The sequence below is a fragment of the Agelaius tricolor genome, unplaced genomic scaffold, assembly GCF_023055355.1.
Source record: "Agelaius tricolor isolate 1412-34295 unplaced genomic scaffold, bAgeTri1.0.p SCAF_86, whole genome shotgun sequence".
Lineage (NCBI taxonomy): Eukaryota > Metazoa > Chordata > Aves > Passeriformes > Icteridae > Agelaius > Agelaius tricolor.
This window is the reverse complement of record NW_027269346.1, coordinates 24,526-161,048: the sequence shown is the minus strand read 5'-3', so window position 1 is coordinate 161,048 and position 136,523 is coordinate 24,526. Positions and strand designations below refer to the sequence as shown.

General features: G+C 52.0%; 9 protein-coding genes, 1 long non-coding RNA gene and 1 pseudogene across 19 annotated transcripts in view; 7 read left to right on the top strand and 4 right to left on the bottom strand.

Moving 5' to 3' along the window:
* The window catches only part of FLNC (filamin C), a 29,795-nt gene extending 7,287 nt beyond the window's left edge, over positions 1-22,508 (top strand). The window contains exons 10-47 of the mRNA XM_071418450.1: positions 364-490; positions 883-1,019; positions 1,835-2,028; positions 2,150-2,263; positions 2,576-2,719; positions 3,108-3,231; positions 3,615-3,775; positions 3,917-4,007; positions 4,219-4,388; positions 4,959-5,076; positions 5,673-5,935; positions 6,260-6,857; positions 7,512-7,685; positions 8,179-8,341; positions 9,029-9,189; positions 9,654-9,821; positions 10,283-10,406; positions 10,497-10,653; positions 10,898-11,087; positions 11,541-11,564; positions 11,662-11,909; positions 12,636-12,723; positions 12,809-12,949; positions 13,163-13,291; positions 13,419-13,592; positions 14,180-14,341; positions 14,665-14,868; positions 15,536-15,688; positions 15,781-15,903; positions 16,759-17,019; positions 18,419-18,688; positions 19,082-19,219; positions 19,531-19,646; positions 20,097-20,226; positions 20,681-20,857; positions 21,056-21,274; positions 21,750-21,959; positions 22,282-22,508. Of these exons, the coding sequence (XP_071274551.1) occupies positions 364-490; positions 883-1,019; positions 1,835-2,028; positions 2,150-2,263; positions 2,576-2,719; positions 3,108-3,231; positions 3,615-3,775; positions 3,917-4,007; positions 4,219-4,388; positions 4,959-5,076; positions 5,673-5,935; positions 6,260-6,857; positions 7,512-7,685; positions 8,179-8,341; positions 9,029-9,189; positions 9,654-9,821; positions 10,283-10,406; positions 10,497-10,653; positions 10,898-11,087; positions 11,541-11,564; positions 11,662-11,909; positions 12,636-12,723; positions 12,809-12,949; positions 13,163-13,291; positions 13,419-13,592; positions 14,180-14,341; positions 14,665-14,868; positions 15,536-15,688; positions 15,781-15,903; positions 16,759-17,019; positions 18,419-18,688; positions 19,082-19,219; positions 19,531-19,646; positions 20,097-20,226; positions 20,681-20,857; positions 21,056-21,274; positions 21,750-21,959; positions 22,282-22,469 (6,533 nt within the window). The 3' untranslated portion in view covers positions 22,470-22,508. The remainder of the gene's footprint in view (positions 1-363; positions 491-882; positions 1,020-1,834; positions 2,029-2,149; positions 2,264-2,575; positions 2,720-3,107; positions 3,232-3,614; positions 3,776-3,916; positions 4,008-4,218; positions 4,389-4,958; positions 5,077-5,672; positions 5,936-6,259; positions 6,858-7,511; positions 7,686-8,178; positions 8,342-9,028; positions 9,190-9,653; positions 9,822-10,282; positions 10,407-10,496; positions 10,654-10,897; positions 11,088-11,540; positions 11,565-11,661; positions 11,910-12,635; positions 12,724-12,808; positions 12,950-13,162; positions 13,292-13,418; positions 13,593-14,179; positions 14,342-14,664; positions 14,869-15,535; positions 15,689-15,780; positions 15,904-16,758; positions 17,020-18,418; positions 18,689-19,081; positions 19,220-19,530; positions 19,647-20,096; positions 20,227-20,680; positions 20,858-21,055; positions 21,275-21,749; positions 21,960-22,281) is intronic.
* An 844-nt stretch (positions 22,509-23,352) lies between these two features.
* ATP6V1F (ATPase H+ transporting V1 subunit F) lies at positions 23,353-24,516 on the top strand. The gene is made up of 2 exons (XM_071418473.1): positions 23,353-23,733; positions 24,098-24,516. The coding sequence occupies exons 1-2, from the start codon at positions 23,576-23,578 to the stop codon at positions 24,297-24,299; spliced, it is 360 nt and encodes a 119-aa protein (XP_071274574.1). The 5' UTR covers positions 23,353-23,575; the 3' UTR covers positions 24,300-24,516.
* A 4,961-nt stretch (positions 24,517-29,477) lies between these two features.
* Positions 29,478-31,976, top strand: LOC139585644 (acrosin-like). Its single transcript, XM_071418472.1, has 4 exons — positions 29,478-29,841; positions 30,012-30,271; positions 31,111-31,256; positions 31,400-31,976. The coding sequence occupies exons 1-4, from the start codon at positions 29,624-29,626 to the stop codon at positions 31,790-31,792; spliced, it is 1,017 nt and encodes a 338-aa protein (XP_071274573.1). The 5' UTR covers positions 29,478-29,623; the 3' UTR covers positions 31,793-31,976.
* An 810-nt stretch (positions 31,977-32,786) lies between these two features.
* Positions 32,787-35,316, bottom strand: LOC139585646 (rab-like protein 2A). The gene is made up of 4 exons (XM_071418476.1): positions 34,539-35,316; positions 33,827-33,924; positions 33,487-33,570; positions 32,787-33,228 (listed from the first exon to the last, which is right to left on the bottom strand). The coding sequence occupies exons 2-4, from the start codon at positions 33,917-33,919 to the stop codon at positions 33,148-33,150; spliced, it is 258 nt and encodes an 85-aa protein (XP_071274577.1). The 5' UTR covers positions 33,920-33,924; positions 34,539-35,316; the 3' UTR covers positions 32,787-33,147.
* Positions 35,317-35,413: 97 nt separating this feature from the next.
* On the top strand, positions 35,414-40,025 carry LOC139585643 (transcription initiation factor TFIID subunit 4-like). 5 transcript variants are annotated; one of them, XM_071418471.1, is made up of 6 exons: positions 35,415-37,287; positions 37,383-37,485; positions 37,562-37,601; positions 37,914-38,074; positions 38,292-38,440; positions 39,803-40,025. In XM_071418471.1, exons 1-6 carry the CDS (start codon positions 36,613-36,615, stop codon positions 39,926-39,928), a joined length of 1,254 nt encoding a protein of 417 aa, XP_071274572.1. In that variant the 5' UTR covers positions 35,415-36,612; the 3' UTR covers positions 39,929-40,025. The 5 variants fall into 5 exon arrangements, with proteins under 5 accessions (XP_071274570.1, XP_071274572.1, XP_071274569.1 ...); XM_071418470.1 differs by having other exon boundaries at positions 35,417-37,287; positions 39,797-40,025; XM_071418469.1 differs by lacking the exon at positions 39,803-40,025 and having other exon boundaries at positions 35,414-37,287; positions 38,292-39,790.
* Positions 40,026-40,849: 824 nt separating this feature from the next.
* LOC139585625 (uncharacterized) lies at positions 40,850-48,701 on the top strand. Its single transcript, XR_011677193.1, has 3 exons — positions 40,850-41,892; positions 45,410-45,606; positions 47,969-48,701. It is a non-coding gene; the product is annotated as an uncharacterized lncRNA (long non-coding RNA).
* Positions 48,702-49,850: 1,149 nt separating this feature from the next.
* On the top strand, positions 49,851-52,540 carry LOC139585629 (olfactory receptor 5V1-like). The gene has a single exon (XM_071418444.1). The coding sequence runs from the start codon at positions 51,455-51,457 to the stop codon at positions 52,400-52,402; it is 948 nt and encodes a 315-aa protein (XP_071274545.1). The 5' UTR covers positions 49,851-51,454; the 3' UTR covers positions 52,403-52,540.
* Positions 52,541-56,372: 3,832 nt separating this feature from the next.
* On the bottom strand, positions 56,373-71,537 carry LOC139585628 (hematopoietic lineage cell-specific protein-like). Of its 2 annotated transcripts, none has more exons than XM_071418442.1 (15): positions 71,399-71,537; positions 67,741-67,824; positions 66,519-66,592; positions 66,240-66,369; positions 64,935-65,045; positions 64,502-64,556; positions 63,968-64,078; positions 63,295-63,405; positions 62,599-62,654; positions 60,157-60,226; positions 59,785-59,921; positions 59,078-59,191; positions 58,296-58,605; positions 57,516-57,587; positions 56,373-56,782 (listed from the first exon to the last, which is right to left on the bottom strand). In XM_071418442.1, exons 1-15 carry the CDS (start codon positions 71,516-71,518, stop codon positions 56,646-56,648), a joined length of 1,692 nt encoding a protein of 563 aa, XP_071274543.1. In that variant the 5' UTR covers positions 71,519-71,537; the 3' UTR covers positions 56,373-56,645. The 2 variants fall into 2 exon arrangements, with proteins under 2 accessions (XP_071274543.1, XP_071274544.1); XM_071418443.1 differs by lacking the exon at positions 71,399-71,537 and adding an exon at positions 70,755-70,899.
* A 1,142-nt stretch (positions 71,538-72,679) lies between these two features.
* GOLGB1 (golgin B1) lies at positions 72,680-114,356 on the bottom strand. Of its 4 annotated transcripts, XM_071418477.1 has the most exons (24): positions 114,130-114,356; positions 111,010-111,142; positions 108,894-108,990; positions 108,126-108,278; positions 107,264-107,416; positions 103,594-103,746; positions 102,551-102,673; positions 102,019-102,132; positions 99,586-99,982; positions 98,831-98,922; positions 98,428-98,524; positions 95,240-95,313; positions 93,048-93,135; positions 92,216-92,283; positions 86,359-91,310; positions 83,597-85,547; positions 81,973-82,151; positions 80,604-80,769; positions 79,364-79,495; positions 77,408-77,566; positions 77,178-77,275; positions 76,385-76,519; positions 74,775-74,880; positions 72,680-74,405 (listed from the first exon to the last, which is right to left on the bottom strand). In XM_071418477.1, exons 3-24 carry the CDS (start codon positions 108,981-108,983, stop codon positions 74,271-74,273), a joined length of 9,615 nt encoding a protein of 3,204 aa, XP_071274578.1. In that variant the 5' UTR covers positions 108,984-108,990; positions 111,010-111,142; positions 114,130-114,356; the 3' UTR covers positions 72,680-74,270. The 4 variants fall into 4 exon arrangements, with proteins under 4 accessions (XP_071274578.1, XP_071274580.1, XP_071274579.1 ...); XM_071418479.1 differs by lacking the exon at positions 107,264-107,416; XM_071418478.1 differs by lacking the exon at positions 108,894-108,990.
* Positions 114,339-129,272, top strand: LOC139585648 (guanylyl cyclase-activating protein 1-like). 2 transcript variants are annotated; one of them, XM_071418481.1, is made up of 6 exons: positions 114,339-114,480; positions 114,779-116,598; positions 117,711-118,168; positions 124,015-124,164; positions 125,826-125,916; positions 126,912-129,272. In XM_071418481.1, the coding sequence occupies exons 3-6, from the start codon at positions 117,971-117,973 to the stop codon at positions 127,037-127,039; spliced, it is 567 nt and encodes a 188-aa protein (XP_071274582.1). In that variant the 5' UTR covers positions 114,339-114,480; positions 114,779-116,598; positions 117,711-117,970; the 3' UTR covers positions 127,040-129,272. The 2 variants fall into 2 exon arrangements, with proteins under 2 accessions (XP_071274582.1, XP_071274583.1); XM_071418482.1 differs by lacking the exon at positions 114,339-114,480 and having other exon boundaries at positions 114,765-116,598.
* Positions 120,114-123,282, bottom strand: LOC139585649 (acrosin-like; annotated as a pseudogene).
* Positions 129,273-136,523: the final 7,251 nt, after the last annotated feature.

Below are 136,523 nucleotides of genomic sequence, written 5' to 3'. Positions count from 1 at the left end.
TGTGGGCAGCGGGGACCTGCGTGTGACACTGTGTGGGAGCATGGTGGGGCTGGCAGGCTGGGGGCACCGTGGGCTTGGCCACTGGAAGGATGTGGGGAGGGTCCTACGGGGGGGGCCATGGGTGAGTGTACGTGTGGGGGTCCCCCATGGAATGGATACAGATGGGGGACCCATGGGAGTCTGGGGTTGGGGACACCGTGGGGGTGACCACGGGGAGGTGGGTGCATGGGTGGGGGTCCCATGAGGCTGTCCATGGAGGTTGGATGGCTGGGGGCCATCCTGGGGTTGACCATGGATTGGGGTGCCATGGGAGTGCATGGCTGGGGTGCCCTGGGGTGGGTGCCCATTTGACCCCTCCCACAGGGGGCACGGAGGAGCCGGTGACGGTGCGGGACGTCGGTGATGGCGTCTACGAGTGCGAGTACGTGCCCCGGGTGCCCGGCACCTACCAGGTGTCCATCACCTGGGGCGGCTACGCCATCCCCCGCAGGTCAGTGCCCAGCACGGGGGCAGGGGCAAGGAGGGGGTGGGTTTGTGCGGAGGGGGGGGTGGGGGATGTACAAACCCACCCCTCACTGCCCCACCACCCTCCCAGCCCATCTGAGATGCAGGCGTCCCCCTGGGGTGGGGGGTTTGGGGAGTGTGGGGTGTGTGTGGGGTACAAGCCCTCCCTCATCCTCCCGACCAATCTGAGGCGCAGGTGTCCCCCCAGCAGTGGGACATATCTGGGGGGACTTGGGGGTGCAGGTGTGTGCAGGTGTAGTGTAATCCCCTCCCTCCCATTACCCCAGCCCATTCGAGGTGCAGGTGTGTGAGGGGATGGGGGTGTACAGGTGTGTACAGGTGTGTTACAGCCCCCCTCACACCTGCCTGTGCCCCCAGCCCGTTCGAGGTGCAGGTGTCCCCCCAGCCGGGGGCACAGAAGGTCCGGGCCTGGGGGCCGGGGCTCGAGGGCGGCGTCGTGGGGCGCCCTGCAGACTTCGTGGTGGAGGCCGTCGGCACTGAAGTGGGGACACTCGGTGAGCAGGGGGGGTGTGGAGGTGGGGGGCACTGTGGTGGGGACCCTGGGTGAGCCCTGAAGGGGGGGACATGGGGACAGGGATGGGGCACCGTGGTGGGGACATGGGGACAGGGCTGGGGGTCCTGTGGTGGGGACAAGGGTGTGCGTGGGTGACACCCTGGTGGGGACACATGGACAGAATGGGGGCCACCATGGGGCAGTGTGGCACTGTGGGGGGTGCCAGTGTGGTGGGGACTAGGGCACGAAGTGCGTGAAAACCCACTGAGGACATGGGGACAGGCTGGAGAATGGGCACCATAGTGGGGTTCCCCACTGCTGTGGTGACACAGGCATGCAGAGGTGGTGACAATGGGGCAGGTTGGGGGGTGGCCCCAGAGGGATCAGGGGGACACGGGTGGTGCCACACTGGGGGGACATGGTCACAGAGAGGGGACAATGGTCTGGGGGGACATAAGGACATGTTAGGTGTCACCCTGCTGGGGGCCTGGGCACAGAGGGGGGATGAGGACGAGCTCTGGGGGTGGTGGCACAGACACGGTGGGGGGAGGGGGTGAGCTCTGGGGTGATGGCACAGACACAAAGGAGGATGAGGATGAGCTCTGGGGTGGTGGCACAGGCACAGAGGGGGGATGAGGATGAGCTCTGGGTGGTGGCACAGGCACAGAGGGGGATGAGGATGAGCTCGGGTGGTGGCACAGGTACAGAGGGGACAAGGATGAGCTCTGGGGTGGTGGCACAGGCACAGAGGGGGATGAGGATGAGCTCCGGGGGTGGTGGCACAGGCACAGGTAACGGTGGCTGCGGTGCCCGCAGGGTTCTCCATCGAGGGCCCGTCCCAGGCGCGCATCGAGTGCGATGACAAGGGCGATGGCTCGTGCGACGTGCGCTACTGGCCCACGGAGCCGGGGCTCTACGCCGTGCACGTGGTCTGTGACGACGAGGACATCCGGGACAGCCCCTTCATGGCTGATATCCGCCCCGCTCCCCCCGACTCCTGGCCTGACAAGGTGCTGCGACCCATGGCAACCCACGGATCCTGCTGTGCCCTGCTGCGCCCCATTGCACCTCACCTGTGGGTGCTGGGGGTGCCAGCACCCCATTGCATCCTTCTAACCCCCCCCTCCACAGGTGAAGGCCTTCGGGCCAGGGCTGGAGCCCACTGGCTGCATTGTGGATCGCCCAGCTGAGTTCACCATTGATGCCCGTGGTGCCGGCAAGGGGCCCCTCAAGCTCTATGCACAGGTGGGAGCTCTAGGGGCTGCTGGGTGACACTGGGTGCTGTTGAACACCTTTGAGTACTGTTGAACAATGCTGGGTTCCGTTCAGTGTTGTTGGGCACCTCAAGCACTATTGGGTGCTGTTGAGCACCCTTGGGAGCCACTGGCCAATGCTGAGAGCCATTGGGCACCTTTGGGTGCCACTGGCCAATGCTGAGAGCCATTGGGCACCTTTGGGTGCCACTGGCCAATGCTGAGAGCCATTGGGCACCTTTGGGTGCCACTGGCCAATGCTGAGTGCTGTTGGGCTCCCTCACCTCCCCCCTGCTGCTCACAGGACGCCGAGGGCTTCCCCATTGACATCAAGGTGAAGGACAACGGTGACGGCACCTTCCACTGTGTCTACGTCCCCACCAAGGCCATGAAGCACACGGTCATCGTCGCCTGGGGGGGCGTCAACACCCCCAACAGCCCCTTCCGTGTGGGTGTCGTGGGGGCCCATGGGTGCTGGGGTGGCCGTGGGGGTCCCTTGAGGTGTAGGGAGGGGGTGTTGGTCATGGAGGGTGTTAAGGTGTCAGGTGTGGGGCATGGGAGTCCCATGGGGCTGGGGGTCAGGGTGGGGCTGGGGGCCCATGCGGTGATGTGGATGGAAATGGGGGTCCCATGGGGTGCTGGATATGGGGATGGAGGTCCCAGACCCATAGGGTGCTGGGGTAGGGCTGGGGGTCTCATGGAGTGCTGGGGATGGGAGTCTGGAGTGGCTGGATGGAGGCAGGGTGCCGGTGGTGGTGTTGGAGGTCCCGGTCCCATGGGGTGCCAGGGAGAGAGGGGTCTGTGCCCCTGCCCCATGAAACACTGTGGGCCCGCAGGTGAGCGTGGGTGAGGGCAGCCACCCCGGCAGGGTGAAGGTGCACGGGCCAGGTGTGGAGAAGACGGGGCTGAAGGCCAACGAACCCACTTACTTCACCGTGGACTGCAGTGAGGCTGGACAGGGTGGGTGCAATGAGGGGGGAACTCCTCTGTGGGCATGAGGCTTGTGTCCCTGGGCCAGCATCCCTGGTCCTGGACCATTTCCGCCAGTCCTGCTCCATCATTCCTGGATCAAGGGTCCTTTATTCTGGGCCCATCAGTTCTGGTCCTAGTCCTGCATCCCTGGTCCTACATCCCCGATCCTGCATCCCTGATCCTGGTCCATTGTCCCTGCTCCTGGGCCTGCATCTCTGTTCCTGCACCTGCATCCCTTGTCCATTATCTCTGATCCTGGTCCATCAGTCCTGTCCATCCCCTCCAGTCCTGATCCAGCCCCCTGCCCCCTCTCCCCGGTCCCACTCCTTTGTGTCCCCCTGGGAGGGCCACTGACCCGGCCACCCCCACAGGTGACGTCAGCATTGGCATCAAGTGTGCCCCGGGTGTGGTGGGGCCGCTGGAGGCTGACATCGACTTTGACATCATCAAGAATGACAACGACACCTTCACGGTCAAGTACACGGCGCCGGGCGCGGGGCTCTACACCATCATGGTGCTCTTTGCCAACCAGGTCAGGGTCCTGGCACTGCCCCACATCCCCTGGAGCCCGTCCTGCCCTCTGTGGGGTGCCCCCAGCCCCAGGGCCCAGGTAGGGCCGAGGCTTTGACGCCGTGGAGCCCCCGTGTGACTGTGCCCTGGTCTTGGTCCCCAGGAGATCCCTTCCAGCCCCTTCCGCATCAAGGTGGACCCATCCCACGATGCCAGCAAGGTCAAAGCCGAGGGACCTGGGCTCAGCCGGACAGGTGAGGGGCCAGTGGGGTGGAGCACATGGGGTGGGGGTGATGGGTGCTGTGGGGCAGGTGCTGCGAGTGCTGTGGGTCCCACGGTGGCTGACACAGGGGGGCAGGGGTGGAGGTGGGGATCCCCACCCATTTCTGGGTGCTGTGGGGCAGGGACTGTGGTCCTGTGGGTGCTGTGGGTTCTGCAGTGACCTGAGCTGATGCTGTGGTGCAGGGGTGGAGGTGGGGACCCCCACCCACTTCCGCGTGCAGACGCGGAGCGCGGGGAAGGCCCCCCTGGACGTGCGGTTCGTGGGGTCGGGGCCGGGCCCGGCGGTTGCTGACTTCGAGGTCATCGACAACCACGACTATTCCTACACTGTCAAGTACACCCCGCTGCAGCAGGTGCGTGCTGGGGGCACCGGGACCCCGGGCAACATCCCATGGAGGCACCCAACCAGTGCGGGCACCCCAACCCACAGGGTCACCCCCTGGGGGAATGTATGCCCAACGTACCGGGGCTCCCCGGCCCATGGGGTACCCAAGAGGGGCCCCCTCACCGACATCCCATTCCCTGGGCTCCCCCAAGGACACCCCTCCATAGAGCCCAGTGTGTAGGGGCACCCCATGAGCACCCCCTCCCCATAGGCACCCCCAGCTCCTGGGCAACCCACCCCTATGAACCCCCCCATTGCCATGGACACCCCACCTCTGTGGGCACCCCTAGGGGCAGCTGCAGCCCCACATGTGTACCTGTCAACCCAGGGCACCCCCAGGTCCACGGATTCCCCCACCCCTGGGAATTTACCGTCCCCAGCAGCCATGGGTGACCCCCAGCCCCCCTCAGCCTTATGGCTATGTGGGCACCCCCTTGGAACCCCCCAGCACCATCCCCTGGGTGCCTGCCCTCTGCCCCATGGCTGGGTGCTGTGCGGGGGTCCCCAGGCACACCCTGAAGTGCAGTTGTTCCTGCAGGGCCCCCTGTCTGTGGTGGTCACCTATGGGGGGGACCCCATCCCCAAGAGCCCCTTCCCCGTCACTGTGGCTCCCCCCCTGCAGCTGGGCAAGGTCAAGGTGCAGGGGCTCAACAGCAGTGAGTGCAGCACTGGGGGAATGGTGGGGGGACCCCGAGGGAGGGGAGTGCCCTGCATGTGGCGTGGAGTGGGGGGCGGGCCCTGGAAGGGACACCTGAGCACTGGGGGCACCCTGGGGAAAGAGACCTTGGGGGGGACACCTTGGGGACAGGATCAGTCTGGGGGGGCACTCTGAATGTGGGGGAGGGCACTCTTGAGTGTGGGGTTCAGCATGGGGTGAGGGCACATGGGGGCACGGACAGTGCATGTGGGGGTACCTGGGTGGGGGATACACACCCTGGTTATGGGGTGCAGCTTGGGGGCCCCAAGGGTGGGTTGGGGGGCACCCTAGTTGGAGAGCTTTGGGACTGCCTGTGCATTGGAGCAACCAGGATATGGGGGACAGATATGGGTGGGGGCATGGGGGGGACACACACCCTGTGGGGAAACAATACCCTGGATATGGGGGACACCCTTGGGTGGAGGGGACACACCCTGGGACAGACACACACACCCTGCCCCGCATCTGGGGGACACATCTGGGTATGGGGTTCTCCATAGGTCTGGGGGCACCCCAGGGCATGGGGTGCCCCTCTGACCCCCCATTCCCCTGCAGAGGCAGAGGTGGGGCAGGTGCAGGAGTTCCAGGTGGAGGCCCAGGGTGCAGGAGGCCAGGGTCAGCTGGAGGTGAAGGTGACGGGCCCCTCACGGCGCCCCGTGCCCTGCACAGTGGGGCCTGCCCCCCCTGGGGGCCCCCACCCCGTCACCTTCACCCCCTCCGAGGAGGGGCCCCACCGCGTCGAGGTCACCTACGATGGGCACCCGGTTCCCGGCAGCCCCTTCCCTGTGGAGGCTCTGCTGCCCCCTGACCCCTCCAAGGTGAGCCTGGCACACACGTGTGCCACAGGGATCTGTTTGTGTCCCAGCCCCTGTGTGTCCCTCTGCCCTCCTGGCCCCCACGCGCTGCTCACAAGCCCCAAATGTGCCTATACCCCCATAACCCCTGCATGTCCTCCCTGACCCCCATGTGTCCCTGTGCCTGCAGGTGGTGGCCTCGGGGCTGGGGCTGCAGGGCAGTCACCTGGGGGTCCAGTGACCCCTACCTGTCCCTCTGTCACCTTGCCCCCTACGTGTCCCTCTGTGCCCTTCATCTCCTCCTGTCCCTGTGTTCCCCCTGACTCCCATGTGTCCCTGTGCCTGCAGGTGGTGGCCTCGGGGCCAGGGCTGAAGGGCGGCCGTGTTGGGGTCCCAGCCCCGTTCTCCATTGCCACGCAGGGCGCGGGCAGTGGGGGGCTGGGGCTGACAGTGGAGGGGCCCTGCGAGGCCAAGATCGAGTGCCAGGACAACGGGGACGGCTCCTGCGCCGTGTCCTACCTGCCCACGGCGCCCGGGGAGTACCACATCAACATCCTGTTTGCCGGGCGCCACATCCCGGGCAGCCCCTTCACGGCCGCGGTCACGGCGCCCTTCGACCCGGCCAAGGTGACGGCCTCAGGGCCAGGGCTGGAGCGCGGCCGCGCCGGCGAGGCCGCCGTCTTCTCCGTGGACTGCTCCCAGGCCGGCGAGGCCGAGCTCACCATTGAGATCCGCTCCGAGGCCGGCGTCAAGGCCGAGGTGCTGGTGCAGAACAACCGCGACGGCACCTACGCCATCACCTACACCCCGGCCTGCGCCGGCGCCTACACCATCACCATCAACTACGGCGGCCTCCCGGTGCCCAACTGCCCCGTGCGCGTCACCGTGGACCCGGCCGTGGACACCAGCAGCGTTAAGGTCTACGGCAAAGGCGTGGAGCCGCGAGGTGAGCGGGGGGCCGCTCACCATGGCGCCTCCTTCCCTTGGGTGGGGGTCTCCTTCTCTCCAGCAGCATCCTGTTCCTGTGGGCATCTCCTCCTCCTGGGTACCCCTGTGGACACCACCACAGGCATCTCCCCTCTATGAGCATCCCCGTGGGCTCCCCATCCCCATGGGCACCCCATCCCCGTGGGCACCTCGTCCCTGTGCATGTCCCCTCTCTGAGGACATCCCTGCCCACAGGCATCCCAGCCCCATGGGCACCCCATGGACAGCTCTTCTCACGTAGGGGATTTCTGGGCACCCTCTAGACATCCCTCCATGGACACCTCCCCCTTGCATGGACAACCCCGTCGCTGTGGACACTCCCGTGGTCACAAACATCTCCTCCCCATGGGCATCCCCTCTAATGGGGGCTCTCCTGGGCACCCCACAGGCAACCCCCCCTTGCCCTCACCACTACTCAGGGTCCCTGTGGTTTTCCCCTCATTCCTGGGGGGAAGTTCTGGGGATGCAGAGGGTGTGGGGTGGGCGCCCCAAGGGTGTGCCAGTTCCCCCCTGAAGCTGCTGTGTGTGCCGAGGGGGCAATGGGCTCTCAGAGGTTGCTGTAAGGGACCCTCAGGTGAGCTCTGGGTCCCCTTGACCACCCTGTACCCCTCAGGAGTGCTGCGGGAGGTGGCCACTGAGTTCACGGTGGATGCACGGGCACTGGCCCCCACCGGGGGACCCCACGTCCGGGCACGGGTGCTGAACCCCTCAGGGACCCCCATCGACACCTTCGTCACCGACCTCGGCGATGGCACCTACCGCGTGGAGTACACACCCTTCGAGGAGGGTGAGGGACCCCCACAACCCCCCGGGAGAGACCCCCAGGTCCTCTTGCAGAACACAGACATCCTGGGGGACTCCCAAACCCCTAGGGACCCCCAGCCCCCTGGGAACCTCCAGGGACCATGAGCTCCCCCAGGGACTCTGCTCCTACACCAGACTCCAACTTTCCCCCAGGACCCCAAGTCCTGGCCAGGCATTCTCCATTCCTCATGAGGGACCTTCAGAGAGGGAGGGACCTTCCCGTACCATGTCCAAGTGGGGACCCCCTTCAATTCCCACTGGATCCCCAGAACCAGGAACACCCAAGACCCCTGAGACACCCCCAAAATCCCAATCTGGGACTCCCAGCCTCCCCAAAAACCTCATCCAGGGATCCCCAAAACCCCCAAGACCTTTCAAACCCTACTGAGGGATCCCCAAAATCCCCTGAGAATCCCCACCGCAGAGAGCCCTTGTGCCCCCTCCATGGGCAGTGTGTGATGGTGTCCCTGTCGCAGGACTGCACCTGGTGGAGGTGACATACGATGACGTGGCGGTCCCCAAGAGCCCGTTCCGTGTGGGGGTGGCCGAGGGCTGCGACCCCACCCGCGTTCGGGCACACGGCCCCGGCCTGGAGGGCGGCCTGGTGGGCACTGCCAACCACTTCACTGTGGAGACCAGGTGGGCACTGACCCCCAGCCTCAACCCAGCCCTGCTCCCCAAAGGCCAAATCCCTGCCCTACAAATGCCCTGCCCGAGCCGTGTTCCACACCCACGGACCCCTCATGCTGTCCGTGTTGGGGGGTTTGGGGTGGGCATGGCTCCCTGCTTCAGTGCGGAGACCAGGTGGGCACCAGCGCTGAGTCCCTCCATTCCCACACCCACAGACTCCTCCCCCAGAGATGTCACCTCCATCCCAAGCCACCATCTCCACTGCCTGTCGTGGAAGTGCCACCACTATCCCCTTGCAGCTGTGCCCTTCATGTGCATGTCCCGTCTCTATCCCACATCACCAGCCTGCCACCTCCATCCTATGCTGCCACTCTGGCATCTTCATGTTCTGCCATGGAGGTCCCACACCCAACCTCTTGCATCCTCTACCACCTGTGTCCTTTTCCATGGATGTGCCACCTCCATCCCATGTCACCAAACAGGCATCTCCCCCCCTGCTATGAAAGTGCCACCTCCATCCCATGTCACCAGGATATCATCTCTGTCCCCTTGCTATGGAGGTGCCACCTCTGCCAGGGAGGTGGCACCTCCCTCCCCCTGCCAGGGAGGTGGCACCTCCATGTCCCCACCATGGCAGTTGTTCCCCCTGGCCCCTCCGTGCCTGTGTCACCTCTCTGAGTGGTGGCGTGTCCCCAGGGGCGCGGGCACTGGGGGGCTGGGCCTGGCCATCGAGGGTCCCTCAGAGGCGAAGATGTCCTGCAAGGACAACAAGGACGGGAGCTGCGCGGTGGAGTACGTCCCCTTCACGCCTGGTGACTACGACGTCAACATCACCTTCGGCGGCCACCCCATCCCCGGTGCGGGCACACACAGGGACAGGGGTGGGGGGACATGTCCTGGCTGTCATCTCTTGGTCGCAGGGCTTCACTGTGGTCATGCCACCCATGGTGGCTCCACAGCCAAGTTGTCCCCTGCCTGTGCTGTCCCCATGGCCATGGCTTTGGTACCCCTGTGGCCACACTGACCGATGGTCGTGTTGTCCTCATGGCTCCCATTGACCCCATGGCCACATTGACCTTATGACACACTGGCCCCACAGAGTGTCCACGCACATGATGGACACGCCAACTGTACGGCCACGCTGTCCCTGTGCCCCTGTTGAGCTCATGGCCACGTTGACCTTGTCCCCATGCTGACCCCATCCCCACACTGACCCCATCCCCACACTGACCCCACACTCACATTGGCAGTGGCCACACCGCCCCCATCCCCAGCTGCCCCACGCTGCCTCCCTCATGCCCTGACCCCTCTCTCCACACAGGGAGCCCGTTCCGGGTGCGAGTGCGGGATGCTGTGGACGCCTCCAAGGTGACGTGCTCGGGGCCAGGGCTGGGCCCCAGTGTCCGTGCACGGCTCCCCCAGAGCTTCACCGTGGACGTCAGTGCTGCGGGACGTGCAGCCCTCGAGGTGACGCTGCTGGGACCCACTGGTACGTGGGGACATGGGGGGCATGGGGGGCCTGTGTCTCGTGGGGTGTCCTGACCTCTGGGGTGTCCTGCCTCTTGTCCTACTCCGTAGGATGTCCTGGCCCTTGGATCCCATGGTCTATGGAGAGTCCTGCCCCCTGGGGTGCCCTGACTCCTGGGTTGTCTGGCACCATGGATGCCCTGTTCCAAAGGGTGTCCTGCCTCACGGTGTCCCCTGTTATATAGGGTGTCCTACCTGTAGACGTCTCCTGCTCCATAGAGTGTCCTACCCCATAGGACATCCAGCCCCATGGATACCCTTCTTCATAGGGTGTCCAACTCCATGGGGTGCCCTCCTCAGGGATACTCAGATCCACCCAGGGAGGTTGTACCCTACATGCTGCTCTATACCCCCGATGTCCTCCTCTCCCACACGTCTCCCTGCCTCACATGTCCCCACCCCACATGTCCCACTGCCCCGCAGGGCTGTCGGAGCCAGTGGAGATCCGAGACAACGGTGATGGCACCCACAAGGTCACCTACACCCCAGCCACCGATGGGCCCTACACCGTGTCTGTCAAGTACGGGGGGCAGGAGGTGCCACGCAGGTGAGACCCTGCCCCGGGTGGGCACAGGGGGACAGGATCCCCACACAGCCTGGAGATCCCGGCACCCTCCTGACTCCCTGCCTCCCCCAGCCCCTTCAAGGTGACGGCGCTGCCCACCCACGATGCCAGCAAGGTGCGGGCGAGTGGCCCCGGGCTGAGCGCGGGAGGGATCCCTGCCAGCCTCCCCGTGGAATTCACCATTGACGCCCGCGACGCCGGCGAGGGACTGCTCACGGTGCAGATCCTGGTCAGTGCGTGAGGGGGAGACACGGGGGAGTGTGAGGGTTGTGGGGGGCGCACTGAGGATGGGCTACTCACAGTCCAGATCCTGGTCAGTGCAGGGGGGGTCATGGCTGCTGAGCCCCACATGGTGCCCTTTTCCCCACATCCTGGGGTGCTGAGCCCCACATGCTGTCCTTTCCCTCACATCATGGGGTGCTGAGCCCCACAGGGTGCCCCCAGCACAGGGCACTGATGGGGGTTGCCTGCAGGACCCCGAGGGACAGCCCAAGAAGGCCTCAATCCGGGACAACGGGGACGGCACCTACACAGTGTCCTACGTGCCCGACGTGCCGGGGCGCTACACCAGCACTGTCAAGTACGGGGGCGACGAGATCCCTGCATCGCCCTTCCGGGTCCTGGCCGTGCCCTCTGGCGATGCCAGCAAGTGCCTCGTCACAGGTGGGGCTGCCCCCCAATGTCCTTATGCTGACCTATGTCACCCCTTGCTGGCCTCTGGCATCCCCTTGCTGCCCCACAGCATCCTCTCACTGCCCCACGATGTCCCCTCGCTGCCCCACCGCACCCCTCCCTGCCCCACAGCATCCCTCCTGCCCCACAGCATCCCCTCCTGCCCCACAACATCCATATGCTGACCCACAGTGTCCCCCTGCTGTCCCACAGCACCCACCCCAGACACCCCTGCCTTACCCCCACCACCCCATGGCTCCGTGGCTGCCCCCCAGCACCCCTGCCACCGCCCCCAGACCTGCCCCGCAGCGCGGTGGGGATGAACGGGTGCCCCCAGGACAGGATGTGCCGGCCCCCCCGGAGCCCCCCGGCCCCCTCGGCACCCCCGGCCCCCCAACCAGCCCCCCAACCCCTTCTCACCGCTCTCCCTGGTCTTTCTTGCAGTATCCATTGGGGGCCATGGACTGGGTAAGTGGTGCCAGGGGGCAGTTGGGGGGCTGGGAGGAGGCAGTTGGGGGATAGGTTTGGAGTCCCCCCGTGGCCCTGAGCCCACCCTCCCCTGCAGGTGCCTGCCTGGGCCCCACGATCCAGATCGGGGAGGAGACGGTGATCACGGTGGATGCAAAGGCAGCGGGACAGGGCAAGGTCACCTGCAAGGTGTCAACACCTGATGGTGCCGAGCTGGACGTGGATGTGGTGGAAAACCACGATGGCACTTTTGACATCTTCTACACTGCTCCTGAGCCCGGCAAATACGTCATTACCATCCGCTTTGGTGGGGAGCACGTCCCTAACAGCCCCTTCCATGTCATGGTGAGTGGGGCACTGTGGGGGGCACTGTGAGTCTGGGGGAGTTGTGATGGGTCAGACTTCGGGAGACCACGGTGTGGGCAGCGTGGAACTGGGAGACCACGGTGGGTGCCATGGGGCAGAGAGCTGGGACTCTGATGGGCACCGTGGGGTTGGATGATCATGCTGGGTGCTGTGGGGCTATGGGGTTGGGAAACAGTGGTGGATCCAAGGGGCAAAGAGTCAAGGGCACAACGGACAGCGTGGGACAGATTTTGAACACCAGGGTGAAACCATGGTGGGGTTGGAACATCATGGTAGGCATCAACAGACAGAGGACTGGGGCTGTGGTTGACACCAAGGGATAGAGAGTTGGGTCAGTCAGCGTGTAGTTGCAAGAGCACAATGGGCACTGCAGGATTGGGTGACCATGATGGGAGTTTTGGAATTGGGGAACCATAGAGGGGCAGTGTTGGAACAATAGTGAGACCATCATGGAGCTGAGAGTTGGGAGACTATGGTGGGCACTGTGGGGCTGGATGACCATGGTGGGCACTGTGGGGCCAGGGTTGTAGTGTTGGGAGTTAGGATCATGGTGGACACCCTGGATTTGGAGGTCATGAGGGCTGATCACAGGGCTGGGAGAACCCAAGGAGAACACCTTGAGCATTCTCATGTCCCCTCTATGGCCACCCTGGGGCTGGGAGCCCACCATGAGGTTCTCACCCTCCCTCTCTGCCCCACGATCAGGCCACGGAGGAGCCCCCAGCCACCGCCGAGAACCTCCGGCCTTTTAACCTCGTCATCCCCTTCACGGTGCAGAAGGGTGAGATCACAGGTACAGCACAGGGTTGTGGGGATGGGGACCACCCCTTCAGGCACCAGCCCCCCTCTTGGTGCCCCTACTGACAAAATACCCCCAGGTGAGGTGCGGATGCCCTCGGGGAAGACAGCGCGGCCCAGCATCACCGACAACAAGGATGGGACAGTGACAGTGCACTATGCCCCCTCTGAGAAGGGGCTGCACGAGATGGATATTCGCTACGATGGCAACCACATCCCTGGTGAGCCACTGGGGGCCACTGGGAGCCACTGGGGGCCACTGGGAGGTGGCTGAGGGAGGTTGATATAATTGTGCCCTGGCTGGGCTCCTGTGGGGCAGGCACGCACCACGGTGTGGAATGTCCCTGTGGAATGTCTCTGTGGGGTCCATGGTTGGTCACCCTTGTGTTGGGGTGTCCCCATGGGTCTCTGACCATTGTCCCTTGTGTCCCCAGGGAGTCCCCTCCAGTTCTATGTGGATGCCATCAACCCACGCCACGTCAGTGCCTATGGGCCTGGGCTGAGTCATGGGATGGTCAACAAGCCGTGCACATTCACCATTGTCACCAAGGATGCTGGCGAGGGTGAGTGATGGCCAAGGGGGGCTGGGAGGTCATAGGGACCCCCCAGTGCCATCAGGAGGGACTGGAGACCCCTGTTGCCTCCTGACACCCCTTGTCCCGTGCTTTCTGACAATGCCTGTGCCTCCAGGTGGGCTGTCCCTCGCGGTCGAAGGTCCCTCCAAGGCGGAGATTACCTGCCAGGACAACAAGGACGGGACATGCACCGTGTCCTACCTGCCCACAGCCCCTGGCGACTACAGCATCATCGTGCGCTTTGATGACAAACACATCCCGGGCAGTCCCTTCACTGCCAAGATCACTGGTGAGACAGGCTGGGGGCACAGTGCACAGTGGGGTCTGGGGGAGTTCTGGGGGTCCTTGGCAGCTCCGCGTGGCCATGGGGGCACCTGGTTGGCCATGGAGACCTCTATGGAGTCATGGCCATGAGGGCACCTGCGAGGCTGTGGGGGCACTTGTATGACCATGGGGGCACCTGTGGGTCACGAAGTCCATGACATGGTCATGGGGACACCTGTGGGGTAATGGGCACACTTGCCCCATGGCCATTGGGACAGCTGTGGTGTCTCTTGTCCATCCCTGGCCACCAGGATCCCCCCTCCCATGGCCTTGGGGACACTGTGAAACCTTGGAGTCCCCAACCCATGGCCATGGGGGTGTCATAGAGCTTTGAGGACCCCATCACAAGGCCCTGTAGACCTTGTGGGGACTCTATCCATGGCCTTGAGGATGCTATTCACACACCTTTGGGCAACCCCTGATTCTGAGGACCCTCTCCATATGTCCATTGGGACCTTGTGGGGCTTTGGAACATCATTCCACCACCCCTGGGATCATACTCATCTTGTCGCCCACCTTGGGCTGATGTCCCTGCTGATGGCATCTCTGCAGGGGATGACTCCATGCGCACATCCCAGCTCAATGTGGGCACCTCAACGGATGTGTCCCTGAAGATCGCAGAGACAGACCTGAGCCTGTTGGCGGCCACCATCCGCGCACCCTCGGGCAACGAGGAGCCATGCCTGCTCAAGAGGCTGCCCAACCGTCACATCGGTGTGCAGGGACACGGGGACACCACGGGGACACAGGGACATGCAGATGTGGGCACAGGAGAACTGGCACATGGGCACATGAGAGGAGGATGTGGGACCTGGGAACTTGTCGGGACAGGGAACAGTGGGGCTATGGGGTCACAGGGATGGGTGGCCTTGTGGCATTGGTTCAGCAGGGGGTTGGTGGCCATAGTCAGGGGACTTGGATGGTGAGCAGGGGCTGATGGAGGTGGCAGGGGCTGGTGGCGGTGGCTAGGGGATGGGGATGGTACATGCATGGTGGCCAAGTCTGGTGGTGGTGTGTGACCGCTGTGTCCTCCCCAGGCATCTCATTCACACCCAAGGAGGTGGGTGAGCACGTGGTGAGCGTGCGGAAGAGTGGGCAGCACGTCACCAACAGCCCCTTCAAGATCCTGGTGGGACAGTCAGAGATTGGTGATGCTGGCCGGGTCAAGGTGTGGGGCCAGGGACTTCTGGAGGGCCACACCTTTGAGGTAGCTGAGTTCATCGTGGACACACGCAGCGCTGGTGAGGACATGGTGGGGGATGGCCATGGGTGAGGGGGTAGCCATGGCCAAGGGCAGGATGGGGTGATGGCCATGACCATGAGTAGGTTGTGGCCACCCAAGGATGAGGTGGTGGCTATGGTTATTGCAGTGGTGTACTAAGGCCACGTGTGATGGTGGCCAAAGCTACATGTGGCCAGGAAGGGATGATGGTCACGGCCAAGGCTGGATGGTCCCTGTGGCTGGGGTTGGATGGTGGCTGTGGTGGTGATGTGGCCATAGCCAGGATGATTTGAGGACCATGGCCATGCTACAGCTGTGGCCAGCACAGGATCAGGTGGTGGCTATGCTATGACCTTCATCTAAATGGGATGGTGACCATGGTGGTGGCATGACCAATGCTCAGGTGAAAGGTGGCTAAGGCCATGCCATGGCTGTGGCCAACAGGATGGGCTGGTGGCCATGATTATGGGCATGGTATGACCATGGCCAGGATAGAGTGGTGGCCATGTCCATGGTGCAGCCAAGAGGGTGATGCTGTGGTGACCATGGCATGGCCGTGACCAGGACAGGGGTGATGACTGGGATTGGGTGGTGACCATGAACAGTTTGGGCCTGTGGTCATGGTTTGACCATGACCAGGACAGCTTCCATAGGACACCGCTGATCATGTCCCCATGTCCACCCAGGTTACGGCGGGCTGGGCCTGTCCATTGAGGGCCCCAGCAAGGTGGACATTAACTGTGAGGACATGGAGGATGGCACCTGCAAAGTCACCTACTGCCCCACCGAGCCTGGCAACTACATCATCAACATCAAGTTTGCTGACAAACATGTCCCAGGTGGGGCTGGGGGAAACATGGGGGACAGAAGGTTGTGGTGGGGAAGGGTGCTAGGACCCCCAGGGGGTGACTGAGGTAACTGTGTCCCACAGGGAGCCCCTTCACGGTGAAGGTGACGGGTGAGGGGCGGATGAAGGAGAGCATCACGCGCCGGCGGCAGGCGCCCTCCATCGCCACTGTTGGCAGCACCTGCGACCTCAACCTTAAGATCCCTGGTAGGGTTGGCCTTCCTCCTCCTCCTCCTCTTCCTCTTCCTCTTTCTCCTCCTCTTCCCCCTCCTCCTCCTCTTCCTCCTCCTCCTCCTCCTCCTCCTCCTCCTCCCTCCTCCTCTCACCCTCCCTCCTTCTCCTCCTCCTCCTCCTCCCTCCTCCTCTCACCCTCCCTCCTTCTCCTCCTTCTACTCCTCTTTTCTCCTCTCCTCTTCTTTCTCCTCTTCCCATCTTTCATCCTCCATTATCCTCCTCTTCATGCTCCATCATCCTCTTCTCTTGCTCCTCTTCTTCTCTCTTCCCCATCCTAATCTTCTTCCTCCTCCTGCTTTGTGGGCCATGGGGATGGAGACACATCTCAGCCACTCCAGCTCTGATTTCTCCTTGCTTCCTCTTTCTCTCCCCTCCGTGCGTCTGTGTCCATGTCTGTGTCCCTCTGTGTGCCTGTGCCTGTGTCCTTGCATCCCACTGTGCGTGCCACCCCGCACTGATGCCTCCATCCACATGTCTGTGTGTCCATTTGCTCCTATCTGCGTGTCCATCTCTGGCTTCATCCACCCTTGGCTCCACCCCTCCCTGCACCATTCTCTACTTCCAACCCTGTGACCCCCCTATGTCTCCACCCATCATGATTCCATCATCCCTGTGTCCATCCTTGTCTCTGTCCCTCCGTGTCTCCACTCATCCATGTCTCCTCCCATCACCACATCCATCCCTCTGTCCATTTATCCCCATGTCTATCCATATCCTCCTGTGTCCCCATCACCCCTCTGTGCACCCTTCCATTCCCCCTCCGTGCTCACACCCTGTGGTCCCCACGTGTCCGCACTGTCCCTCTGTGTCCCGCGGGACGTTCCCCAGGGAACTGGTTCCAGATGGTGTCGGCGCAGGAGCGGCTGACGCGCACGTTCACGCGCAGCAGCCACACGTACACACGCACGGAGCGCACCGAGATCAGCAAGACGCGCGGCGGCGAGACCACGCGCGAGGTGCACGTGGAGGAATCGACCCGCGTGGGCGGCGCCTTCCCCCGCGCGCCCCCGGAGCCCTTCGGGGCCTTCGGGGCCTTCGGGACCCGCGAGGGCATCGGCGCCTTCGCAGCCCCCGCGCGTGCACACGAGGGTGCGTCCTGCCCCGGCTCCTTTGGGGGCTGCGCCTGGGGCTGTGCAGCAAAGTGGGATGGCACGAGGGCTGCGGGTGCACGAGGGGCAAGTGCACACCTGGGCTGGGTGTGCAGGGCACTGTGCTTGCACGAGGGGCGGGTGGGCATGAGGGGAGTGTGAGTGCAGGGAAGTGTGTTTGCACAAGGGCTGGGTGCACTGGAGCATCAGTGTGTGTTTGCACAGAGCTGTGCTTGCACAAGGACTGGGTGTGCAGGGAAGTGGGCTTGCATGAGAGCTGGGCACACTTGCTATGGGAGTGCCCTTGCACACAGCTGTGTGTGCTCACACAAGGGCCCACCTATGTGTGCCCAGGACACACCTGGGACAGTCTCCCTGGCACATGCCTGGGGGCTGCTGTGCTGATGGGGAGTGCCCTTCACATGGGATTTGTGCGGAGGAGGGGGAAACTCTGGCTCTTTGCACATGCAGCTGCACACCTGCTTACGGGGTGTGTGTGCTCAGCCCAGAGGGCTGTGGGTCCCCTCAGCACGAGTGTGCAGTCCCTCAAGGGCGTGTGCATGTGTGTGCACACGTGTGTGTGAATGTGTGTGTATGCACGCTGGCAAGTGCATGTGTCCTGTGCATGAGGGGGTGCACTTGCAGGGTGGGGTGCACCCACTGGGGGGATGTACATGGGCTCTGGTGGGTGTTGTGATGCCAGGGCACACTAGTGGCAGGGTGGTGGGAGGACAGTGACAAGGGTGCCCTGGTGGTGGTGTAGCAGGGTGTTAGTGTGCCAGGGAGCCCTTGGGATGATGGTGAGAAGGTGATGGGGCATTGGGGTGCCCCAGTGCCCTGATATCAGTGTGACAGGATGTTGGGGTGACAGGATAACACAGGGCCCTGGTGATGCAGGGGCGCTGTGGTGATGTTTTATGGGGTGCCATGGTGACAGGATGACAGGGTGCCCCAGTGACAGGTGCTGGGGTGCCATAGTGACATGGTGATATGGAAATGGGGTGCAGAGGGGCTGGGGTGCAGGGGTACCCAGGTTACAGGATGATGGAGTGATGTGGTGACAAGGTGCTCTGGTGACAAGATGACAGTGTGTCATGGAGTGCTGGGGTGCCATAGTGGCGCAGTGGTGGTGTGACAACAATGGGGTGATGTTGGGGTGCCCAGATGCCTGCAGGGTGATGTGATGCGTGCCTGCAGGCAAGGCATCAGCGCAGGAGCTGGGATGCCATAGCGGTGGGGTGTTGGGGTGCCAGTGTGTTGGGGTGCCCACGGTGAGATGGTGCGTGCCTGCAGGCAAGGCGATGGTGCAGGAGCTGGGATGCCATAGGGGTAGGGTGTTGGGGTGTTGCTGGGGTGCCAATGGTTTTGGGTGCCCACGGTGACATGGTGCGTGCCCGCAGGCGAGGCGTCGGCGCAGGAGCTGTCGGCGCAGGTGCTGAGCCCATCGGGGCAGCGGCGCGAGGCTGAGGTGGTGCCAGGGGCTGCAGGGGTGTACAGCGTGCGCTTCGTGCCCCAGGAGACGGGCGCCCACACCGTCAGCGTCAAGTTCCGAGGGCAGCACGTGCCCGGGAGCCCCTTCCAGTTCACCGTGGGGCCCCTGGGCGAGGGTGGCGCCCACAAGGTGCGCGCGGGGGGCACCGGGCTGCAGCGCGCTGTGGCTGGCACGCCAGGTATGGGGGGGCTGCCAGGTGTGATGGGGGCCTGGGGGCTCTGGGGGCAATGGGTGTGTGGGTGTGATGGGGATGTGGGGGCAGTGAGGGAGGGGTGCTCTTGGGGTGATGTGTGTGGGATCTGGGTGCTGTTGGGGGTGTGGGTGGCTATGGGGGGGGTAGGTGCTATGTGTGTGTGGGGTGTTGGTGAAATTTGGGGGCTCTGGGTGCTGTGACGGGGGATTTGGGTACAGCTGGGTGTGGGGGCAATGGAGGGATGGCACAGGTGCTCTGTGTTCCATGGGTGGGACGTGGGTTCTCTGGGTGCCATGGGGAGGTGGGTGCAGGTCTGTGCTGGGTGTCACCATCCTGGGGTGCCATTGAGGGCCAGGGTGACCCTGGTGACCCCCACAGCTGAGTTCAGCATCTGGACACGTGAGGCGGGCGCGGGGGGACTCTCCATTGCTGTCGAGGGGCCCAGCAAGGCCGAGATCTCCTTTGAGGACCGCAAGGACGGCTCCTGTGGCGTCTCCTACCTGGTGCAGGAGCCAGGTGAGGGGGGGCTGTACCCCAACACCCCCAACCACCCTAACTGCCCCTAACATCCTCCAGGGTGCTCAGCCTCTGGCTGGGGCCACAGGACCCTCATATGCGGAGGAACCCACATGCAAATGTATCCCCAATTAAGGGTGTCCTCCCAGGAGGATGTCCCCAAATAAAGGTGTCTCTCTGCAGAAGTGTCCCCATGGGAGGGTGTCTCCATGAGTGGTGTCTCTGTGCATGGGTGTCCCCACATAACAGTGTTCCCAAGGGAAGGTGTCCCTGTGTGGGGGCTCCCTGCCTGACTGTCCCCTGTCCCCCAGGTGACTACGAGGTGTCCATCAAGTTCAACGAGGAGCACATCCCTGACAGCCCCTTCATTGTCCCTGTCGCCTCCCACTCCGATGATGCCCGACGCCTCACTGTCACCAGCCTTCAGGTACTGGGGACAGCCCCTGTGAAACCCTGGGGCACCCCTGGGCTCACATGCCACAGGATGCCCTCTGGGTCCCCAGGTCACTCTTGGGCTGCTCTGAGCCCCTATTGCACTCTTGGGATGCCCACTGTGTGCCACCATTGGGTCTCCTGTGGCACCCTTGGACCCTCTGGGGCCACCTCTCCCTCCCTCATGTAATTCTTGGGCCCACCTCTCTCTCCCTCATGTCACCCCTAGACCACCTTTATGTCCCTCTGTGCCAGCCTTGGGACCCTCTCTGGTGCCAGTCTCACATCCCTTGTGTCACATTGCACCCCTGTGTCACCCTTGGGCCCCGTGGTGTTCCCCCTGCCCCACTGCCCCCCCAGCGTATCCCCTCATTCCCGGGGGTGAACCAGCCAGCATCATTCACGATGTCCCCCTGTCCCTGATGCCACTGTGGTGTCCCCACAGGAGACAGTGGCAGTGAACCAACCAGCATCCTTCGCGGTGCAGCTGAACGGGGCGCGGGGCGTCATCGATGCCAAGGTGCACACGCCTGCAGGGGTGGTGGAGGAGTGCTACGTGTCCGAGCTGGACAGCGGTGAGGGGACATGGGGACACCATGGGGACACCGTGGGGACACTGCGGGGACATCGCGCTTGAGAGCAGTCTACAGATGTGGGGTTGTGGGCACAGGGTGCAGGACATGGGGACATGTGATGTGGGGAAATGGGTTTGAGAGCATGGGAACATGGGGTATGGGGACAGAGTGACACAGGGGCACAGGGACACAGGACATAGTGACATGATGGCATCCCCCAGACTAGTACACACTGGGGTTCTTGCATGGGGTGTGGAGATACAGGGATGTGGGGACACGGGACACAGGGCTATGGGGACATGGGTGTGGAGATACCGGGATGCGGGGACATGGGACACAGGGGTATGGGGACGTGTCTGTATCCCCTGATATGCACTGGGGTTCCTGCTGTGCAAGAACAGGGGTGTAGGGACATGGGGACACAGGGACATGGTGACGTGTCTGTGTCCCCCAGACCGGTACGCCCTGGGGTTCCTGCCACGGGAGAACGGCGTGCACTCCATCGACCTGCGCTTCAATGGGCGCCACGTGCCTGGGAGCCCCTTCAACATCCGTGTGGGCGAGCAGAGCCAGGCCGGGGACCCTGGGCTCGTCACTGCCTTTGGGCCCGGCCTTGAGGGTGGCCGCACAGGTGACACTGCTGTGGGGACAGGGACGGGGCTGTGGGAGGCGGGTGGGGACAGACATGGCTCTGAAATGGTGATGGGGACAGAGCCATGATGGAGATGTGGCCATGGCATTGCCATGACGGGAACGTGGCCGTGGGTGGTGACCACAATGGTGTCCTTGTGTCCCCCCCCATGATGCCATCCCCATGTCCATCTCCCAGGAGTGCCCTCAGAGTTCCTGGTGCAGACAGCCAATGCAGGGGCAGGAGCACTGGCTGTCACCATTGATGGCCCCTCCAAAGTGGAGCTGGACTGTACTGAGGTCCCCGAGGGCCACCGCGTCACCTACACCCCGATGGCCCCTGGCAACTACCTCATCTCCATCAAGTATGGGGGCCCCCACCACATCGTGGGGAGCCCTTTCAAGGCCAAGGTCACTGGTATGAACAGGGGGGACATGGGGCTGGGAGGGGACATGGGTATTCGGAGGGATGTGGGGACAGAGGGGAACATGGAACTAGTGGGGACATGGGAACTGAGGGGGACATGGGGATACCGGGGCCACATCATGGGCAGCCCCTTCAAGGCCAAGGTCACTGGTACAGATGGGGTGGGGGCAGACACAGGGATGGGGGCATGGAAAAGGGAGACTGGGGGAGGAGGACATGGGAGTCCCCTGTGTGGGGTGACAAGGGGTCAATGATGGCCATGATAGAGAGTTGCAGGAGGGCCACCCTGCAGGACCCCCAGGGTGACATCAGTGGGGGGTCCTGGGGCTGACGTGGTGTTGGAGCCCCAGGATGACATGATGGGGGTCCCAGGGGGAGGGGGTTGTCCCCGAAAGATGTCCCCCAGCATGGTGTGATGGGGGTGTCCCCTGATGGGGGCTGACCGTGTCCCCCTGGTGCTCCCCAGGCCCACGGCTGTCAGGGGGGCACAGTCTGCACGAGACCTCGACAGTGCTGGTGGAGCCGGTGGTGAGGGCGGGCTCGCGGGGCCCCCCCGCCTTTGGGGGGGTCACCAAGGCCCCGTCAGACGCTGGGCAGGTGGTGGCCCGGGGGCCAGGGCTGACAGCCGCCCGCCTCGGCCACAAGAACCACTTCACCGTGGACTGCAGCAAGGCCGGTGAGGGCACTGGGGGCCCTGGGGCTGGGGCGGCTGGGAGGGGGCATGGGGCTGGAAGGGCAGATGGGGGCTCAGCAGGTGCTCCTTGGGAGTCCTGTGAGGGCTTGGAGGAGAGGTGGTGGGTCTGGTCTGTGGGGTGTTCAGGGAATTCTGGGGAGTCTGCAGAAAGGATGGGGTGGGTTAAAGGCAGGCCTGGGGGCCCTTGGAGGGCATGGGGGGGGGTGAGTGGGGGAGTCTGGTGGAGGGTCTGGGAGGCAGGGGGGAAGTTTGGGGCAACCCTGGGGTCTCAAGCTCAGGGTTGACCCTGCCCGTGTCCTCCCAGGCACAAACATGCTGCTGGTGGGGGTGCACGGCCCCAAGGCGCCGTGCGAGGAGGTGCACGTGAAGCACGAGGGAAACCGCGTGTACACGGTGACCTACAGCGTGCGGGAGCGCGGCGAGTACGTGCTGCTGCTGCGCTGGGGCGACCGCGACGTCCCGGGGAGCCCCTTCCGTGTCACTGCGGCCTGAGGGCCCCGGCGTGTGGGGGACACGGGCCTGGCAATAAAGCACTGGGAGAGGAACGGGCTCCGCGTGGTGACTGGGGACACGGCACGCTTGGGGCTGGGGACACGGCACATGTGGTGACTGGGGACACGGCATGCCTGGGGCTGGGGACATGGCACACATGGTGACTGGGGACATAGCACACGTGGGGCTGGGAGTGGGCCAGGGCCAGGGCCATGCTGGGGAAGGACGCCAGGTCTAGGGCTGTCCAGAGCAAGACACCACAATTCTGGGGTGTGCAGAACAGAGCAGGGTTTGGGGTGGCCCTGGGGGTCCGGGGCAGGATGGTGGGGCCCAGGCAGTCCAGAGCAGGACATCTTGGTCCTGGGGGGTGGGGGGAATCCTGTGGGCTGCAGGATGAGATCATGAGGGCCCGGTATGAGGTGGTCGAGTCTGGAACAGAACACCGGAGGTGATGCCCGAGTCCTGAGGGGCTCCAAGGGGATTCCATGGAGGAACAGCGGCAGCCTGGGGGGATTCAGGGCTCCAAGGGGATTCCATGGCGGAACAGGGGCAGCCTGGGGGACCCGGGGGGGTTCGGGGGTCTGAGGGGATTCCATGGAGGAACAGCAGCAGCCTGGGGGGGTTCGGGGGTCCGAGGGGATTCCATGGAGGAACAGCGGCAGCCTGGGGGGCCCGGGGGGGTTCGGGGGTCCCGGCCAGCGCGGTCCGGGGTGCCTGCGGGGCCCGTGCCGTCCGGTAGGGGGCGCTGTGCAAGAGAGCGACCCGCGTCCTCTCAAGGACACGGCACAATGCGCATGCGCGCAGTGAGGGGCGGGGCCGGCGGTAGGGGGTGGGGCCTGGCCGCGGAGGGGCGTAGCCCAAGGTCGCGGGACCTCCCCCGGCGGTGGGCGGGGCCTGGCCGCGTTGCCAGGCAGTGGCGGGCGGGGCGCTCCGGGAGCGGCGGCGGCGGCGGAGGAACCCGGAAGCGGCGGCGGGTTCCGGTCGGTCCCGGCCGGTCCCGATCCCCATTGCCGCTCCCGGCGGCGCATCCCCACCCCGCCGGCTCCCGGCAGCCGCTCTCCCACGGTCCGTGTCCCGGCGGATTCCGTTCCCAGCGGGCCCCGGGCATGGCGGGCCGCGGGAAGCTGATCGCGGTGATGGGCGACGAGGACACGGTGACCGGGTTTCTGCTGGGCGGCATCGGGGAGCTGGACAAGCACCGGAGGCCCAACTTCCTGGTGGTGGAGAAGGAAACAAGCCTGGCGGAGATCGAGGAGACGTTCCGGTGTGTGGGGGGAAAGCGGCCCGGGAGGGCTCGGGCGGCCCGGGGGGGGCCGGGAGGGTCGGTAATGTTCGGGGTGCCGAGGGGGGCCGGGGCGGTCGGTAAGGTTCGGGCTGCCTGAGGGCTCCCTGCGGTGCCTGTGTGAGCCCACAGTGGGGTCTCTGAGGAGGGATCCAGGCAGGCTCTGGGCTCCGGGGGTCGCAGAGTTCCGGGAGGGGAGGGAGAGGGCCGGCAGGAGTCTGGGCTCAGGCTGCCAGGAGCGCTCAGGGGATCGGGGCCCGAGGGGCCCAGCAGCGTGTCCCGCCTGGCTGGGCCGTCCACGGCGGGCGCTCCGTGCCCCTCACTCTTCCCTTTTTCCCCTTGGCAGGGGTTTCCTGGCGCGGGAGGACGTGGGCATGATCCTGATCTCGCAGGCGCTGGCGGAGCAGATCCGGCCGGCGGTCGCAGCCCATGCCCGGGCGCTGCCCGCGGTGCTCGAGATCCCCTCCAAGGACCACCCCTACGACCCGGCCCGGGACTCGGTGCTGCGCCGCGCCCGGGGGCTCTTTGCACCCGATGAGCTGCGATAGAGTCCCCCAGGACCCCCAGCCCCTCCCTAAATCCCCCTCTAAGCTCCCCCAGACAGTTTCCCCAGGACCCCCGTGTGCGCAAGCCCCCACGGCACCCCCAAGCTGTCCCCTGCCCCCGTGGCCTCTTTGCACCCAGTCACTGGTGAGTGGCACCCCCAGACAGTCCCCAGTACCTTCCCAGCACCCCCAAAAGGTCCTCCACCACTCCCCCAGCTTCTTCACACTCGACGACCTGTGGTACCCCAAAACAGCCCCTGGCACCCTATGGGGTCACAAGCCAGGCCTGGGGGTCTCCATCCCAGGGAAGCCCACCCAGGGGCCCCCAGCCCACCTGGGGCAGTTGTGCCCCATGCCTGGGGGTCCCCAGCCCATCCCAGGGTGCTTCTGGGGGGTCTCTGGGGTTCCCAGGGTGCCCTTCGGATGCTGGGGGCTGTGGTTGCCCCGTGGGTCTGAGGGTGACACGGGGAGCCTGGCGTGTCTCTGAGGGTGTCTGGGGCTGCCACAGGGGCCCTGAGGGTGACCCGTGACTATGTCTCAGCCATGTCCCGCGATGGGGAAGTGCCACCAGCGTATCCTGCTGAATCCTGCCAGGTCCTGCCTGTGGGCAGGGAGGGACGCCGTGGGGGAGGAAAGGAACACCCTAAGGACACTGGGAGTTGTCACTGTGACCTTGTCACCATTCCCCCAGCTCCTCCCCAGCCTCCTCAGCCTCAGCAGAACCTGGGGGGAAGGTTATTTATTGTCCTCCCCCCTGTGCCCAAATGTCATTTGTGTCCCCTGTGTGTCTCCCTGACAGTGTCCCCAACATGTGCTGACACCACTCACTGTCTGCTCTGCTCTGTGGGGTGCTGTGAGGGGTGGGGACGGGGGGAAGTGGCACAGGGACATGCAGTGGGGCCCAGGGACAGAGCCGTGGAGGGCTCAGGGCACAGGAGCACCCTGAGACCCCCCCATAACCCCCAGCCTCGGGGGGACAGCAGGGGTGAGCTCCCCACGCCCCACAGGGCCTGACGGCATTGGTCTGAGGGCCTGGGAGCCCCGTCCAGCCAGCCTGCCCCCATGTTTCTGCTCCCACCTCCTGAGCAGCCCCTGCTGTGCCCTGCAGACAGGGGTGACACCTGGAGGGCACTGAGGGGGAACCCACATCTCTGGGGCCCTGGGCAGTGGCCATGCTGGGGACATGCACTGGGGAATGGGCAGGGGTGGGCACGGACACAGTTGTCACAGATGTCCCACACACACACAGGTGCCACACACAGTGTCACACACATACCACAAATACACATTTATGGCACACACAATCCCAGAACAGTGTGAGGTGGAAGGACCCTCTGGTGATGACCCAGCTCAACTCCTGCCCAGGCAGGGTCGCCTGGAGCAGGTGACGCTTGTCCAGGTGGGTTAGGGTGTCTCCGTGGAGGGACACCCCTCACCCTCCTGGGCAGCTTCCCAGGGCTTGGCCTTTCCATGATGGAGGGAGGTTGTGCCTCATGCTGAGCTGGGACTGTTGGAGCCCAGGGCTGACTCCTCATCCTTCGCTGGACAGGATGGGGCTGGGCCTGGCACCATCCTCATCACCTGGGGAGGTCTGGGCTTGGTGGGATCCCCCTCAGATGTTTGCATGGATTGGTGCAATCCCCTCAGGTGAGGGATTAGTGTGGACATGTGAGCAGCAGTCCAAAGCTCCACGTGGACTTGGGAGCCCTGGCAGCCCGTCAGGCACAGAGGGGGAATTGCCAAGAGCAGGGGGAGATGGAAATGGCTCCAGGCTGTGCAGGTGACCCAGAGTGTGGTGACTGGGGCAGGCAAATGGACGTGGAGCAGCAGGACGTGGCATGGTGGCTGCTCAAGCAGCAGGATTTGTAGGAGGGCACAGCCACCCTCCTGACCCTTGAGGTGTGCTCCTCTCAGGTGGGGATTATTTTTTTCACTTGTCCAACTTGATTAGACCCAGCAGTAGTTCACGCACTGACAAAAGCCATTGCTGGCAGGAGTGGGGAGAAGCAGACACAGCTCCCCAAGAAACACCTGCAGGGCTGCAGGGAGTGTCTGAGCTTACTGTTACTGCTGGAGCACAGTGAAACAGCACTGCATGGGGTGTGAACAGGTGGGGGATCTCACAGAGGAGGTGGGGAGGCTGAGGATTGTCAAGGAGTGCCAAGAGAAACAGACTGGTGGAGTTGCACCTTCCATCCAGGAGAGAAATGCAGTGCATGAAAGCTCAGCAAGAGTCAGAGTATGCCTTACCCTCTTGCCATCAGGCAGGAGGAGACCTAAAAGGTGGGAATGGAAATCGGTCCCTGCTTAGGGAGGTAGCAGAATCCCCTCCTGACTTCCCTCGCCTTCCCAGGTGCCCTTACAGAACCGATGCGAGGTCCTGGATTTTGAGGGTCAGACAGTTGAGAGTGGAGCAGAAAGTCTCCTTGGTGGGTCTCCCAGATCCGTGCAGTCAGTCAGATCACAACTACAGTTATTAAGGAAAAAGGAAGGGCAGTTGTAGTGTGTGATTCACTTTGAGTGGGGCTGAGGACCCTGTGTTCCAACCAGCTCCACCCCACAGGGAAGTCTGAGGCCTCCCTGAGGCCCAGGCAAGGGACATTGCTGAGAGACTCCCTGCACTAACTCAGCTCACGAGGTGCTGCCCACTGCTCATTGTCCCGATGAGAGAAGTACCAGGGTAGCAGAAAAGGACTTCAGGGCACTGGGTTGCCTGGTTGAAGGGACAAGAGCACAAAGTACAAGAGGTGGTGGTCTTGATTCCTTTGGTAGTAGGGATGAATGCCAAAATGAACAGGAAAATCCATAGGACTAAAAAGTAGCTTAAAAACTGGTGCCATTGGTGGAATTTTGGGTTTTTTGAACATGAGGTAGTTTGTATAGCACCAGGCTGGAGATAGATGCGTTCACCTCTAGAAGAGGCAAAAGGATTCCAACCTGTGGATTGGCAGGGCTGGTTGAGAGGGCTTTAAACTAGATTTGAAGGGAGACAGGGATGACAGCACACTCACTAGAAATGAAGCTGGGGGCAGGAGGCCAGTGCTGGGGAGAGATCGATAGCACAGCTAAAGTGCATCTACACCAATGCAGCAGTGTGGGCACCACAGGAGGAGCTGGAGGCCGTGGTGCAGCAGCAAAGCTCTGATGTAGTTGCTGTCATGGAACTGAGATGACTCCATGACTGGAATGCTGCAATGGATGGCTCCAAGCTCTTTAGAAGGGACAGGTGAGGCAGGAGAGGTGGTGTGATGACTCTGTACCTTAGGGAGGGTTTTGGCTGTCTGGAGCTTAGTAATGAAAAGGTTGAGTGGTCATTGTGAAAATTAAGGGGAAGGCTGGCAAGGCAGATATCCTGGTGGGGGTCTGTTCTAGACCTCCCAACCAGGATGAAGAGGCAGATGAATTATTCTATAAAGTGCTGGCTGATGTTTAGTGGTTGCCAGCCCTTGTTTTTGTGGAGGTCTTTAACCTACTGGATGTCTGCTGGAAGCAACACAGTGGAGAGGAGACAGTCTGAGAGGCTCCTGGAATGAAGAGAACTTCTGGCTCAGTAGCTGAGCAGCCCACCAAGGGTGGGGCCCTGCTGCACGTGGTGTTTGCAGACTGAGAGGGGCTGCTGGAAGATGGTGGAGCCATCTTGGGCACAGTGACCCTGAAATGAAGGAGTTTCAGTGCTTGGTGAAGTAACAAAGTGTGTCAACAAAACCTCTACACTGTCAGAGGGTGAATTTCAGCCAGTTTGGGACACTGATTGGGACAGTCCCTTGGGAAGCGGCACTTAAAAACAAAGGGTCCCAGGAAGGCTGGGCATACATCAAGAATGAAACCTTTAAGGTGCAGGAGCAGCCTGTCCCTATGTGCCTAAAAATGAGCTGGTGGGGAAGAAGTGATTGTCCCCCTGAACTTGGCATTGGTGAGGCCACACCTCAAGTCCTGTGTCCAGTTCTGAGCCCCTCAGTTCAAGGAGGACATTGAGGGGCTGGAGTGTGTCCAGAGAAGCAACATAGCTGGGGAGGGCCTAGAGGGTGAATCCTCTGAGGAGCAGCTGAGGCAGCTGGAGAGGCTCAGCCTGGAGAAAAGGAGGCTCAGGGGAAACCTTCTCACTCTCCAGAACTCCCTGACAGGAGAGCAGAGCCAGGGGAGACTCAGCCTCCCAGGGAACAAAGGACAGGACAAGAGGGAGCGGCCTCAAGTTATGCCAGAAGAGGTTCAGGGGGGACTTCAAGAAAAATTTCTGCCTGGAGAGGTGGTCAGGTATTGGAACGGGCTGCCCCATGGAGTCCCAGTCCCTGGAGGTGTCCAAGAAATTATGGAGGAAAAAATGTAAACCTTCATTTCTTGAGGTATTTAATCAAAGTCAGGTGCCTTTCTGAAATGGATGCAAATAAAAATTTGCAAAAGGTGAATGTAGGCTAACTAGCAGAGCACTGCTGTTTTACAGTAAGGATCACCACATTTAAAATATTCATTCAGGGTGGGAAGAAGGGTTGACAGGCTGAGAGAGTTATGGTTGGTCAGCCTGGAGAACAGAAGGTTCCAGGGAGACTTTGGTGCCTCTTCCAGTACTTAAAGGGGGCTTAGAAAAAGGCTGGAGGGGTGGAGGGGTACTTTGGACAAGAGCGTGTAGTGATAGGACACAAGAGAAATGGCCTTAAGCTGAAGGTGGGTAGATTTAGATTAGGTGTTAGGAGGGAATTTCTGACTGTGAGTGCGGGCAGGCCTTGGCACAGAGCAGCTGTGGCTGCCCCTGGATCCCTGGCAGTGCCCAAGGCCAGGCTGGACAGGCCTTGGAGCACCCTGGAATAGTGGAAGGTGTCCCTGCCCACGGCAGGGGTGGCACTGGGTGGTCATAAAGTCCATTCCACCCAGACCATTCCACGTCTCTATGACTCTGTGCTGCCCCTCCCTGCCATGCCCAGCACTCAGAACCAGCCCCTCTGTGACAGCGGCCCTGGCCCGGGCACTGTGAGCACCACGAAGGCTGTGGGTGCTGTGGCAGTGGCCGCACTGGAGGCGACACCTCTGCTCTGGCTCTGCCACCTGCGCTGGCGCCGATGGCTTTGCTGGGGCTGCTCATCCTGCTGGCCCTGGCTGGGCCTGTGTGGGGCACCTGGGACACCTGCAGGTCAGTGGTTCCAGGCTCTGGGAGGGAGCTGGAGGAACACTTGGGGACTTCCCTGGCAGAACTGTGGTGAAAGATGCCCCTCGGGGTTGTCTGGCCCTGCTGCTGCTCAGCACCAGGTGGGACTTTCAGCCTGAGCAGCAGCAGCCACCGAGCAGGGCAGTGATGGCTTTGTGCTTCCAGAGGGACCTGCGGGCTCCGGCCCATGGCCTCTGACCACAGCTCTGCTGTTCTTGACTACAACTCCGTGGTTTCTGCTGCTGGCACGTCCCATGTGGGTGGCACCAGTGTCCAGCCAGGGGCCTGGCCTGGCATTGTCAGCATCCAGGCCACCTGGGAGAACGGCACGTGGCACATGTGCACGGGTGTCCTCCTCAGCTCCCAGTGGGTGCTCACGGTCGCACACTGCTTCGCCAGGGCCGGGTAAGAGACAGCAGGGACAGAGATGTCCCCAGAGCACGGGCAGGCGCCCAGCTCACAGCACCACGGGCCACTTCCCTGCCCACCTGGGGAAGAAGAAGGCCGGGAAATGCTGGGCCTGCTGCAGCCCGTGGCTCTGCTCCCTGTCACCCCTCTGTCCATCTGCTCCCCAGGGGCATCTCCATGTGGGATGTGGTGATCGGGGCCACAGATCTGAGACAGCCAGGCCCTGAGGCTGTGGTGAGACGCATCCAGAGGCTCCTGGTGCACCAGCACTATGTGGCTGCCACAGCCAGGAACGACATCGCCCTGGTGGAGCTGGACCAGCCCGTGGAGTGCAGCGACTACATCCAGCTGGGCTGTGTGCCCGACGCCTCGCTCAGGGTCTCGGAGCTGAAATCCTGCTACATCGCCGGCTGGAACTTTGCCAGAGGTGAGTTCCCAACAGGATGTGTGCTCTGAGGGCAAGCTGGACACCCTGGGGACAAGGGCTGGGCACCATGGGGACAAGGGCTGGGCACCCAGGGGACACGGGCTGGGCACACACAGGGACAGGGGCTGGGCACACACAGGGACACGGGCTGGGCACACACAGGGACACGGGCTGGGCACAGACAGGGACAGGGGCTGGGCACACACAGGGACACGGGCTGGGCACAGACAGGGACAGGGGCTGAGCACCCAGGGGACACGGGCTGGGCACACACAGGGACACGGGCTGGGCACAGACAGGGACAGGGGCTGGGTACACACAGGGTCACGGGCTGGGCACACACAGGGACAGGGGCTGGGCACACACAGGGACAGGGGCTGGGCACACACAGGGACAGGGGCTGGGCACAGACAGGGACACGGGCTGGGCACACACAAGGACAAGGGCTGGGCACACACAGGGACAGGGGCTGGGCACACACAGGGACAGGGGCTGGGCACACACAGGGACACGGGCTGGGCACACACAGGGTCCGGCCGCGCAGCGCCGGCGGGGCCGGGCTCGGAGCAGCCTGGGCTGGGGGAAGGAGTCCCCGCCAAGACGGGGCGCGGAACGGGATGAGCTGTAAGGTCCCTGCTCACCCAAACAATTCCTGCTGGCCCTGGGAAACCTCGGGGGAGATGGGTCTGGCCCCTTCCCCAGGCCAGCAGCAGGGACACAGCTGGACAATGTCGCTCCGTGGGGAAGGGGCAGAGCCAGGCCCGGGAAGGGGGTTCACCCTAGGCAGGGGAGGGGATGGGTACCGAGCTGCTGGGGCTCATTCCCCTCTGTGCCCACAGCTCAGGGAACAGGCATGGTGCTGCAGGAGTCCAAGGTCCACCTCATGGACACGGAGCTCTGCAACAGCAGCCCATGGTATGCAGGGGCCGTTCATGCTGACAACCTGTGTGCTGGGTACCCACAGGGCGGCATCGACACCTGCCAGGTAGGAGTGTGTGATGAGTCCCTCAGCCCCCAGCAGCACAGGGACCCCCTCATCCCCCACATCCAGCCCAGCCTGTCCCCTGTCCGCCCCTCCCCTCCCCACAGCAGCCCCCCACAGTCCCTGAACCTTCTCTCCTGGCACAGGGGGACAGCGGCGGTCCCCTCGTCTGCAAGGACAATCAAGCTGATTACTACTGGCTGGTGGGATTGAACAGCTGGGGAAGAGGCTGTGACAGAGCCAGGCACCCTGGGATCTACACCTCCACTCAGCACTTCTACAACTGGATCCTGCTCCAGACGGGCCTGAGCCCAGCAGAAAGAGCTGGTCCAGCACCAGAGCCAGTTGTCACTTCAGCCCCCGAGGAGGAGGCTGAGGAACCAGAGGAACCAGAGGAACCAGAGGAACAGATCAACTTGACCCCTGAGTACAGCCAGAAACCAGCAGTGACATCCTCGGGCACGTCACTGCCCATGGCATTCCCACACCAGATCCTGGTGCAATTCTGGAATCTGGTGCAGGAGTTCCTGCTGTTTTAGAAGGACAAAAAAGCCTGAGCAGCAGCAGCAGGATGAGCAGGATCCAGGGCTACAGTGGATCACGGCAGCTCCAAGGCAGCCTTGGGGCCAGAGGCCTCTCTGTCCTGCCCACGCTGCTGCGCTGCGGCCACAGCGATGCTGACGTGACTGAGGTGTTGAAGTAAAGTTTCTGTGTTCACCATTACCCATGTTTTCAGCCCTGCTCAGTGCACTTGCAGGCTCGCAGAGTCCCTGCTCTGTCTGTCCATCTGGTGTGCTGTTCACATTCATTCTTCAGTCCGGAGAGGGCTTCAGGGAAACCTCAGTGCCCCTTGTAAAGCAGGTTATAATAGTGGGGGAGAGCAGCTTTTTGCATGGGCAGGCCATGATAGGACAAGGAGGAATGGATTAAATCTAGAGGAGGGGAGATTGGGATGAGGTGCTGGGAAGGAGTTTTTACTCAGGGGGTGATGAGGCCCTGGCACAGGGTGCCTGAAGAAGATGTGGCTGCCCCTGGATCCTGGAAGTGTCTAAGGCCAGGTTGGACAGGGCTTGGAGCAACCTGAAATAGCGGAAGGTGTCCCTGTTCATGGCAGGGGATGGCATGAGGTGACCTTTAAGGTCCCTTTCTAACCAAACCATTCCATGTTTCCATGACTGTTTTAAGAGTGTGTGTGTGTATCCAGCTCTCTGGAATGCAGCATCTTGTGCAGACACTCACACACAGACAAGAGCCATGGCCACATCCAACAAGCTGGGACAGAACCAGCCTCTGGGTGTGAGTCCACCTGTGTCAGCTGTACGGATGGGAAGGAGAAGCCTCCTGTGCTCAGCAGCCCCTGGGATCTGGCTGTTGTGGGCCAGAATGGGGACAGCAGCCCAGGGATGGCAGCAGATGTCATGGGTGAACTGAGGCAGCACTGGCTCAGCTGGAAGCAGGCTGGGCTGGCCTGTGGCCTTAAACAACCTGGGACCTGCCTCCTTACAGCAGCAGTGTGGGAAGGATGCCATCTCATAGCTTTGTAAAAATATCCTTTAGTGTTTGCTTTCTGCAGCAGGTACCACTAGAGTGCCTGGGCAGGATCCCTCCTGCAGGTCCAGGATGGTTCACTTCTCTTAGGCAGCTCTGTCCTGAGGGAGCAGTAGGAACGAGCCACCATCCATGTGGAATCATGTGGATCCTCCCATCCCTCTCCTGAGCGAAATGTGCAGCAGCGAGGGCCGAGCCAATGAAGATCCTGCCCAGGCAGGCTCCCACAAGAAGGGAAGAGGCCCAGCTGCCCACCACCACTGCTCTAGGGCAAGAGAAGCATCACTGTCCTCCACACAGGCCCCAGAAGTCCAGAGCCAAGGGAAAACAGGCTCAGGGTCCAGGCCTAGGCAGATGAGGGCTCCTCTTCAGTGCAGCTCTTCCCTTTATCCGGCGACTCCTTGCTTGTGTTCTGCAGGTCAAAGCTCTGGAAAGAAGCAGGACAAGGAACTGCTGAGAAAAGACACAGACTGCAACAACTGTATCTGCTGTGGCTCTTTTAGACTCTGCCTAGGGCAGGGAGAATTCTTGTGATGGTTCCCACTTCCTCCCTCCCAGCCCAGACTGAGCAGCACACAAAGCCCAGCAGAGGGCAAAGCTTCCCGTGCCGCACAGTTTCTCTCCTTTGCCACAGGGGAAAAAGAGCAGAACTGCTCAGCCTGAGCAGGGACAGAGCCTTCCCTACCTCCAGCTCCCGCAGGACCTCGTCCATGAAGTCTCCCGAGTGCTGTTTGTAAGCCACGGCCAGTCTGATGGCGTCGTTGAAGAGCTGGTGGGAAGGACAAGGCCCGTCACTCAGGATGGGGCACATGGGCACTGGGTTTCTTGTAGCACAGAGGGGTTTTTTTCCCCCTGGGTTCCCACATCCCATGGGAAAAAAACCCTCTGCAGCTCTCCATAGCCACTCACATGGAGCTGAAATGATGGACCATTTCCTGCTCTCTGTGCCCACAGCAGCCCCCATGTCCCTGGGCTGCCAAGGGGCCTTGTGGACACCAAGCCCAGCAGTCAAACGCCCATCTCACCTTCACCACGTTGGTGCCATCAGCAGCAGACACAAAGTAAAAGGGCAAACTGAACTTCCGGGCAAAATTGAAGCTTTTCTGGGTCACCTTCATATCGGCTGAGGCAGACAAAGAAGACATGGTCAGTCAGACATGGCAGGAGGTGCAGAAGGTGGTGTCTTCTGTGTGACACAACAGATGAGCCACAGCCCTGTGACAGCAATCACCAGGGGCTGGCTGGCATTCCCCATGGGAGGAACCTTCCAGCCTCCTGCAGAGCAGGTGAACAGTTCTGTCAGCAGCTACATTGAGACACTTCAGCACAGAGGATCTGTGCAGGCTGAAGGAGCACCAAGGCCATCCCTGACTGATCCAGGGAAGCCGCAGAACAGCTTTTGCTTCCTTTTGCTGCCATTTTTGACCAGGTGCTACTCTAATCACTTTTGGGTTCTTGACAGATAGAATAGGCAGTGTGGCAAGGACAGAACTTGTCCCCAGTGTGGCAAGGAAGAAAAACGCTTGAATAAAACTGAAATGGATGAAATTTGCACTTTTAATTGCTGGTGACACAAGACAAGCATCTGTAAGGCAGCAGCTGAGGTCAGCACAGGACCCAGCCCTGGGGGACTGAGGAAATCCTCTGGACCCAACAGACAAGGGACATTGGTTCTCAGTAAGGACAGGAGTGAATCCCAGCACGACCTGGATAGCTGGGAGCAGAAGGCACACTCACCATCAATCTTGTTGGCCACTACAATGCACGGAATCTCTGGGCGGAATTCCCTCAGCTCCTTGTACCAGCTGTTCAGGTTCTTGTAGGTGACCTTCCGCTGCACATCAAACACCTTCCAAGAGAGAACCACCTATCCCGGGGCCAGCCCAGCACTGACTGACCCAGGACAGCTCTGACCAACACAAGGACACAATCCAGAATGTTCCCAGGAAGACAAGATGAAGGGAACTGGGTGTTATTAGAAAGGGTGAGAGAGAAAGGGACAGTATTGCCAAGCCCAGCGAGCAGGAAACAGCCCCTTGATGTCCTTTACACTGCCCTGTGTCCTGTGCAAGTCCCTGCCACCCACACAGGGAGCTGGCACTGGGAACAGTTTGTGCCAAACGGGATCAGATGTGGCCTCCTCTGTTCTGACAACTAAACCACCAATGAAAATCACTGGTGGAACAGTGGAAAGTGAGAGTGACAGGACAAACCAGGAGATCTGAGCAGGAGAGGAGCCAACAAAACTGGCAACAGGGGCAAACATGAGGACATTGAGAAGACAGCAGAGCCAGGGGATAGAGGAAAAGGGTTACCAGGAAAGACAGACCAGAGCTAACCAGGTCCATCTACAGGGGGTTTATCTGGTGAGAGAAGAAAGAACAATCTAGGAAAGTTTTTTAAACCACTGGAAGAGACAAGGAACACATGGCAGTGTAACCATAAAAGTAACACAAAGGCCAAGTGTCCCTGAGACCATTGTGCACCCAGCTCCCACAGGCGCAGCTGAGACCCCCCTCACCATGATGCAGGCATGGGCCTGGTGGTAGTAGGAGGCGTGCATGCTCCGGAACCGTTCCTGGCCCGCCGTGTCCCAGAAGTCTGTAACACAAAACCAGCTCAGAATGACACAACTCACCGAGCTCTGTTCTTCTCACAACTTACACCCAGGAGGCAAAGCATAGCCCACCTGCTCAGAGACACAAACTGAGCTTCACCTCACCAGTCTGAAACACCTCAGGGTTAAGAAGTTGTGCCAAACTGGGACCTTTCCTCACTGGGCTCAGCTGTGGGCTGTGCTGGCACAGGCCAACAACAAAGGAGAAGCCACCAGTGACAAGAGTTGTGTGGGACAGCAGGACCAAGACAGGCAGAAGTGCACAGAGCAGTAGCCATGTCTGGCACTCTGTCGCTAGGGATGACAATGGGAAACTACCTAAAACTCCAGGAGATGCTGGGCACTGCTGATTTCTGACCCAGCGATGGTCAGCCAGGGCCCTGCCGAGGGAAATGCTTCAGCTCCTCTCACAGACATCTGACTCTGCTCTCCCAGGGGCAGGAATCATTCTGAAGTGCTGAAGGTAAGTCAGCCAGAGGCAAACAGGTCCCAGTCCATGAAGTTCTGTGTACACCAGCAACCATGGGGCAGACCTGGACACAGCCGTGCCTTTAGCTGTTGGTGCAGCTCAGGTGGAGATCCCCCACCTCTCACTGGGTTTGTAGGTTCACATCTGGCTCTGGTTTGCTGTATAAATTGGCACAGCTTCAGTTAAGAACCTCAGTGTAGTCACACCTCTTGTCAGCTGGACCCAAGCATGGTGCTGTACCCAAAGCCAAATGAGCCAGTTTCCTTAGGGATTCCTTTGCACTGGTACTGTGACTGGACTCTGTGTCAGACCTACTGGACAGTGACTTTCTTAAACTGCCCAAATACAGACAGGTCCCCACCAGACCACATTTGCATTCACTGTCTGTGTCACAACGAAGATGTTGGGCAGTGTCAGCCTCAGCCCCAATGAGCCATGACCAGTGACTCGATGCGGAGTCCATCCAGACCATTCTTTATCCTCCGACTGTCCACCCAACCCCTGTCTCTCCAGCTCAGAGTCCAAGACATCGTGGGGACAGTGCCCTACACTCTGCCAAGCCCAGGGGGGATGATGGCAGTCACTGTGCCCCATCCACCAATGCTGCAGCCCGTCCCAGAAGGACACTAGATTTGTCACGATGCTGTTGGCTATCAAAACACGATACCGAGACCCAGACCGAGGGGATCTGCCCTTCCCAGCTGTTCCCTCTGCCATGGCACCCCATGTCCCCGGGCTGGCCCCACTCACCCACGCGGACCTCCTGCCCGCCCACGCGGGCGCGGTGCTGGTACAGCGTCAGGGCGAAGGTGGAGAGCTGCTGCGGCTGGCTGCGGCGCGTTAAGGACCCACCGAGCGGGGCAGAGCCGCTCCCCCGCCGTGCCCGCCCCGCTCCCCGGCCGCCAAGGATACAAGCCATCGAGCAGGAACCGCTCCAGCAGCCTGCCGAGAGAGCGAGCACGTGTCCCGGAGAGCCGCGGCACCGCGCTGCGGCCCGGCTCCGCGGGACCCCTGCCCCGACCCGCGGGACGCCCGTGCCCCACGCACTTGGACTTGCCCACGGCGCTGTCGCCCAGGCAGATGATCTTCACCGTCTCCTCGGCGCCGGCCTCGGCCCCATCCCGGGCCCCGTCCCGGGCCCCGTCCGGGGCCTCCTCCCGCGCCGCGGCCCGGCCCTGCTCCTCCGCCGCCGTCGCCATGGCAGCGCCTGCGCGTCCCCGCTGCCGCGCGACGCGCCCCGGCCCCGCCCCATCCCGGTTCGGCCCCATCCCGGTCCCGCCCCCCGATCCCGGCCCCGCCCCATCCCGTCCGGCCCGGCCATGGCGGCTCCCGCGCGGCGGCTGCAGCTGACGCTGGCGCTGCTCAAGCCGGACGCCGTGGCCCATCCGCTCGTGTGCGAGGTGAGAGCCGGGCCGGGCCGGGCCGGGCACAGCACAGCACAGCACAGCACGGCAGGCCTCGCCACGACCCCGCCCAGCGCCGCCTCTTCCCGCAGGCCGTGCACGCCGCTATCCTCCGTCACCGGTTCCTCATCGTCCGCGCCAAGGAGGTGCGGTGCGGCGCGGAGCAGAGCCGCCGCTTCTACCGGGAGCACGCAGGTACGAGAGGGGCTCGGGGGGCCGGAGCGGGGTGCTGCCCCGGGCCGGTGCCGACTCAGTCCGTGTCTGTCCGCAGGGCGTTTCTTCTACCAGCGGCTGGTGGAGTTCATGGCCAGGTACGTGCCGTGACCCGTGTGCGGAGCTGGGCGGCTCTCGGCATCGCAGCCTGCTGTGACAGCAGCGATACCTGGCGGGTGGCACCCCCGGAGGTGCTGGAGGTCATCGTGTGCAGCAGGCCAGCAGTGCCAACGCCGGGGCCTCGGTGCCACGCTGGGACCGTGCCCGTCCCCACGGCGTGGCAGGGCAGGCCGGGGCCCAGCGTGGCAGCCCATGGCAGCTGTACTGTGCAGGTTTGTAAGGACGAATAACCTGTTTGTAATGAGATTTTCGTAATCTTTTCTCCTGCTGTTCCTGGGCCCTTGCTGCAGTGGCCCCATGTGGGCTTACATCCTGGCCCATGAGAACGCTGTCCCTCTCTGGAGATCCCTCATGGGACCCACTAAAGTGTTCCGAGCCCGACACAGCGACCCAGACTCCATCCGAGGTGCCTACGGCCTTACGGACACCAGGAACACGACCCATGGCTCAGGTAGGCCTAGCATTCCTGGATGGTTCTTGGGGAGGCAGGAACAGTGGTGCTTTGTCTGCCTTTGCTTTAGTTCTGGGGCTCCAAGTGAGCGATTTGCTCCCTTCTGCAGACCCCACGCACACCTGGCCAGGTGCAGCCTAGACAGGCACCTTTGGAGTGCAGCACGTGTTTGTGGTGGCAGACTGGCATCTCACTGCCTTTCCCTCTCTTTTGACAGACTCACCTGCCTCAGCCAGCAGAGAAATTGCCTTTTTCTTCCCCGAGTTTGACGAGCAGCGCTGGTACGAGCAGGAGGAGCCGCGGCTGCGGCGCGGGCAGCTGTTCCACAGCACCCAGGAGCGCCTGCTCGGGGCTCAGCCCGCACAGGTGACCCCAGTGACTGGGCAGGGGGTGCTGTGCTGGCCTGGCAGCCCTGTGGGCACTCTCCTGGGGCAGCAGACACAGAGCTGTGCTGCATGCCGGGGAGTGTGGGAGGGGGAAAGCAGCCTTGTGCTGCCTGGGATCAGATTAATGGTGTAATAGGCAGGTGCTGGGGGCTGTAGGAAGAGTTCCCCCAGCAGTGCCCATGCTGACAGTCTGGCCGTGCAGCTCTGTTGCCGTTATGGTCTAGCAACCTGGTTCGGGAGGTCCGGCACGGTGACCCAAGGCCCAGGGTCACTCGGTCCAATGCTACATACACCAATGTGGTGAACAGCAAAATAGCATTTATTGAGGGGTCTCAGGGGTATTTATGGTTTGGGCAGTCTGTGTCATTTCCCTCTGCTCGTGTCCGGCCGGGTGTGGCCGGGTACAGAGCAAAGGTCAGACTGCAGGGTGAGGGGGAGCTTCTTATCTACCCGTACAGCCCGAGATCTTCCACACGCAGATCCCTAGCTCTCCACACAGCTCACTGGCTCCCTGAGTGTTTTTGGGTGTGAACAGGATAGGTGAGTTGGTCAAGGGCCAGGTGAAGGATGGGTTGCTTGTTCCAGATGGGATTGGCCTGGGTTTGCTGATGGGAAGCCTCAGATTCTCCCAGCTGGCTGTTCCCACAGTGCCTTAGGGAGAAAAGAAGGAAGAACATAAAGAAAGACATCAGCAGGGCAAGATGAACTGTCCTGTCCTTGCTCACCTGCAACTGGGCTGGGAAATGAGGAGCTTTGTCAATAGCTCTGCATGTGAGAGCACTTGGAGCCCTCCGTGTCCACGGCCCAACTGGGTGCTGGGGCAGTTCCGTGTCCTTGGGAAATGGGATGAACACGGCCATGGAGTTACCCAGATATGTGGTGGAACAATGACAGGCTGGTGCAGGAGGGCTTAGTTAGGAGGTACAGAGCCAGGTCCTGGCAGCTGATTTGCATTTCTCTCTGTGATGCTGTGTGAGATGTGTTCCTCAGTGGGGTTTCAGTCCATTTATGCTGTCTCCCTATGGGCTCCTTGCAGTGCTGCCATTTTAGTTACAGTGCCCTGTTGGAATTTCATTTGGGCAGTCCCAAATGCTCAGGCTGGGGAAGGTGTGCTGTGCTGGGCTTGGGGCAGGAAAGCTGAGCTGAGATTCAGCAGAGCCCTGGCACATCACAGAGCCAGGGCAGGGACTCTCCAGGTGCTTCCAGAACCCCGTGAGCTGTTGGGTAGTGACTGACTGACTCTGTGGTGGAAAGCACGGCCCAGACTCGCCCAACTCACGTGTCTGTGTTCCCTCCTCCTCCTGTCTGGGATCAAATGGTCATTGTTCTGTTCCAGGTACAGATCCAGGGATCTGCAGGACACCACTGCTGTCCCTGTCCCAGCAGTGTCCAGAGTGGATCTGCTCAGGATCCTGTGTGTCTTCACACAGGTCTGAGAGCTGTTGTCCCCAGTGCTGTTGATACTTGATTGATATTTTGTCATGTTTTTTAATTGATTCCTGGAGGTTTTGCTCAGATCTGTGTGTTTTTCTTTTAACTATTAAACTTTACTATTTTTCACCTTTCTTCTTTTACGTTGTGCTTTCCTTTTGGGATATTCCTTGGTAATATCATTAATTGATAATTCCTGGCTCACACTTGCCACTTTTGAAGTTTTGGTCTTTTTTCCTACTCACTTGCAATGGTTACACTTGGGAAAAGGGCCCTTTTGAACATTGCCAGTGCAGAGAACTCTGCCAGCAGGATTGTCACAGTGACACCACCTTACAGCCACCGTGATTCAGGTACCTGCTGGTGGCATCTTAGCATTGCCCTGGCCCTGAGGCTGTACCTGAGCCCGGGTGCTCATACTGGGCAGCCCATTGCCCCAGACAGAGGATTTATTTTGTGAATCTAAAGCTGTCCAGCAGACTTTATCAGAGACCTGAGGCTGAAGCACTTGGTGTTTGATGCAAGAGACAGTGTCAAAACTGATTTTTTCTCTCCAAGGAAGTCTTACAAAATGTCATGGGTAACTCAGCTTGGAGGGCTCTTATCAAAGTGGGCTTGTTTTGGGTTTTTTTTCCCCATTTTCTTTTTCTTTTCCTTGTAAATACCCAGTAAGTGATTTTTTGCTTTTCCAGTGGTGCTTGCCCCATCGCTGGCAGTTTCCTGGGCTGAGCTGGATGGGCCTGGAGCAGCATGGTGTAGTGTGTGACATCCCTGCTCATGGCAGGGGCACGGAGCTGGATGAGCTCTATGGTCCCTCCCAGCCCAAACCATTCCCTGCTGATGCTGATGGGTGTGTGTTACAGCAGTAAAACCGAGACAATGTGGCACCTCAGTACAGGTTTGAAGGGCGGTTTGAGATCCCTGTTTTTTCCTGGAAGCTGCAGGTGCCTGGCCCAGCCGTGGGATCTGCGCACAGGGCTGGTCACAGCTGTGTGTCTGCAGCAGCTTCTGCCCAGGGGCTGCTGCAAAGCACTGCCTGGGGCACAAGGTCCAGCCCCGGCACCTGCAGGGACACCTCAGGTGTGGAGCTGGGACAGGCCATCTCACAGGGACCTATGAGTTTGGGCCTAAACTTGATCTGCTCTTGGAAGAATTGAGCAAGTTTGTGTCAGCGCTGGAGGGGACAACACGGTTTGGCCTGGGAAGAAGGGAAGGAAAGGCTTCAGAGGGAGATCAGTGCTGATGCCAGCCCAGGCCTGGCCTCAGTTCCTGCCACCACGGGCAGAACCCTCTCAGCTTGAGGAATTTCATTTGATTTATTGCTGTAACACAAACTTTTTAGTAACTGATTCAGGTACCAAGGAAAACCCAAGATAATGACTAAAGAAACACGTGGGGAAGCACCTTTCCTCTACTTTGCCAGGTTCAGCTTCAGTCCAGCATCTTTTGTCCCCTCTTTTCCTGCAGGTTCTGCCAGTCCCTGGGGGAGGTGACACAGCACAGAGGGCTGGGGCTGGGCTGGGCTTTGCTTTTCTACTTGTTTCTTCCTCTTTCCTCCTTGTTTACTCACTCATGGCACACCCACAGGCTTCAGTCCCTCAGGTGTGTACCTGCTCTGGTGTCATCCCTCCCTGGGCTGGTCTCTTCAGGGAGAAATGGGCCAGTGGGAATTCCATGAAGTTTCTAGAGGAAAACGCCGTGTCCTGCACCTGGGCAGGGATGTTTCCATTTGCCAACACTCACATGAGAGACCAGAGAAGCATCTGGCTGTCCTGATGGCCACGAGCCACCCCTGAGTCAGCGGTGCACCTCCATGGTCTGACAGCATCCTCAGGTGTGGGAGCCAGAGGATTTGCCCACAGGTTACCCCCATCCCCTCCTGGGGCACAGGGAAGGCCACATCTGGAGCACCGGCACCAGTTTTGGACTCCCCAGTACAAGACAGCCTGGTCAGAACTGGGGTCCAGCATGGACTGATTAGGACATCTGAGAATCTGACAGGTAAGGAGAGGCTGAGGGCTGGGGCTGCTCAGACTCAGGAGCTCAGTGGGGTTTATCAATGGGTAGAAATCCCAGGTGTGAGCAGTGAAGGGAACCTCAGGTATCCCAGGTATGGACACAAGGCAATGGAAACAACCCGAAAACTGGCAATTTCACTGAGACATAAAAAACCCTCTTTTATTATTTTTATACTCCAAGGGTGATAAAGTAAGGTCAGGAGTCCCTATACCAAGGCAGGGCTTTGGCCTCAACACCCCCTGAAGTTCCTTTCTGTGCTGCTGGGCAGGTGTGGGCCCCGGGGTGTTGCTGCAGTGGCAGGGGATGCACCGGGGCAGCAGGTCAGGCCTCTCCTTCCTCCAGCATGGCCATAATTCCTACCAGCCCCACCTGGGGGCTCTGCTGCTATTCCGTATTTCCCTCTCTGCAGCTCATCTGTGTTGGAACCCTGGATGCTGAAAATTCCAGACTTTCTGTGCTGACATGCACTGGTCCCCAAGAGAACACAGCATTTGACCTGAGGCTGTGGAGAAGGCTTCCAAAATTGATTGATAGCACTTGTATTATGGGTGTGTAGCTGGTTAGAAGGGTGTAGTATCACAGGGTGGAAAACTTAGAGTTTAAGGTTTTAGAATATAGTAATATATGTAGAGCAAGATGAAGGTTTTAGCACAGTAGCTGGTCCTTCTTCACCTTCTTCCTTCTTCTTCATGGGTTTGGGTGATTTTGTGTAATTGGACAGAAAAGTCTGCCTTGCAGACTTTGAGTGATTAGTTATTGGGTTAAACATGAAAATAACTTAGGTGCCATTTCTTAATTGGATAGTTTAGCCTCAAAAGACCATGTACAGAAGATTGTTAGCCATTTTGTAGCTTGTTAGTAGAATACTGTAGAACTCACCACTTGTAATAGACATAAGAAATAATAAACACCCGAGTCAGGACACAAAACACTGTCTTGAGTGCTTCAATCCCCACCTTGACAGAGGCAGAAAAGAAGCCAAGAACCAGCAGATCTGCTCTTCTCACAACATCCTGTGTCCTGCTTTTCCCAGTCCAGGGACAAGGAAAAATGGATACAACGGAAATAAAGACAAATTTACCGCTTCAGTGCTGGCTGCACTTGTCTCCGCTAAAGCTGCATCTCACTGTGCAGAGCTACAGACAAGGGTGTTGTCGGTGGCCAGAGATTTTGTGGATTTGATCTTGCATCAGACTGTGGGTTCTCACATGGAAAAGAAAAGGAGCCTGGAAAGCAGCCAGAGAATCAAATCCCAGGCAAACAGAAGTAATGGTGTTCAGGGAAAGCTGTGCCAGAGAAGTCCAATCCATCCCCACACTGAAAGCTCCAGGGGATTAGCAAACAGTCATCTCAGATTTGGGGGGCACAACCCTGTTGGCCACAGTTTTCCCACAGAGCTGCTGTACAAAGCAGGAGGAACAAGGAGTGAGAGAAACACCAAACTGCAGAAAAAATCCTCATAGATTGGGACTGGTTTTTTCCTAGAACAGAAAAGAAACACTCTCCTGTAGGAGCAACAGGGATAGGACGGTCGGGACAGATGGAGACGAGAGATCTCTGAAGCCAGGGCTTGGAATTTGGGGTTTATTGCACAGGGCCTGGGTGCAGGGGCCTTTTGGGACTTGGGGTTTATTGCACAGGGCCTGGGTGCAGGGGCCCTTTGGAATTTGAGGTTTATTGCACAGGGCCTGGGTGCAGGGCCCTGCTTGAGCTGCCAGCCACAGCTCAGAGCAGATCTGAGAGAGGAGCCCCAAAGAGAGAGAAAGAGAGAGCAAGAGGAAAAGAGAGGCTGAAAGAGAGCAAAGTTCCCATTACAATACAATAAATCTTCTTCTGTGCTGAATATTCTATTTTTCACTAACCAATCTAGTACAAGATACAAATCCTATAGAATTTACATACAGCCTATAACAACCATTACATTACCATACTGTGTTACATTTTAAACCCTAAAAACTCCTCTTTGGGCCCCTTCTGCCAAGCTGTAGGGTCTGCTCTGACCCTTGGGCCTGTCTGCAAGCAGAGGGTGTTGTTTCATCAAAAGGGGATCACCTTCATTTGGGCCACACCATTGTTTTCCTGTTGTTCAGTAACTCAGGTATCTCAAAGCTTGCTTTCATTTCAATCTTGCTTATAGTTCCATATTCTCAAAATCTTTTGCCAGGCAATCATATTTATAAGGCTTTCCTGTTTCATCTTCCCCAACACTCTCTCACCTCATGCCCCAGACAGGCCAAGATGGGCTGGATCTGGACACTGACCAAATGTAACTTTGAGCTTGATGTGATGCCACAGACCAGACTCCTGTCTACACAGCCAAGCCACCCACCTGGGCTCCTCCTCACCTGCATGCATCTCTGTGATACCCTGCCCAAAGCCCTGGCAGGCTCCAGGCAGAACCAGTTGTCATCTCTCCATCAGATCCCGATCCCAATTGTCAACATGTCCAGGACCTGATTGGCCCCTCCATTCACACATGACTATTGAGTACTTGTATTAGCCAGATTTCCTCATTAATGTTCCCCTGCCTTTTAAAACATTCCAGATAAACAAAAGACAGTTCTGTATCTCCCATAGCACCTGGAGAAAGTTAAAAGCCATCAGTTATGCAAAGCAGCTACTGCTGCTGCTGGAGCTGAATATTTAAATTTAACATGGGGCTGTGTTGATCCTTTCCAGAGAACAGATGTTTTATGGAAACACTTTAGAAATCCATCCCTCCCCTGACTACAGGAGAGTTCTGGAAGCAATGGGAGGGATGAGTTTTGGTGACAGCACTGTTGGAGTGTCTGTGCAGTCCTGGAGCAGCTCCTGCATGCAGCAGCAGCCATGGTTCAGCATTTCCCAAGCCCATCCCTGGGTACCTGCACAGGGACAACAGGCAGGAGAAGTTTAAACATTGGACAGAAGGAAAACACCAGAAAAACTATAGATGTGAGACTGTGGCAGCACCATCCATCACAAAACTAAGCTGAACCAGAATTCAGGTTATTGTTTTTGTTATTTTGTGACACAAAGTTTGGAGGTCAGATAAAGCAACTGAAAATCTTTGTGACAGAGAATAATAAGCCTGAGGCAAGGCCCAGGTCTCTGGTTTCAGCTTGGTCTGTACCCACAGATCAGGGATGGGAAAGGGGCAGCAAGGAGAGAAAAATTAGATAAATTGTGTTAAATTAAACCCTTTGGAAGTTAAACATCAGAGGTGACTCAGCATAGGACCAAGAGGCACCAGAATGACTCAAACAAGTAATGTATGAGGTATGCAATGCTGTAGTAACTGCTCCTACCTACTGTGGGATATACCTGCTGTGGCTGGAGGAGAGCAAGAACTTGGGCAGGAGGTACAACCAGGATTGCAAATTGCCCTGGAATCTTAACATTTTATTTTTTGTTGCAAAAACAGATGTTTTCAAAATGCTTCCTGTCACCCAAATATTTCCCAGAGCCTGTCAAAGCACTGGCCAATTACTTACTGTTTTCTGTTTTTGTTTTACTTCAGCAGTTCCAGGCGTGTGTCCTGTGCACAGACATTTCAAGGTGGTAGCTCTGTGCCGCCTGGGCCCTTCTCGCTCCAAGTGCCTCTGGGATGTGACTGATTCCAGCAGCTGTGGATTAAGTGGCTGCCTTGAACCTTTACCAGCCCAGAACTTTTAACAGCCCGCTGTGGGCCTTGTTTGCACACCGACAAACATGCAGGTGAGCAGGTGGAGTGCTCTGGGCTTTTGTAATTGGCACTGGAGCTCCTGTTCCCAGACAGGAGGCTGTGGGGAATGGGACCAAGCAGGCAGACTGGGAACACAGGAACCTCTCTCTCCAACTTCAGCCTCCTGGTAAAAGTGCCCTAATTGGCCTCAGAGCTGGTGCCCACACCTGGATGAGGAACCTGGGGCTGGCCCTGTGCAGCTGGGGACAGAGCAGTGGGAAGAAGGGACAGGCAGCAGGTGCCACCACGGCCCAGAAGGACCATGAGCAACCAAAAGTGCTGATCAGTGATGACAGAAGAGACTTTCCTTGGTGCTTTCAGAGCACAAGTTGGCCAGGAAGAGCCAGCGGCCCCAGGGCTGCTGCTGTGACCACACTTTCCATGTCCAGGCCCCTGCAGGTGTTGGACCTCCCCTGGGTAAGAGGCACTCACTTCATGTTTGTGAGTGCAGTGTTTGGGCTCCTGCAAACATCAGCACTCTGCAAACACCTGCAGTTCCGCTCAGCTTTGGCCAGTTTATGGTTAGACCATAAAACTGCAACCCTTCTTGCCCAGTCTTCTTAAACACAAGTGTAAATTACACTGGACAAGAGCTTGGAACAGTACAATTTTCCTCAGACAAAAATCTCCTTGTCAAGTGTTGGGAGAGGAGTCTGGCAGGAATCTACGACCTCCCCCACAAGATGTGGGGTGAGGCTGTTGTCCTGTCTTGGATAGGCCAAAGTGGAAATGCCAAATTTAGCATATTCTTATTCCTTGCCTGGTTCCAGTACCAGGTGGCCCTGACAATTTAGCTAAAATAATTTGAAAAATCCTGAAGGAAGTGCTTTTTCTGAGGAAATCATTGGGAGAAACCCCTGAAATATTATTATTGGAAAACCTGCTGAGAGTTTGATTCCAGCATCAGACTTGTGCTGGGCAGGGACTGCTGGTCCAAGCCGTGCTTTGAGCAGGCCCTTGCAGCAGAGGTGGCTCATCTGTGGCCAGGTGAGTGCTGAGAATCTCCAAGGTCAGAGTCCAGGGCCTCTCAGGGCCTTGATCCAGTGTTCCAAGGTTTTTTCCCTGAGGTCCAGTGAGGATGTCTCCTGTTCCAGCTTGTGCAAGTTGCCTCTGTGGTCACCATGCAGCTGTGAGCAGAGTCTGTACCCATCACCTCTCCCAATGACATGAGGCAACTGCAGACTGTGGTCAGGGCCCCCTTTTCCTCACTCCCAAAACAGTGGGACATGAGAAAATCCTACAGAAGAGTGTCCATGGAGAGCACTTCAAAAAGTGGTGCTAGAATCACAGACTCTCAGATTGATTGATTTGGGTTGAGAGGGACCTTAAAGCTCATCCAGTTCCACCCCCTGTGTGGGGCAGGGACATCTTCCACTAGACCAGGTCACTTCAAGCCATGTTCAGCCTGGTCTTGGACACTTCAGGGATGTGGAAGCTGAACTGGAGAAGAAAAGGGGAACACAAAAGCACAAGCTCTAGGTTGTACGAAATCTGCTGGAACTGCTGTTTGGGTGACTCCTGCAGGAGAGGACAGTTTTAGTGCCCTCATAACTGCATCTGACACAACCACAACCACTGAGGGGGAAAACTTGAGCATGAAGCTCTTGCAGCCTCAGGGAGAATCGTGGCCATCAACAACCCCCTGAGCTCCCGAGCCAGGTGTGGCTGCAGGGATCCTGGGCAGAGGCTGCCGGGGCAGCAGCAGCAGGGTGAGCAGGGATGAGGGCAAGAGGGCTCTCAGAGGGCACATGCCAGAGCAGCAGCAGTGTCAGGGAAAACACCTGCCAGGCCACCGGGTTCAGAGGGTGTGAAGAGGTCATGCTCTATCTAGAGGGCAGGGACAAGTGGAATGTCACCAGGATCCCTCTTGGCACATGTCCTGTAGAACATCCTATTCAGTTGTAGGAAAGAGGTGACAGAGTGCTCTCCTGTCAGGGTTGTGGGTGACACAAGTCAGGGGGACCAGTGCTCCAGGGCAGGGCCAGAAGGACTTGGACAGGCTGGGAAATGGAGCTAGAAGGAGCTGGTAAAATTCAACAAGGACAAATGCCAGGTCCTACATCCAGCACTCCCTGAAAAAAAACCACACCACCCTCTCAGGAGACGGGGAGGACCCCCCAAACAGGCTGGGGATGAAGCCCCACGCTGAGAGCAGGGGCTGGAAATGCTGAGTGGACTCTGCCCACAGGAGGAATGGCTTTGGGGACACCAAGGAGCCATTTGTCTGCCAGTCCCTATGGGGAGGTTATCCCAAAACTGGTGCCACACTCACTGCAGGGGCACATGGAGGGAGGAGGAGGGGCGGCAGCCAAAATCCAGACAAAACCCACCACTTTCTTGTCCCCATCCTCAAAGGAAGCATTTGTGCCCATGTGGAGACCAGAACCAGCTGAGATACAAGCAATGGTGATTTCTGCTGGAGAAAGAATTCTTGAGCAGGAAGGTGCATCCCTCAAAACAGCCAAGGAAACAGGAGTGGGAGAAGCTATTGGTGCTACAACAGTGCCCTTGGCTTTGGGAGATATGACACATGCTTGGAGAAGGTAAGTTAGGAGTCTGATTTTCAGAAGTGACAAGTATTTATAGGCTCTGGGCCCAATTCTGAAGGCTGCACCTCCAATTTGAGGTATTTGGTTTAAAAAAAAAATCTCCCTTAACATTTCACAAGTTCACAGAGATTTGATTTACTGCTGGACACCACTGGCCAGGTTTGATATCCATCAGGAGACCAGAGGGGGACACAAACATGATATTTATTATCCTAAAGGCTGTTCTGAAGACATGGACTACCAGAACTGAAGTTTCTGGCATCCAGGGAGATTTCAGTATATTTTAATATTTGTGCCAACTATTGGTGGTCTCAGAAAAGTCCCTTTTCAAATATCAAAGTGGGAGGGGGTTTCTGCAAGTGCTGCCAGGATGTGCCTTCCCTAAAACCTTGGGAAGTGACCAGGCTGTATTGGAATGCCATGGCACCAAGTTTCTGTGTGAAACAAGGAAATGCTCGTCACTGCCACAAGCAAAAGGTGTAATTTTGTAAACTCAAAGCAAATGAGTGAAAAAGTCCCATTACCGTGGCCCCTCTGCCCTGCCAGCTCAGCTGCCCTGCTGAGAGCTGCTTGAGAAAGGCAGAGCCCAGAGTCACTGTTCCATGTACACACAGGACACAGATCCGCAGCTACACACACACACACACACACACGGCCACAGCCACAGCTGCTCTTTTTTTACACTTGCTGCTTGTCTTTTTCAGCCCCAGACACTCTCTGACCTGCATTTCCCCTCACTGAGGCTGCCACTCCCTTGGTATCTATGCTGGATTTCCACACAGGGTGTTCATCCCCATCTGGGGCTGTAGCCTACACTTTCCCTACTTCCCAGAAGATGTTACTGTTCATCCTCTCATCTCTTGACATTCAGATCCAGACTTTATGCTTGGACCATCTCCTACTGCCCCACCATCGGGAGCAGAAGCTGCAAGGACACCATAGTGCTTCCCTGCTGCAGAAACATCCCAGAGCTCTCTCGACCTCCAGATTCACTCCCTGCAGCAGCCCTCCTTTCCTGGGGGTCCCACTTTACATTTCCCTGGCAATACATGGTGAACTCCAGCTGAACTCACTCCTTTTTCAGGAATAGCTCCAGGCTCTGAGCAGGCAGTGCTCACCCAGCCATCTCACTGAGCTGGAGCCATTTCACTGCTGAGCCCTTCAGACATGCTGGGCACTGCTTGGTGCCTTCTGTGTTCAGCCAGTGCCACTGCTAGGACTCTGTCCCTCCTGTCCAAGTCCTCTCCCGGCCTCTGGACCACGTCAGCTCCCCCAGAGAGCTGTGCCTTGGGCTGGATGGGCACGGTTAGCACAGGTAGTGAGAGCACAGGGAGCGTGGGTGTTGTGCAGTCACCTCTGCTGCCAGCTTGGCCAAAGGCCAGCCCCCATCACTGCTCCTCTCTGCTGATAGTGGCGGGTGCAGGCATCTCACAGTCCTGCAACAGGTAAGATGGGGCTGTTGGAAGGACTTGGCACCCAGGAGCTGCAGCTCCCAGCTCCTCCAGCAGCCTCCCCCCGTGCCCAGGTGCTGAAGAGCTGCAAGGCTGGAGCAAGAGTCCGGCACTGCTCGGCACCTGGCACAGCCCGGGGCAAGGCTGGAGTCAGCATGGGCGCTGTGTCACAAGGGCTTGGTCCCGTGGGCTCAGATCCCACTGCTGCAGGCTGCTGGGTGCTGCTCCTCACTCCTGTCCCTGAGCAGGAGCCACCTCTGGAAGCCTCTCCCCAGGGCCCCCTCAGGGTTAAAAGCTTCTGCTGCGCTTACAGCACTGAGGACACACACACAGGCTTCTCCTCATGCAGGAAAGACAAACCAGCAGCACCCGGGCCATGGCTGCCACATGGAACATAGGACAGCACCTGGGGACAGATTACTGAGGACTAGGTGCCATCCAGCCTCTGCTCTTTGCTGTGGAGGTGAGGAGGGGTGAGAGGGCAGGGCTTCACCAGGACATGCACTGCTGGGGGGAACCTGGTGCTGGCCCCCAGGGCTCTGGGTGGTCTGGGCAGGCTGTGGCTGCTGCTCTGCCTCCAATAGAGGCATCCAGTCCTTTCCAAGAGAAATGAATCCTGTGCTGTTATCTGCTCCCTCAGTTCAGCTGTGCCCTTGCACTGGGCCATGGCTGTGCCCAAGGCTCAGGACCCCACCTCCCAGGGCTGAGTGCTCCAGGCTGCCTGCTCTGCTCATCTGAGTGAGGACAGATGTAGTGGCTTGGTGAGGAGAACCACATCCTCCTGCAGAGCAGCTTCCCTGTGTGGGTACAGAGCACAGATGTGCTCCTGCACCAGCAGAGCTGGGTCTCTGGCTGGCTCACATGGCACTGTCACAAAGGTCTCTCCCATCTCTGGAGGGAAGGACAGGAACCCGCCTGGCACTGGTGGCATCCGTGTTCCCTCTCTGCTCCCCATCCAGCCTTTCTAGCCTTGTCTTTTTTTGGTCTTTGCTCACTGCATTTGCCCACTGAAGCACCTTGGCCCCATCCATGGAGTCCATGGCAGGGGCAGGGTGGGCAGCAGCAGCCCTGACTGAAGTTCTGAACCAGAAATGCTTCCTCAGGCCTCCTCCATCTCTTGGACATGGTGATCACAGCTCCATGTGATAGTGAGCAAACTCCTTGTGTCAGGGTGAAAATTGAAATAGGATGATGGAAAAAAGGTGGGGAGTTCCAGGCCAGGAGATCCCTGCTGGCTTAAATTTTCCTGTGGCTCAACATAGTCCATGTGATGAGTTGCTCTTTGTTGGAACCTGTACTTTTGTAAGTGGAACCCCTGCTTTGTGAGAGCTGGTTATTACAGAGCAGGAAACAGGATAAAGAAAAAAAAAATTAACTGGTGCAGGGTGATGCCATATCCCTGGCCCAGGGCTGGGGAAGAGCAAGCTCAGTGACAGCATCTAGAGAATGCTGTAACCTGACCAGGGGCAGGGAAACATCTACTCAGAATAAATACATCCAGGAGGGGGAGAGACACATGCTTGGAATCATCATCAGGAGAGGGGCTGGGTAGGCAAAGAACTCCAAGAGGTGTGGGTGGATGCCCCCCGCTCTTGGGTTTTTCTGTGTGCTTCTTCTGCATCAGGTACCCGACCCGGGACGGCAGCTCTTTGGACTCCAAAATCCCAGCGTCTGCGCAATCTGAACTCAGGAAACTTTCACCCACCAGGGAGATGGGATCAGAGCTGTACCATTAGGGACCCCTTGCCTCACGGGGGGCTGTGCTCTAGTCCCTGGCTCACAGTCGGGGAGAGAGCCTCCTCAGGGCTCCCGTCTGCCCAAAGCCTGACCCAGCTTGCCCCATGGCAGGTACGAACCAGACACAGGTGACGGAGTTTGTGCTCCTGGGCTTTTCCCACGGCCGGCCCTTCCTCTTTGCTCTTTTCCTGGCCATTTACCTGGCCACGCTGCTGGGCAACTCTGCAATACTCTCCCTCGTCTCCCTGGATCCCCACCTCCACAGCCCCATGTACTTCTTCCTTGGTCACCTGTCCTGCCTGGACCTTTGCTACTCCTCAGTGACGGTGCCCAAGATCCTGGCGAACACTTTGCGCCCGCGGGCCACCATCTCCTACGGGGGGTGCCTGGTGCAGATGTTCCTGCTGATGTGGTGCGCGGGGGCCGAGTGCGCGCTGCTGGCCCTCATGGCCTACGACCGCTTCGCTGCCGTGTACCAGCCCCTGCGCTACTGCCAGGCCCTGCGCCGCAGCACCTGTGCCATCGCCGCCGCCGGCTGCTGGCTCTGGGGGCTGCTGGACTCGGCCGTGCACACGCTGCTGGCGGCCCGGCTCTCCTTCTGCGGGGCTGCCCGGCTCCAGCACATCTTCTGTGACGTGCCGCCGCTGCTGGGGGCCGCCTGCAGCGACACCCGCCCCAACCAGCTGGCCCTCCACATCTCCAGCATCTTTGTGGGACTCAGTCCCTTCCTGCTCATCGTCATCTCCTACCTTTGCATCCTGGCCACCGTCCTTGGGATGCCGCTGGCCACCAGCCGGCGCAAGGCCTTCTCCACCTGCTCCGCACACTTGATCGTGGTCACCCTGTACTTCGTGGCAGCCAACCTGAACTACAACCGGCCCAGCTCGGGCTACTCCCCGGCAGCCAACACGCTGGTCTCTGTGCTGTACTGCATCATCATCCCCATGCTGAACCCCCTCGTCTACAGCCTCCGCAACCGGGAGGTGTGGGGGGCCCTGCGGAAGGCCATGCGGCTGGGTGCCACACCAGGCTCCCCAGGCAGCAACGCCTGAGCAGTGCCAGGGCTGCCACAGGCTGCCAACACTGCAATGTCCATCCGTGGGACATCTGTGACAGCACAGCGAGCCTGGGGCTCCCAGCCCAAGCACACGGCACACTGCCATTGCTCATTTCACCCTCAGCACATCACTGAGAGCAGAATGGCAAAATAAAGTCAGGAACAAGGCTACAGGTCCAGGATTCTGTCTTTATTTTCCAGATGCCATGTGCTGCAGCTGTGCTACTGCCAGGCAGCTCAGCAAAAGGCAAATTCACGTGGAGCCAGACGCGTGCTGGCTCTGAGCATAGCCACGAGCTCTGCCTCAGGGCTGCCCCAGGGCTTGAGTCAGTCTCTGTGCAGAACAAGGGCAGTGCCTTAGACTGCAAAACCTGGCCTGGGCAAGAGGGGCTGTCCCACCATCCACTGTCCCCATGTGCCTTGGCTTCAAGTCTGATGTCTGCTGGGTTTCCCCAGGCTGCCAGGGAGGCTCTGCAGCACTCTGTACATAAGCACAGCGGCTTGCACAGGCCACCCAGGCCTTGGTGCTGCACTCAGACACTAGCACTGAGCTGAGAGCTGGTGGCACTGAACTCCTCACCAGAAATGCTTTGCTTTATGGCCAGAAAAATTTCCCTGTGCAGCTGTTGTGTGTGCTGTGGCTCTGGGTGATGGTGGCTGAGGACTGGCTGGGGGTCTGCAGCTGGGCCCAAGCTCAAATGATTCTGTGGCTGTGGGGGCAGCAGCCAAATCTGCAGGTGTGCACATGAGCACTGCAGCAGAGCCAGGAGCACGGGCTCACTGGGGCAAGGGAGATGACACAGGCAGGTGACACCTGCAGTCACACAGCCCAAACATGCTCATCTGTAGCTCAGTTACCAAGAGATACCCAACAGTATCTAATCTGTTCCCAAAGAAACCCACTGGAGAGTCAGAACTGGGACTAGGAGGCACACAGCCTTGCCGAGAGCAGTTTGCCATTTCTTAGTGCACAACACATGCTGATTTTACGCTTCAGGGAAAGAAATGGTTTTGTAACCCACCTGCTGGGTTGGGCTGTTGTTCCTATCCAGACACCCCTCAGCCCTCCTTGCTATACACCCTTCTGGATTCTAAAAAGTCCTTGAAGCACCCTCAGTCCAGTGTCATTGGACACAGCAGTCTGACCAGTGGACACCTTTCTAAGGAGCCCCTGGAAGGGGACAGCAGGAAACAGCAGAAACCACACAAGGAAAAAGACTGGGGAAGTTGCCTCAGAGAAACAAAAAATCCAAAGCACTCCAAACAAAAACCCCAAAGCCAACCAACCAGAAACCCAAACAAGAAACCTCTGGAAAAGTTACATTAAAATTGATAATTTTTAACCTGAATCCCAATGCACCTTTCCTGTGACAGACAGACAGCGTTGGGTGTTCCCAGGATCAAACACTGAGCAGGAATGCCACACTCCTGCACAGGTAGTACAGGCTTGGTCAACTGCAGGGTGGTCCAGAACTCACCTGTGAACCACTCTGAACTCTAAAGCTTTAGTGCCACAGAGGCACCCTCTGCACACACTGCTGGCAGTGCAGTGATGGGCTGTGCTCCACAGCACCTCAGGTGTTCCTGCAGCCTCTCAGGTGTGCTCCCACAGCCCCTCAGCCTCTCAGGTGTGCTCCCACAGCCCCTCAGTCCCACAGCCCCTCAGGTGCTGCTCTACTCAGCTGTCCCTGGTTTATTCCTGCTGTGATGGTACCTGTATCCGGCAGAGGAACAACTCCCACAGCTGAACATCCACCTAAGAGGTACTGGCTTGAGGGAGGGCTTTACTTTTGCATTTCTGAAAACTTTTTTAAACATCAGCAATAAAATGTTTCCTCCTGTCCTGCTTCCCTCGTGCCCAGCCTTTTCCTCACATCTGTGATGAAGGGTCAGGCTTTTCAGGAGCCTGCAGAAGGCACAGAGGACATGAGCTGTCACAGAATCACTGGGACACAGCTTGAGCCAGGCCAGAGCAGAAGCTGGGAGGGAGGGCACAGCCCCAGGGACAGACACATCTGTGCCCAAAAGGGTCACACAGACCACGTTCATGTTTCTCTGGTCCATGCTGCAAACATGGCTCATCCTAAAAATGGAAACCCTTCCTTAGAATAAACACAAATTTGGCTTTCCCGGGGCTCTTTTCCCTGACCCCTGATTAGAATGAGATCCAGGGCCACAGCAACTGACAAAGGTCCCACAGCTCACATTCCTTCTGCCTTGCCTGGACTAGATTCTGTATTTCTGCTCTGGGAATTGCCCCACTGGGAACAGGACACACTCCTGCACGCTTGCTGGCTGACAGGTGGGGCAGCCTCGATAGAAGAGACCTTGTATTGCACTCATATGCTCTTAAACCATCCCACCTTTCCCCCCTAGAAGTGGATGGGAATCAAAATCCTCTTGGGCATAAGACAAAACATTCCCTCTGGCACTGCCAATTTGCTCCTTGATATTTCTCTGAATGTGGATATACCAAGCTGAGCCAAATGAAGCTGATAACACAGGAAAGGCTAAAGCAGAGAGAGGCTGCTGTGATTTGACACTGGGCAAATGCCAGGCACTCACAAAAGTCACTCACTCACCTGCCACAGAGGAGGGAAAAAAACTAAATGAAGAGTTCATGAGTTAAGGACTGTGAGAAAACACTTCACACCATGGTCTCACCATGGCCTGCAGAGCAATCTCAGCTCTGGCACCTGGAGCACCTCCTGCCCTTCCTTCCCCACTGACCTTGCTGTCTCCAGGTTGTTTCCCTCACATGTTCTCACCTCCCCCTCTTCTCTGGCTAGAAAAAAACAAAACAAACTGAAACTGTGCCCACTTTGTTTTGATCTTCTTCAATATGTGATTCACAAGAGGGGGAATGTGTTGGTTTTGCATGGCCTGGTTTTTGGTAGTGGGGGGCACAGAGGTGGCTTCTGTGAGAAGCTGCTGGAAGCTTCCACCACGTCCAGCAGAGCCAACCTCTGGTGGTTCTGAAAATTCCACAGGGAATGCAGAGATCCACCCACAGCCCATGGGATCCATGGGGGATGCAGAGATCCATCCAGAGCCCATGGGATCCACGGGGGATGCAGAGATCCACCCCCAGCCCATGGGATCCACGGGGGATGCAGAGATCCACCCCCAGCCCATGGGATCCACGGGGGATGCAGAGATCCACCCCCAGCCCATGGGATCCATGGGGGATGCAGAGATCCTCCCACAGCCCATGGGATCCATGGGGGATGCAGAGATCCACCCCCAGCCCATGGGATCCATGGGGGATGCAGAGATCCACCCCCAGCCCATGGGATCCATGGGGGATGCAAAGATCCACCCACAGCCCATGGGATCCACGGGGGATGCAGAGATCCTCCCACAGCCCATGGGATCCATGGGGGATGCAGAGATCCACCCCCAGCCCCTGGGGATCCATGGGGGATGCAGAGATCCACCCACAGCCCGTGGGATCCATGGGGGATGCAGAGATCCACCCCCAGCCCATGGGATCCATGGGGGATGCAGAGATCCTCCCACAGCCCATGGGATCCATGGGGGATGCAGAGATCCACCCACAGCCCGTGGGATCCATGGGGGATGCAGAGATCCTCCCAGAGCCCGGGGAGGGGGAGGTGCCCATGCCAGAGCAGGTGATGCCTGGAGGAGGCTGTGATCCAGTGGGAGAGCCAGAGGAGAGGGGGCCCTGCTCCCAGGCTGGAGCAGCCTGTCCTTGGAGGGCTGCACCCCCTGGAACAGTGACCCACGCTGCAGCAGTTTTTGGAGGACTGCTGCTCATGAGAGTGGACCTGTGTCAGAGAAGTTCACAGAGAGCTGGCTCCCATGGGAGGACCTCACAGTCTCACAGGGGAAGGACTCCTCTCCCAGAGCAGTGGAAGAAAATCTCAGTGATGAAATGACCAAAACTCCTATGCCCTGTCTCCCTGCACTGTTGGTGGGAAGGAAAGAGGAGTAGGGGGAAAAACCATGTTTTAAGGGCTTCTTTTATTTCTCATTATCCTCCTCTGACTCTGTTAGTAATAAATTCACTTTGTACCTCTAAGTCAAGCCTATTTTGCCCTTGGAGTGTTTTCTCCCAGTCCTTAGCTCACAAAGCCTTCATTAAATTTTTCTCTCCTCTGCAAAGTTGTGGCAGAGGAGGGTGAATGAGTGACTTTTGTGGGTATCTGGCATTTGGCCAGTGTCAAACCATGACAGAGGCAAAAGTTGGGAGGGAAGCAGCTTGCACTGTGCTAATTTCATTGCAGAAGCTTCACATAATTTGCTGGGAAGAGGCCGACTCTGCCATGGCACTGTCCCCGCCACCAGCCTTCATCCACCATCTCAATGTGCGTGATTGTGTCATCAGGATCAAAAGAAATCTCATCATCTCCATCTGCAAAAATTTTCAAGAAAAGACAGTCACAATGCAAAAAGAACCCCAGAGAGAGCTGGTTCACGTTCTTCCTCCCACCTTCCCCCAGGCAGGAGAAGACAGAACAAGTGCTCTGATAACCCCAAGAGTTTACCTCACCCAACCCCATCCCACAGCACAGATAAAGCAGAGAAAGAGCAAGACTTCACAGATGAAAGATGAAGTTTCTCTGTTCCTGTCCTGCTTTGGGCCAGGACAAGGCTAATTTTTTGCAGTTTTTGGGAGGGGCCATGGCCATGACATGGAGGTTATTCTGTACCACCTCATGTCATTGCCAGGGTGGGGGAAAGGGACTCTTGATTCCAAGAGTTGAGAAAATGTGGTGGAGGGAGCCATCCAATATTGTCTATTGGCGGGTGTTTTTCCATGTGAAAATTTTCTTTTCTTATATCTTTTGTTATTAACATTGTTGCTGTTACTCTTTGCTTTCTTATTGCTGTTTCCAAAATTGTTGTTATCTCAGCCTGTGATCTTTGCCTTTTTTTGCCTCCAATTGGAGAGAAGTGATGCATGCTGGGAGTTCTAAACTGGAGAACACCATTCCTACACCATGATGTTCCCAAGACAGGTCTCATTCTGCTTCCCAGGAAGAAGAAATGTAAACCAGCAAGTCCCATCCTTTCCCCGCTGCAGTGAACCCCCACACACAGCCCTGCGGGCACAGCGCTGTCCCCCAGTGCTGGGGCAGACCCACCTCCTTGGTAATCATAGAGAGCCACTGCGCACATCCCAGGGCTCTGCCCCTCAGAAGCACGGTCCGTGTTCCCTGCAGGACACAGGACACACAGATGAGACAGAGGCTGAAGCATCCACACAGTCCTGGTCAGTGCCACCCTCCAGCCCAGCTCTGGGGAAGCACCTGTCAGCAAGGAGAGGTGCACCACAGCCAGAGCAAGGACTGACTTCCCTCCCCTCCCTCAAGGAGACAGCTGGGTCCTGATTTTCATGCTGCTGTCCCAGGAAAAAGGCTGGGAATAACTCCAAGCTCTTCACTTGGCAGCAATGCCAGCTGTGATGGAAGCACTGACAGCAGCCCATGGTTTGCTCCTGGGCGTGGACAAAGGCTCCCTGCACTCCTCACACCAGAGACTCCACCAGAGCAGGTCCCAGGAACCAGCCATGTGACCAATGGGCTGAACCAGAGGCACCCCCAGGCCCCAGGGCAGGACTTGTCAGGAAACTGCAGCCAGAGCATTGGTCCACATCCAGCTTCTCCCAGGCCTGTGGCAGCCTCCTGCCCAGACCCTGATCCAGCAGATTCCTGCTGTCCAGTCCAGCATCCCATGCAGCTCATCTGCACCTTAGAGCTGGGCAGGGGAGTGGGACACAACCAAGTCTCTATCACAGAAGCTGCTATCCTGACCACAGTAGATTTCAGGATAAAAATTCCCTCTGCAGTTTGTCCCATACATCCAGTGAGGTTAGTGGACAGGTACAAGCTTCCCAAGACATGGGCTATTCTATCAGTACTCACCCAGGTGGGGATGGCTCTGTCTGGGCTCCTGAGGAAGGATCACCTCATAGTCTTCACCTCCATCTCCTCCAAAGTCGTAGATGGCATCCAGCTTTCCCAGCGGGGCTGGCAGCTCCTCGTACTCAGCACCTCCACTGGTGCTGTCACAGTAGTCAGAGGGCTCTGGCAGCTCCTCATAGTCTCCACCAACATCCAAACTTACATTGTAGGTGGGCTGACCCTGGCTGGGGACATTGCACATCTCTGCATCCAGATCTGCTGGCCTTGGTGGCAAAGTGGGTGGTACTTCTTCATCCTCCCTTTGGGCCTCCTGCCGTGAGGTGGGAAAGGGACAGCAAAGTCACCTGCAAGGCACCCACCACAGGCAGCTCTTTGGTGACTCCCAGCACCTGACACAAGGCAGCCCCTTTACTGCTGCCAGGGCACAAATGGAACCTCATTCCCTGCACACCAGGGAAACAGCTGAGCTGCTTGGGCTGTGCTGAACCAGCAGCTGGGATTGGCCCCGAGACCCTTAGGATTCACATGTCTGAACTGTGTTCATACTTCACCACAGCCAGTGGTAGTGCCACTGCACCGACCCGCTCCCAGAGCTTGTCCCATGGGCTCAGCAGTGTCCCATGGGGTCAGGTGCTGTGCAGCCACGGCCCATCCCCAGCCCAATGCTCCCCCTTATCCTTCCAGAGCCTCCCCCACCCTGTGGCTGCCCATAAAGCACAGCTCCTCCAGGTGCAATCCCCTCTCCTGCTCCCCTCCCCAGCTCTCCCAGGCTGCCTTGGTACCTGCTCTCCTGGCGACATGGGCTGGTCCCCAGCAGCGCCCCTGGGTCCCCCTGCTGGCACGGCTGGAGGGGCTGCCCCAGCCCCGGCGGGCTCCTTCTCTCTCGGAGGGATTTCCTGCCAGAGAAAAGCCATCAGACTGCTCAGACCATTTGAACAATGGCTGTTCACGCTCCCAACAGAGCAACTCAGAATGCTCTCCTCCACCTACAAACCTGCTCTGGGCCTGGGCACTCACAGGTTGGTGACAACAGTTGGGCAGCCCCAAAGAGGAGCAGTGTGGGGGGGAGAGCTCCACCCTTAACACCCCTCTATCCTCTGAGTGCAGGAACAGCACCAGGGGGAAGGCAGGTAAACACAGGGGCTGGGGGCCATATCCAGTTTGCTGGGATGCATCCCACACAGACTGCTGGGATAGCAGTGCTGGGGAGCAGTAACCACACTGTTTGCCAGGCACCTGAGGCAAAAGAAGCTGAGGCCAGAGCACAGGTTGAGTGCGGGTATGTCCCTGTATGAGTGTTTGGTGTGCTGAAAAGGAAAGTCCAGTGACAACTGTGAAGCTCAGGGGCCATTCTTGGCAGACGCAGGGAAGCAGTTTAGGCAGGAGGTTACCCTCAAGAGACCAGACAGAAGGACAGGGAGCTGCAAGGCTCTGAAGAAAAGTCTGTGTCACGAGTCTTGGAGAACACGGCAAGACAGCCCTGGCTCACCTGCTGCTGAGCCCGCCGGTGCTCCCGGGGCTGCCGCCTCAGCTGCTCCTCCTGGGCCTGCCTCCTGCTCTCCTCCTCTGCCGACTGCGCCATGTGCTCAAACCGCAGCCGCAGACTGCTGGTGCCACTGCAGGCTCCTGTGAGGAAACGGCTGATTGACCCAGCCCTGCATCTTCCTTCCACCACCCAAGCATCCAGGAGAAACCCAGACCTCTGCCTCTTCCAGAGAAACTTGCAGTCAGCCTCCTTCTCCTGCCCTCCAGCACAGGTTAAACCGTGATCCCACCACAGCACACACCTGCCGGCAGGCTCTCACAGAAGGACTGTGAGGCCCACACCTTCCTAAGCTCAGGGCTAGTACTCAGGTCTCACCTGCCTCCAGGGGTCTTGTTTTCTCATAGGAGGAGGTGGGAGCTGCCATCTCATCAAAGCCAGCAGCACTCTGTGAGAGGAAGTGAAAGAACTGTTCAGCGCATTGGGCAATGCCAGTGCTGCCTTTGGGTACTGGTGATGGCAGGCTTTGTTCCCAGGTACATTTGTCCTCACCTGCACACCTGCCCTGGCCCAGGGGAGGCTGTTGGCTGCAGTCCCCCCTTCTGACACCTCCCTGTCCTGGGGATGTGCCTGTTGCCCCCCAGCCAAGGACACAGGTGTCCCTGCCCAAGAGAGCTGGAAAGGTGCTGTGGAGCCCAGCGGGGAAGGCTGAGCAGTGACACAGGACAGCAGGGCTGGGGATACTCCCTTTACCCTAGCAAGGAGCTGGGGGGATGCCTGGGGGGATGCCTGGCCATCTGCCCCTTCCCCAGACCCAGGGACACTGTGCATCCACCCCGTGGCATGAGGCCTGAAAACACTTCCCTGCTGGACACACAGCTGCCTCACCTGCCACGTGTGTGTAGTGGCACAGGCTGGAAAGCAGCACCTGTGTGCAAACACCTGTGGCACCACCGGCTTCAGGAGGGATGCAGAGAGGCTGGACTGGGAATAGGATTGGTGGGGAGGGTACAGGAAAGCCAAAGTGAGATATAGAAGGCTTAAGGGTTTATCTGCTTTCATGAGAAAACTATTCATGCGAAAAGAACGAGCAGGTAGGACCCACTTCTCAGCCTGACACTTTACAGCAGGTGCTGCCTGCAGGTGTCACAGTAGGCTGCTCTCTGGCCACAGAGAGCAAGGCACAACTTGCCCAGGCATTTTCCTGGGGAAGGCTGTGAGAAGATGAGAGAAAAGAATGTTGAACAATTCTTATCTTCATTTATTGTACTTGTTGTTGTGAACATGTAGAATGTGTAATGGAGATTTGTTTACTAAAGGGTGATTTCTTGACTGGCCGCTAGTGATAGTGTTTAGATTCAATTGACCAGTCTGGTCTATCTGTATTGGACTGTCTGCAAAGGACAATGAGTTTCTTAGTAGGCATAGTATAGTATAATAAAGCAATTGATCAGCCCTCTAGAGTCATGGAGTCAGTGCTAATTATTACCCGGCGGGGACCCATGCTACAATAGCTGACTGCAGCCATGGAGCCCAACAGCAGCTCTGCCCTCCCTGCAGAAAACACACCTGAGCAGGTAAACCAGCCTGCAGGCTCAGAAGCAGGTGTCCACAGGTCACAGCAGAAGCCCAGGCATGCTGTGTATATGACAGTATTTTTATTTTGTGTGAGCTTTAGTCTGCTACTGAGTGTCCAGAACTTTACCAAAGGGGAGTTCAGGCTGCCTGAGAGTCTGTTATGCTCTGCTCTGGTGCAGCGAATTCAGCATTTCTCAATTCCTGAGGACCAGGTAATCTGAAACTTAATTACTTGCCCAAATAATCCTTATTTTTACCATGTTTGTTTGTGCTTCAGTATTCTTAAAATGCACAAATTCATGTTCCCTTTCAGCCAAACAAGAACTGCTTATCTCCTCTCTGCATCCTGCTTCCCAAAAGAGCCACAACCCTTTTACCCAGGCCTCAGGTGCTTTTGCATGTTGTTTTTGACCACATACAAGGTGTGCCTTTTGTCAGTGCGCCTCCATTCACTGTGGTTAAATTCAGAGCTAGCACTAATCTCTTCTGAGGGCAGGACACCATTCCCTCTCTGAGGCAGGCCCAGCCAGCATGCAGCACAGACAGGACCATGGGGGTGGTTTCAGTGTGCTTGCATCCTCCCCTGCTCCCTCGAGCTCCCGAGGACAGTGATGCTGGTGCTGTACCAAACACAGCCCTGTGCCCCCAGCAAAGGAAGGAGGTTTCAGGAAAGGCACCCCCACTCCTCTTCCAAATGCCCCAAAGCCCCAGGAGCTGCATCTTTTAGGCTATCACATCCATGCAGATCACAGCCACTGCAGGACCCCCTCTGGGGACCAAGCCTCCAGGGCACCTGCCAAGCACAGAGCTGGCCTCAGTGCCTCACTCTGAGATGGGACTGTAGATGAGGCTTTGCCTGGTGTCAGCCCAAACAGAAAACCTGAACCAGCAACTTGGTGACCTCTTCTCATGCACAGCAGATTGATCTATGCTAATCCCATTCCTGCTGGAGTTTGTCAAGGTGTGCAGGAAGATTTAGCACCTGAGCAGACCATGAGGAACTCCTTGATAGGAGTGAAAAACCTGCAGAGGGGAACAAACAGCAGAGCAATGAGAGGTGACAGAGAGCCATGAGGAATTCCTGCATTACAGTCTCCCCAGGCAGCATTCCTCTGCACCCTCTGGTTCCATAGCTGTGCACTGGGTACTGGGATCTCAGCTCCACTGGGGGAATCTCTTCTCTTTCAGCTGGGCAAAAAGCAGTCGTTACAGGGAAGCAATTGCGGGCTACAGCAGTCTTACCTTATCCATTCTATCCTTCTGGACTCCATAACTGCCTCCAAACCCCTTGGCATAGTCTGTATGGAAAAAAAAAGAAGTTATTTTAGAGTTTTTTGTGTGCACTTCTGACTTCACTGTGCTGTGACCAGTGATATGAGTTTGCATGTGTTATCTCTAGTTAATTCCATATGTGATGAGACACAGATAAAGCTAAGTGCTCTGGACAGTAGCTTTTAGGACTAATCCCTCCCTCCTTTCAGCTGAGGGCACAGGTGTGCAGGGCTGTAGCCACCAACCCGAGCCCAAGGCACCAGGGTGAGGCCAATCACCCTAGCTGAGTGGAGCGTGGCCCTGTTCAAACATGCTGCACACAAGGCACTCCTGGGATCTGCTCTGCCTCATTCCTCTGTGAGAGCTCGTGCCTTCAGAGCGTGTCTCGTGTGTGCAAAGAGCAAATCTGGGTGGAATCGGGGCAGGGAGGTTACAATGAGCTCATGGTTAGGAACGTCCTTCGCGGGGAAAGGCAGAGCCTGGGAGTCCTGACTGAGGAACCCACACTGTGTGTCCCCCACTGATCCAAGCTCCCACCGACTCTGCCCTTCTGCTTTGGGGTTCACTGCATCTGCAACGTGCTGGACACATTCTGCTTTCAGCTCCAGACACAGGTCTGTGTGTGCTCCAAGGAAACTGCTACTACCTCTGGCAATATTGCCTGACCTCTTTGTGATGCATGGGGCTGCACTTCTTCCTGGTGGTCCCAGCCAAGGGCATTCTTGTCCTGACGATCCCTCTGGACCCCAAACTTCCCACCAAAGCCCACAGAATAGTCTTCAGCCACAGGGATCCAGATCAGGGCATGGAAGAGAACACACAAGGGAGGGAAGGAGACAAGTGGCAGCAGTGTGAGCTCAGGCTGTTCTCACAGGTTTTCCATGCCCAGAACTTAGAGAAAGAATCGAACAAGGCCAGATTTCCCCTCTGGTGTTGCAGCAACAGCCCTCCCTCCTCCTTGGGTACACCATCTGCTATTAGCACCTGTCTGAGCTTCCCCTTCACCCTTCTTTTGGTGATATGCTGTCCAAGAGATCCCTGTGTCCACAGAACTCTTCTGCTCCTCTTCCTTTAGCCTGAACTCTTTTTAGCAGCCATACACTGTTCAATGGCTTTCCTCATCTGGCCCTTCCCAACAGCTCCCTGTAGCTCTTCCACCATTGCAGCAGATTGCAAACGCCCTGCACTGCCCTGCAAGTGTCCATAGTCCCAGTGGGCACAGTCCCCAGCTCCTCCCTGGCACTGCCTGCTCCCCCTCCTCAGCTGGCTCCCCCACCAGCACCCCCAGCCCCTCCAGCTCCCTCAATTTTCCCCAGCTCACCTGGCTGCCGGGGCTCACCTTTCTGAGAGTCATGCTTCTCTACCTGGCTCTTGTAGTCAAATCCCACAGCTGCCTTGTCCACCTTATCCCTTTCCACTCCGTAACGGCCACCAAAGCCCTTGGAGTAATCTGAGGGGGAGCATGGAGTCAAATGCTGCCCCCAGCATGGGGCTGGTGAGGAGAGGATAGGGAGCAGCACTGGGGAGGGCCCCCAGGGAGAAGGGACAGCAGCAGAGATTATGGAAAACACCACAGAAAATGAAGGGTTGGAGGGGACAGAGTGGATGGCAGGAAGCACCACGGATGAGAGCCCACAGGAATGGGAGCACAAGGCAAATGGGCAAAGGGCACCAGGAGACACAGCAGGCCAGGAGGAAAGAAGAAAACAGACATGCCAAGGACAGTGGCACATGGGGCCACAAGGGAGATGGACTGGGAACAGAATTTGAAACAAGAGACAGGAGACTGTGCCACAGCCAACAGCACAGGATACTGGGAGCAGAAGAGAAGCTGGGCAAAGAGTCAAGGGGTCACAAATGCCCATGGACTTGCCTTTCTGGGACGAGTGTTTCTCCACCTCACTCTTGTATTCAAAGCCCAGTGCTGACTGGAACAACAAGGGGAGGATGTCAATCATCCTGAGGGCCAAGATGGGTCTCAGCCCCCCTCCCCTGGGACCAGGCTGTGCTGGCTCCCTGTCTTGTGCTGCAGCACCCGGGGGCAAACAGCACAGCCCCTGGAGAAACAGTGTTCTGCCTGGGTGGGACAGGCCCACCACGGCAGGGCACACCAGCCACCTCCACAGGTGCCCCACACCGTGGGGCCACTGCCCTCACACCAGCTGAGCTGTGCTTCAGCGAGACCAGGGCATAGGGCACACCCTGCATGCCCTGAGCTTTGAGAACAGCCCCAGGCTGGCGTGTGGCAGTGCTCCAGGGCCAGCACAGGCCACAGGTCTGGATTTCAGCTGCACTGTCCAACACACCTTATCGGCTCGGTCCCGCTGGACTCCGAACTTGCCACCAAAGCCCTGGGCTGCATCTGTCTGCGAGGAGTGCTTCCCAACATCAGCAACATACTCGTGTCCTACTGCGCACTGAGAGGAGAGAATGTGACATGAGCATCCATGGGGCACAGGCAGAGGCACCACAGCTGCTCCCACATGCTGCTGACATGCTTGCAGCCACAGGTGACAGGTCCAAGCTGGCTGGGCCATGGTGCCCAGGCTCTCCACGTGGCCTTTGCCAGCCGCAGTTCTGCTCAGAGGAGCCTCGAGGGCTGGCATCTCACAAACGTCCCCACTGCCAGCTCATTAAGCAAAGCGTGGGATGCTGAATGCCACCTGCTCTCAAGTGCTGGTGGAGTTGCATGGTGGATTATCACAGGGTAGACAAGAGAAAAGTGCAGCCAGGCACATACAGCTGAGAACTCCAGGCAGAGCTCTGGCACCTATCTCCTGTTTCTGTATCTGACAGTCAGGGCCAGCAAACCTGGCCACGGGCCAAGCCAGGAACCCACTCTCCCTGCTGGAGGTGCCGTGGCCAGGAACCACAGACACTCTATGCCACAATGGAACAGCTGTGCTCAGACTCTGCTGGACCTCAGTGAGGGTGCTTTTGTTGAGCAACTTCTTGGCCTTTGTCCAGTTTCACAGGATGCTGCAAGTGTTCAGCTTCTGCCCCTTCTCCTGAGGAGCATGTGCAGTTCCTGACTACAACAGCTCTGGCAGGGAGAGCAGGGAATTTTTGAGGACAGTCTTTCTCACCCTGCCATCCTGGTATTGTTCAATCCCACAGTGACCACACCTATGGAACTCTACTTCGATCCAAACATCTCACTTCTGAGAAAGAAGCTTTAAGTGCCGAAAGGTGCAGGAAGAAGCGTGATAATGATTATCACAAAACATAGACCAGATCTGATGTCTAGGGCTTTATCTCAGGGAGATATGAGCTCTCTAATGCAGAATATGAGGAGGGAATTACTACACATTAGTTCTACAAGAACAAGTGGGGAGGCACCAGATTGAATTGTTATGCAGCAGGCTTGAACAGCCCCGAAAGCCTTTCACAGCTAAAGGGAGCATTGCAAAGAAGTTGTAGAGACAAGTTACACAAATGAATTCAAACAGATCCTGGACACAGAGTACGGGCTAGCTGGATATGTGTGAATCCATGCAAACTCTCCATATTCTCCCTTCAGGGTCAGGCCAGAAAACAGAGGTAGGTATCCCCTCCTTTATGAGAAAAGCACTTTTCCACTGAGGCTCAGGGAAGCCTCCCACAGCTGTTACCTTATCCATTCGGTCTCGCTCCGTTCCAAATTTGCCCCCATAGCCATAGGATGCCTTGGGGCCAGTCTCCAGCTCCTTCTTCTTGATGACCTCGTGTTCCTCTGATACCTTGTTCCTCAGCTGATGGATGCTGGAGACAGAGACAGGGCAGGTAGGTGTGGGATTTTGCAGAGCCAAAGCCCAGCAGGACGTACAGGCGGGACCAGCTGTGTTGTGTCCCCGCGGGGCCGCTCCCCCCCGCCCCGGTCGCGGTCCCGGTCCCGGTCCCGCTGCACTCACTCGATGTGCCCGGCGCGGCCAGAGCCCTCGATGGTTTTGGCTCCCCAGCGCTGCTCCCGCTCGGAGATGTCGTTCTGCGGACGAACCGCGGCCGTCAGCCCCGGCCCGCATGGACCCGGCACGGCCCAGGGGTCCCGCGCCCCATCCCCGCCGGGCCGGGGGCTCCGCAGAGCCGGGGCGACACCGGCGTGTGCGGAATTCGCTGTTCGGGAAATGACTCGAGAAACCACAGTGACCCCAGCCCTCGGGCCTGGCCATCGCAGCCTTGTGATGACTTGTAGCTTTGTGGAAGCTCTGAACGTTTATTCGATAAAGTGAAGCATCAATAAAGTATTTCCTAATATACAATAAAGCTGAAAATATGTATATGTGAAATAGAATGAAAGAGTTAATACCAAGTCTTATTTTGTTTATGCTTAGTTTGAATGCTTCCACAACTAGAAGAAATAAAGTGAGCAAAAAAATTTGACAGTGTAGACTTTTCCTAAAACACTAATAACTTGAAACTATGAGAAAGGAATTTGATTTTCTGCCTCAAACTAGAATTTCTTACTGGAAATAGTTGGGCAAGACTGAACTTCACAAACACAGGACTCTTGTCCAACAGGAGAGGCTTATTAGGAAAGTAATAGAGAAACAAATGGAAAATGAAAATCATGATCCTCTATGAATGCAGAGGGTTCCCCAGCCTGAACCCTTCTGCTCTCTCACCAGCTCAACTCAGAGTTGAACTAGATAGAAAACAAGAGTGTAAGAGGCACAGAGCTGCACCTGCACAAGCTGACTGTAAACAGAGTAGGATTTTTCATCTGGAAAAAAGATAAATGAGGGAAATCCTGCATCCTGTACAGTTACAAACAGTGTGGGAAAGAGAAAATTTGTTTGCTGTGTCTTGTAACATATGTTGTAGAGAGGACACGGGAGTTACTCTTGTAACGAGGGAGTTTCTTAAACTAGCAGGTTGGAGAAACCCTGCATATTCTGTACTCCTAAAGTGTCATTACTTGTGGTCAGACACAGGGTATGCAATGGTGTAGGAGGTTCTGGAGACTAAACCTGGAGATGTGTCAGAAGTGGCTCAGACAGGCGAGCTGGCAGTGCCTGCCAAGGGCTGAGGGCACTGGGCTGATCCTGCCCTGTGCTGCAGCCCTGCCGAGCCCTGAGCCTGCCCCAGCAGCAGAGCCCAGGGCCAGGAGCTCTCCACCCCACACCAGGCACTCACCACGAAATCGGGATCCGTGTCCCAGTCATCTCCCTCAGCCTCCACTTTCACTGACACGTTGTGTCCCACAACTGCTTTCCACATCTGCACAACAAGGACATGCTGTCACCCAGGGTGGCCACGCACGGCCACAGCTGGCTCACACTCAGCCACAGCAGAACCTGGGCTGGAAGGGGCCCTTACACGCCACCTGTCCTCACACATCTGTGGTAAATAGGTATGATTCGTGCTGACAAAATTGAAACAGTAATCAATATTGATACAGTAATTAATATTTGGAAATAATAAAGCAGTTAAAAAGTGTCATGCCAAGAAAGAAAGGGAGGTTCCACCCCCCTTCCTGCAGATGTTCAAGGACAGGAAAAAGCAAGAGATAACAGTTACTAAAAATTAACAGAAAGAAGGGAAAATCTGGTTGGGTCCCAGGAAAATGCCAGCTATAAGAGATTTATTGCTTTGATGCTTAAATGTACTAATATGTTAATATGTTAGTTTTGGCTTACATTGTACTGGCTTGGTGCGCATGTGTAACCCAAGGGTGAGTTGAAGGACATCGAAGAAGGGGAGAGGCCTTCATCAATGACGACCCCCAAAGACTTGTGCAACCACCAAAATGAGTGGTGGAGCATGCGTGGTAAAGGTGGTGATGAGGCAGAGGTAGAAGTGTGATGAATCGAAAATGGGAGGAGATGGTATTGACACATGGCATGTAAGGGGGGAATCTTCACTTGGCAAGCTCGTACGTGAGGTGGCAAGGGACCAGAGCCCTGCACTCTGTACCCCGCTGTTATCCTTTGCTTATGCGCTATTATTGGAACCAAATTATCCCTTATTTTTAATCAAATTATATTGTCAATATATTTTCTAAACTATTCAATTAAAATTGCTGCTACCTCAAATATTGTTTGGGGTTTTTTTATGATGGGATAATTGGGCAAACATAACACATCTGTCCCTCATATAGCACAGGCACCCCCAGAGAGCTGCTTCTGAGCCCCAGCATGTCTTACAGCAAAACACACAAGGAGTATAGGTGTAAACCATGGCCTTCATGCACCCTGACTGCAGTAGGAACACACACATTATAATGTAAATGAATGCTGGCATCCAGTTACCAGATTCTGCTTTTCCAACACACATTAATTTTCTGTGCTGCGGGAGGCTGTTCCCTGAGTTACCCCTGCTATTAGTTCAGTTGCACACACCATGGCATGCTCCAGCACCATGACACTGTGCTGTTGGAACTGAGGTGGATTCCTCAAGCCTCCGTCTGCTTTTCAACCTTTTAATCCCTGCCCATGGCCTAGGGAAGGGTCAGAGCAAGGCTGGACAGTGGTGTGACAGTGCCGGTGCTGTGTGGGGTTCATGTCTGTCACGTGGAGAAAATGGGAAATGGGGCTAAAAGCATGGAAGATGTAGGGCTAAACTGGCTCAGGCTGTGGTGGAACTGCTCCTGCAGGCCTGGAGGAAGTGATGGGCCCAGGAAGAGGAAGTTAAAAGTAATGTGAAATCTAAAACAGCTACATTTCATTTTCAAGGTGACAGTGAAAAAACCATGATGAAAAAGCCCCCCTAAAACAACTGAGTTTTTCCAAAATGAGAGACAGAGAGAAAAGATTAGTTTGCTGCCCCTACACCCCAGAGCAATTACTCTCATCAGAGCTCCATCCCTTCATATTCCACCCCTTTTTCTGCCTACTGTATTGAGAAACTGCAAGTTCTCTGTGTCGCCCAAAGCAGCTTTCTCGTGGGGCAGAGAGAAAGATGGAAGAGAATGTGCAGGAAAGACTGAGCTGAGCCCTGTTCTCGATCACACCAAACTGTGACCAAATCAGCAGGAAGGAAGAGAGCTCCTGTGTGCAGGATCTTCAGTTAACAGCAGCTTTTACCATGTGCTCAGCTGTGCTAACCCCTCACTCCCACGCCTGTGTGGAAGCCTCAGACAGTCCTGAGCTCTTGGGGCAGTTGCTCTCTTTGAAAGCAAATTGTTTTTGCTGAATAATTAATAATTCTCTGTTTATGCTAAGTAATTAACTGTCCCACATCAAAATGGGACTGCTGAAGTGAATAACCTTCCGGTTTAGTGAGTGCACTGCTCAGTTCCGAGCTGTCCTTTCCAGAGAACCAGCACTGTAAGATCAGGGAGCAAAGAGAACAGAAACCAAATAAGCACAGCAGTGACGATTCTTTCTTTTGTTAAACACAGGCCAGGTAGTCAGCTAAGAGAGAAGATAAAGGGTTAAGGCAGATACACAGTCTGTATTTAGGTTTTAGGCCTTCTCCAGGTGCCTCAGGATCACAGCCAGTCTGTGACATTGCCCACTGGCAGCAATCTGGTGCCAAACTGGATACAGTTAATTGCAATTAGAAGCAGGGGGTGTGGAAACGCTCGTGTGGACAACACAGCCCCTTCTAACACCTTTCTTCTCCTTTTCCTGTCTCTCATTTTTTGGTATCTCTCATGCCAAAGATTTTTAAAGTTTGTTGCTCATTTTTGTAAAGCATAAACCAACAATAATAACTGGCTAGCACAGGGCTGCTTATCATCAGGGCAGCTGATTTGAGCTCAAATAAGATGGTGCAAGGTTTTAAATACTGCTGTAAATGGTTCTTGACCACCCATTCTCCAAAGCCACTTGCCATGCATTGTGGGAACCATGACAAACCACAGGCTGTAATCGCATCACAGGGCTCTGTCATATGAGAAATATCTGTCCATATGAGAAATATCAGTCAGGGTAGCATCTCAATCCTTTTTTGTCCCATTTTCCCCTAGGAAAACATCCACTACAGCACCAATACAGGGCTACCATACAGCACAGTCGTGCTGGTAGATTTGGAAATGTGGTTTTTTAGAGCCTCAAATACAAGAACCACAATGATGACAGCACAACAGCCTGAGAAGCAAATGTCGAGCATTGTCGACTTAAACATGCTCTTAGCCCGCCAAAAACCATACTTTTTTGTAGTAATTTCTCACTTTCTACTCCCAAAACCCCCTCAAGTTTTCTTACCTTTAAAGGCTCACCAGTTCCTGCTGGCAAACTTGCTGCTTTTTGCTCAGGCACCTGCTGCCAGTGTCAGCTTTGGGCCTGTGTCTGCTCTGAGTTCCTGTTTCTCTTCAGCACTTTTCACTTCCTGCACCCCAGCCCCCAGCTCTAGAGCTGGCCCCAGTGCTGCAGTTCCCCTGCAGGCTGCCTCTGCCCTGAGACACCGATGCAGTGCAGACACACAGTTCCCCCATCTGCACACTGGAACCCATCAAGTCCCAGCACACTTGTGTTTTAAAGATGACTTTCACATGGGTGTAAAAACCAAAGTTCTGGTGGAGGCACAAATCCTGGAGCCACATCTTGAGCATGCCGTTTACTTTCAATATCTCTCCCCATTACTTGGAGGCTTGAGGAGAACACTAACTGTGCTCCTGAACCTTTGCCCATTCTGTCCTGGGGCCTGAAAACTGCTTTGATCAAACTTGGGGTTCCTGTTGCAACATCACCAGTACCCACATGAGAGAACCAGAGTGGGCACAGTCCAAAGGCTGCACTGAACTGAAGTCAGTTGTCCAGTGGCATCTGTCTCAGGCTCCTGGGAGGCAGCAAGCACTCCTGAAAAGTCCAGCACATGGGTGCTTTCACTGTGCTCAGGAGCAACTTACCTGTGACTGCACCCTCTGTTGTTTCTCCTCAGAACTGGCCTTAATGCAGCTCTCATTATCAGGGGTGGGTTGATCTGCCCAGGGTGAGGGCACCTGCACAGGTTCCTTGCAACTCCTCATGAGCTTTGTCTGCCATTCCCAGATCCTCACACCGGTCCTGTAAAGGGAGCTGAGAGGATCAGGAGGGCACCCCTTAGAGCTCCATGCAGTGACTTGTACCCACCCCTCCCTACACCCCTGGTGCTGCCTTCCTCCTGGCACATAACCAGACCTGGCCCAGCCTCAGTGGTGCTGCCAAACTGGCATGGGTGTTCGAGGATGACAGAGCACAGCTTCGTTGGCTGACCTTCCTTCTCAGCCTTAATTGAAGATAGATCAAAAATCAAGGCAGGACAGGTCTATTGGACAAGAAACAAAATGTTGAAATGTTTGAGACAGGAACCATCAGCTAAAAGGCCCCATCTTTCATCAGGTCAAACCACAAAGCTGTTCAGTCAGACTATGCTTAGCAGACTAGGAGATCCTTTTGAGGTTGTATTCCTACATTTCATCTAAGCTATAACTGTTCTGTCTGTAGGTACAAAACATTTAAATGTATCTGAGGCATCAGAATCATGCCTTTCTTCAGTTCAGGAAAAAATGCATGGGCTTTAAGGAAACATACTTTGCTTATAATCCTTGCTCCTGTTAAACACAGTGGAAATATTATCTACAGCCTTACAACAGCCCAATGCTGGCTTTTGTTCCAGCAGTGGTAGGGGGCTGTAGTAGTGACTATGAACAAGGGTACCTGGTTTTGGCCACAGAAAGTTGGGACAGTTGAACTGTCCCATCTGAATGACCAGCACGTTCTAGCTCATTGTTGCCAACTTCTGTCTGTCCTGGGGTTACACAACTCTAACAAGGTGCAGTGCTCAGGCTAATGTGGAAAAACAAACCAAAACAGGTATTGTTTTACTGGAATCACTTTCACGATGCATGCAATGGTCTGGGTTGGAAGGGATCTTAAAATCATTAGTTCCACACATCCCTGCCATGAGACATTGCCCATTCAGGTGCTATTTCCTTATTCTGTCAGCTGAAAAAGGCTGAACAAGAGGTGAGATAGGGGAAAAAGGTCATCACCTAGGCATTCCCATTGTATAAAGAAACAGCTTGTGCAGCGATCACACAAGGCAGTGCACACAAAGGAGACCTGCAGTCCCACCGTGTCCCACAAGGTGTGCTGATACAGCAGCACTACACCCTCCACTTGCAGTTACATGGCAATGTTACACAAACTCCATCTGAAAAATAAACTTTATTATACATACAGGAGTTCTTACCCCAGGAAGATATAGACAAACTATTTGGTCATTGAATTTGACATAGTTAGAGGAAGTTCACGCTGATAATCACAGACAGTCCACAAGAGGATATCTAGTGCCAGTGCTCTGGACCTGCCAGAGATCCAGCTGGTTCAGCTACCAGTGAAATCAATCCACCCTCAAACAGGCTTTCTGCACTGGCTAGAGCAGCTTAGTTTACCACCAATATCAAAAGAACTACCTCTTTCCCATGGGAAAAATGTGACTGTTAATGCTCTACTGAGAGGCAGATAGGATTCTCCTGGCCAGTATTCTGAATGAAACGACCACTCAGGATCTGGCAGCAAATGCCACTGAACTTCCTTTGCATTCAACATTCTCCTTTTGGAAGAGGGCAGTCTCAAATCCAGGAGGTTTTCAGAAAACAAATGGAACTATATCCATATTTCCATATATCATAAAAGATTCAGTCCATTTGCATCATTTGATTTGGGTCCAAACATGCCCCAACACCAGCACCAGCTTTCTACACCAGAGGGTTCTAAAACCAGAAGGTTTTAAATTCTGGCTCCTTCCTCAGCACAAGGGAAAGAGTTTATTTCTGGAGTTTCTGCGTTTGCTTTGGGCCCACACAGCACATTATGCACCCCTTCAACACAGCCTGTGCAGGTTCAGTCTCGTGACGAGTATTTAGTGGATGAGAAGGCAGGAGCAGGGCTGCTCTACTAGAGGTAAGGCAGCACCTTCCATCATAAGAGGTGCACAAATGCTATTAATAGGAGGATTTTTAACTTAAGAGCTAAAAGGTTTCATGTTTCCTATTCATTTTAAATAACTAACTGGCATTATTTTACAGACTTTTCAGGGCAGACATATGACTGATTTTAAATGGAATGCTCACCAGGGCCAGATATACTAATTTTGGCCCTTCTTCAACAGGAGATGCAACTGAGCAGGAAACATGATTTTAAAATTCACATTCCTTAAAGTGCCTATTACTTCCTTAGGATATGCATTTCAGACAGCTCTGAGCCATGGAGCAAATCTAAGGGGTGGAAGAAAGGGAAGACAATTCTCTTATATCCAGCTACAATGTTCCCCCAACCCCACTTATGGATTCAGCCTAAGAGGGGGAAGATTGTGCAGTTGTAGAAGTGCTGAAGAACTGCAGCAACTCAAGAGTATTTTTCTTATTCCTACTGCAGCACAATACCATCTAAAACGAGTGGTACAGCTTCCAGGTACAGGAACAGATGCTGTCCTTGAGGCTTGCAGCACAACCCTGGCTCAGAAAACGAACCACTCTCATAGAAACAACCAAGGGAAGGGCAGATCTCCTGGGAGCAGCTGCCCCCAGCACCAGCACTGGCAGCAGGGGCTGGGGGCAGCTGCTGCTTCAGGGCTGGTTTGGGAAAGGCTGCAGCTGGGACAAGTGCTGCCCTTCTGTGAGGGCGTGCAGGCCCTCAGCATGCACAGGGCTGAGGCTGAGGAAAAGCTGCCACTCCTGTTCACAGGTGGCCTGTGAAGCACAGGGCTGAGGATCGAGGAAAAGCTGCCACTCCCATTCACAGGTGGCCTGTGAAGCACAGGAAGAGCAGGACATGGAGAGCAAGCAGATACGTGGCCACCAGCAGGGGCAAGTGGGCCCGGGAGCGGAAGAGAGAGCGCAACAGGCGTCGCAGTCCAGGAGTACTCCGGCTCTGGAAGAGTAAAGAGAGAGCAGTCACTACAAGGAGTGGCTGTGGCCCCAGCTGCCTTCATTCAGAACTCTCCAGACCATGGAGATAAGTTTGTTTAAGCTAATGAGCATAAACCTTCCCCAAATTGCTCCACTGTCAGGTCCTAACACTAGGGCAATCCTCAGGAAATGCTCCCCTTCCCCTGCTCTCTGCAGGCTGTCCATGAACCAGCCCCAGCCAGTTTTGTTTCCAGCATGGTGAGAACAGAAAAACTACACAGTCCTCGACTGATTTATGTGTGTCTACAGAGGAACTAAAGTGCTGTGGGTTCACAGTTTCTTGAAGCAGCTGGGGCTCACATATTGACAGCTGTGAATGTTAAATTCTTACTCTGCTGGAATTATTGTCCATGGAGTCGATCAGCAAGGACTGCTCATGACCTGGAGTCATATCAATGCTGGCACTTAAGGAAGATGACCACTCACTTGACTGCAACCTGCCACAACAAATATGAAATTCAGTTTTTTATTATGATGCTCCAAATCAACACTGCAATCAAGCTTAGGAAAGAAGTTATTTCTCAAAAAAGGAAACAACCCCTGCAAGCAAACCCTGGTTTCACTTGCCAAGAGCTGGTTCCATTTGAACAGGTCTCATGCCTCCTGAGCTCACATTGAGCAAAAGAACAGGGTGGCCCAGCTAGCAGGAGTCTTTCTTCCTTTCAAGTGAAATTTTATAGTGTGACTTGAAAAAAGCCAGGGCAGCTAATACATCTGTATGCTTTAAATTCTATGAAATTATTTTGGAAGCCAGTTCTGGCTGCAATAGTGCTGGTTCTTCCTATTTTCTAGTGACAGAGGTAGTAGTCACATCCTGGAGCTATGGTTTATTAGTGAGATCAGCTGCAGGAGGCTTTTATAGACTTTAATGCCAGAAGGAGCTATAGTTGTCCAAACCTTGTAGCAATTACCAGGGAACTTCATCCAGAATTCTTCCATACAGACCATTATTTTTTGGCTAAATCAGCAAGTGTGTCAGAAGAAAGGCATTGTTTTCATGTAAAAGACTCTACTAGTCCATAACTCCAGTTATTGAACTACCAGGAAATGCACAGCACATGTGCCTACAATCAGGTCATGTGCTAAAACCCCCTCCATAGTCAATAAGGAGAATCAAGCGTTTTGAACCTGCTGCTCACTGCATCCTAATCCCAACACCTAGTCCAGATCAGCTGCCTTTGCTCTGCTGACTCTCAGGGCATCCATGCAGTGCCCTGAGATGGGCAGAGCCCTGTGCAGTGCAGACAGCAGTGCTGGAGAGTGGGCACAGGGCAGCACAGGGGGCTGGGCTGAAACTAAGCCTGGGAAAAGTGGACAAAAGTCCTTTCTCCTAAGTGTTTAATTGTTTCTCAAGAACCAAATTAACGAAAAGTTGATGTTAATTGGCAATACATTAAAAATTAGTGACATTCTTCAAGTCAAAACTGTTTCAGCCATGACAGACAGGTGCTTACTGAGCAGACAAATCCCCTGGAAGCATGAGAATGCCTCTTCAGCCTGCACCCAATTCTCAGTCTCCAAATTGTATTTTCTGGTAGTTAATTTAACTAATTGAGCAAGTTGGCATCTAATTTCTAGACAGAACTTGTCTTCATGTCTAATCATTTGTCTCATCCTATCTGCCTACAATTGAAGGAACAGTAGCCCAGGGAGATTGTGATGTCTTCCTCTTTGGAGATGCTCAACACCATCTGGACAGGGTCCTGGGCAACTGGGTCTAGGCTGAGCAGGGGGCTGGGCCACATGGTCTCTGGAGGCCCCTCAACCTCCACCCCTTCGGACCCCCACCTTCAACCTTTCTGTGATTCTGCCACAGACACGGTAGCTGTCTCTCTGCCACCAGTGCCATTTGACAGAAGGATATGATGAAGTGCATATGAAAAACAGCTAGAACCAGCACACTTCTGTGGTGATAGTGTTTGTTTGCTCAAGCTGCCTCACCTCCTGATCTGATCCTGTGCTGCAAAAAGAGCCTCCTCTGCAGCAAGACGACGGTCCCGCTCTTCCTCCAGCTGCTCCTCCAAATACTTCATATCCTGCTTTATGCTGCTATGTAAGCGTTCTGTTTCAGACAACCTGTCAGAAAGTAACACAGCATATGCCAAAAAGGCACAAATCATGGACCATTGTGTTTCTATTGTATTCACTGATGCAGTGTGTGAACAGACTCAAATTACCTCCCAGCTCACAGAGGAGACTTAATCATCTTTACTATATATAAACTATTTGGAAAACATGAGAGAAGATAAATCTCTTGAAGCTTCAGTTTCACATCAGAAAGGAGTTCCCTGCCTCTGTCACCATGGGTCCACCTTCTGAAAATTATTTTGAAAGGGTTTGAGGAATCATGTGCTAGATCTTAGTTTCAGAAGGTTACAAGGAATCCTGTGCTACATCTTAATTCCAGACACGATCTCAGTCTACAACCCTGAGACCAGGACCATTGATATACTTCAGCAGCTACTGAGGATGCAGCCTACCAGATCCAAGATGCTGGTTTGGCTGGCATTGCTGCTCTATGTTATCCTTGTGTTTTTTTGAAGCTCTAATCCAAAGAGATAACTAATGACAGCTACTAAGTGCATACAACAGTTCCCCCAAGTCCACAAGATCCTGGTGTGGGACTGAGTTTTCCCAACACTCTGGTGCAGAGTAAAGGCATCAGGCTCATCACTAGCCTCAAGGCCTCCACAGGACCAACATCCCCACCCCTGTTTTCTCAGACTTTCTTTACCTCAGCTGCAGCTCCTGCAGTTCAGGTGTGTAAGTGCCTCTCTGTGACTCATTCTTTTCTTGGGGTGCTCCTGGAGCAGCATCTGTTGCAAACAGCTCCTGAAAGAACACAGGAACATACTGCAAACTGCACTGAATCAAGAGGACACACAGCCACTACAATGCTGGACAGTTCACAGAGCCACTTGAAGTGAGCTTTTCCCCGCTGTGCAGCAAGCCTGGCCCCCTTACCATGCTCTTGTCTGCAGCCTGCAGCTCCTGGAGCTGCCTCTCGAGCACCAGGCAGCGGTTCAGGACCTCGCTGTAGTGCTGATGGCTCTCATAGGTGCCCCGACTGCTCCCTCGGAGCTGGAGGGAGAGGGCATTTTTCTCCTCAAAAACCTGAGATAGCTGAGAAAAGAATACAATCAGCAAGCAAAGAAATTGATTTTGTGAAAGCAAAATTGTTCTCTATCTAGTTGAGGGTAAGAGTTCTCTTAAGAACACATAACTGCCTCACTGCCCATCACTAATGTCAAAAGATCAGTGACAATCTCCAAGAGTAGCTTGTGGCAAAGGTTTTTGCAACAGGAGTCTCAAAACATCAAAGAGATGTACAGAATACTACACGTCCAGAAAAAGATTTCTAAAGTGCTGATATTGACCTAAACCTTTCAGAAATATCATCAGTGAATTATTATTTTATATTCTCATTTTCTCCTTGAACCCAGCTCTCTTTCTGAAGATGAATAAATTCTGGGTCTTCCATTTCAGTGTGGGAATTGACCGATTGTGATTCTGCACTGAAATGCAGGAAGTTTCAAGCTGGCAGGCAGAAGTGAAGATGATGAGCTAGCCTTCCCAAGGAGGGACTTCCTTCAGCAGCCCAGAAAGCAGGAGGCTAGGAAGTGCTCCTGGAAATAGACATGGAATCTGCAAAAAACTTTCTTCATACGGTCTCACTCTCTGGTCCTTTTGGCCTTCATCTCCCCCATTCAACTTCTTTCCCCCACTGTCCCCTCCATCTGTCCTCTCTCCTCCCCTCTCCCCTTCTGTCACCTCTTTTTTTCCTCCCTCGCCTTCTTCTGTCCTCCTTTCTCCCTTTGGTCACCTGGGAGAAAGGGCACTGAACGGCAGTGGCAGAAAAGCTGCTGGTTCAGACCCTGTCCCTGAGCCTGCTGGATGGGATCTGCCTGAGGCCTGGATGTCCTTCTGGTCCATAGGAACAGCTGTCCCACTCATGGCTTCCCTCTGCAGAGCTCTGGCTCTCACAGCTGGCAGATAGATGTCCTTCTGGTCCATAGGAACAGCTGTCCCCCTCATGGCTTCCCTCTGCAGAGCTCTGGCTCTCACAGCTGCTCACTGAGGGAGAGCAGTGCAGGACATGGGTGATGGGCTCTGCTGCTGTGCCAGCCCTGTTCAGCAGCAGTGAATTCATCACTGTGATTCTAACACTGCTTTTCTGAGAGATGTATTTCTGATTTTGTGTTACTTCATTGAATGCCTGCAAGGACATATTGTAATAAAATCCCAATATTACCAGGCGGGACATGCCTGGGCTCCTCTGACCCTAGCTGCTGGGCCAAAGGCGGCAGCTGTGGTGTTTCACCTCAGAGACACCTTTGGCTGGCTGGAAGTTGCAGCTTGCACTCGGAACAAGTCCAGGCATGGTAGAAACTCAGTTTACCTCTGGTGGAAAGGCTCCAGGCTAGGTGAAGAGGAAAAGGAGACGGATTCTGCAGAGGGTTTAATCCAGAATTTATTCCAGAGTCACATTTGTCTGAATCTTGGTAACAGCTCCACAGAATCCTGACCACATGGTCTCCGTGTCTTTTAAGCTCAGGGGCAGGGGGAGGGAAGGCACAGGTGAGCCACCAGCCAGGTGGGAGGGGGGGAAGGCCCAGGGGACAATGACACTTGGACAGGCCAATGACCTCAGGGCTGAGGGGCATCTTTTGAACTTTTGCCAAACACACGAGGCCCTGCTGGAATGATAAGATTGACTGACAGCACTTAGCAAGGAGGCAAGGGGGAGGGGAAGGGAGAAGGTATTGCCACACCTGGGAAACTACTGGGATAGCTGAAACAGGAAATGGCATCACACTGCAACAAGGACAGATTCATTCCTGATTCCTGAGCCCTATTCCAGCCAAACCCTCCCCACATTCCTTGTCCCTGACTGCAAGCAAGTATAAGATGTATCAGTACCTTGCTGTTTAACTGCTGAATTCTGAGCTCTTTCTGGTGCAGTTCTTTCAGACTGTCACTTAGCTGGGCCTGGAGGTGTTTCATCTCTGCTTCTAGGCTTGAAAAGTCCCCTTTCAGGACTTCTGGAGAAATCTGCCAAGGAAAGAACAATGGAAAATATATTGCTGATGTGACAACTCGCTCTTGTGTTTCTCCTCTCTTTTCAGTATTCCAAGGTCAAACATAACATTATTACTAGACCTGGAACTTGATCTGCTCAGGCAAAAGAGCAAATGGGGAATAAACAGAAATATCCTAAAAGCCATCTGAAAATACAAACAGTCAGGAAAGATCACCAAACTTGCACATATGATGGGTCCTGCTCAAAAGTTGTCTTAAAGCTGTTTGCAACACAGGAAGAAAAAAAAAGGCACATGAATGAGAAAAGAAAAAACAAACAAAACCCTAAAGTAATGTCCACACTGATCTAATCAACAAAGACCAGAAGGCCAGCACTGAAGAATCCTCCTGGAAAGCATCACATGAACATTGTTCAAGCTTTTGCTTTGCACATATGCATGGGTGTATCAAGGGATAAAGAAGATTTGCTGCCCCCTCCACTGACATAAACCACTGGGACACTCCAGACATGGGTGGGAGAGTTCTGTCATGGCTCTGATGCACTGCATTGTGCATGCAGCCTTCCCTACACAAACAAAATACCAAACACATTCCACTCCACTTTTAGGACTGTATACAGGGGGAATAAGAGAGAAGGTGCAGTGTTCAAGCCTCAGCCTCTCTGGACTTGAACCAGGATTGTAGATCCCTGTTACAGTAAAAACAGCAAGAAAAATTCAATGGAAAACTTAAAAATGAAGATCTGACATTAAAATGTTAACTAAGACAGAAAATCTTAGATTCAAAGACAGTGCAAGAGGGCAATTCTAAACCAGCCAGAATACACACCTGAGAAGTTCCATGCTGCTCCAAAGGACCCAAGGTGCCTAGGAAGCCCTGTCTCTTTTACCCTCTTTCTTGAAACACTGGAAACCAGGAATTTAATGAAGAGCACTTAAGGATATGCCATAATTTCTACAACTTCCAGTGATGCAAGTTAGACTCTTGGTATTATCTTTGGAGGCCTCACAACCACATCCAATGTTGCAGTCTGCAGGAGCTGGGTACAGGCAACACATCCTCTTCTGGTTGAGTTTCAAGCTTCACATTTCCAGTAAAGAATCTGTATCTTTCCACCCACCTTGCTTTGGTGCTGTTCCTCTACGGCTTGAGCCTTGCTGAAGGGCAGCCTCATTTCCTGTGTGATCCTTTGTAAATGGCTCAGCTCCCTGTCCTTCTCTGCAATGGCCATCAGGTACTGCTCCTTCATGCTGCTGCTCTGCTTTTCCCAAGAGTTCTTCTCCTGTCTGCCCAGCATAAACAAGGGAAGTTACAAGGAAGTTGCCAGTATGACTTAGGATGACCAGGTAGCCAGCTAAGAATGAGCCAAGGGTGATTCAAGCACCACCTCTTGCTGGACACGAAGTTTTATAACCAAGCCAAGCCAAAACAACACACTTAAGTACAGGAACCTTAAAAGCAGGTTTAAGGAAGTTTTCTGTATTTGGTTGAACCCTTTGGATTGTTCCATGCTGTCCTAGGGCGACTTTTTCACACTTTCTGTGTTTCTGAACATTGTTTTGATCTCACTCTATGGAGTTTTGTCAAGGAAGTCACTGGCAATGCCACTTGTCCCCATAATAATTTCTCTGCACCAGACCCACAGTGCCACACCAACCTGAGGCCATCACTTCATGTACAGTGTAAAAGCTGCACAGGAAATAAACCTCCTGTTCTTTTGTCGGGATAAATAAAATTTGTAAGATGCTTCAAACTTTATGAGATCTGCAGTGTTAATTTGAGGGTCAGAGTGGGGGTAGGGGGGAGAGAGAGAACTACAAGTTTTTATATCACTCTGGACAAAGATAAGCCATAGACGTTTCCACAAAGAAAATCCCACCCTTTTCATTCCAGCCTCAGGCATTCTTAAATGGATCTCTGAAATATCTGAAAGCATTTCCCCCTGTTTTCAGAACAGAGCATATTTGTCTGACTAGTTTTAGTCCAGTTGGAGAAGACAATTTACTAGACTTGAATTACAGAGTTAAAAAGAACAAACTAGAAGACATAGAGCAAGTGAAAGATAGGATTAGACAGCCATACAAAATTAGTATGCTCTAAACTATGCTATCAGTGGGATAATAAAGGGTGTTCAGCAGCAGCCTGGAATGAAGAGTACTGTGATCATATACATAAATTCCAATACAAGAAACAGCCTCAGTTTCCTCTCCAACAGATGATACTAACCACCGCTGGATGAAGGAAATAAAACAAAAACATCCCTGATCTATTTCACACAGGCATTGACCTCCAAGCTGCTGGGCTGTAATTCTGAGGCAGAAGCTGGGTGAGGGAATCCCAGGTCCTCTCCTGGCCAGGGCAGGGTGCTCAGTGTCACCTGTGCCAGGTGAGGTTCTCAGCATTCCCTCCACCTCTGCCCACAACCGCCCTTTGAGAGAAACAAACACATCGGCAACCTCGCCAAGGCAGGAAGCAGACAGACAGCTCACCTGAGCTGCTGGAGCTCCTGCTGGTACACAGCTCCTTCCTGCCTCAGCTGCTCTTGCAGACGAAGCTGTTTGTCTGCCTCTTGCTCCCACTGCTGCAGCTGTGCCTTTAGGCGAGAATTCTCAGCAGCTTCCACCCCAACAAGGATGTATTGCTGCTGCAGATTCTCCAGCTCTCTTACCTGGGATTAAAGAGAAACATCATTATGTGACAGCTGAGCAAACATCAGATTTATTACTTAGAACTGTTTAAGAGCTTTTCTTACTGTGGTATCTGGAGGGAGAAAAGGGTGACATTCAGATGATAGAGGAACTAAAAACGGAATCAAATACAGCAGTGTACTAAAAACTGCTCAGAAAAAAGCCCTCAGACAATTCAACTGGTAATGAGGGCAGTGTGTTTTGAGCCCTCCCATGAAGATGTGAAATACACTAACAAAAAGACTCCAGACTACAATAATAATTATCTTACTCAGAGGAAAACTAAGTGACCCAGAAGGAGCTGGTTAAGCATAACTCCTGAAGTTGGTATTTACTGTAAACCAGGAAACTGATAAGTGAAATCCTTTTGGCTCTCCAATTCCAGTCAGGCTATAATCAGAAATAAGTTGTTGTTACACATGCATCACTGCAATTGTTTTTGAAGACAAGAAGACATGGCTGACTCTGGAGACAGGACAGTGCTCAGTGAGTGGCAGTGGGACATGACTGTCAGAGTTTGTCTCCTGACCAGCAAGGAGAACTCTGGAAGTTGCTGGGCTGCACTGTGCCAGAGACCATACAAACACAGACACATCCAGTGTGCAGGCAAGAATGTCAGAAGGAATCTGCAATGTCTTGTATCTGCTTTGAAAGTCAGATGCCAAGAGGAGGAGAAAACTCAAGCCTTTGTTCTAGTCTCTTAGAAATCTAAGGCAAATCAAATGAGCTGACACAGATGTGAACTATGCAGGTTAATAGGGACCTTATTCCCATGATTTCATATTTTAAACCAAGCTAACAGAGAAACCACCCTTGGAAGTTAACAATGGAATCACAGCCTCCCTGCCAGAGAAAATAATACAGATGGTCCATACCAGATTCATGGGGTCTGATGGAGCATGCCCACAAATGCTAAGGTCATCGGGCGGCAACTCCATTACCTTTGAAAGGTCATGGTGACCCAAGAGGTTCCTGAAGACTGGAAGAAAGCAAATGTCATCCCTACCTACAAGAAGGGCAAGAAAGGAGAATTGTGAACCTGTAGTCTGGTCAGCCTCATCTCCATCCCCGGGAAAGTGAGGGAGAAACTAATTCTGGAAACTGTTTCCAGATACATGAAAAAACAGGTTGGCCAGAGAAGCTGTGGAATGTTTACTTATTGAGATATTAAAAATGCAACAGGACATTGTACAAGCAGCCTATTCCAGCAAGCCTTGTTTGTGCAGGAGGGTTGGACTAGAAGATCTCTAGAAGATCTCCAGAAGACCCTTTGAATCTCAACTATTCTGTGATTCCATGAAGATGCAGCCTGATCTATGCATCACATTGCAATTACCAGACATAAGAGTGCTGAATTTTAAGACTTGAAGACCCAAACCTCCTCTGGTGCTTAAAATAAGAGCAGGAAGAGAGAACATGGACTTACTACTCTGTCTCTGTCACTCTGCAAGGAGGCCAGTGCCTTCTTCAGACTCTGCACTTCCAAAGCAGTGGCGGAAATGGTCCCTTCTGCTTGTTGTTTCACTTCTTCGATCTTACGCGTTTTGTCCAACTCATTCAGCAGACGGTCTCGGTCATTCTGCAGGCTTGCCATAGCCTTGGAGAAAGATTTGACTTGGTTGGAAGAGCCTTCCAATTCCAAAGACAAGTGGAGAAGCTCATCATCTTTAGCTCTGAGCTGCTGATTAAGTTCCTCAATCTGGGCCAAGAGACCTCTTTCATCAATAGCCTTCTGCAGTTCTGTCAGCTCAGACCTGACCATATCTCGGTCCCTGACAGTGGAACGTTGCTCCTCTTGTAGCTGACCCATCTGTTTCTGAAGAGTCTGCACTAGACTCTTTTGTTCCTCTAAGTCTGTAGAATATTTCTGTTTCAAAAGATGAAGCTCTTCATTGGCCTGGTCTCGGCTATCCTGAAGAGAGCTCATGGACCTCCCAAAAGACTGAATTTGAGCTCTGAGATCTTTGTTTTCATCTGTGACTTCAAGCAATTTCTGTTCCATTTCCATCAAGTCCCGTGCCAACTCTGCTACTCTCTCTTCAGCTGTCTCGGTTTCGTTCCTCATTATCCCTGCGTCGTGATGCAGGTGCTTCAGTTCCTTCCGAAGCCTGTCCTCAGCTTCTCCCACTCTCTTGGCTGCATCCCTCTGAACACAGTCTAGATCCCCCTCAAGTTCTCTTATTCTTTTCTGGGAGAGGGAAAGCTCATGATTCAGTTGCTGTACCTCTTTCTCTCGAGCCTTCAGTTCTGCCTGACACTCCACGATGGGACTCCCCTCATGTAATGCTGCCATCTCACTCTGCACCCGCGACAGAGAGGACCTAAGAGTGTCAATCTCTTGAGACATACTGGCTTTATCCTCTCTTAAGGCTTCCATGCACTTCCTGAGGTCATCCTGAGTACGCTCAGACTCTTTCAGCTGTGTTTCTATGGTTGCCTTCTCATTTTCCAGAGTTTGGATCCGCTGAAGCTGTGTTTTGAGAAGTTGCTTCTGTTGGGAGTCTTTTATTGAAATCACTTGGTTAAGGTCTTCTCTGTAGCGCACCAACTCTGCATTCAGCTTGGCATTCTCAGAGTTGAGGTCATCCATCTGGCCATGGAAACTTCTAATTTCTTCCTTGAGCTTGTTGTTTTCAGCAGCAGCCTCTTGAATTAGCTGGTCTTTTTCCAAGATTATACCAAGATGGCGTTCCTCGAGCTGCTTGTAGTCCCTCAGGATGCGGTCTCGGTCGTCCTGCAGAGATGACATGGACTTGGTGAAGGAGTCCAGTTGTGCCTTCTGCTGCTTACTTTCTTCTCTGCTTATCTTCATCTTTTCAGTGAGATGATTGATTTGGTCAAGAAATTTGTTCTTCTCATTTTCCAAGGCTTTTTTATTGTCTTCCTCCTTACTTAGCCTGCACTCCAACTCTTTCATCTCTTCAGAATGTTGCTGCTGTAATTCAGCTAGAGCAGCCACTACTGCTTCTTCTTTGGCAGACAGCAAACTCATGATCTTTTGATCTTTGGCACTAATTTCTTCATGCAGCTTATTTGTTAGGTCCTTGGAAGCCTGCAGGTCAGCTTCAAGCTGCTCACAGTTGAGTTTAAAATTCTGGATACTCATCTCTTGTTGCTTGATCACAGTCCCCAGCTCTTCCCTGGCCAGCTCACATTTGGTGAAGGAATTCTGTAAGTCAGCAAGCTGGTCTCTTAGGCTGCTGATTTCTGACTCCAGCTCCTGCTGTTCATTCTGAGACTTGCTGTACAGTTCCTGAGACCCTTCAAGCTGAGTCAAAAGCTCTTTTTTTTCCTCCTGCAACATTTCACATGTCTTTTGATGATGCTGAATCTCCTTCCTGAAATCAACCTCCCAGTCTTTCTTGTTGCATTCCAGCCTGAAAAGAAAAGATTAAGTTGGTCAAAAATCCACAAAGTATCTCAGTATCTAAAGCCACACTAATTCTGTTCTTATACTAATTTAGAAAAGCCACAGAATTTGTTTTAATTAAAGAAAGCAAGCTAGAAATATATCTCAATGTAAAATTCAAGATATCTTTTAAAGTTCTGAGTGTACTACTGCCTTAAAGGGGTGGTGGCAGGGGAATATATTCTTTTAAAGTTGTTCATGTCAATACTGAAAAAAGTGTTCACTTAAACACTGGATGTTATCACCCCCTGTCATTACATTACTTCTCTCAATTACTTCTCTCGTCCATTGTAGCTAACAATAAAAACAACTCCATGCCACCCCACAATGAAATTGCTGTTCTGGCACCTTTAATGGCCATTTAATGCTTCATCATACAAAGATACAGCATATATAAAAAAACATTTTACTCATTTTAGAATGGTTCGGTTTTGAATTTTGGAAATACACAGCTGTATACACATTTTGATAGGTTTCCATAGCTCCATCTTCCCCACAAAATTTATTTTGGGACTAAACTGGAATTACATATCCCAATGCTCTCTTGACTTCTCAGTGCAAAAACTCGGTGCAAAAGAAACTCTTTAATTAATCTGAAATTTGAAATCCTCTGGAGAGTAATCAGATGGTGAGTGCTTGCCACAGAGAACAGATTTAACACAGGTATCCTAAGGACGTGAAGAAGGACTATTGTAGAGTGATCACCTCATGTCCTTGTGCAGATAACAAATGCAAAGTAACCTCTTCCTGACAAAGCTCCCCTGACACAGCTTATTTACCTGGATATTTGAGTCTGGAGTTCCTCCACATGCATGGTCATTTGTTTCACCTGGTCCTGTAGCACAGTACAAGCTTCCTCTTTCCAACGTATTTCTTCTTCCTTCTTTTGAATAGTTTCAGTGAATTTCTTCTCCCATGTTTTTGATTCATCTATCACTCTATCCCTATCATCCTGAAGAGAAGACATGCTCCTGGTGAAGGCTGCAAGCTGGGCGAGTGTTTTGTTTAGATTGCCTTCCAGTTGCTTGGCTTCTTGATCCTTTGTCTTCAAGGAGTCCTGCAGATCACCAACTGTTGTTTCCATATGGTCCTTCTCTCTCTGCAATGTTGCCAGCTTTGCTTCCATGTTTTTGATCTCCTTTGAGTGTTTGTCTTTTTCCTTTTCCAGTCTTCTCTCAAAGTCCTCATCCTTTTTCTTCATTTGAATTTTAATTTGCTCTTTGTTTGCTTGTAACTCTTCCTTCACTTTGATACTCTCAGCTAAAACCCTTGCTGCCTCACTCTGAGTGTCATCCAACACTACTCTGCAGCGAGCAAGCTCTGCCTGGGCTTTCTTTGTGTCTTCAACTGCTTTAGCTGAAGTTTCTTTGGCTGCTTCTACCTCTTTCTGAGTCTCACTCTGCAGAAATTCCAGAGCTTTAACAGTTCTTTCTAAACTACTGTTCTTTTCCTGGCTTTTGATACAGTCCTTCTGCAGCTGCTTAATCTCCTGCTGTTTCTGTTTCAGCAGTTCTTGAAGCTCCTTTATATGTGTGCTGCTTTCTCCTCTCCAGTTGCATTTTAGCTTTCCTACAAATTCCTTTTGCTGTTCTGAACTTGCTTCGCTTTTCTTCTTTGCCATCTGACTTTTCTCCTCCTCCAGTTCGTGCATCATTCTCTGCAAAGTCTGAAGCTCATGTTTCAGTTGATCATTTTTGATTTGGAAGTCTGTTGCATCTTGCTGATAGTTTCCAATACTTCCATTAAGTTCTGCCAGCTGATTCATGAGCCTTTCTTCCAAGTCATCCTTTTCAGCCTCTAGAGCATCCTTCAGTGCTGTCATTCTGAGGAGGTCGTCTCTGGCTTCTTGGACCTTCTGCTCCATCTTTGCTACCGTAGCCTGCAAATCATTCACTTCATGGACTTTCTCTCCCATTTGGTGCTCCAAAGCCCTTTTCTCACCTGCTAAAGTCTCAACACACCTGCGGATGTCACCCAGCTGTTGCTCTGAAGCCCTTCTATTATCTTCCATCTCTGTGATTCGCTTGGTGAGCTCAGCTATTTGCTGTCTGAAGAGACCAGGATCCTCACAAGGTCTCTCACTTTCAAGTGCCTCTTGTTCCAGCTCTGCAGCACGAGGCTCTGGTCGAAAAGATACGTCCATTTGATTTTCAGACTCTTCCGCTGGTGATGGTGTGGCAACTGCCTTATCAGTTTCTTCCTCCGCTGTCTGCTGGGCAACACACCTGTCTACAAGTTCTCTGCTTTCCTTCAGCTTAGACTCTGTTACCTGCAAAAGGCACTTCAAGTCCACAATCTCTTGATTCAGAGACTCCTTTTCAGCCATTACTGTCTCAAGCTGAGTAGAAAGAGACTGGCACTCCCTCCTAGAGCACTCCAGGTCTTCTCTCAGGCTAGTGTTTGTAAAGCTCTCTCCAGTCCTGTGCAGCTCTCCATTTGTAAAATGCATCTCTGCTCTAAGCTTCTCATTCTCCTCCTCTAGTTCCAGGATCTTTTGTTGCTTTGATTTTGCAAATTTCCTCATTTTCTCCTTCATTTCATCAATTTTCTGTTCAGCTTCTTGTAGCTGCTTATCTGTTTCCTGTTTTTTTGCTTCAGCCCCTTTTAGCTGAATGAAAATTTCCTGCTTTTCCTGCCTAACAGTTTCCAACACACGCTGAATTCGCTCAGCCTCATTACTCACATTCTCATATGACTGCAGCAGAGTTTCATATTCTCCCTGAAGCTCCTTGTATTTCTCCTGCCACTCAGAACTCTCAGTGGCTTGAAAGCTCTTCAACGATTCCACCTCCTTCTCCAGCTTCTCCTTCTCTAGAACAACTCTATCCAGAGTAAGTGTAAGGTTTTTACAGCATCCATCAAGATTCTGATTTTCTCCAAGTAGTTTATCAATTTCTGCAGTAATTTTTTCTCGCTCTCCAGTGAGGCAAGCTAACTTTTCTGTTAAGGTATCTGTTTCTTTAACATGGCCACATATTTGGCTTTCCATATTTGTCAGCTTGACAGAAAGACTGTCAATAGTAATTTTAGCATTAGCCAGCTCTTCTTTTAGAGATTTGCTCTCCTTTAGCGCCTCTTTTCTAGAGATAAGTGCTGCTTGCAACTTTCTCTGCATTTGATTCTTCTGCTTAGCTGCTTCTGCATTGTCCTCTTGCTTCTCCTGAATTTCAAGCATCTCTGTTTGTAGTCGCTTGTTTTGTTCCTCGTGCACCTGAGCCTGAGCCTCCAACTGACTACACAGTCTTTGGACCGATTCCTCTTTTTCCAGCAACCGTGCCTGCACGTTATTGAGAGTGTCACTTTTCTCCTTTAACTGCTGGCTAAGGAATTCAATTTCTTCATCCTTTTGGTGCACAAGAATTTTCAAGTCTTCCAGACTGGCCGCTCCAGAAATTTTTCCTTGATTCTCCTCCAGTTCTGTCTGAAGACTTGCTCCCTTAGCTTCAGCTTGGTCGGAGGTTCTCTTCAGCCCTTCTATCTCTACAAACAACTGCGCTATGTGCTGTTGCAAATCAAAGATTAATTCTGATTTGTGAGCAAGCTCCCTTTGCATATGGCTGACACTACATTCCAATTTCTCTTTCTCCATCTGCAATTTGTCAAGGTGTTTTTTCCACTCTTCCTCAGAAATATCTGCAACTTGTACAAGCTTGTTAATTGTTGTATCTTCTGCTTCTATGCATGAAGAATCCAACCCACCTTGACTCCTAAAAATACTCTCTGTTGATCCTTTCTGCTCTTGGAGCTGTCTGAGCTGAGCCTGGATACTGTCTTTCTCTTTGCTTTGCTGATCAAATTGTTCTTGCAGGATGTTGTAATCATCTTTTTGCTGTTTCAATTGTTCTCTGTGATGCCTGTCTTTTTCTTGAGCCTTTTTTATAGTGTCTTTGCGAGATATGAGAGCTTCTTGAAGTTTTTTTTGAAGTTGTTCTTTTTCTTGTTCAAGAACTGAAATCTTTTCTTCAAGTGCAGACTTTTGTTTTTCTTCCAGATTTGTACCTGCTGAACTATGTTTCTCATTTTCTTCATCATCTTCTGGGCTTTCGTTGGTTTCAGTTACTTTGTCAGGAATTGTCTGATGCTCCATGATTTCATCTTTAACTGAAGCAGTGTTTGCCTTATCTTGCAAGCTTTGCCTCATTTCCTCAATCACTGCCTGCAGTCGTGCTTCAGTAGTTTCTTTTTCCTTCCGGATGCTCTGCAGCTCAGATTCCTTTTCAGAAAGCAGCTGAATTAGATAGTCCTCACGGGGCTGGTTTTCAAGACCCATTTCTTTGCTGATCATGCTTCTCATGTCTTCCTCCCCTGCAGCTGCCTGAGCCACTGAGGTTTCTGATTTTTGTTCTCTACTCAGTTGTTCTAATTCATTCTCCAATCTGGTTACCTTCTTCAGAAGCTCCTTCCTGTTCACAAATACTGCTTGCAGCTTCCGCTTTACTTGCTCATTTTCTTTTCTCAGAAGTTCAACTTGATTTACTAATTCCTCATTTTCTTTACCCACTGCTTCTGTCTCATTCTGCTGCTTGGATACCCCACACTTCAGACATGTATCTTTTGCTCCTATGTTCTGTTCTTTTTCTTCCTGGGATTTTAATAACAGACTTGTCTGCTCCTTAAGACTCTTCAGCTCATTTCCTAGAGCAAATTTCTCTTCATTCAGCTGGACCATTTTCTCAGACATGCTGACACTGATCTCTGCCATCTGTCGGTCCTTTTCCTGCAAGGCTTGTTGCAGGTTCTCTATAGACCTGGTGTGCTCAGCAACAAGCTGTTCCAGGCTTGCTGCCTCGTGTCCCTTTAAGGTTAACTTGTGGGAAAGCTCTTCCATCTCTGCTGTATTCTTCCTCAAAAGTTGTCCTAGATCAAGTACTTCACATTCCTTTGTCTCAACCTGGCTTCTCAGATCCTTTAATTGTATGTCCTGGTCAGAAAGCTGAAGTTGTGCTTCATCCAAGTCCTTTTGCAAAGCTTCAATTTTTATATCCTTGGATTTAAATTCATTTTTAAGGCTCTGGATTTGCTCTCTTAGAAGGCTGCTTTGACTGTCAGACAGTCTCTGCTTTTCTGAAAGAGCCAGCTCTTCCTCCAGTTGCTTCACTTGCTCCTTCAGTTCTGTTATGGTAGAAAGTTCTTTGGCCTGACACAAGAGCTGATCTTGTTCATCAGTCAAAACACAAAATGTACTGTCAGGATCCTCTGTTTTTTTCCTGTATTCCTCAGCCAACTGGTTTAGCCTATTTATTTCTGCACATTTTTCTCCTAGTTCTTTCCTAAAGGATTCTTCTGATTTCTGCAGAATTATTTGCAGTTCTGTAATTTGGTTTTGTAACTTGATCAGCTCTTGAGACTGAGAGGTGCCAGGGCTTCCCTGAGGCTCATCTTGGAAGCTGATTCCATTTTCCTGAAGAAAGCCAATTTTCTGCATTTCTGTTTCTTTCAGTAATAAGACACTCTGTGTATCTGAAGCCTTCTGCTCCTCCCTCTCCAGACACTCTATCTGTGAATTCTCTTCCAGCTCGTTAGCTTCTGTTTGGCTGCCTGCAGAAGTTTGGGCACTGGGGCCCTTGAGCTGGCTTTTCAGAAAAGTTATTTCTTCTTGGGCTTCTTTCAGTTCCAGCAGCAAAACTGACAGCTCCTTCTGTTTCTCTGCAGCAATATAGTCTAGAATTCCAGGTGGACAACTTTCCTCAGTAAACTGCTTGCTTCTATTGGTAAAGCCATCTGTTCTTGCCTAAAAGAAAATAATAGGCATAATTTTTCTTTTGAATCCTGTGAAAGGGCCACTTCTGGAAGTATCTGCTTTCCATGCTCTGTAACTGTCTCAAGCTGGCTTCTGCAATAAATGGCAGCCCTGCTAATAACAGGGGACTCTGTCTTGGCAGTGGGGGTGCACTCGGTGACCTCCAGAGGTCCCTTCCAACCCCAAATATTCTGTGATTCTGTGACTCCCCAGGTCACTTCTGCTAATTTCAGTTTCTGAAGTTGCAGCATGAAAGATTCTGGCTGCAGGATCAGACCATAACAACAACTTCCTATTCCCTTTTCCCCCTTCTCTCCTGATTGCAAGTAGTCTAACTCTGAACTGGTTAAGTTCTCCTGTGATTCTAACAAGCCCTCTAGTGTACTTAACCACTCACATTTTCATGCCATCCTATTCATAGCCTCTGAGTAAGGAGGTTTTTGTCCCCTGTTCAATCTGTGCATTTAACATGGCAAAGAAGCAGGATAGAAACCCATATTCCAATCTGTGTCCATGCCCAAAGTGAAAGCACTAGACAAAGCACCTGCAACAAAGTGCTTGGCTTTTTCCAAATTACTATTTTTAAGTTTCTTACCATCCCCCAACCAGATTACAAAAGAAAAGCACTCAAAATCCTCCCCAGACAGCTTGGATCAGCAGCCCACCAATAAGTCAATGTGCTGCACTGTAAAGACTTGGAGGGCAGAAACAGTTTATGGGGAACCATTAAAGGAGACCTGCTCTTAAAAAGCCTGCTGTCATAATGAAACAACCACTTCAAGTCACAGGAGATTAAAAAGAGACAACTCTTTGAGGCTTCTAAACTAAATTAAAGTTTTTGTATCTGGAAATGCATACAATACTGAGACCAAAAGGGTTTTGGACTACGTTTGTACCTCAGAGAGCACGGAAGTGTCACCAAAAGGCTTTTGCATTTCAGAATTCACCAGCTCTCCTGGCACACCTAGTGAGAAAAGGAACACTTGTCACCATCAGTGCAACAATTTGCAGGTAAAGTCAGTAGGTAGAGTGAAGGGACAAAAAATGGGCCCAGAGCCTCTATAGAAGGTGAGAAAAGACCAAAAAAAAAAAAAAAAGAAAAAAAAAGAAAAAAAGGCAGCAAACCAAGCACAGAAGAAAACAACCCAGAGTTTGAGTCTATGCAGCGCACAGACATCCTGTTTTGGTTTAACTCCAACCAGTAATTCAGACACTGCAGCTGCAGCATGGCTCTGTGCAATCCCCTGTGCTTGCTGTATCACCTGCACACAGCACTCCTGACCCCTGAAGAAGGATGAAGAGCAAAGAGACAAGAGAACCAAGTAACAGATTGGTTTTGACTGCTTTTTTTTTTCCATGTGGGATGTGGCATGGAATTCCAGACACAAAAAGACATTTACTGGCTTGCAGAGAAACACACAGTTCTTAATTTTATCTTAATTGTCTTCTGTGCCTTACACATCAATCTTTGCATCTACAAAACACTCCTTCAAACCCTTCTCTCTTTCTAACTTTAGCAACCACGTTTTTCTTCTCTCTGGTATATCCTACCCATCCCACATTAGAATGTTCTTGTCTACGTCACGTAAATATTTTCTGCCTTCTGTAAATTATAATCTTTAGATTCTGACCTCAGAGCACCTCCTTCTAAATAAGCTTCAAATTTGTCCCTGAAACTCCTCAAATTTTCACCATTTTCTTGTCACATGCCTTATTCTGTGTCCTCACCTGTAGAAGAAGAGCAGTCTACATAAGAGGCTGGAGCTTCCACAGTCCACAGGTCTTGCAATTTTGCCTCAGCACCAATATTCTTATTCTGTGGGATGAAGAAAAAACACTGAGCTTTGAGCCAGGATCCTGGTATGAGGAGACAGCTCTCTTAGTTGTCTACTGCTCTGCCAGCTCTAAGTAAAACCTGTCAGAGTTTGGACACAACTCTGAAGCCTAATGAAAATAAATAAATAAACAAATAAATAATGAAAAAGAGATTGATTTTGATGTTAAGCAATTGACTAAGACATATCTCAGCAGATCAACAGATCAATGGATGCAATGACCTAAACAACTTCCTTTCCACCTTGAGATGGTTTCTCTTCCATCTTGACTCCCTCAAAGGCACTAACCACAGTATCATAACCTTTCACTGACCACCCAGGCAGAGAAGGTGAGAAGTCACATGTCTACGCCTCACTGCTCCAGCAGATAAAGAACCTGGAGCTCTCCCAATAAAGTTATGCTAGGCTCTACCACACAAACAAACCAATAACCCCACAAGAACCTTTTCACTGTTAGATGCCTTAACCTGGGTTTGGGTTACTATATTACTTGGCCTAAAGCCATGGGTCAGGTGCACAAATGGTAGGAATAGCTGTCCAAGTATAAAACTTAGATGTAAGCTATTTAGCTGGACTCTTTTTATAATGAAGACATTGAAATGGACAATCCCAGGGTTGTTTTCATTGACCCATTTTCAACATTTACCTTGTTGCAGGTGAGTCATATGCTAAGGAACATGTTTTTTCCACTGTCTACAGAGGGGCAGTAGAAAACAGTTCAAATGCTTATATGTGCCTTTGAAAAGCCTGCGTGTGTGGGTGTGTGTGCATTCCCACTGATCTACCAGCTCACAGCTTGCAGGCACTTGGAAGGTGGATGAATGACTCAAAATGCTTCTCCGGTTCCAAATACCAACTTTGACCTTACTACTTCACAGTAATAAACAAACCCTCTGATAGAGAGGAATGTATTAGATAAAACACAGCATTAATCTTTCCCCCGTGGACAGGATGGGCCAGCAGAGCAGGCTGCAGAGAGCCAGACCTTGCTCTAACTAACAACCAGTTTCACAGCAAATCCTCAGTACAGACACACAGAGACTGTCATCTCCCTCCCAATGCTGAACAGAAGGCCAAGCAGCAGGTTCCTAACCCTGCATTCTGCCCAACAACAGCCTGACTGCACTAGCACCTGCAGCAGGACACGGCACAGCAGCACAAGGACAGTGCCCACCTGTCCCCACTGATGGAGCAGCACAAGGACAGTGCCCACCTGTCCCTACTCATGGAGCAGCACAAGGACAGTGCCCACCTGTCCCATTCATGGAGCAGCACAAGGACAGTGCCCACCTGTCCCCACTGATGGAGCAGCACAAGAACAGTGCCCACCTGTCCCATTCATGGAGCAGCACAAGGACAGTGCCCACCTGTCCCTACTCATGGAGCAGCACAAGGACAGTGCCCACCTGTCCCCACTGATGGAGCAGCACAAGGACAGTGCCCACCTGTCCCCACTGATGGAGCAGCACAAGGACAGTGCCCACCTGTCCCCACTGATGGAGCAGCACAAGGACAGTGCCCACCTGTCCCCACTGATGGAGCAGCATGAGGAGAGTGCCCACCTGTCCCCACTCAGAGCAGCACGAGAACAGTGCCCACCTGTCCCCACTCATGGAGCAGCACAAGGACAGTGCCCACCTGTCCCCACTCACAGAGCACACAGCTCCCCAGGCAGTCAGCCAGGTGCCCATTAGGGCAGGGGAATGGTTTGAAAGGCATCTTATATAATGACAGCCGAGCCTTTGGAATTTTATTTCCAGAGACCCATAGTTCTGCTGAAAAACTAACTCACAACAGGTAGAAAATAGCACAAATGTGCTATTATTAACTATTATTCAACAAATAGTCAAAATAGCACAAATGTGGACCGGATGGATGAAGGACACAAGAAATGCACACAGCTGGCAAAGGGAAACACAGTCTGTTACTAACACAGTACAAGCTGTATTTGGAAGCTATTTCTGTCTTTCACCATTAATCCAGTTAATAATAACCTTCAAAGAGGATTGGTACAAAAGACCATGACAGCTTAGCTGTTTTAAGGCCAGTCCTTGACCTATTTTATTTCAGCTGCTTTATCATTACCTGTTCTGCATCTTCTGTGACCATCACAGCTTCCTGCTGAGACTCCCGGAGAACAAGTTGCAAATGTGGTATTTCTGAAACGTTCAAACACAAAAAATGTCTTTGAAACTTAAGACTTTGCTTTAGACAGCAACAGAATATTCTTCCAGGAGCTTTTGACAAAGGACACATGGCTGTTAATAACACTTATGTAGTGGAGATATCCCATGTCATGGGATAATGTGGGTTTGGTTTTTTTTTAGAGGCAACCACACAACCAACATGGTCTTTTTTAAGCAGCTTTTAGAAAAGGACAATTGTCATACAGACAAACTGAAAGACAGGTAATAGAGATTCAAGTATTAAGAAACATTTTTATAAACAAGAGGAAAGGAAGAACTATTGTAGAAAGACGTTTCAAATTTCATTTGGAAAAAATAAAATGAGAAATTGTTACAAATGTGCAAGAAAAATACATTCTAATTGATCTCAGTTCTAATTAATGTATTAGGTGATAGCTTAGCTTTTTAGCATAGGAGCCATTTGTAAAGCAACAAATACTGTGTCTTCCCAGAAATACCAATTTGGAAGCATTAAAAAACAGGTCCCATTTTTGTGAACATGTTAACTAGCAATGATGGTATGAAAAATAGGTTAATATATATGCAAAATAAAACTCAGGACCAAGTTAAACAGTTCTCTAAGGGGTACGAATTTCTGTACTTTTCACTTCTGAGCATGCAGTGAGGACACACATACCATCAACATACAGTACAACATTTTCTTCTGTTCTCCTTTACACACTTTTCTACATACAAATGATTATACTAAACTGTATTTGCTAAGTACTACAGAAGCTGAGGAAGCTCAAATGAACGTTTTGTGAATTGTAACAATTGGAAGGCAGTCGGTGTTTTCTGTGATAATGGCTTTCCTTTATTGATCCCTACTCTGCTGCAGTCTCTCCACCGAGTGAACTCCAGACAGCCTCAGACAACGTTCCCTTACGCAGCAGGAGGAGAGACCTTCAATCCCTCCAAGAGCTGCCTCAAGAGGAGTTCAAGGGGTCCATACAGATGTAAAGAGAGTTACAGATATTCTCATCTAATGCACTGCTGAGCCCATGGAAATTAAGGCTGTACAAGGATTTCAAGAATCTTTATATTTCAAACAACAACAGTTTGAAATTTGAAGAGATTTGTTGAGGTCTGCTTGAAAAGCACCAGAAATGACAAAATATAAGGTAACTATAAATCCTTATTTCATGCTTCCAAAGTTAGGAATGGATTATGGTGGCAGTTTTCGGCACCCCGCTTTAATTAAGACTGACAATTTCACAGCACAAAAAAGGAGTAACAAAGTACTTAGAACCTATATAGCAGGCTTAACAGATTTTTTATGCTTCATTTAATATTTTGGTAGTTTTAAAAAGAAATTACATCTCCCAGCATTTTAAGACAAAAAAAAAAAGTAATCAAGCATTCAACACACCCACTGGAAACAGAATTACAACAACAAAAGCTTGTTTTGAAGTAAACATGCAGCTAAACATGCATTGGGAAAAGATGCTTTAAGTAACATGACAGTGAAGCTCCGAGTCACCGCATTTTTTTGGGTGGAATTCCTTTCAGTAGAGGGAGGGAGGAGCTGCTTTTTAAGAAAGCTGATGGAAGTTTTCCAGGTACATTTTGGATGTACTCAGATGTAGCTTGGGGCACGATTCCAGATTGAAAGCTGAATTTCTGTGAGGCCTTTCATATGGTCTTCCCAACACCTTTGCTACTGAATTGCTGGCATGGGTTTGACAGATGGGCTCTTAGCAGGGGTAAGGAACTGGCTATGTGCAAAGAGCTGCAGTCAATGCCTCAACATCCACGTGGGAACCAGCACCCACAGAAGCCCATCCTGGGACTGGCACTGTTCAGTGTCCTGACTGCTGACAGACAGCTGGGGGAGTGCACCCAGGCTGATCAGCTGATTTTTTGCTGGGGGGATGTGATGCCATCCAGAGGGACCTGGACAAGTTGAGGAATGCAGCTATGCAGCCCTTGTTCACTGTGGGGTTTAGCAAAGCCACGTGCAAGGCCCTGCACCTGGGCTGGGGCAACCCCCAGTACCAGCACACACTGTGGGGTGAATGGATTGAAAACAGGCTAACGAGAAAGACTCCGGGATTCTGGTAAACTAAAAATTGGACAGGAGCTGGCAATGTGTGCCCGCAGCCCAGAAAGCCAATCATACCCTGGGCTGCACCAAAAGAGGTGTGGGCAGCAGGTTGAAGGAGATAATTCTCACCCTCTTCCCAGCTTTTGTTAGACCCCACTCAGAGCACTGTGTCCAGTTCTGGGATTCCCCTGTACAAGACAGATGTGAATCTGCTGGAGTGAGTCAGAAGAAACGACAAAAATGATCAGAAGGCTGGAACATATCTCCCATGAAGAAAGGCTGAGAGACTCATGCTTGTTCAGCCTGGAGAAGAAAGGCTTGAGAGAGGCCTTATTGCAGCTTTTCAAGAGGGCTGCTTCACCCTGGGTTGCCCAGAGAAGCTGTCAGCTGCCCCATCATTGGACATACTCAAGGTCAAGTTGGATGGGGCTCTGAGCAACCTGGCCTGGTGAAGGATGTCCCTGCTCAGGGCAGGGGGGATGGATCAGATGATCTTTATGAGTTCCTTCCAACCCAAACCATGCCATGATTCTAAACAATGTCTTGAAGTTCATTAAAGACCTGCATCTCTGAGATCTTGGAACAAAAAAAGAGAAAGATGATGTTCTAGAACTGTAGGAATCTGGTTTATTGGTGATTATTCCCTATCTTTGAATGACAGGAAGCAAAATTAATCTATTTCTTAAAAATCAAGACATCCTACTGTCATAGTGCACCAGACCCTGAAGTAAACATGTGAGGGAATCAACTGTTTTATAGTAAAATTCCAAGAGAGCTGTGATATTGCTGCTAGCAGGCTACATGACTAGACACTCAAAATCAATGTCATTGTCTGGGGTCTTGTATATGTGGCATATATATGGGTCCCTTACTGTTTCAGCAAAAGCTATCAAAAATATCCTTCCCAGAAGTACCACCTGCAGATTGTCAGCGTTTTGTACTGGGGAAAGCTACCACTTTAGGTCTATCTTTTGTAGAAACTAATTCTAGAAGGATTCTTAAGTATATTAAGAATATTAAAATAGGTAAGGTAATCATACAACCTTCTGTCTTCTGTCTTTCCAAGTTTTCTGTGGGTAGGAATGAAGTCTCATTCTGGTCTTCCTGATCTACTATTTTTTTCTGTGATGCTGATTCATCCTGTTTAAACAGAATGGAAGGGAGAAAGACAAATTTCAATACAATTTATATAAACATATTAGTCTTTGATCATTTGGTTAACATTTTTTTTAAAAAAATCAATTGGCAACTTTTAAATTATTCGAATTGACTTCTACTTCTTTCCAGGCTTCTGTAGTCATAACATGACTGCCCATCAACTGAGAGAACTAACAAAAGCCTTTCTCAAGCAATGCATGACAAAAAAAGGAATTATAGACATTTAATTTGGCTTCAGTTCCTAAATATACCAGAAAAATTTATGAGAATAATTTGAAAATATCAAACCTGCTGCTCCAGTTCAGAAAGCTGCACTTGTGCCTGGGATTTCAGCTCATCCTGACAGCAGACAAATTCTTCAGACTTTTGTAGAAGTTCATCTGACAGAGGGGAAAGAGGGGAGTTAAGATCTGTTCTTGTCTTTTTTGCTACACTATGTCCATTTTACACACATGCACTATAGTTTATGAAATCTCTTCCCTCTTAGTCACTACTTCAGCTTTGGGCCATAAAGAAGCTGGAAGAAAATCTGAAATAAGAGCTTGAGGCAAGATCATTGTCATTATTTTTAACACAGGTCTATGAGGAAAATGGTATAGTTTGCTTTTCTTGGTTGTTTTACTTGTAATTTCAGTAGAAATTCAGACTGTGAAGAACAAGACACATATAAAAAGGACTTGTGTAGGTTGACAAAAAAAAAATCAAACAAATCAATAAAATCAACTAAAACAATACACCCAGCTCAAGAAATCTCCATAAGCCCCAAAAGACAAGAGGCTGGGACAGTACACAAGCAAAGCACCATATATGCTGCCCCACACTTCTGCTCCTCTTGCAGCTGCCAAAGACAGAACAGCGGGATCGAACCAGCCCCCCTTGGTCTGAGACAGCACCACCATTCCTGTGTCCCTGTGCAATCAGGAATTGTTACATCAAGCCATTCTTATGAACTGTTATAAAAGCAAAGCCAAAGAGAAGGCAACCCAATGATCCTCAGGTTCCTGAGGAGCTGCCCCACTGTGCTAAGTGCTGTGCCTGCTCACCCCGTGCTCCGTGTCCCACAGCTGGCACTGAGGGCTGGCCAACGTCCTGCTCCAGCTGCTCCTGCTCAGCCCCAGGGACAGCACGGCCACATGGCAGCTCCTCTTCAGCCACCGTGAGACAACTGAGCAGCCGGTTCTTCTCCTCCACCTCCAGCCTGCGTGCCTGCTCCAGGTCTTTATACTTCACCTCGAGCTCAGCTTGTGCTCTTCTTGCCTCCTCCAGCTGTTCTGAGAGACACTGCAACTCCTCCTGCAAGCGATGAGAAGACAGCTTCCTCTCAGCCAGCTCCAGCTCCATCTTCTCCCTGAGATCCTGAGCCCCTCGTCTCTCTGCATTTAACACATCCCTCATGGAGCTTAGTTCCACTTCCATCTTCTGGCACTGATCTCGGAGTGTCTGTAAAATGATACAGAAATTAATTTCTCTCTCAAATAGTTAAATACCTTGACAAAGCAAAGTACCTGAATGTGGAAGGGGCTAACAGCGGGCCTGTTAGCTAAAGGAGCGAGAAGAAGCTGAGAAGTAAGAAGAAACTGATAAAGAGCTCTCTCCAAGGCTGTAGCCAAGGAGACCGAAGGAAGAAAGATAGAAGAACTTTGCAGCTGGATGAAACATTTTTAGAAAGTTAATTAAGTCACCATAACTTCTCACCAATAGTATTATGTTGATTTATTGTAGCCAATAGTAAAGATAGAAGAAAGATAAACAATTAGAAAGTGTATAAAAATCAGCCATATTCAATAATAAAGTGTTGCCAACTGAGACTGCTTGTAGTCTCTGCTTTATGTCGTGACCGCCTCGACAGCGACACCTGAATTAGATTTTAAGGTTCTCATTAAATCCTTTTAAGATATCTGAGTAGCAGAAGGGAGGAAACAAACATGTCAGAAATTTCAATTTGTTAGAAAGAAACTGTCCCACAGTTTGGAAATTGCAAGAAAGCAATGCTGGGAGAAACAACTCCTCATCGCTTTGGTAAAGAAAAGGTAAGTCTTGATCTAGAGGAGGGGAATTTAAAGAAAAGAAGCAATAGAACAGTGGCCAGGAGCTCTCTTTTAGAAGAAAGAAAACTCCCTAAAAAGGGGAGGAAGAGCTACAACAAATGAGGGAGAACTCAACAATTACAGAGTAGAATTTAAAAAACAAACCAGAGCAAAAGTGTGTATGTGAAAGAGGAATGCTGAAATATGAATCTGGAGGTAACAGAGGGCTCCACACAGTACCCACTGCTTTAAGAAAGATCTCAGAAGCCTCTAGTCAACACTGACCAGAGATTTAAGGTGACCAAGACACAGAAACAAACCTTACACTTGCCCTAACTCCTGTTGTCAAACTTCCTCCTACCGGAGCTGTGGATGGTCAGCACAGCTAATTTCAGGAGGAATCTGATGAGGAACTCCTTTTACTTTATAAGTAGGCTTCAGCCTCATGGCCTCAAGTTTGTACCTATACCAGGTCTCCTTCAGACCACAGAATGTATGAGGAAAGTCAAAAGCACCGAGGAGAAGCCAAGGGAGCTTCCCCAGCCAGGAGCCAACAACCATGTCATGAAGACATCCATGCCAGCACCCCACGATACACCCTGCTGAGTAACGCAGCCAGGAGTGAGCACAAGTCAGCTCACTGAGGTTCTTTACCATCATGGGCCTGGCTGGGACACAGAGCAAAACAAAGTATGTGGGGCAGAAGTGTGTAAAAATTATCAAAATGAGGTTCAGCATTAGACTGGCTGGAGATCATGCAGCCGTGAATATGAGACTGATTCAGTGTAAGTCTCTTCTAAAGGGATGGAGAATTTTCAGAAGTTCAGATACTGGAAAAATGAAAAATACACTCATCCTCTATCTGGAAACCAACCTTTTAAGAAGTTGTGTTCTTAATCCTGTCTCAAGGAGCCTGTGTCTATATAGTCATATATGCACAGACTTGATCTCATTCTCTTCACGATCCAAACCGACGAAGCGAGAGCCAGTCCCACTCCACAGGCTGTGTCATATAAGCAAGTTCTCAGCAAGACATACCAAAGAATAGCTGTTTCTGCTCTGATCTGACCTGGACACTGCAGTCCAGAAACATTGAGGCTTCAGCAGCACTGTGTTAGGCATTTCTGCTTTTGGGGAAGGTTTGTGTATTTGGCTTTGAAAGTACAGTCAGCAGCATGGGTATGGATAGATGTCGACCCTGCCCACCTGCCCTGGATCATTAGAGCTGGCAACTGCAGCACCCACTGTGTGGCTGTACCTGCTGTGAGCTGTGTACACAGACCTGCAGCTCTAATGCCTGACCCAGGGAGGGCGGCCCCAGCTGATTTCATGATGGAAAGATGGTTCCAAAAAAACCCTAATCTGGTAACTTCTGAGCCACTGACAAAGACCTCATCCACCACACACACACACACACAGAGTAAAGCAATAAAAAACATGACCAGATACCTGGTTTTGTTTTTCAGCAGTGTGTAACTCTTGCTGCAGCAGTTCTACCACCTGAGTTCGTCCTAACAGAGCTGCTTCCTGCTCCTCCAGCTTTCTCTGAAGTGTGCGCAGGTTCTGTGAGAGAGACAAGGCCATTCCAGCACTGGGGAGACCAGTGGAAATTTAGATTCCCACGTTTCATCCATACACCTCGTTTTTGTAACACACTTACTGTGATAGCCTGAATTAACTAATTTTTGTTGACACCTATTCTGGAGCCCTGGTGCAGTAGGAGGAGCTTACTTTGCTTCATGAACAGGGAACTGGAGCACAATAATGTAACACTTTTTTCAACTTCTTTCTCTTTGACTGATAGCAAACCAGCAGATTGAAACCAAGGACTCAAAGGTCCAACTAGCAATCCAAAAAGCTCCAAACAATCAAAGCATCTTTCTTCTTATCCCTACTGAGTTACTTTAACAAGAACTGTTCTTTCAAAGTGTCCTCTGTTTTCCTTCCTCCTCCCATGATATGATGATTATATCAAATATACCTGTTGCATCTCTACTTCCATATCTGACTGGACCACCATCTTGAGCAATTCAGCTTGATGCTGGTGCACTTGCTCTTCCAGGAGAGCTTCCTTCTCCTGAACCACTTCCCGCAGGGAGCTCAGCTGAAAACACAAGCCACAAAATAAAAACAAACCAACAAGGTTATGAAGCTGACAGACACACAGGCTTGCTTTCAACATCCACCAGCATATTGTGCGTGCGATGGAGTTTTCAGCTGGACAATCCTGCACATCATCTTGGTCAAACAGTACTTTTACTTGGTGTCTTTATCCTACTATTATGTGTATAACAACTGATAAGATTTCAGATCCCAGAAAGCAAAAAGCATAGAATTTTATCTACAAATATGTAGAATAATAAAATAAATTATTACTATATAATTAACAGTTCATAAAACTTCTGGGCTTTTAACTGTATTGGATGCAGCCCAATTCACTGTTCAAAAGCTAAACCTGCAATTTTGAGTATTAAAAAATCTTTCCACAAATAACTACAACATACCATTAATGTTGTGACATCCTGTGATAAACAGCTGCCCTGCTCACCCACAGTAGAACACAGAGAGGCGATGGCAGAAAGGGAAGAACCCAAATTGTGACTCAGAGGAAGGGACACCCTATCCAGGCCATTCCAGGGACTGTTTCCCCCTCCTCAGAGAGCCATCAGTCCCACTGTCCAAGGGTGAAACCCACCTCTTACCCGCAGAGCACCTTTTGCACCAAGGGTGGTTCTGGCCTGGGGCAGAGGATGAAGGGCAGGACAAGATTATTTGGGGACTGTGAAAGATTTAGGTAATGTTTAGAGGAGGAGCCAATGGCAGTGAAAGGGATGGACCTAGGTGATTTGAGGAGGCACAAGACTGACAAAATTGAGGTAAGGGAATTGAAGACCAGCTGTGTAAGCATTGTTCTATTCTTTCATACTAGTCTAAGCAGTGAGGTGGGAAACTGATGAATAGAAAAAAATAGAAAAAATAGAAAGAATAGATGGGAGACTGATGAATAGAAAAAAATTTCTGTACCTGTGTTGCATACTTGATTTCAGCATCTTTCAGATTCACTTTGGCTACAGCCAGCTGTTTCTTCAGGTCCTGAACAGTTTCCTCTCGCTCCCTGAGCTGCTTTTTTAGTACTTCCACTTCCTCTCTGTGCCCTTCACTTGTATTTTGGTTTTTCTGACATTACAAGAGGAAAAAAGTGGGAAGAAAAGAAATAGAAGAAAGTAAACTTATCGGTATTATTGGTTAATAAATTAAATAAATTAATTTTTAAAAATACACTATAATGCTACTTTACTCCTGACTCCTAATCACATGATTATTTTTACTACACTGCTTCATTTCTTAACTTTACATTTGTTTCTTTAAATGAACTTGTCCTATGTAAGTAACTATTTTCCCTATTTCTTGTAGAGATGCACAAGATGTTTTTAACTGGGAAGTGTCAAAGCACTTGGCAGGGCTAACAGTCCATGACTGCTCACTATATCATCTAAGGCAAATAGATTATTAAATACATTATTTATTATATGACTTCCCTGATTTTTGAAGCTTTTTAACATCACAATTTTCTCTAATAACAGAAATAAAAACATTTTAGAATTAATTATAGAATATTCTCCATGTGACCAAGGGGTAGACATTCTAGACTGCAGAAAATGCCTATGGAAGTCTCTTTAGACTACAGGATTATTAGCAATGAACTTATTAGTTACAAGCAAAGGGAACAGGCAAACAATTATCAGTTCTACTCCACTTAAATCCTCTGTTTACGACCAAAAAACGTAAACAACAGTTCACATAAAATGTGCTTAGGCTGCGTCTACTCAGCCAACCCAGCACACTACACCTGCACTCTTCTCTCTGTGCCTCCACCTGGGTGAGGGCAGGTCCCTCACCACCTGTCCCTGAGCAGACAAAACCTGCTCTGCATTCTTACCTCAGCACTTCCAGCTACTGTCAGCACACAGTGCTGGGTATTTTGTACTGAATATATATAAAATACATCTCTTCCATTTTTTTATTTGTGGCAGATATTGGGTCAAACATCATCAATAACACAGGAATTCTACAGAGTATTTATGTCTTTAAACCCAATCTGAAAATACTATGAAGGCTTTTAAAAGTATTTATATATTAGTGTTATAAGAATAAGAGGCTACTGTTCCTCAAAAGCTGTTTCACCTACAGAGAAAGTCATTGGCAGGAGGCAGAACAGACAGACAAAGAAGCTTCAGTTGCACTTAAATTTAGAAATAGAACAAGACAGAAGAATAAAGAATAGAGATGCAGGAAGCTCTAAGAAGCCAGGATATGCATAACTTGTAAGACTGGGGCAGAGGAGCTGCTGGGGGAAGACAGTTGGATTAGTTTGTTTACTTGTAATTGGCTTTCAGGATTGATACTCACAGTTGGATTTTAAAAAGCCTCTTACACTGACCCATTACATGGAATGCCACACGTAAGGACAGTGGCACAGCCACAAAGAGCTCAAGCTTTTAAGTACTATGTTTTTCCAAGATGTATAAGCTCTTATATCTGAACATAATTTATCTTTACCCACTTCAAAAGTTTGAGAGGAGCCTCAATTGTTCTGCACACAAATACTAACTGAGAGGAGGAGATAAGATGATGAGATTCTTCTCAAAATAAGTCACTCTGCTAAAAGCCCAGGAAGTAATAGTACTAGTTAGATATTTAAAATACAGCCTTCCCACAGGGCCCACATCACTGAGAGAAAAAACCCAGTCCTTTGCTAATATTCAATACTTCAGCATAAGATGCAACTCTAACCTAGAATTTTCACCTTCAAATGGCAGGGTAACTGTCTAGGAAGTACCCCCATTACTCAGGACAGCATCAACTTGGAGAAATAAGTTAAAATAAAGGACTCTGTATCTTCTCAGTAGGTCTAACCTTGCAAGAAAGAAGCTAGTGCTCTCTGGGTCAAATACAAAATATTGCAGGTAATTGCCCTAACATAATTTCACTCAATCTATGTTCTAACCCACACCAAACAAGGCTGTGGCCCTTACCATGTCCACTGGAGACTGTCTCAAGCCCTCCTTCCTCTAATTAGAGGGCCATTTTTCTTAATGGCTAATTTACATTCATCCATTCATCTGCATTATCCTTTAACAGTTTGCCCACTTTCTTGAAGCTCACCTTCCTCATACAACTGTAGAGAGAAATGACATTTCCTCTCTGACTTTGACTAAATAACCAAGCTGTTTGAATGTCTCCCAAGTGCAGCTACTAACATGATGGGAGAACAAGAAGTCTCTTGCTGCTCTCAGAATTTATCCTTCCTGATTGCAAATGAGCAGAACATGACAACACAAGGCCTTGTGACTCTCAGTAGAATAGCTAGAACAGTATGTAAAAAAGATAAGGTCTCTTTTTAAAATCTATATTGCACCAATTAACTGATGATCAGCTTTCTCTCATCTTGCCTTCTTCAACTGATAAATTTGAATTTTGAAGCAAGAACACTCACCACTCCTCAACAGCAAGTCTACACAAAGTCATGTAACAGCGCATGGATGTTACACAGATAGACAAGCAGAAAAAGAGCCTCAGCACCAGGAGAGGAATGTCAAGTGACACAACTAAACAGCTCCCGTGGCCTTGACTGGTCTCTACAGCCAGGGACGGCTGGTCATGCTTGACTGTGCACTGGTTAAATTTTGCTTCATTTTTCTATTATGTCAATCCTTGAGATTATCCAATTCTTCATGTATGAAACCAGATGGTGCTTCGCATTGAGAAAGACTCTCAAGTTGGTACTGGGAATTACAGAAGCACATTTCTATGATTTTATGATGCTCTCAATCAAAAATAGTCAGCACAAGTCATAGAACTGATCTTCACTTCATTAGTAGTAGCCTCTCATCTGACAGCTCTCACAGGCACCTTTTATTGTTTCCTACAATATTTTAGTATTTTTTTCAATGTCTGAAATAACTTTTACGTTCTCTGGTTTAATGAACATCATCTGATGTCTGGAAACCATTCTGGACTTCTATCCCATTTCTCTTCGCTAATACTACAAACTTTTTAAAGAAAACATTGTTCTGCTGATCACATACTCAAGTTTTCAAAAATTACCAGCTCCAGTGGGAGATTCTGGTTAGCAGCTAACAGCCTCTTCAATGTCTTCATAGAGGACACTTTTCCCCCAATTTTGCCTAACGTTAGACAATTACGGTTTGTCAGCCATAAAACTTTATGGTGGCTCAGGAAGCTACACAACTGGAAAAAATATATATTTATTTTTTTTATATTAAAGTTACTGCCTTCCAGTTTCAATGACCTCCTTACCTCTTTGTTTTTGTACACCAGCCAACCTTTGCTGTACTGATATGATAGGCAACATTTTGAAACTCATAGCTCAGATAGACATATACAGTTTCTGCAGGAAAGAGTTCAGCTACAATGGATTACCAAAGTTATGCAGAGGGAAACCAGCCCATGACCTTGAGGAGATCAAGCTGAGCACTCCGAGGGCATCTGCAGTAGAAGGAAGCTGGACAGACAGGCTTCCTACAGCACAGGCACAGACATCCTTGCTGGAATTATGAATATCCTGCTAGTAAGACAAGTAGACCCTGCTGGGTCACTGTGACCTGAAACATCAGGCAGTACCAGGTTATCAGCAGAAGCTACATCTTTTAAATAGCCCCCTTCTCCTAACCTTGGGATCCTCCAGCTCTTCTGCTGAGGCCTGTGTAGGCAGTGGTGCTCCTTTCTCTGTCAGCTCCTCGATGCGTTTGTTCAGAGAGGCCAGTTTGGCTTTGGCTTGAAGTTTAAGTTTCATCAGCTTGGCATCCGCAGCCTCTCGCTCTCTCTGTAAGAGAGGGACACAAACTGACTGCCTGACTCCAGTGCTGCTACCCAAGAAGCACCACTTTGAGAAAGCTACAGTTTGTCAGCCTGCCATATTCTGTTTAACCCTGCCTCCCCAGTAACAGCACTATCTAAAACACATCTGCAAACCAAATTTGTTCTGAAACACCACACATCCCAACACTGTAGCTTCTACCCCAGCACTTCCTTCCAAAGGACAGAGCACTCAGTTTGACTTTCTCTGCTACATGCAGTCCCTCAGAACTATCTCAAGTAACCACACTCCCACCATACCTCAGGGCAGACAACATGTACCTTTGGGAATGCCTCATGAAACCACCGGACCAGTGGATGAGAGCAGCACAGGTTTCTCTGTGTCAAACACTCTGAAGCGGGGAAAGAACAACCTCACACAAGATATTAGTACTTATTAGAGCCCCTGGGAATCTGCATGGGCCTCAAAGGGCTCTGAGACAAAATGCTGTGTAACTTGGATGTAACTTATCTACTGTAGTCTAAATTAACCCAAGCAAACTAACAGACGATATTGTACATCTCTTAGGGTCATCCATTATTCAAATTCCAATATTTCTCTGGAACTGATGCCATTCGTCATGCAGGTATCTCACGTTCAAAAGAAACCAGAGACAGGCTTGCACAGAAGACTGAAGCAGCATTTTACTCTTGATCCTCAGAGAAAGAAATGGTACCTTGAGTACAGTTTCTTTTTCCTGGAGCAGGGCATCCTTTTCTCGAATCAAATCCTTCAGCTGAACAACCAGCTTTTCCGTTTGGGCTAGGCGCTCCAACACCTCCTCAGGTGCCTCCTCCATGCTTTCTGCTTCTGACTGCAAAGCTTCTACCTGAAACAACAAAATCAGTGCTCTGAAGGAAAAAAAACAAACTATTAACAGCCTGCAGCAGAGCATCCACATGATAGCTTCAGCTCCAGTCCTCAGTGCTGCACTCTGCTCCCTGCAGGCATTTCATGAAGCCTGTAGAAATATACAGTCAGATGAAACCAGGAGGAAACTCAGAGAACTTTTAAGCCAACACACAAAAACAAAGAGTATACCTTGCTGAACACCACATGAACAAATCTGAAATGAGAGGGACCCTTACACACTATCCACGGTCTCAATACCAAAGGGCAGCGCAAAGATGAAGCCTCCCACTATGACCCAAGCATGCCGAGCTTCCCCTTATTACCAGTAGTCTTAAAAGTCTTTCTTCACCCTAATTCTAGTTTGTTTCCTCGGATCACGCTGAGGTGTGGAAACTGAGGAGATTATGGTCTGCCCAACAGAAATGCTGACTTAAGAGGTGAGGAGTAGAAGAAAAGCAGAGTGGAATGACAGCTCAGTCTAGTGCTCAGCAAGGAAGAAGCAGGAGACAGTTCTCACTGCAGTCTAACGAATCATGCTCCCCAAACTAACTGTCAATAAGATCTGAAAGTCTTTAGATTACACTGTACTTACAGCAATAGATGGTTCAGTAACTGCATCTCCATCATCCCCAGACAGCTCTTGTAAAACAGTATTTGCTAAACCTGACAAACGGCTCAGCATCTTGAGCCTAAAACAAAACCAAGAGTCAGAATACAGAGTCAAAGCTGCTATAAAAAATAAGGTCCTTTATGCTGATCTCTAATGTTACAGCAGTTGGTGACCACGCTTGTAGGCATTTGTCTCCTATGCTAAGAGAGAAAAGCTGAAGCAAAACCTCAGGAAAAAAGAAATGGTCACGTTAACAGGAGCTGCCAGACCCTCTGAATATTAAAGTAGAGGATGTGCTGGTGTCAAGACACATGAAGATTCCTTCAGTGCTCCACACGTATGATTGAAAAATGCACTTTTATACCAGATGCCAAGTCCTCCTCATAGTTCATTCTTGATCTTTCTTAACAATGACATTACAGAACCACAATCTGTTCAGTTTACTGAAAAGAAAGGTGATTGTTAAATGACGTCATTTCTCTACAGGCAAAACATGGCCTGTAACATAAAATCAGCTTTCTGCTAATAAGTGGTGGAAATAATGGACTGGGCCTTCATGTTTGCTAAACAGATACAAATGTGTCACGTTAGAGAGAGTTAGAGAGATGATGGGACCTCTGCATGTCACATACAGGACAGGACCTCAACATAGGGGAATAGTCTGGAGAGGACACAGATTTACTGGCTGCTGCTTAGCATACCTTTCATTTCCTTGAAATTCAGGAGCCAAACTAATCCAGCAAGCGGAAGCAAAGAACCAAAAAACACGCGGCATACCAGCCAGCAACATATCATTTGTTATTTTGGGGAGAGCAGTAAATTAAATTCTCCATTATTAACTGAGACCTCACTAAATTCACCAAATTCAAATGAGCCTTTGTATAGAGTTGCCAATCAGGATAACAACAGGCTGGAGAAACAGATGGATAGAAACATTGTGAAATTCAGGAAAGGTAGAATGCCTTTCCTATGCCTGGAATGGGAAAAGCATGAATGGCACAGGCTGAGGAGCAAATGGCTGTACAAGTGTGTTGCAGAAGACAAGCTCCAAGTGCTGATGGCCAAGCCTGGCACGAGCCACCAGTGTGCTCACACCAAGGTCAGGTGCACACTGAGCTGTACTGGCAGGACTGCAGGCAGTCTCAGGGGCACACTGAGCTGTACTGGCAGGACTGCAGGCAGCAGGTTAAGAAAAGCAATTATTCCTCTCTATTCACACCAGTAAGACTACATTTGAAGTAGAGTGCCCACTTTCAAAACAGTGAATCAAGTACAGCAGAGAGCCCCTAGGATGACTGACTGGGGTTTGCTTTACAAGGCATGTGGAGAGTGTAAGAGTGCTGGGCTTGCTCAGCCCTGAGAACAGCAGGTGAGGAGGAGGATACAATTGCTGTCCTCCCTGCAAGCACCCATAACGTAGCTAAAGACAGTCACACACCTCTTACAAGGTCCACATAGGATGGACATGAGGCAGAGGACACAAGTCATAGCACAGGCAATTTCAATCAGAAAAAATGCACAGGGAAGAAGTTAAAATACTGTATTAGGCTCATAGCATTCTGATCTCATCTTTGATGTTAGACATGCTAAGAGCAAAGGATTTGACCAACTGAACTCCCAAAGTCCCTTAAGAATCACAGAATCATCATTCTAGTGTTCTATAAAAAGAGATCACGTGTGACTTTTGACATCTCTGAACACAAAGGCCACAGAACTGTCCATGCCTGTAAGTGGCAAAATAATTTGTACAATTACAGAAGCTCCAGTATTGCAAGCTGAAACTAGGCAAACTCGTATTTAGCTATAAGATCGAGTTTACACTATTAAAATTATCTCCATCAAATGGAATCTTTTAAAATGATGTCTCTGCCTCACTAGAAGCAGGCTCCTGAAGCTGGCTACACAGATCCACTCATTCCTGACCTCCCTTGTCTTATTAAGCAAATCTTTGGTCTTAGATTGCCACTTAAAAATATTGACACTGGAAAGGAGCAGCATACTAATCATCTGTAGCAGTCACCTGATTTTGCAGAAGTAGAAAACATGACAATGCACATTGTCATGCATCAATAGCAGAAAAGAGCATATGAATACTAACCTGTTTTGTACTCCAAGGAGCTCATGGGTCTCCTGATTCAATAGTAATGTTTCCAAGGTAGAGCAGTCACACACAGGTCTTTCTTGCCATTCCTTATTATCTCTTGAGCACTGACAGGTTGCATGAACCAAGACTTTTGATGGAGAGAAGCAAAAAAGAACAAAAACATAAATTATCCAATAATAAAGAAATAAGCCCATCCTTCATCCTACACAGTACACTCCAGGACTGTTAGTCAGCCACTTGCAATACACATGAAAAGTGAGACAAGTCTGCTCTGTTTGGGAGCATGGATTTGCAGACATGCCCCGGTTTCTCACACTGCATACACAGCATGAGCTCAGTCTCTAGAACACTCCAGCAACAGTTACTGTAGCAAAACGACATGCAGCAAGAGGCCAGGCCTAAGACAGGCTCCTGCAAAGAGCTCAGGGGGATGCAACTCCTCCAGAAGCACAGTCCAAATGCCAGGATTGCTCATGTTCTGCAACAGCACAGCAGTCACTGAAACAAGTCCTGGTGCTCTGCTCACTTCTCAGCTGGCCCTGGGCAAGACGTGAGGCATGCAATTCCAGAACAGTACAGCTTCACAGCTCCTGCCAGGGAGATTTCTTCTGCCAACATAACTGCTCACCAATGCAGTAACAAGACACTCATGTGGAGACCCGGAATGTCTGGAATCCATTGTAACAATAAAGTATTTATAGTTCTGTAAACCATCACTCCCACGATGCCCCAGTGAGGAACTGAACCTGCTGTCTTGGTAATGATGCATTTTAGAAAAGAGCCATCCAAATGCAAGAACGCCTCTTTCTGTCTCCAACACTTGAAGAGGATGGGTCTGATCTTCCAACTGAGCATTAGGCCACAGCCTCTCAAAGTCAGAAATGCAAAATATGTGGCTGGGACCGAGAGAACCAATAGATTAATTATTAGAAGTGGTATTAGAAATACAAAAAAGAAGTGGAATCTAGGCATCTGCATGGGCCTCAGCACACATCTGCTTGCTACAGGCACTACAATTTCAGGCATGCATACCTGGATTGAGAAAATGTTTCTTGGCATTTGTCCAGGTTGGCCACATTAACCTGACACCGCCCTCAAGCTAGTGAGCCTTGCTGGGTTTGGCTCACAGCTGACTGCCTTAGAAACGCAAACAGAGGAACCATCTGCACCTATTTGCACGGATGTGGACATCAACAACCTGAACTCCAGCCTTAGAGATTTGTGTCTTTTGAATTAATTTTTAATTTACATTCTCAGGTCAGCCAGATATGGCAAGGGATGTGAATGGGAAACAAACAGTGATTCTACAATTCTGCAAACAGCAACAGGTTTGCTGTCTGTGTAGAGGAAACAGGGAAAACACGGGCCTAGGTGGGCCACTGCCCTGGAGAGCATCCCCTGGATCACATCTCTGAAAGCAGCACTGTAGAGAGAGGCTGGGGATTGTGGTGGACAACTGACCTAAGCCATCAATGCACTCTCGTGACAGAGGGCAGCAGCAGCACCCTGGGCTGCAGCACAAGGAAGGTGATCCCTCCTCTCTGCCAGGCACTGGTGAGGCCATGTCTGGAGTATCGTGTCCTGTTCTGGGCACCCCAGAAAAAGAGGTGGGAACTTGTTGGAGAAAATTCAGTTGAGGACAACATAAATAAACATAAATGAATAAATAAAAGACTCGAGAAGAATCTTATCAAAGAACCACAGACTGGCTGAAGTTAGGAGGTCATCTGGTCTAAGCTCCCTGCTCAAACAGAAGCTGTGCAGGCAGTTTGAGTATCTCCAAGGATAGAGGCTTCACAACTTCCCTGGACAACTTGGGGCAGTGCTCAGTAAGCCACAGAGTGAAGAAGTATTTTCTGATGATCAAGGTAATCACCTGTGTCTCAGTTCATGCTCACAACCTCTCATCCTTTCACCAGACACCACTGTAAAGAGCCTGGCTCTGCCTTCTCTGAGCCCTCCCTGAGAACAAAACCAGGAACAGGCATAACATGGCTTTAAATTGCCCCAAAGCCAACAGCCTGCACAGGAGGCAGTGGCTGCCCTGTGCATTAGCCTCAAGGACTTGTGGCAAGGATATCCTGGTGTTATACAACTGCAAACACGAAAGGACACAGGTTTTTCCGTGTTCCACTGCCTCACCCCAATAAAGCAAACAGTGCTCTCAGAGACACGACTGGTGCTCTCCCAGGCTCACACCTGGATTCACCACATATGGATTCCCACCTCTGTAATGAACAGCAGAACAAAAGGACCCTCGCAGTGCTCAGGATGTGAGCCAGGATCCTTTATATCCTCTACCTTTGCTCAGCATTCCTGTGACTAATGAACTTTTGCTGGGGAAACTTCACTTTGAACACTGGAACTACAGATCAGCAGTGATCTGGAGGAGGCTCCTTTTCTCTGAAATGCACATCGCTGACCCAAACAGTGGAAGCCCACTGCTAGTCTGCACAGCCCGCATTAAGCAGCGCATTTCTATCCCTAGGTATCAGCCACAGCAAAGGAAGACTTGACAATGTTCTTCCCTAATTTATTATACTATAAGTTTAGTATACATAAACGAAGTTAATTCCTTGCATTTCCCCTCGTTTAAAATCAAACGCGCATCAAAAGTGCTGCTGCTGTACACAAGCCCTGGGCCAAACTTCTCCCGCTGTGCGGAGGGGTTCCAAGGAAAGCCGGGAGGGACGGGAAGCACTGCAGCGCCGTGCTGGCTCCGGGAGCGGCGGCTCCTGCCGCCACGGGGATAGCGGGCAGCGCCGACGGGCCCCAGCAGCCCCGCAGATGTACCGGACCGGCCGGGCCTCCGGCGGGCCCCGCGGAACGCGAACCTCCCCGGTCGGGCTGCGCTCCCGGTACCTGCGGGCACCGCCGCCAGCCTCCCCCCGGCGTGGAGAGATGGGGCCGGGACGCAAAGCCCAGAGCGAGAAGAGAGGCTCGCCCCTGCCCACCGCCCCTTACGGCCCGGGCCCCGGGGAGCTGCGAACCCGTCCCGGCCCCGCATGGCCACGAAAGGAGCCCGACCAGCGACTGCCGCCGAGAGCTGGGCGGCAGAGTCCGCGGTCCGCACAGGGCAGGCGGAGAGCACCCGGGGCGGGGGGAGGCACTGACCTGCAGCACGGCGGGGGGGTCAGCACGGAGGGACAGCTCTAAGCCGCCAAGAAGCTCCCGCCGGCCCCACCACCACCGAACCACTCTGCCACGCCACCTCAGCACCGGAACGCGCCGCCGCCACTTCCGCCTCCGCGGGGCCCCGCCCCCAGCACAGAGGGACCAATCAGCGACGGAAGTTGAAAGATAGACGTGACGGCCAAGCAATCGCGACGGAGCAGCTGCCTCGGCGCCATGGTTGTCCTGCAACATGGCACAAAGTGACCAATCCCGAGGACGCTGTGGGTTCCCGCCCAATAACAAGGCATTGACCAATGAGTTGCGGCGTTTCGGGCCGGACAGGCGGTGTTGGTGAGACGGAGACTCGCACTGGCCGGTGGCCGATGGGAGCGGCCGCGGGGAGGCGGGGCCGCGGGGAGGCGGGGCCGCGGGGAGGCGGGGCCGCGGGGAGGCGGGGCCGCGGGGAGGCGGGGCCGCGGGGAGGCGGGGCCGCGGGGAGGCGGGGCCGCGGGGAGGCGGGGCCGCGGGGAGGCGGGGCCGCGGGGAGGCGGGGCCGCGGGGAGGCGGGGCCGCGGGGCCGCGAAGATTGGCGCTGCGTTGTTATAAGCCTTGTTGCTCTTGACATAAAAATATTTTTACGTGCTGATAGGCTGCAATAAGGTCTCTCCGGAGCCTTCTGTTCTCCAGACTGAACTCCCCAGCTCTCCCAGCCCGTCTCCAGAACAGAGGGGCTCCAGCCCTTGGAGCAGGTCCGTGGGCTCCTCTGCCCCTGCTTCGGCACCTCCAAATGTCTCTTGTTCTGAGGGTTCCGGGACAGGAGAAAGCTCTGCAAGGGGGGGGTCTCACCTGAGTCGGGCAGAGGGATAGGATTCTCCCCCTCACCTGCTGCCCGTGCTGCTGGAGATGTGCGCACTGCCAGCTCCTCCTGTCCAGTCTTGTTTTCCTTCTCAGAACTCTTGATCCGTTCCCTTCCTGGTCTGTACTGGTACCAGAGGTTGCCCCCAGCCAGATGTAGGGCAGGATTTCAGGGGCCCTGACCAGCGGTGTCCTTGCCTCCTGGCCACCCTTACTGTGCATGCACATGCACTGTGTTCCTATTTCTGATGGCACCACTAGTGTGCCAATGACCTACTATGGCCATGGGCTCTGTCCCTACTTCACAAGGCCTCCGGACCAATGCTTGCCAGATGTGCTCTGAATTTTTCATTTCATGCCCTGCCTGGAGCTTTGTTCATTTCGTTCACTTCACTTTGTTCACTTTAGCTGTGAGAGCAATTTCTCCAGGTATCTATGGCAAATTTATTTTACTTATCTAACTTTGTGTGGTTCAGCCATGGGCTTATATTGGTAGTAACAGCAAGCAGTTATTCTAGGTAGAATGAGATATTTGCAACTCTAACACGTACCTTTGTAAGTCTAAGTGGAAGGAAAGAGAAGAGAGGAAAAAAAAAAGAAAAAAGAAGGGAGGATGAGAAAACCATTCACAAGAGCATCACATTTCTCCCAGTGAAGGGCCCAGATGCTGACAACTTCCCATGACTCTCCCCTCCTCCTCTGCAAACATCCAAGTGAACCACAGATCTTAATACCCAGAGAAGCAGCAGGCGGGTCAGCGTAACATTGGAGAAAGCACAGAAACAAACTGCATGTGTTGCAATTTTAATTGGATTATTGCTACTAGTGCAGCTTTTTTCTTGTATATAAGTACTTGACCTACATTATTTTTCTTTGCTTTTCTGTAATTAGATGTAGATTTATTATGACTTCCAAATCAGACTGTTAAAATTTCTATTATACTAAAAATAAGTTTTGGCTTTAAATGTGTATGTTAAGTGGTGTGACTGATATTCTATAGGGAAGGGGTTAGGGCATCCAGAAGGATCTGGACAGGCCAGAGAGAAGGGCCCATGCCAACCTCATGAAGTTCGACAAGGCCAAGTGCAATCCCCAACACAGGTACGGGCTGAGTGATGAGTGAATTGGGAGCAGTCCTGTGGAGAAGGACTTGGGAGTCTTGGGGAATGAAAAACTGGATATGGGCCAGCAATGTGCACTCCCAGCCAGCTGCAGTCTGAGCTCCATCAAAAGTAGCACAGGCAGCAAAGCAGCCTAGCCTCTAGTTACCTGCTTTGGGGAAAGGTGTTTCTGCCCACAGTGAGGGCTGTAATTAGATGATTTTTAAGGACTCTTCAACCAAAACTATTCAACCTTCACTTCTGTGAAGGTCCATCGGTGGGAAGCACAGAGAGTGTGTGGGCTTAGACATCCAGCCTACCCACAGCTGCCTCTCAGTGCCTGGTCTCCCCAGCTGCTGGCACCTGGACACGCTGGGCCCTGCGAGGTGCACAGCCCTGCCACAGCCACCAGAACAGATTCCATTGCACACAACAACCTGCAGACAGACACGGACACTGGGTGCCCCTTGAGTTCCTGTAATGGGGTGCTCAGGATGCAGAGAAACACGGACAGGTGGGTCACCCTCAACCCTACACCCTCAGTCTAATGGCCAACTACTCCAGTGGTCTCACTAACAAGAGATACCTACACCTGTGTCATGAACTGTTTGGCCTATTTGCTGCCTACTCTGGCTTGATATTTACTAGTGATCATAGACTGACATGATCTGACTCAATCCAGTTGTGGGCACTTAAATCCCCATGCATACATATGCCCAGAGCACAGAGCTGTGCAGCCAAAATAAAAAAAAAAAAAAGAAAAGGAGGTAGAAGTGTTAGAACACAAGAAAGACTGTGATGACCAGGCCCTGTGATGACCAGGCCCAAGGGATGGATACACATTCACACAGATTAGCACCATTCTATGCAACCAGACCCTTCTGTTCCCCTTGCCTCCATTTTCTCATGCTTGTTCATTCCCATACCACCTAGACCCATCCCTTTCCCCACCTTCTTTTCCCCTCCTAAACATCCTCTTGTGAGTCTTGTCCCTAGATGCTCTTGCCCTGGACACACAGTGTTTTCCATGTCTCTAGGCAGTACACAGTTTGTAGAGTCCTCTGCAACCTCTCTTGCTGACTCATCATGATGGGTGCCACCTCTAGGCCCATGGGACTGGTGGCTCCCCTGCAACAGATTTAGAAGGAGCTGGGACCGGGCCTTTATTTCTCTTACTGGGTAATTTGTGTTCCCCAGCCTGTGGTTGTCTCTCTACTCTTCCCCTTTGTGCAGTTGAGCCTGTTATGGGTTGGCTGCACTTCCGTGATGGTTCTTGGATTTGCCAGACCAGGGGATTATTTGTGTCCTCCTGCATTGTTCCTCTGTGCTCCTTTGTGTGCATGGAGGTGAGCTTTTTCCCACATAACCTCACTATTGTACTGAGCCACTTCTGTAACACTTTCTGGTCCTATACACTCTGTTATTCAACACATCTATTTGAGAAAACAGACTCTCAAATCCACTTAGAGGAGAAGATCTTTACTTAACCTCACTGCCTACATCTTATGGGCATTTCCTCTTATCTTCATATATAATTATATCAAGGTTAAAAATAAGGTAGTCTACCAAACCAATATAGCTGCCAATGCCAGTGTCTGATTAACCTTCTCACCCTTTCTGCTTTAGCTCCTAAAATAGCAGCGATTTGCTAGATTATCTTGCATCTCCTTTCCATTCTAAGAAGACTGTTTGTATCATTGAAACTTTCTGGTTTGTGGATCAGCCTCTAAGAAGATTAACGTTTATAATTGGCTTGTGGAAGGTTAGATCCCTCACGTAACTGACATTGGTGTTGAGCATGGACAGGAGCAAACGGGCAGTGCTGTGAGAGCCACAGGAGGAAGAGGATCATTCCTGTAGCATCATCCTTCTGACCACCAATACATATGGGAAACAACAGCAGCTCCACCGTGGATGATCTGCAAGCTGTTGAGATCCACCACTGGTACAAGAAATTCATGACAGAGTGTCCTTCTGGACAGCTGACGGAGCATGAATTTAAGCAGTTCTTTGGACTTCGAGGGCTGGATCCAGAGGCCAATAAGTACATTGAGCAGATGTTCCGTACGTTTGATATGAACAAGGTGAGTTCTCTGCAAGGAATTAACTGTCTCGTGCTGCTTAGAAGTGATCCAACTCCTGCGCTTTCAGAGTCTTCATCTTTCTCTTGCAAACATAAAGAACACAAATATTCTCTTGCAAACACGGGTGGGGAAAGCTGCCAAGGGATGCTTATGTAAAGTAGCTAAATGTAAGGAATAAATTAATGTGTACAGGTAATAACACAGATGACATAAACATAAGTGCGCCTGATTATCTAACTACCTTGTGCAAGTTCATATTTGAATTTTGAAAATTCCTTACTGCCAATTATTTGACTTGGCCTTGTTTAACTAGCAAAATGTTAATTTCATTATTCTTCTTACGTGTTCTTATTATTCAAAAATATAGCTGTATGAGATCATGGAGACCACAGGAATCAGACACAGTAGAAATCATTGTAGCATTCACAGAGGAGTAATTTCCAGGTATTTGGCAGCTGAAATTAACACTGCATGGGCAGACAGCGTCTGTGGCTTTCCTTGGTAGGTGCAGCATGAAGCTGGAGCGAGGGGGTGGGCAGTGTTCCTCACTGTGATGGGTGACTGCTGGTAGAAAACAGTAGCCCCCATAATTCCTTTAAGCGTGCAATTGCCCTCACTTTTGCCTGCTTTTTATCCATATGTATTTCAGCCTATGCTTGCAGGCCTGTATTCTTAATGACAAAGAAATCTGGATTTATAGCATCCTGGGAAAATTCAGCTTTACTCTCTGTTCCAAGGTTCTGAAATGGAGTCAAGGAGGATCCAGTCACAGAGGCATGACAACCAGGTGGGAAATCACAGAGTTAGTCTTGAAGAGGGAAATCTTAGGGACCAACAAAGAATGTTATTTTGGACATGTGAGACAGCATAAGGAGTTAAGGAATGCTTAGGAATATTATAAAATTCTTAAGCAGAATAGCAGACAGGCTCCATTAGGGTAGCTGAGATCTTGTGGTGGATGTAATGACTGTAAATAATTGTAGACCTCAAAGCATATCTTATCTCATCCCAAAGTCCTCTGTGCCCAGGATGATAATAGTGATGAGAAGCAGTTTCATAAGGTAAAGCAAAACCTTTACAGCTTTTGCACAAGTCTTTCTTTCCCTTCACCTCTCTCTCTTCTTGGGATGTTAAAGGAATTTAAAATTTATTCAATGATGCTGTGCATTCCAGAGTTCTCATGTGAGCCCTGTGTTATGCAGTAAACAGTGTTATAAGAAGGTTCTCAAATTCAGATTTGGCCAGAAAAGCTATAATCTAAATAAAGTGATAGTGATCTCAGGAGGAATGAAGTTAAAGTGTGGCAACTAGTGGCGATGGACCTAGTTAGTCTTAGTCTGTTAACAGTCACTTAATCTAAGATCCTTTTATGAACAAGGGCAAGGAACCAGAGCACCCCGAGGAAAATCCACCCTGTCGTAATACAGACATGATGGATGGAATCATCTGCCCTCTGGACCTTCAGATTTTGAAAACTTTGATGATGACAAAGAGGATAAATTTTCAATATTCTTCTTTTATAAATTGCAATTGTAGCATTATAGAATGGTTTGTGTTGGAAGGGACCTTAAGGGTCATCTCATTCCACCACCTCCCATGGGCAGGGACACCTGCCATTATCCCAGGTTGCTCCAAGCCCTGTCCAACCTGGCCTTGGAGACTTCATGGGCCAGGGCCTCATCACCCCCTGAGTAAAAACTCCTTCCCAGCACCTCATCCCAATCTCCCCTCCTCTAGATTTAATCCATTCCTCCTTGTCCTATCATGGCCTGCCCATGCAAAAAGCTGCTCTCCCCCCTATTATAACCTGCTTTACAAGGGGCACTGAGGTTTCCCTGAAGCCCTCTCCGGACTGAAGAATGAATGTGAACAGCACACCAGATGGACAGACAGAGCAGGGACTCTGCGAGCCTGCAAGTGCACTGAGCAGGGCTGAAAACATGGGTAATGGTGAACACAGAAACTTTACTTCAACACCTCAGTCACGTCAGCATCGCTGTGGCCGCAGCGCAGCAGCGTGGGCAGGACAGAGAAGCCTCTGGCCCCAAGGCTGCCTTGGAGCTGCCGTGATCCACTGTAGCCCTGGATCCTGCTCATCCTGCTGCTGCTGCTCAGGCTTTTTTGTCCTTCTAAAACAGCAGGAACTCCTGCACCAGATTCCAGAATTGCACCAGGATCTGGTGTGGGAATGCCATGGGCAGTGACGTGCCCGAGGATGTCACTGCTGGTTTCTGGCTGTACTCAGGGGTCAAGTTGATATGTTCTTCTGGTTCCTCTGATTCCTCTGGTTCCTCTGGTTTCAGAGGCTGCTCAGGGGCTGAGGTGACACCTGGCTCTGGTGCTGGACCAGCTCTTTCTGCTGGGCTCTGGCCTGTCTGGAGCAGGATCCAGTTGTAGAAGTGCTGAGTGGAGGTGTAGATCCCAGGGTGCCTGGCTCTGTCACAGCCTCTTCCCCAGCTGTTCAGTCCCACCAGCCAGTAGTAATCAGCTTGATTGTCCTTGCAGACGAGGGGACCGCCGCTGTCCCCCTGTGCCAGGAGAGAAGGTTCAGGGACTGTGGGGGGCTGCTGTGGGGAGGGGAGGGGCGGACAGGGGACAGGCTGGGCTGGATGTGGGGGATGAGGGGGTCCCTGCGCTGCTGGGGGCTGAGGGACTCATCACACACTCCTACCTGGCAGGTGTCGATGCCGCCCTGTGGGTACCCAGCACACAGGTTGCGGGGGTGGATGGCCCCCGCGTACCACCGGCTGCTGTTGCAGAGCTCCGTGTCCATGAGGTGGACCTTGGCCTCCTGCAGCACCATGCCTGTTCCCTGAGCTGTGGGCACAGAGGGGAATGAGCCCCAGCAGCTCGGTACCCATCCCCTCCCCTGCCTAGGGTGAACCCCCTTCCCGGGCCTGGCTCTGCCCCTTCCCCACGGAGCGACATTGTCCAGCTGTGTCCCTGCTGCTGGCCTGGGGAAGGGGCCAGACCCATCTCCCCCGAGGTTTCCCAAGGCCAGCAGGAATTGTTTGGGTGAGCAGGGACCTTACAGCTCATCCCGTTCCGCGCCCCGTCTTGGCGGGGACTCCTTCCCCCAGCCCAGGCTGCTCCGAGCCCGGCCCCACTGGCGCTGCGCGGCCGGACCCTGTGTGTGCCCAGCCCGTGTCCCTGTGTGTGCCCGGCCCGTGTCCCTGTCTGTGCCCAGCCCGTGTCCCTGTCTGTGCCCAGCCCCTGTCCCTGTGTGTGCCCAGCCCGTGTCCCCTGGGTGCTCAGCCCCTGTCCCTGTCTGTGCCCAGCCCCTGTCCCCTGGGTGCCCAGCCCTTGTCCCCACGGTGCCCAGCCCTTGTCCCCAGGGTGTCCAGCTTGCCCTCAGAGCACACATCCTGTTGGGAACTCACCTCTGGCAAAGTTCCAGCCGGCGATGTAGCAGGATTTCAGCTCCGAGACCCTGAGCGAGGCGTCGGGCACACAGCCCAGCTGGATGTAGTCGCTGCACTGCACGGGCTGGTCCAGCTCCACCAGGGCGATGTCGTTCCTGGCCGTGGCTGGCACGTAGTGCTGGTGCACCAGGAGCCTCTGGATGCGTCTCACCACAGCCTCGGGGCCCATCTGAGTCAGATCTGTGGCCCCGATCACCACATCCCACATGGAGATGCCCCTGGAGAGCAGATGGACAGAGGGGTGACAGGAAGCAGAGCCACAGGCTGCAGCAGGCCCAGCATTTCCCGGCCTTCTTCTTCCCCAGGTGGGCAGGGAAGTGGCCTGTGGTGCTGTGAGCTGGGTGCCTGCCCGTGCTCTGGGGACATCTCTGTCCCTGCTGTCTCTTACCCGGCCCTGGCGAAGCAGTGTGCGACCGTGAGCACCCACTGGGAGCTGAGGAGGACACCCGTGCACATGTGCCACGTGCCGTTCTCCCAGGTGGCCTGGATGCTGACAATGCCAGGCCAGGCCCCTGGCTGGACACTGGTGCCACCCACATGGGACGTGCCAGCAGCAGAAGTCACGGAACTGTGGTCAGAGGCCATGGGCCGGAGCCTGCAGGTCCTTCTGTAACACAAAGCCATCACTGTTCTGCTTAGTAGCTGCTGCTGCTCAGGCTGAAAGTCCTCTGTCGTCCCTTCCTGCCCAGTGTTGAGTGGCAGGAAGACTCAGGACCACCGAAGGGCACATCTGGCCCCCTATGCTACTGCAGCCCCATAGACAGGTTATGCCAGCAGCTGGGCACTGGCCAGGAACCAAGGCTCCTCCTCCAGCAAGTGAGGCTGGAACACTGTGGTGCTGGTGTGGGGAACATGTGGGGCCCCTACATGGAACCTCCCAGAGCCTGGAACCACTGACCTGCAGGTGTCCCAGGTGCCCCACACAGGCCCAGCCAGGGCCAGCAGGATGAGCAGCCCCAGCAAAGCCATCGGCGCCAGTGCAGGTGGCAGAGCCAGAGCAGAGGTGTCGCCTCCAGTGCGGCCACTGCCACAGCACCCACAGCCTTTGTGGTGCTCACAGTGCCCGGGCCAGGGCCGCTGTCACAGAGGGGCTGGTTCTGAGTGCTGGGCATGGCAGGGAGGGGCAGCACAGAGTCATAGAGACGTGGAATGGTCTGGGTGGAATGGACTTTATGACCACCCAGTGCCACCCCTGCCGTGGGCAGGGACACCTTCCACTATTCCAGGGTGCTCCAAGGCCTGTCCAGCCTGGCCTTGGGCACTGCCAGGGATCCAGGGGCAGCCACAGCTGCTCTGTGCCAAGGCCTGCCCGCACTCACAGTCAGAAATTCCCTCCTAACACCTAATCTAAATCTACCCACCTTCAGCTTAAGGCCATTTCTCTTGTGTCCTATCACTACACGCTCTTGTCCAAAGTACCCCTCCACCCCTCCAGCCTTTTTCTAAGCCCCTTTTAAGTACCAGAAGAGGCACCAAAGTCTCCCTGGAACCTTCTGTTCTCCAGGCTGACCAACCATAACTCTCTCAGCCTGTCAACCCTTCTTCCCACCCTGAATGAATATTTTAAATGTGGTGATCCTTACTGTAAAACAGCAGTGCTCTGCTACTTCGCCTACATTCACCTTTTACATATGTTTATTTGCATCCATTTCAGAAAGGCACCTGACTTTGATTAAATACCTTAATAATTGAAAGTTTCATTTTTTTGCTCTGTTATTTCTTGAAGAATTATTGTTATTCAGAATCTTTGATGTAGATATGTGTTTTATTTGTAGTTTGTTTTTAACAGCTTCACATTTTAGTCAGCTTTAAATCTAGGGCCAATGAACCTTTACTAACTGGCATTTTTCTTGCAGAAGAAACAAGAGCCTTTTGACTTTCTTTGTAAAGCCAAGAAATTAAATATTAAAAACCTAAATACTGAACATTTTTTTCAGTGATTAAATCATGCTCTGTGTATTTTACAAAATATCCCCAGTCACATTATTTTCCACAGAATGGAGAAGAGATCTATGGCTTAGTGGAATAGCACAGTTTCCCACAAAGGCAGAATAAACTAGTACAGAAAACCTGCAGCCCATGGGCTGGGCTCAATGTTCTCTCCCAGCAGGCCAAAGGCAGTCAGCTTTGGTGTACAGAGGGGGCTTTGTTCATGCTGACAACCATGTTCCTTCACTGCAGGTGGTGAGCAGAGGGGAGTCTCTGTCTAATAGATCATAACTTTAGGAACCCAGGTATTTAGTAGCTAGAGAAATAACATGTGTCTGTGCACTAAAGATTTTTCCTAAGTCAAAGTCTCTTGTGCCACTTGTTGGCCTTTCTCTTTCAGCTGTGAATCTAAAGAGCAATAAGGTGAAACAACTCCCGTGCATTAACTCCCTCTGTTTACTCCTGTCACAATTTGTTTTTTTTTTTTTCTGACAGGATGGATATATTGATTTCATGGAATACGTGGCTGCCCTCAGCCTCGTTCTCCGAGGGAAGATGGAGCAGAAATTGCGGTGGTATTTCAAGCTCTATGATGTAGATGGCAATGGCTGCATTGATCGACATGAACTGCTCAACATCATCAAGGTGAATCTCCAGGGGTCTGTGCTCTTGCCTCTTTCCTTAAAGTCAAATCACACAAGTAAGACCTTTGCTGTTTCCCCTATGGATGATCATGGATGAGACCTTTAAAAGCATTCCTTCTCTGAGCAGAATTCCCCATCACCGTATAATGAAATGAGCAGACTTAGACTCTTTATTACCACAGCTTATGTTACAACATAGCTAACCATAAAATTGTTTTAGTTGCCTGTGACCTATATTGCACTTTCCAAGGTTTCAGACCTTGTGACTGTCAGTTGCTATCTCTGCAATGTGTGCTTCATATGTCCTTTCCCCCATGAGAAGTTGGAGAGCTACTCCCAGTTTGCTTTTTAGAATCAGTTCCTAAATATCAACATAATAAAACATTTCTGACTCTGGTGAATAGCCTGAAGAAAAAGGATTGAGAATTGAAAGGATTGTGTGCAAATAGCTGTTGTGGATGAGGTTGGGATTACGAGCATAAAGATCACTATATATATCTCAGAATTAATTGTGCTGCAAATTCAGATTATTTTACAGATAATGGGAAATTACCAAGGTAATTGCAGGAAAGATTCAACAACCCTCAATAAATAGCATTTCTGAATATGAAATGTCATGAAATTGATTTGATAAAGAAGCACTAATAAGATGTTAATAATGCATTCTCATCTGTATAAGAATTTTAGAGCTGGGTATCAAAGAGACCTGACCAATACCTGTAGTAATATACAGCCTCCTACTAGTAGCTTTAAATAGAAATACTCAGACATTACAGTGAAGCAACAGATAGCAATAGTTAACACAGAGTTCTTGAGAAACAAATTCTGGGGCCAACAACTGGTGGCAAAAAATTTATTGTCCTTTGTCTTTTTTTGCGCGTAGTTCAGTGTCATTTTTGGTAACCTTAGGAAATTGCTGAGATGATGTAAGTTTCAGTAAAATAGCATTTAAAAAAGAATGAATAAAATGACCAAATATCAAAGGGTAAAAACTAGAAAATAAATAGTCTTAGAATCAGTATAAGGGGTCTGAAATCACATATTTCATGGGCATCCTTAAACAAAGGAAATAAGTAGCATTGAAAGAAAAGAGAACCCTGCACTATGTAGTTATGAATAAGAAGAATTGTAGCCAACACAAGTGGACAAAGCTTAAAGTTTCTCAAGATGATAATGAATTTCCAATGACCTTTAGGGAGAAGCCAGACACACAGGAAGTATGTAAATGGAAATTGTGAAAGTAAGAATAGAAATAAATTACCACAGCATATAACAAAGGAATTTCATAATGTTAATTGTGGAAGATGTTTGACAGTGTTTCTGAGGCTTGCTGTACGATAGGGTCACAAAGTGGGACAAAGTGGATCAATTAGGTGGGTTCTGATTCTGCCATTTCTGCATCACCTAAACTGTACCTAAGCAGAATTAGGCCAATCCTCTGAGTTTTGCTGCTCATTCCGTGCTCCAGAGCCATGCTCCCTTTTTGGCACCCTTCAGTGCCATCCATAAGGCCTGATGATTTGTGCTTTGTTTTCCTGTGGTACTGGTTCATTTTTATGGGGAAGGTACCAGATGTGACTATTTTATTTTGAATCAATGCTGACATGTGGAATCAGTCTGGGAGTCATCAGGCAGCTGCTTACTCTTGCTCTTTTATTTTAGGCTATTCGAGCTATTAATGGTGGTGACCATGAAACAAGTGCAGAAGAGTTCACCAACCGAGTCTTCAACAGGATTGATGTGAACGGCGATGGTAAGGTTCCTGCCTTTGTCGTCCAGCTTAGACAGTCTTTTCTACAGAGTAACATCCTTCTACAGAGTGACTTTTCCTTTCTTGGTTGAACTTTAGGCCTCTTCACTTCATATTTTATTTCTATTTGCATTCTCAGCCGGTAATGCGTTCTCCATGGACCAAAAGGATTTTTCTCCTGGCATTATACATAATCAGTGTGACAGGATTTGTTTCCTGTACTGGTCTCAGCTTTGTTCTGTCCGCATGAGTTTCGTAGTGGGGTTTTGGAGTGGTGTTTTGTTTTCCTTTTTGTATGTTGCTGTGTAGCTCATGCCAGTTAGAAGTGGGAAATATTATCAAATGGCCCCAGCTGTTCCTAAGTACTTCAGTATGGAAAGGAAGAACTGCAATTTAATGTTGAAGTTCAGAGTTTCTTCACTGGGTCTGCTGCAGGCAGTATAGCAAGAACATGAAGTGCTCAGTCAAAGGTTGGTCAAGTGTCACCGTGGTCCCTGTATGTCCCCAAGAGGTATCTCTTTTCCTTGCTACTTCAGGGGCTCATTACTTCCTGACAGGCTCTTTCGTTATTCCAGAATAACTCTGCTGAGCTGATTCCCTGTGCAAGGGCTTTTTGGCCTAGGACATAAAAATTTGTTTCTGTCTGTCACAGCCTCCTTCTGTCAGTTCCTTTATCCTTGAAAACCAGCAACTATAGGGCAAGTTAGTATTACAACAGATTGAGCCAAAAAGAATGCTATGATCTCACTCCTTAGGTACCCACTTCTATTGTTCTTTCTTATGTACCTCTTCCCTTGTATGGGGAAAAAAAGGGAGCAGGTGTTGTCTGGATACTGGGGATGTTTCATAAAAGCTTAAGAAGACTTTCTGAGGTCTTTAGGACAGTGCCTTGGAACAGTGGTTCTAAGTATATAGTAAGTGGTCTCTAAAGTTAGATTACTGTACTCCTTTTCCTGTCAGATGTGGATTCTGATGCCCTTTATTTGTGTCTGACACAGGTGAACTTTCTCTGGATGAATTTGTGGAGGGAGCAAGGAAAGATGAGGAGTTCATGGAGGTTATGATGAAAAGTTTGGACCTGTCACACATTGTGGCCATGATAAACAACCGTCGGCATAGTGTATAAATCAAGCTGGGAGAAAATGCTGTGCCAATAGACAGAAGGGTGTCACAAGGAAGGAGAGACAGCATTTTTCAAAAGAAAATTTCCATAAACATGAATATGGAAGTGGGAACAGAAAGACACTGCTATATTTGTGTATCTGAGTGCATGTTCCTATACAAATACTGAAGCTTAGCCACATAAATGCAAGGCAGGTTCAGAAAAACTGAATCTGGGTGGCAGTATTTGACTTGTCTTTCTAAAATTTAAAGGCCAAATTTCAGGACACAAATTTCCTTTTTATTCTGTGTCCCAGATTATCAGTTTGAAATGGACTAAAGGTAACATCAAGTTTGTGAAGAGCGCTAGCAGAACTGGGTGGTGGAGTGTGGAGGACATATTATGACATAGAAAAGAAGAATTTCAAACTGTTATTAATGTAGGGAACGAACAAAAGAATGTAACCTGCACTGTTCTTCTCATGGTATTGGTTCATAAACACCAGCTTGGTTTACCAGCACACCACATGTGCTTGAATTTGGTAGTCTCTACAGAAGCAGCTTTAGACATAAGACCACAAGAACTGAGAGAAAAACCAGTCTGGCAGTGACAAATCTGCGCTCAGCTGCAGCTCTTTGAGCTTTCTGTGATCAAAGAATTCTAGCAAACAAGTCAACAGTTTGGAGCAGCTTCTGTAACCAGAGAAAATATGCTACTCAGTTTCCCAAAGTAGAAGAATTACTTGAGAGATCATATATTTTATATACTCATGGTCCTACTTATTCTCCTCTCATACAACTGAGTTGCTGGGAATGTTCAAGGCCACACTGAACAAGGCTTGGAGTAACCTGATTTAGCCCCATGGCATGGGGCTGAAGCAAGATGATCTTTGAAGTCCCTTCCTACCCAAACCATTCTGTGACTCTATAAATGAAGTATTTGAAGATGATCCTAATATTATTGCCTCACACACCCTTCATTGGTCATTCTTCTTGTTCTTGAGGAGACAATCTAATTGAAAGAAACAACTCACCAAGGTGACTTGTGAATTGTGCTGTTAATGTGAAGGCTGGAGTGAAGCTGATACTCTGGATCAGTGCTGCCATAAATGACTCTGATTTTATACACGATGGGAAGAGTGATGCAGCATGGATAGAAGCTCAGCAAACTGTGTCTTGTTCGCTGTTCGTTAGATAAGGTCATGATCAGAAGCTCCTTTGAATCTGGGAAGAGAACCAAAAGGAGAGAAGAATGCAAGAAATGTTCAATGGAGTGCCTATGCCATAGCTGGCATGTTTTTCCTGTGCAGGAGGAAGAATGTGCAGACCTGTAACAAAACTTTAGATTGGACTTATTCTTGCTTATATTTAGGCTTCTGTGATGTTCATATGTGTATGGGTTTGCACGGCAAGGTCCTGGTAGCAGGGAGGCTACAGGAATGGCTTCTTCTTTGAGAAGCTGATGGAAGCTTACCCCATGTCTGGCAAAGACAATGCCAGCCAGCTCCAGGATGCCACTGGCCAAGCCTGAGACCTTCAGCCATGGCAGTAACATGTCTGGGATAACATATTTAAGAAGGAAAAGTTGTTGGGGAGAAGCAATTGCAGCCAGAGAAGTGAGGACTATGTGAGAGAAACAGCTCTGCAGACACCAGAGTCAGCTAAGAAGGAGAGGGAGGAGGTGTTCCAGGTACTGGAGCTGAGATTTTCCTGCAGCCCATGATGCAGGGCGTAATGAAGCAGATTGTCCTCCTGGAGCGCATGGAGGTCTGCAGGAGGGAAGCACAAATCTACCTGCAGCCTGTGGAAGAGCCCCATGTTGGATCAGGTCCTGGAAGGACCTATGGTTCTGTGGAGAGAAGGTTTCCTGGCAGGACTTGTGACCTCACAGGGGACTCACTTTAAAGCAGTTCCTGAAGGACTGACCCCAGGGAAGGTACCTCACACAGGAGCAACTCGTGAAGAACCACAGCCCATGAGAAGGACGCATATTGGAGAAATTAATGGAGAACTGATCCTGTAGGAGGGATCTCATGCTGCAGCAGCACAAGGACTCCTCTTCCTGAGGGGGAAGCAGTGGCATGAACTGACTGTAACTTCTGTTCTCATCTTCTTGCACTACTGGTGGGGAGGAGGTAGAGAATGGGGAATAAAGTTAATCCTGCGAAGGAGAAAGGGATGGGGGAAAGGTGTTTTAAAGACTTTACTTCTCATTACCCTACTCTGATTTTTATTGGTAATAAATTCAATTAATTTTTCCCTCTGATGTCTCCCTGTCCTTATCTCAGCTCATGAGCTTTTTTATATTTTATCCAGCTGGGGAGGGAAGTGATTGATAGAGAGGCTCTGGGGGGCACCTGCCATCCAGCCATGGTCCACAGCGGTATTCTAACAAAGTGTCTGGGCTTTCACTGAAGGGAAGACTTAGTAAGGGGCATTTAGTAAATACTGTCATTGGAGTGTGAAAGAGTGAGTGATCATGTTTAGAGTAGCTACCAACAGTTTTCTAGGCAGGCTCATGCTCCAGGCCCTAGTGGCACATGCATGTCTGCAGTCTTAGAGCTTCTGCAAGGAATCACAACCTCATGGTTGGAGAACTGTCATGTGAAAAGGGAAGATTTCCTTGACCCTTAGTATTTAATTTGTCTGTCAGTGCCCCAGGAAAGCTGAGACCTTTGTGCCTGACCAGTCTGTCAGTGTCCTGTTACAGGGACCCTTTGTTGAGCAGTCCTGCTGGATTGGAGGGGAGTCTGACTGACTCAGGGAAATAGGCCAAGAGCATAAGGGAGACCCCTCAGCAGGTCTTCCCACTTTATGACCCCTCAGTAGGACTTCTTATTTGAATATGTTACCTGCTGCTGGCAATTGCTAGCATCCATGAAGGAGTCCCACCTTGGAATTTTATGGAACAATTTATGGAACTATACTCTTTATAAATATAAAATTGTGGCAGGTTAAGGTTCAGGGATTGTTGGTGATGGTATCTGTCAGTGATAGTATTTGACTGCAAAAGCTTATTCAAAGCAGTATCCAGACAAGCTGTAGTCCCCAATAAAAATATTCAGCAGGCAGAGTGCATTTCTAACCCAACAGGCGTTCCTATGGGGGAGAAGGCAGGTTCAGCCCATTGACTGATCCCAGCAGTTATGATGGAGCCTTCACTAACTTTTTCTCCATTCTTGGCTTAGTTTTATAGTATTTCTTTATATTTAGGTGAAGCTGGAATGACTCTACTCATGCATATATTTGCTACTGATTGCTGTAGAATCCTCTTACTTCACTTTCAAAGATACAGTCAAAAAAATGTTTAGAGCTCATGCCCAATGAGAGGTTGTCGTAATTTGGAGGCTGTTAACTTTGGGATGGAGGTGTGCATTAATATTACAATTAGGCTAGAATGAACCACATTCATTTGAGGAAAGCGATTTTGCCACGTTGCTGGCTTGGCAGCAAGACATCTCTCTCACAGCTGCTATGCAGTTAATCAGCTTCAAAGTACCATCAAGTTGCTGCCAAGGATTTTGGCAGAGCCTGGTCGTGGTATCTCCATTCCACTGCACCCCCCTTAGCAGGTGCTTATGGTTGTATGGGGGATCATTGTGGAGCATGCCAACCCAGTTCCATCCTGGGAACAGCATCTGTATTTTACCCTAAAATTTCTGTACCGTTATAACTCCTGTTAGGATATAAATGTAACTTAGTTTCCTCTGATTTTACCCCCCATCATCTTTCCATACAAACGTTGCTCCACTGTCCAGAGGATTATTGTGAGCAGATGTGAGCTCTGCTGTCCCTTTGGACTGAGAAAGACAGTGTTTTTTTCCCAAGTTCCTTTTGAACCTGTCATGCACCTCTTACAAGTCTTCAGTCTCCTGCAGTTTTGTGGGTCAGTCATGTGTAAAACAGCACAACTGGCTGGCATGCTCTGCTCATGAGGGGAGACAAGAATCCCTCTGCTCACACCAGACCTGCAGCTGCCAAACCTCACCAAAGCACCTGAGGAGCCCCCAAGGATTGATGGCACAGAGGGAGCTGATGGAGGACAGCACAGCAGGCAGCCTGCCCCCCATCTGGCTGTGAAGAAGGCAGGGCTGGGAACTGTCAGCAACATCCCACCAGGTCTGGCTCATGGTGCCACCCCGAGGGCTTCCCCTGCCTTTGGGTAGTCCCAGCTGCTGCAGCTCACGGGACAGAGACTCAGTGTCTATACTGTGCTTGGCTGCACTGGAGAGGACGAAGCCAAGGACAGCAATGGTTGCCTTCACATCCCCTGACTGCAGACGGGAGGGAGGGCAAGCTCTGTCACCTTGGGAAGGCCATCGGCAGATTCATTGCTGCCCATCTCTGGAGCGTGGCTCCATCGGGGGATCGTGGTAAGGACAGCAGTGCTCACCTAACTTTGCACCTGAGGTCAGTAAGATTCAGGATCTTGTCATACTGTGGGAGAGCAGAGCTTCACAGTGAACACCAGCTAACACACTCACTACCGGTGTTAACACTAACAATTCTTACCTAAATATTAATACGGATTAATTATTATTAATACGGATTAATGCAGATCCCGCCGTGCCGCTCAAGCAGCGCGGCCGACAGCGCCGGAGCTGCGGCTTTGCCGGCATCGCGCTGAGAGCGGCCCCCGCTCCGTGCCGGGCCGTCCCCGCCGTCTGTGCCGCTCCCTCTCTCGCTGCCCCTGGCCCGTGACAGCGAGGCTGGGCAGGAACCTCAAGCCTTCTGGGGGCTGCCCCCCCTTTCTTGTTGCAGCAGAATCCCTTGCTGGGGCCATGCACGTGTGGGAAGGGCTTGGGGGAAGCGCTGCGCTGCTGTCCGGGGCAGTCGGCTTCGTTCGGAGCCTTCTTTGGAGGTCAGGGAAAGGCGGGGTGAAGACTCGGGGCTCTGATGCCGTTGGGGGCAGCCCAAGGTGCCCAGGAGAGGGAGCCCCACGGCGGTGCAGGAGCAGGTGGGGGGCGGGCGAGGGGCGGGGGTCACGCTGGGTGCCGTCCCCCAGAGGGACCCAAAGCTGCCACCAAATGCACAGGGAGGGGTGAGTGGGTGTAGGATGCTAAAACCTGGCAAGGCATTCGGTTTTCTAGGTATTGCTAAAGAATAGGAATTGGTCTCTAAACTCAGCTGGGGAGAAACCCTCTCTATGCACTCATTTGTTTACAGGAATGTAGGAAGCTCCGACTGGAGATGCGTAGTAGTTCTGAAGATATTGCCGTGAGGTTTTGATCTAGGAACGGACCGAGCTGTGCCCTGGAACCCTCAGAACAGCTGCAGGGGCTGAAGGCGATAGAAAGGGCTCTCTGGCACCTTTTGCCTCCGTTCTCTGCCAGCGCCCAAAGCGTGTCGCAGTCCCGGAAGAGGCGCTTGTCATCCCGAGAGCCAAAAGGAAGACGTGTCAAATCCCAGCTCTGCCTTGTGTTTCGTGTGGGTTTTTTACTTCGTATTGATGTCATTCCAGAGAGCAAGGAAAGAAGAAATGGGACCGGCTCCCACTATTACTGTGTGAAGGCTTTCTTGAAAGGCTGCTGTATTTCTATTGTCTTTTTCCACTCCAAGCTTGACTTTTGCCCTCGTTTTTCGAGCTCTGCTGCATTGGGTGTCCCAAGGAGGGCGGGGTTCCTCAGCAGGGCTCTTAGGAGGCGGCGCTGATTCTGCTTTTTCTGAAGGCGTCTCAAAGCGTGCTACCAGAATGACAGTTTTGTGCACTGGAAAGCTTTCCCTCAGTGCCATCAGCGCACGTCCGTGTCTGAATTGTGGAAGCAGACGGACTAAGAACAGCCAGCACCCGGAGCAGATTTCTGTTGGCTCTGTGTCTGTGAGAAGCGGGCTGTGTGCTGGACGGGGAGAGGCGCTGTTGGAGAGTGGCATCAGCGCCAGGTGTGAGCTGTGAGGATGATGGGGGGCTCGGAGCAGCGCCAGGTGTGAGCTGTGAGGATGATGAGGGGCCGGCTCCTGCCGGGGTTGCGAGGCTGTTTTAGGGGGAGGCTTCGCCTCAGCTGCCTTTTGCATGGAGCTGCTGAGTAGAGGGGTTCATGGGGGGGCTCCCGGGGCTGTCTCATGGAAGGACTGCGAGAGCTTCTGGCAGCGTCTGGGCGAACACCTGGATACGCGCTTGGATCCGCGGAGCATCGCTTCAAGGAGGTGCCGAGGGACGAATCTTTGTGCCGGGAAGCAGCAGCCGAACGGGTGAGCGCGTGTGGATTTGGAGCGGGGACTTTGGTCCTTTCCCTTTTCAATTGGATCTTGGCAGTCCCCCCTCCCCGGTTCCCCAGGAACAAAAAGGGAGCTTGTGAAGACAAAAGAAATGAAGGAGAGGCAAGCAGCTACTCTCCTAATATTGTCTGTGTTGGAACTGGGGGGGATCCGCTTTCGCTTGCGGTTCCAAGGATGTCGATTGAAGGAAAAGCTGCCTTTTCCCGGCTGTTAGGGGTATCCCAGGGGTGCCAGGGAATCCCTGCGTTCCATTTGAACGGGAATGGGCAAAGTATTGTTGTCATCGGATGGCTTTGATTGGAAGGTAGCCAGCCCATTTTCATCATCCTAAGGTTTAAAGGGAGGGGACAGCGCTGGTGTCCCTCCTTTGCAAGGGTTTGAATGGAGGTCAAAATCCCCCTTTGCACATGGCTTGAAGGATTTCATTGGAGGAAAGCCCCTTCTTTTCTGCTCTCCCAGGGGATGAACTTGAAGGGGAGAAGCCATTTCTTTGCCCTTGTTGAAGCGAGGTGAGCGCCGCCCGCGGCGTCAGTTTCGGGGTTGAGTTGCGGGAAGCCGCAGCTCTGGCGGCGTTTGCAGGGCTGCAGTCGGGCTGTGCCGCTGCATTTGAGGGCGCTTCTTGTGGCCGCGGCCCGGGCCGGAGCGTTGCCGCTCGGGAGCGCTGCCGGCCCGGGCCGGGCGGGTGCCGAGGCGCGGGGGGAATTTGGCGCGGCAGCGGCGGAGCCGCTTTGCCGGTGCGAGCCGCCGTGCGGAGCCGAGGGCAGCTGGCGCCGGGCCGGCCAAGGGCGGCAGAGGCGGCGCGGGCGCTGCTGCGCCGGCCCGGCCGGTGCCGGCCGCTCTGTCCGCTCCGGGCGCGGGGCTCGGGCGCCGCCGGGGCCCCCCGGGCAGGGGGAGCGGGCGGGGGCGGGGGGGTCTCCGGGGCGGCGCCGCCCCTGCGCGCCGGAGCAGCCGCCGGAGGAGCCGCTTTGCCGCCGGGAGCCGCGCTCCGTCCGGGGCCGGCAGCGCGGGGTTGGGCTGCCGCAAGTTCTGGGGTGTCGTGGTTCGGAGGTGGCTTTGTAGGGATCGATCGCACGGGTTTGTTCTGGTCGCAGTGGGTGTGCGCTAAGGGCTATGGCGTTCTTCCTGACCGGTACGGTTCTCGGTTCTTCGGGTGGTGACGATAAAGGTTTGGTTTGAATCGAGTTCTGTAGTCGGATATTTTTTTTTGCCGGGCTATTCTGCTTTTAAAGGCGTGCAATGGTTTCTACGGGTCGTTGCGTGAAGCAGCGGCTCGGATTTTAACTCTGTCGCGGTGGCTTTTATTAGCGTGGGCGTGTAGCGTTTGTTTCGGTGGGTTCGAGGTGGCGTCGTGTCGTTAATAGCAGCGGGGTTTTTAAAATCTCTCTAATTGCGTTTGTGTTTCTCGTCTTCCAGGGCTTTTATTTCTTTGGTTTGCTTGATTGTAGTGTACGTTTTATTGTGACGGATCCTTTGGGAGATCTTGTCAATGGTTACGTTTCTCTTTCGGCTTTGTGTTTATTTCTGGGTGGTATTTTTATTTTGATCGAATGAGGCTCTATGCGTTTATTCTTCAGTTGGGAATAATTTTTTTGAGGTAAATTAAAGTTGCTTTGGTTTGGGGGACTTTTGTTTTACAAATGTATTTTCTTTTTTTTTTTTTTTTTTCTTTTTTTTCTTTTCGTTTCTTGTTGTCCTTTGACGTATTTGGTGGTTATTGATCAGTTTTATTTTTGGGAACGTGGGTATTTATATGGTGGGTCTTTTTAAGTAGGGTTTTTTTTTTTGGGGGGGAGTTATTTTCTTATTTTTTAGTGGTTGAGATTTTTTGGTTTTTTTCTATTTCGTTCATTAGTTCGCTTTCTAAAGTTCTTTTGACAGAGTATTGCTTATTCTTTGAGTTAGTGTAGATGTAGAACTTCGGTTAGTTTTTAAAATAACGTTCAGGGTCAGTGGCACTGATTGGAGTTGAGCGAGTTGGTTTGGGTTTTTTTAGAGGTTTTTGTGATTTGCTGCGTGTGTTTCTCCAGGGTTTTCTTTTCGTTTGGTTCCATTTTTCTGATGTGATGAGAACTGTTAGTGAAAAGAGTGTTGTGTGTTTTTTTCGCTGGCAGTTGTTTGGCTGGTGGAGGTATCTTGATGGTTTTGGAAGACATTGGTGGGAATTCGATGCTGTTTGTTTTGTCATTGCATTTAGGAATTGGATTTTCAATGTAAAATTCTAAGGATAGCTATCTTTAAAGAAAACGAGTAGATGTGTAGAAATGGGAATCAACTTTTATTTTGATCTATTCGATCTCTATTTAAAATTTAACAGGTAACTTAAGTCATGATCTATTCCAATAAGATATTGTATTTTTCAAAGAGCATTGTGTATGTTGATAGATATATCAATAGAGATGCTAAATATAAACACAGCTCAAAGGAAATTTTAAATCTAGAAATGTGTTGCGAATCTATGCAGATATATATATATCAAATTATTAAAGGATTGTAAATGTAAAGTGACATAAATCCATACAACACGTAATACAAGTGATACCGTATAGATCTTATGATGGTATATTATAGGAAACAGCTATAAATCTAGTCCATCACTATGATATAATATCTAAAACATTATAGATATGGTAACTGTAAATACAACAACATTATTAAAAGTAGTTTAAAAGAAAGGATGGTTTTGTTTTTTACTTGGCAAAAGCAGGGGTTTTATTATAAAAACTACAACTACAAATGATAGAAAGGTAGAAATCTACTTGTAAAAAGATCTCATGAATACATCAAGATGGATATAAAAATTGAAACTATTAGAAAAAAGAAGTTGTAGCAGTAGATTTGGTACATGATAAAAATAATGATTTATCTCTATGATGTGAATAATAGATATGTGCTATGTAATGATGAATGGAATGCATCAGTATAAACGGTGACTATAAAAGTGAATATAATTATGCAAGCTCTAAATATAAAACTATTTCAATAGAGTTGAAAAGAAGGGTTTTTTGGTATTTGTTTGGTTAGAGATGGGATTTTTTTTGGAAGAATAAAAGTATGATAGAAATCTAAATGGAAGTCGAGAAATATACAATCAATATATAATGATATTGCTACAACCACGAAGTATGAATAAATACAGATAATAGGAATAGGCATAATAGATGGTATAAACGACGTAACACATCACTGTCCGGTCTAAATATGCGTGTGAATAGAACTAGAAAAACTAGAACTATCAAATTTATGTCAAGAAGGCATGAAAGAAAGGGGGCTTATTTGGTTCTTGTTTGGTAAGA

Excerpts from the sequence above, each read along its gene's own strand:
- ATP6V1F (XM_071418473.1), top strand. The coding sequence starts at position 23,576 with ATGGCGGGCCGCGGGAAGCTGATCGCGGTGATGGGCGACGAGGACACG. Across the intron at positions 23,734-24,097 it reads GAGATCGAGGAGACGTTCCG|GGGTTTCCTGGCGCGGGAGG; the intron begins GTGTGTGGGGGG and ends TCCCCTTGGCAG.
- LOC139585644 (XM_071418472.1), top strand. The coding sequence starts at position 29,624 with ATGGCCTCTGACCACAGCTCTGCTGTTCTTGACTACAACTCCGTGGTT. Across the intron at positions 29,842-30,011 it reads CACTGCTTCGCCAGGGCCGG|GGGCATCTCCATGTGGGATG; the intron begins GTAAGAGACAGC and ends TCTGCTCCCCAG. Across the intron at positions 31,257-31,399 it reads GCGGCATCGACACCTGCCAG|GGGGACAGCGGCGGTCCCCT; the intron begins GTAGGAGTGTGT and ends CTCCTGGCACAG.
- LOC139585646 (XM_071418476.1), bottom strand. The coding sequence starts at position 33,919 with ATGAAGGTGACCCAGAAAAGCTTCAATTTTGCCCGGAAGTTCAGTTTG. Across the intron at positions 33,571-33,826 it reads ATGGCACCAACGTGGTGAAG|CTCTTCAACGACGCCATCAG; the intron begins GTGAGATGGGCG and ends CCTTCCCACCAG. Across the intron at positions 33,229-33,486 it reads AGGTCCTGCGGGAGCTGGAG|AGCTTTGACCTGCAGAACAC; the intron begins GTAGGGAAGGCT and ends GCTTCTTTCCAG.
- LOC139585643 (XM_071418467.1), top strand. The coding sequence starts at position 36,613 with ATGTCCCCGGGCTGGCCCCACTCACCCACGCGGACCTCCTGCCCGCCC. Across the intron at positions 37,602-37,913 it reads CTGGTGGAGTTCATGGCCAG|TGGCCCCATGTGGGCTTACA; the intron begins GTACGTGCCGTG and ends CCCTTGCTGCAG. Across the intron at positions 38,075-38,291 it reads GAACACGACCCATGGCTCAG|ACTCACCTGCCTCAGCCAGC; the intron begins GTAGGCCTAGCA and ends CTCTTTTGACAG.
- LOC139585629 (XM_071418444.1), top strand. The coding sequence starts at position 51,455 with ATGGCAGGTACGAACCAGACACAGGTGACGGAGTTTGTGCTCCTGGGC.
- LOC139585628 (XM_071418442.1), bottom strand. The coding sequence starts at position 71,518 with ATGAGGAGTTGCAAGGAACCTGTGCAGGTGCCCTCACCCTGGGCAGAT. Across the intron at positions 66,370-66,518 it reads GGCCGCGCCGGGCACATCGA|CATCCATCAGCTGAGGAACA; the intron begins GTGAGTGCAGCG and ends CTCTGTCTCCAG. Across the intron at positions 65,046-66,239 it reads AGCGAGACCGAATGGATAAG|TGCGCAGTAGGACACGAGTA; the intron begins GTAACAGCTGTG and ends CTCTCCTCTCAG.
- GOLGB1 (XM_071418477.1), bottom strand. The coding sequence starts at position 108,983 with ATGCTGAGCCGTTTGTCAGGTTTAGCAAATACTGTTTTACAAGAGCTG. Across the intron at positions 102,674-103,593 it reads AAATCAAGTATGCAACACAG|CTGAGCTCCCTGCGGGAAGT; the intron begins GTACAGAAATTT and ends TTGTGTTTTCAG. Across the intron at positions 79,496-80,603 it reads AGGAACAGCACCAAAGCAAG|ATTTCTCCAGAAGTCCTGAA; the intron begins GTGGGTGGAAAG and ends TTTCCTTGGCAG.
- LOC139585648 (XM_071418481.1), top strand. The coding sequence starts at position 117,971 with ATGGGAAACAACAGCAGCTCCACCGTGGATGATCTGCAAGCTGTTGAG. Across the intron at positions 118,169-124,014 it reads GTACGTTTGATATGAACAAG|GATGGATATATTGATTTCAT; the intron begins GTGAGTTCTCTG and ends TTTTTCTGACAG. Across the intron at positions 124,165-125,825 it reads AACTGCTCAACATCATCAAG|GCTATTCGAGCTATTAATGG; the intron begins GTGAATCTCCAG and ends CTTTTATTTTAG.